The following is a 144,179-nucleotide window of genomic DNA, read 5'->3' as shown; positions in this document are numbered from 1 at the left end:
GGCGGTGAACAAGATATTGATTGTTGGGGTAAAGAGTGAGGTGATACTGGTTCATGTAATGAATCGGGAGTGTGGTTATCAAGAATTGAATTAGTGAAATTTGGTGGATTATTTTCGTGGATAATTATATCATCAGAGCAATGATGTGCCTTGGATTTCTGAATATATGTTGAGATTTGGTGGGTAATAGTGGGACTAGGTATAGTGGGTAGGGAAGATGATGTGGCTAGTAGTGTAATTTAGGGCTTGGGAGTCTACGTGGACAGTGGTGGTGGTGTCCGAAATTGGGAGGTTATTACTATTGGGATTTGTTTGTGGTGGGCTAGATTGTGTTTGAGCTATTATTTGGGCGACTGGGCTGCCTATGTTACGGGCTTGGGTGATGGAGTCCGACGGAGGATTTGATTCATCTAAGTGAATATTTGCAAATTTATTAGAGTGTGGGTAGAGAGGTAGGTCTTCCTTATCATAATTAGCATTAATTGCTTGTTAACCATATTTATTAGGGGGTATATTAATTGGGGGTAGAAGAGTAGAAGATGTACCTGGTCATAGCGCGTGTGGGATCTTTTCTGGAAGTAGTCGGTGGTAGGCCATCTTCAGAGAATGTTGGTTGTGGACCCCTATGTTTTGTGGTGGGAAAATGTACCGTTTGCCATTCATTTAATTCTGTGGTTGCTGTTGTGGAATTTGGATTGAGTGTAAGGGTGGGGGCGTGTTAGCCAAAGTGGTGTTTGTTGGGAAATTTCTTATTAAATGCCCTAACTTTCCACATGCAATACAAAGAAGGTGAATACTTTCATAGAGAATAACCTGTCTATGAGTACCTATATAGAGATGTGTTTTGAGGGGTTTCTCCAACGGCACCTCAATGCATATTCTGGCGTATTGACCTCGCATTATTCCAGAGGTACAGGTGTTGATTTTCAACAACTTGCCTATTTTGTTATCTATTTTGTGAAGGACGTCAAGGTCATAGAATTCAGTAGGTAACTCGGGGAGACGAACCCAAATTGCAGAGTGTGTGAGCTTAGTAGTGGAGGCGAGGAATTTGGGCTCCCATTGCCGAACTGAGATGAAATAATTTAGTATAAACTAAGGACCATCACGCAGAGCATGAAGCATGTTTTCTTTCTGTTGATATTTGAGCAAAAAAAAAATCATATCCAAGGTCAACTAGTAGGACATTTTCAGTAGGTTTCCACAGGGTGTAAATTTTTTGGCGTAGTGTTTGATGGTTAACTTTATGCCCAACGACCTTGACGATGACCGAGAAATGTCATGGAGAATAAAGACGGGATTTATCTGTAGCTGTTAAGGGGATAAAACTATCTAAGTTTGTGGAGGGGTTAGTTTTATCAGTGAGGTCCATCTTAGTGAGTTGGAGGTTTGGGTTACTAAGGGCAGGGGATAGTTGACTATTTGTGATTACCTTTTCCAAAAAGGAGGTTTTTATAGTGATAGTTGGTGATGAGGGATGATCAATCTGCAAGGTGGTGGCAATTGGGGTTTCGAGTAATGGGGGATTGTAGTTGGGGTACCAGGATCCATGATTATTGGGTTGAGTGGGTGGAGTTGCTGTTAGTTATGGTACAACTGAGAAGAACTGTTATTGGGAGTGGGAGTGGAAGTAGAGAGCATTTTGCTTTCAAGATTTTTCGACCTCTCGACAAAGAAGAAAAATGGTAGAAATGGTCTTCTTCTTTACCATTGGAGCCACACCCTCTCGATCTCCTTTTTCACAACCAGATTCCCTATCTCATTTCCTACTACAAAGCAAGACTAGCCCACTGATTTTTCTCTTATTGCTCCTATTTTCTTTTCCTGAAAAGAGAAAATTTCTCTCAAGACTTACAAACTACTATGACCATGGCCCCTTTCTCTTCAATATTATCACTTCGTCAAATTGAAACAAACACACAAACATAAATCTAGCATACAATTTCACAGAGAAATTCAAGAATACACCCAACAATAAAGAAAGAAAAATGCACACCTAGCTTCGGAAAGAAGAATTTTCGGCTCATCACAATGTCTAATTTCATTTTGCTTTCGTAATTATTGAAGAATTCTCGTTGCTCTCTTTGGGGCTGGTGATGTAAGGTTTGTTGGTTTATTTTCAAAATACTAACTCGTACTTCTATTGTAAGTAGACCTAGAAGCATTTTTTTTCAATTAGTTGCTTCATATTCCATAACAAATTTAGCATTGATTATCCAGTTAGAAAATAAAAACATTGGCCATAATTCGGTGGATCACACATGACATCTCATCGAGAATGATCTTCGATATGATCTACCAGAGGGAAGTCTTAAAAAAAAGTGGGGGGGGGGGGAGGGAATCTTGTGGGGAAAAAGGCCGATGGAAAAAAAATCAAAAACTAACAGAATAAGCTATAAATATTACAAAACTTAGCTCAAAGTAATAAATAGACAAGAATGTAGGGAACAATAGAGATGCGATTCTTATTTCTTCCATGTATTCAAGTGTGTACAATGTGATGCCCAAACCCTCTATTTATAGGATGATATAGGTAATACAAAGGGATGCCATGAACATGGTATTAACTATTGAGAATATGGGGGAAGATCATAGAGGTGTGAGAGTTACATACATAATGGTAAGAAGTAGTGGGAGGTTAATGGAGAAGAGTAGTGGGTGTTACTCCCTTAGGAGTTATGGACATCCACCATAATCAAGTATATCATAACACTCCCCCTTGGATGTCCAAAGATAATGTGCCTCGTTAAAACCTTACTAAGAAAAAACCCTGTGGGAAAAAATCTTTGTGAAGGAAAAAGAGTACACATATCTTGTAATACGCATTACTTGCTGCCTCATTAAAAACCTTGTCAGAAAAATCCAAAGGGTAAAACCTTAGATAAAGAAAAAAGAGTACAACGCATATTTGCCTCCCCCTGATGAAAATATCACTTTATTTCTCGGAGACGATGAATTTCAAGCTTGTATAACAACTTCTCTAATATTGAGATCGGCAATGCCTTGGTGAATTATTCTGCCAAATTATCACTTGAATAAATTTCTTGAACATCTATTTCATCATTCTGTTGAAGATCGTCTCTGCAAAGAAACTTTGGCTAAATGTGCTTTATTTTGTCTTCTTCAATATATCATTCTATCAATTGAGCTATGCAAGCAGTATCGTCTTCAATATTATTGGAATCGTCTCTTCAAAGAAAAGTCACACGTCAAATAGATTGTTTGAACAACGAACTATGCCCTGCATTTGTATAACCAACACAACCTTGACAATATTTATTAGAATAAACAAATCTATATCAAGAATTCCTTTTGCAATATAATACTAATCATATTTCAATATCTCCATATAGCCTTGATACATTCAGCTGTTTGGGAGTATTCGTCCAACTTCATATTTTTCAGATGAAGTCGATTTTCACTGTATATTTTTCATTTGCCCAATCATTTATCTATCCAAATTTCATGACAGATTTGAGATCAAGATCCTCATCAATATTAATAATATTGAGCGCCACATTATATCAACAACATTGTCGTCGATTATTTTACGTTGGTTCCATCCTCAATCAATAAAGACATAACTTATCGAGATCTCATTATTTTCATGTACATGAGCCTCTTTCATGAGGTCTTATAAAGTGTTATGTCATGGTGCTCTTATAAAGCACTTGCCTCCTTATTATGAACACCTTGAACATTTTCTCCTCTCCTTCTTCAAGGAGTTTTATCTTTGGAACCGATTAGTCTATTACGCTTCATGCATCCCATAGACTATGTCTATCATGGAATTTATTCTATTTGGAGCATTAACAGATGAAATATGACATTTAGCTTTGGGTCAACAAATGGGCCTGGAAATATAATTTTGCCTTTAATAACCTTTTATAAGACATGGCAAAATATTTTTTGCGTACCACATGTACGCGACCAATGACATATTCATATAACCACATTGTGATATTCATTATCTTTATTTCTCTCAAACCTCCCTTAGAGGCGAGTTGTGGTATTCATCCAAGCATGCATTGCACGTATTTATTCATTACTTTTATCACATATTGTCACATTCACCTTCAGGAATGGGTTTGCATTCTCAATGCTTATCAAACATCACATCCTCTTCAAGGAATGGATCATAATCAGCGACGTGCTTTATTATTTTTCCATACCAATTTGATGGTAAACATTGCCTTCACATTTTGAAGGACTATTTTGAGAACCATTCTTGTTCTTATTTTTATAATTATCATAATGATGACTATTATTATTTTGGTATTTGATACGCCCACATTCATTCGTCAACCACTTATCTTCATTTAGACTTACTACGCACCGCTACCTCATTCACTTCAATAATGGAGCATATCAAGTGGGACAAGCTTCATGCTTTTTCAAGAAAAATATATTATTTTTCTTTAGTCATCATTATATCATTAATATAGTGTGTAATGACCCGACTGGTCGTTTTGCATTTTAGAACCCCATTCCCTTAAATAAAACTTCCCGCACTTGCTTTAACTAATTTATGACTTGCGGGGACGGGTGGTTCAGAAGTTAGAAGAGTTTTGAGCAAGAATATGTCTGTCAGGACCCAAAAATCCACTAAGGGTCGTGATGGCGCCAGACACTGCTGTCATGCAAGCCAACCAGATTACTTAATCAAATCTCATTTTAACACTTTTGGAAATACATGATTTTTCTTCCATATTTAAAAATTATAAAGAATTCCATTTTCAAATCAAATTTCTTTTAAAGTTAAGCAATTAATACAATATTTCAAACCATCCCAGAACCCGGAGTCACAAGTGCATGAGCATCTACTGATAAGAGAAAAATAAAAATACATCATATGTCCGGAATACCGTGGACGGAAAATAAATACAGTACTGGAAAAAGGGACTACCCTAGCTGCGGCCGTCTCGAATGATGCAAATCTCTAGTCCCCAGAATCATCCGTGCTGCTACGTCCAGTAGACTACTGAAATCACATATACCTGTGCAACAAAATGCACAGAAAGTGTAGTATGAGTACAAAAACAACGTGTACCCAATGAGTGACCCGCCTAATCCCGAAGGAGTAGATACGAGATAGTCAATCCTCACACTCACTAGCAGTCCAATGACTATTTATCCTTAAAATTATATCCAAGCAGTGAATTTGTTTTATAAACAGGATTCTAATCTAGATATGGGAAAACAGGTAGTCATACATTTCTTTCATGGAAAATTTCCTTAGTTTTCTTGTTATTATTAAATAAATGATCTCGAGCCATAATGTGGCATTAAACAACTCAAATGAGTTCAAGATAACAGCACAAACATGCGCAAATAATGCCGAGGCGACGGCCCGCTCCAACAGAAATATAAATTTGTGCACTGCCGAGGGTCGAGCGGCCCGTACCATAGATGCATCCATTTCACCGAGGCGATCGGCCCATTCTAACAGAAATATAAACACACGCAGACAGATAATCAGTCAAACAGTCAGCGTGGAACAAATATCCAAGTAAGGTCCATTCCCTTTTAATAATTTGAGAAAAATATAGCTTTAGTCTTTTTAGAAATCCGCTTATTAATTTAATATGATTAAAGCATTTCAAGCCATCAATGATTTATAAATGATCCAAGTATAACATGCTTTTGGGTCCTAGACTACCCGGACAATAGCATAATAGTAGCTACGCACGGACTCTCGTCACCTCGTACGTACGTAGCCTCCACAAATAGGAGCACATAATCAGCTTAACTCACCTATGGGGTAATTTCCCCCTCACAGGATTAGAAAGGAGACTCACCTCGCTCCGAAGACTCATAACCGCCGCTTCACATCTTTTTGAAAGCTTGAACTAACGCAAAAATGCTCCAAAACTAGCCAAATAACGGCAAACTAATGAGAATATACTCAAATACCCGCTAACAATTCAAATTATACAATTTCCCAACTCCACTTTGTGAAATGACCAAAATGTCCTCGGACCCACGTGCCCGGATTCTGAAAATTATTGAAAATAAGTATTACCCATAACTCATATGGTGTATATCCAGAAAATCATCCAATTTCGTCCATGAATCGACCCTCAAATCAAGGATTTACCATTTTTCAACTTTGGGGCTCAAAATCCCAATTTCTACCATCCAAATACGGATAAAAATAGAAACCAACAGAAATAATCATGGAGAAACATCAAAATAAATGTCAGATATTTACCTCCTTGTTGAGACGAGAACAACGCCGCGAAAATCACCTCAATCGGAGCTCTAGAACTCAAGATATGCCCAAAATACTAAACTTCTCGGTTTTAAACACTGTCCAGACCCATTTTCCGCTTTTGCGGTTCCGCATCCGCGGTCAAATTCCGCTTTTGCGGTTCTGATAGACACCAGCTTCTCCCGACACGGAAGTGAGCATAACTCCCTCATACGATGTCCAAATTCAACGATTCCTTTTCCTATGGCTCCGAAATTTCGATACGGATCTAATGGTTCAAACAAAATAGAATTTGGAGCTCATTTACTTAATATGATACCCCTTTAAGCCCAAAGATACGGCGTTGAAATGTCAAATAAGAGCGTGATCACAACCCGAAACACACCCGAGGCCCCCGGGACCCTAACCAATCATACCAACCAGTCCCAAAATACATTACGGACTTGCTCGAGGCCTCAAATCACATCAAACAATGCTAAAATCATGAATCAACCTCCAATCCAAGTTTGATGAACTTTGAAGTTTCCAACTTCTATTTCCGATGCCGAAACCTATCAAATCACGTCCGATTGACTTCAAATTTTGCACACAAGTCCAAAATAACATAGCGAAGCTACAGAAATTTTCGGAATTCCATTCCGACCCTCGGATCAAAATCTCACCTATCAACCGGAATTCGCCAAAATACTAACTTTGCCAATTCAAGCTTAATTCTACACCGGTCGTCACAAAAATATTCCGGACACACTCCTAAGTCCCAAATTACCTAACGAAGCTATCCGAACCATAAAATTCGCATTTCGAGCCCGATATCAAAATTTCCACTTCCGGTCAAGCTTCTTAAAAGCCTTCAAATTCCTACCTTTAGCCAAACGACTCCAAACTGACCTACGGACCTCCGAATTCACTTCCGATCGTGCTCCCAAATCCAGAATCACTATACGGAGCTACGCCCAGTCTCGGAATTCCAAACGGACAACGATAACGCTGAAATGCACTTCAAGCCAAACTTATGAAATTTTTTCCAAAATGCTAACTTCCACAATAGGCACCAAAACTCTCCCGGGTTATCCAAAACCCAAACCGGGCATACGCCCAAGTCCGATATCATTATACGAACCTGCTGGACCCTTCAGATCCTGATTCCGAGGTCGTTTAGTCAAAAATCCAATCCTAGTTCATTCTTTCAATTTAAAGCTTCTGAAATGGGAATTTTCATTTAAATTTAACTCCGATCTCCCTGAATTTAGATTCCGACCATGCGAACAAGTCATAATACCCGAAATGAAGCTGTTCACGACCTTCGACTGCTGAACGGAGTGCTGGTACTCAAAACGACCGGTCAGGTCATTACATTCTCTCCCACGTAAACATACGTTCGTCCTCGAACGTGCTGAGAACTATGCTGAAGTAGTCTGAAATCATTGTTTAGCATCTTATGCACCTTCCCGTGCTGCCACAACTCAGCTGAGCACATTAGCCCGATATATTCTGAAGATATTCCCTTTTATTCAAATAAATAAGTCTTAGAGCCCAATTCCAACATCCGGAATTCTATGTTAGGCCTGTTTTCATCTAGAGATCACCCAATTATTCACCACACGCCGTCCTCAAATATGACTGCATAACTTTGCTGGATTCTTACCTTGCAACACAAAATCCACAAAACCACGATAATATTTTATGATCAACTTAGCCAAAATTCAACGAATCAGATGCTCCCATTGCATCTCATGACCTACATAGGTCTTGTTCTAACTTTTACAACACTGACACGACGGAAGAGATGCGCCAAAATTCATAACCAACTGCTGTATCAACAAGTCATTGGGTCCATACCTCTGACAGGACCATTACCACATTCTGAACCAAATGAGGATCTCGGCTCCTTAATGTACTTCATGTGCTCAGATTGCACCGATCCTAAATTCCATAATCTCATCCCACCCAGTACGAACTGCTCAGGCAATAAGCCACCTCAGACACAATCAAGAGTCCCATATGATGCCACCATGTGCCAATAGGCTACCGATTAGGATATGATACAAGAAGAATACGAACTCTGAAACGAACATCTAATTACCCCGCCCGCGAAACATACGCGCGACACATGCTAACAACTTATACGTATTTTCCTCCGAAAAATGGGAAACAGAACACATAAAAGAAACTAGGGGGAACTGTACTGAACATCATACTGTTGCGGCGTGCAACCCGATCCAAACAGCATAACCATGGCGGCATACCACCCGATCCACACATCATAACTATGGCGGCGTGCCACCCGATCCAAATAACATACCCGTGGCGGCGTGCCACCCGATCCACATACAGGTTCACATAAGGAGATATTCATTGAGCTAAATAGCTCATCACATCAAAATACTGAATATTGGTCGTAGACACGCTAAGGGTTATAATACCATCCCTGAGGAACCATTTAGCACTATAGGCTACAAAACTCAAGCACAACTAAGGTGCAATACATGATCTGAATCTCAAGAGCCATCCTGCTCATATAACATCACCGCTACGCGAAACCACAACACATAAGAAATTTACCAAGCTATTTCATAACCCATACGGCGCACTACATCACTATCTGGAATAGCTGATGAAAAAATAACACCCCGACTGTTCCTCCATAGGGAACACTCGCTGAAACAAACACAACTAGCCGGATATAAAGCCTTGTCCACAAATAAATTAATCCACTGATCTCAAGCCGATTTCTGATTGCACCAACTTGGCTAATGACCTTTCAAGGTTCATAGTAACTCATTCTTCCTCATAACATATAGGAACAACCATTACAACCGGAGCAACCTCCTCCGTTCATATCCCAATAAACAAAGTGCCCTCCAGGCCTAAATTCTCAAATCGATGATATTACCAAAATCCTCATAATTGGTTAAATCTTTAGTCAATCAAGCAACTGCATGTCACACTTACACAATCTTCCCGTGGGACACGCTCCCACAATCTTCTGAAATAAGTATCGAGTCCGTACCTTTAAAGCTTCAGATACACTAACACTGAAAAGCTATCACGCTGAAGACAATAACAATTTACTTTAATCATTCAACCACTTCCTTGCTCACCCGAGCCCTGATATCCTTGCCAGCCCAAGCTGCAACATTGATCTTTACTTCGAATTTCCATGTTACTCGCTGCAACCAATGTGCCAACCTACGATAGAACACGATTTCCATCTCTACTCTGGAACCACTGATAGACTAACACTTCATCGTATAAAACTTTTCATTTAACCCACTTCGGGAGAACTATAGCAACATACAGGTGGATTCTCATAACCATCGAATATGCCAATCTCTATGTAGTGGTCCAAGCCACCATAACCCTTCCGGAATCCGCCTACTCATAACAGGCTATAACAGAAGAATGCTTCTGAATAACATCAAACGGCCGACAAGCATCACACGCACCGCCACACTTCACATGCATGACTTGATCACGCTGGATGAACTGATCACCACTAGCAATATGCCAAGTTAACCATGGCTAATCAATCTACTTCCTTCCACTAAATCCTTGTTTGCCTTAGAAATAATGCTTCTTCATTCAACACATAATATACTCCATCTGCACTCACCCCGAGTGACCTTGAATCACGAGACCATGCTGTCTCGAATCCCACGAACTATTTCGTATTTCTCAATTCTACCCGTAAGTCAAAATATCATAGAACATTCTGAGGACCTTCTCATAAGCTGCTACAAAGCTTGATTCTTAACTGTACCCATATGATCGAAATTACTGAGGACCACACTTGAACTCCTGAAGTCACTAGGACCATTATTGAGAGCCACCCACTCTGTCTTGGTCCTGAATATAACTCACTCCATAGCTCTTATAACTTACGAAAACTCTCTCGGCGAAACACTCGGCGAAATCACTTCCTCTGAAACCTGCATCTATATGAGGCATAAATCCTGAATCTTTTTCCAAGTCCGAACATGAGCCAATAAGGCTAACCATCGCATGCCTCCAACAATTCATTTGCTCGAATTACCACTTATGGTCTTTTCTCATAGCTGAAATAACCCATCAATATGCTAATTGTCACACCTCCTTTTTGACTACCTACACCTGCAAGGGCGCAAAGGAGTTTTTCCAATTAAAGGACAAACGGAGCGGGATTTAATTATTAATTAATTCAGAGTCGCCACTTCAGAGATTAATGGTGTCCCAAGTCACCGATTGAATCCCGAACCGAGGAAATTTATGACTCTATTAACAGTCCGCAAACCAGATATCCGAGTAAGGAATTCTGTTAACCCGGGAGAAGGTGTTAGGCATTCCTGGGCTCCGTGGTTCTAGCACGGTCGCTTAACTGTTGTATTTAATTGTATCTAATCTTAATACATGCTAGCTTATGTGCCTTTTACTTGTGAAACCGCTTATTATCGTTATTTATTTTAAAAGAATTGCGACGTCGTGAAAACGTGTTTCGAACCACGTCGCAATCAATGCACCCGTGGTTATCAACATATTTCGACTTCGTCGAGAGTTGGATTTGAGTCTCATCAATGCGCACCCGAGTTTAAGAAGGTCACTTAATTAAAATCGTGCCTAAAGATTCTAACGTAATATTATTTTGGGGAAAAGCCGTGAAGTTCGCTAAATGGCCCTCCCAAATTCTAATCATTTTTAATAACCATTTATTGAGGGCCCCACATTTATTTATTTTCGTTCGGTGAGGCTCGTCTCAACTTGTGAACCTTTTTTCTATCATTATTCATTTTATAAGAATTACGATGTCGTGAAAACGCGTTTTGAACCCCGTCGCAATCGATGCGCCCGTGATTGTCAACACATTTCGATTTCATCGAGATTTAGATTTGGGCCGCATCAATGCGCACCAGATTTTAAGAAAAGTGATTTTATCGGATTTTTAAACAATTATGATCCTATGTACTAATTTTCAATTTGCGTGCTCACATGCTAGCGTTTAACAGCTTCAATTTCACTCATCTTTTCTGACTTCAAAGAGATGGCTATACAGAGATAATAAACTAACCACTAGAGCTGAACTATAAAATTCAGTTTTGAACCCTTGCGACGTAGGTAAAGATATATAGAGGAAAGCAGAATATTAATCATGAGCTAACAAAGATGAAACCTTTTTAGGCCATTATTTAAAGGACCATTTTAGATCGTGAAGTCTCACACAACATTCTAAGAACAACAAATACAGTTCCTAAATTCAACCAAAGATAGAAACAATCTCAAATCTAGTCGTAAACCCAAATTCGTTTGCAACCTTACTCAATAGACGCAGGTGTGAATATTTTAAAATCAAAGTACCACACCCTAAGCTATACATGAATGAGCTTGGATGTTTGATACATGGAGGGACTGGATCTAACCCACATTGAACGAATTAATCAAACATACCACTCTCAGATGCACTCAATCAAACAAACTCACAATTAAAATTTGTACAGTGAGGTAATTCAAACTATGGTTGAACATAATTGGACATCACAAATGTCAAACAAATTTCCCATCTCCTTATTCCACTTCCACCTTGAGCCCCAAGTTACATGGTTTGAGGAATATGTACCTGGAAAAGTAAAAGCAAGGAAAAGAGGAAGATCGGCTTGGCCGATGCAATATCGAACAACAACAGTCAACAAAATCCAACAGCAGAACCAGCTTGTAAACCAAATCGAGCAGGAAAAATAGCAGAACAACAACTCCTTTTTACCAGCAAACCACAACAACGTCTTCAATGTAACAGTGATTTCCTTCAGAAATCTACCCTCTCTTCAGGTCTAAAACTCGAAATGAAAAAAAAATATTTTTTGAACTAGTAATGGCTATGTCACTCTGATTTTCTTCTCCCTTCTCCCCCTTTTCACCAGGCAAATGCCATGACTATTTATAGGCAGCCCATCAATTTTTATTTCCTTTTAGTCCCTCTTTCTTTTAGCTTTTTTACCCCCTCTGTTTCTAACTTGCCACACAAGTAAGTGACACTATTCTCTATAAATTACTTACAAACCCCTATCTAGAAGTTCTTAGTGTATTTTGAATTTCCCCAACTGCCCCCTAGCTTAATTATAGAATTACTAACCTGCCACCTTGATTGAACTACAACTAGCTAACCAAAAGAGTTTAATCGACTAATACCAATTTCGAACCCATTACCACAACAATTAACACCTAATCAAATGCCCATATGAAGTTAATTTGAAACACCTAAAACTAAAGAACAAATAAACATATCTTGACGACTGAAACAATTAATCAATTTAAGATGCAAACTACACTTATCACCAACATACCTTCATTTATCAAATTGATGAAACAAATCATGAAGTGTGAATTAAACCACAAGATGAGTAAGGAGAGTTATTAACTATTTAACAGCAACTAGGAAACCATCAACGAAGGAGCTAAGAACCTTACTGATAACAGAAGATGCCAGCCAGTCAAATTATTTCTAAATTCAGCCATACCTAGGGTCGTTTGAGCTCTATTGGCGATCAATTCCTTACGAGGGAGGTCCAGGAATCCTATTGTGTCGATTGCATGCGATTGGACACCTTAGGTGCTTGGCCGGAAATCTTCTTTCCAATATTCGGCCAATTCTAGCCAGATTCGAGAGATACCACTATGGGGGTCGGGTAGAGGATGGTGTGACGATCCTACGATGTAGATTTGGGACCGTTTGGCATAAGTCTCGTCGTGGCCGAAAAATCTTCAAACGATTATTCGACGAGATGGAGAAGGATTCGAGGGATGGCAATATGGGGAATGGGAAGAGGAGGGTATGGTGAATCAATGGTGTTAATTTGGAGGCATGTGGCGCGGGTTTGGTTCACCGGCGGCGAGGATTCCGGTGAGGAGTCAGGGAAGTACGAGGTTGATGAGAAGGGGTACGAGGAAGAGACTGATTTGTCTCTAAGGCTTCAGAAAAGCCTTAATTGAAACAGAGATTCATTAGGAACCGTTGGATGAAAGGTGATGGACGGCCATGATTAACTGATCCAAAACGCCGTCGTTTGAAGTTTAAACAATTGGACCGGGTGGGAACGGGTTATGGGCTGATGGAGCGTGATTTGGGCTGGGGTTGGAATGGGTATTGATTTTGGGCTGGGATCCATTTGGGCTGGGGGGGTTTAAGAACGAAACTGGCCCAGATTTTGGGTCTTTTTAAGACCACCTATTCTACTCTTATTTTCTTTCTCTAATTTTTTTTATAATTTTTACTAATTTTTATAAAGAGGTAAAACTAACATAAAGTCCTAATTATTTCCAAACAAAGACTAATTAATTTCTAAAATTGTTTAAAAACTATTTCATGACAAATTCACAATAAAAATCATTAAAATGCAAAAGTGAACTAATTTTGTGATTTTTCATGTTTTGTTCTAAACAAATTAACCCTTAATTGATGCTAAAAATATAAAACTAAAGCCTAAATGCAAAAATGCATATCTTTGTATTTTATAAAAATTAACATGCGCAAATAGAATGCAACAACTATCAGAAAATGACACAAAAATGCACAAAAATTGTAAAAATAAAGAAAAAATCATTTTGTTTGGGATTTTGGGAATAATCATATATAGGGCAAAAATCACGTGCTCACAGCTGCCCCTCTTTGCTCGAAAACACGAAAGGTTTTCGGGCAAAGATAAGTGAGCAAATACGAGCGATTTTTGCCCGTTCCAATATTCCGTTGTGAAGCATTTTGAAAAGTTTGACTGCATCCTGCTTCAGAGGTTGCCTACATATCCTCGGCTAAACAAGAATCAGGTCAGTGTAGTTCGGGAATGTCTGGTAGCTGGGACTACCAGGAACTGTGATTTCACTGCGCTTGCTGCTGTTACTGCTTGCTGACCTCCCTTATTACACCACATCAAAGATAAAAGAAGCTAAACTAACTATGCTCTATGAATTACAAAAATCCTATCTAAATTCTTCAAACTTGCTCTTGTACTTCCTTGCTGCCTTGTTGTCTTGTGTTTCCTTGTTGCCTCATTGTCTTGTGCTTTCTCGATAAAATTCCCTGTTGCTATTCCCCTGGTGAATTGAGATGTTATTCCCTCTCTCCAAACTGCTGAACTTGAATAAACTCGAACTCGAATGTATTCCTCTGTTATCCATGTGGGCTCCTGACTTCGACTGCTTAAAATTGAAACTACTCCTCTATTATCCAGGCGGGCTCCTGACTTCGACTGCTTAAAAATATTTAACACCTCCATTCTCCAGGCGGGCTCCTGACTTCGGCTGCTTAAAATATTTAACACCTCTATTCTCCAGGCGGGCTCCTGACTGCTGAACTTAAAATTGAAACTACTCCTCTATTATCCAGGCGGGCTCCTGATTGCTAAAATTAAATTGTATGTCTCTATTCTCTAGGCGGACTCCTGATTTCTAAATTTTGAACTCTGTACCTCTGTTCTTCAGGCGGGTTCCTGACTTCAAAACTAAACAAAGAGATTGATGGGAAGCTAACAACTTGCATTGTATCACCTCCGTTCTTCAGGCGGGCCCCTGATTGCTTAAAATTTGAATGGTATGTCTCTATTCTCCAGGCGGACTCCTGATTTTTGAATTTGAATGTATTCCTCTGTTATCCAGGCGGGCTCCTGACTGCTCCAAACAATTATGAACCCAAGGTGTTACTTCTCACTGTACCAAGGCATCTTACCCAGGTATGTGAATTACGTCCTATTATCCAGGGAGGTCCTGACAACTTGCATTTATTCTAATCATGCAAACCTTGCAATAAAATTATATTCCCCTATGCTATTCAGGATTATCTTGTATTTAATCAAACCGCACTTTGCGATCAAACCTGATTACTGCTTGTTTTTCCTTCTTGGAGAATTCCTCCTCAATGGCTAACTTTCTGCCCCTGTTTCAATCAAAGAAAATTTCGTCAGTTTAAAACGGTGGTTAGTTGATGGCATTCTTGCTGAAAAATTCTTCCACTGCCTTGCTTTGTGTTGACTGCCTTCCACGCACTGACCCTGAACCGCTTGACTTTCTGACCAACTTTTAAATTTCCCAACATCTGGCGACCTAAATGTTTTACACCCATGCTGTTATTTCACTTTTCTGACCTTTTGTTTAAGCTTTTGCCTTTCCCACGACATTCCCCAATCATCTCACCGATGAAACTTCCGTTAATTCCCTGTATTCCACTTGACATCAAGTTGTTTTTGACATGCTCTGACCACGTTGAGCTTTACAATTCTGGAAGCTGGTAGTGAGCTTTGAAGTCCTTTCTGCTTGTGTTGACCAAAACTAGTACTGAAACATCTCAGCTAGATAAAACCCTCAAAAGAAAATGAAATGCGATGATTTTTGAGTTAAGGATAAGAAGAATCCAAAACCAGATGACTGTTTGAAAATAGAAGGAAAAGAAACTTATCTGAGCGAGACAGCTAGTACCAATGGTCATGACATGCATTTTGGATTAATCAGCCCAATCTGTCCAACCAAACAACTCTCAATTGCCGTACCTCATTGCCCAGAACTTCCATCACTTGTTTGTTTTATCCAGACCTTAACCTTGTTTCCCTGTGGTACCGTGAAACGGTTTCTATCAACAGACCTTTCTCAGTTTGCCATTTCTTACCTCACCTTCGCCTTGAGGTGCCCGTAAAGGTTTTCACCAGCAAGACTCTCTCATTTATTTTTCTCTCAGCTCTCGTCGCCTTACGGTGCCCGTGAGGCTTTTAACCCATAAGACTCTCTCATTTTTGTCTTTTGTTCTTCTTGCTTGAACCAGAGTGTTGCCATTGCCACGAATTACCGCTACCTGCTCGACTTGGCATTTATCAAAAAATTGATCAGAAGGTCTTCCTTTGGACCGTAATGTAGGCTTTTGTATTGGGTTAGAAAGAAAGGTATGAAAGGCTCAAAACAATTCAAATGGGTTCAAATTATAACTTTCGGAATCCAACTTTCACAACAATCACAACTTCTGCCCCAGTGTTTTGCTTGGGGATTTTTGGATTTCTATTTTGGTATGACTGAACCTCGGAGTAAGGCTGCCTACGTACCCTTTCGGGATCAAGTCAAACGTAGTTCACTGTATCATAATTTACTTTTGTTGTTGTGTTTTTCTTTTTTTTTTTCTTTTTTCTTTTCTTCCTCTTTCTTTTCTTTTTTCTTTTCTTTCTCTTTCTTTTCTTTTGTTTTTCTCTTCTTTCTTTTATTTTGCTTTTCTTTCTTTTTCTTTTCCTTTGTTTTTTCTTTTCTTTTCTTTTCTTTCTTTTTATTTTCCTTTGTTTTTCTCTTTTTATTTTATGTTCGGCGCCTGTGTTCCCTGATAGTGCCATTGATTCCGAAAGAGGGGTATGAAAAATAAGTAAGGCTCAAAGGGGACCACAAGGGATAAAAGTGTTTGGATAGCAGGACAAAACGCCTTCATCATTTCAATCTTTAAGATATGCCAAATACAAACAGATACATTCAGAACTAAAGAAATCATACATAATATCTCTTGACCGCATCGGGATTGATGGCCATTTCTATACATTTTCCTTCCACATATGTCAAATACAATGCTCCGTTAGACAACACTCTGGTTACCACAAATGGTCCCTGCCAGTTTGGGGCAAATTTTCCTTTTGCTTCAGCCCAATGAGGCAAAATCCGCCTCAGTACTAACTGTCCGACTTCGAATTTCCTTGGACGCACTTTCTTGTTGTATGCTCTTGCCATTCTTCGTTGGTATAGTTGGCCATGACACACTGATGCCAATCTGTTCTCGTCAATCAAACTCAACTGCTTAAGACGACTTTTCACCCATTCATCATCATTGATTTCAGCCTCTGCAACAATTCGTAGAGACGGGATTTCCACCTCTGCGGGTATTATTGCCTCGGTGCCATACACCAATGAATAAGGAGTCGCCCCCACCGAGGTACGAACGGTGGTGCGATATCGTAACAATGCAAAAGGTAATTTCTCATGCCACTGTCTAGATCCTTCAACCATCTTCCGGAGTATTTTCTTTATATTCTTATTGGCTGCTTCAACCGCACCATTTGCCTTGGGACGGTATGGAGTGGAATGCCTATGGGTAATCTTAAACTGCTCACATGTTTCCTTCATCAAATGACTATTAAGATTAGCCCCATTATCCGTGATGATTACCTTTGGAATCCCAAACCGATAGATGATATTTGAATGCACGAAGTCGACTACAGCTTTCTTAGTCACAGACTTGAACGTCTTAGCTTCCACCCATTTGGTAAAATAGTCTATAGCTACCAGAATAAACCTGTGCCCATTTGACGCTGCTGGATCAATTGGCCCAATAACATCCATGCCCCACGCAACAAAAGGCCATGGTGCGGACATTGTATGTAATTCTGATGGTGGAGAATGAATCAAATCTCCATGAACTTGGCACTGATGGCACTTGCGCACAAAACTGATACAATCCCGCTCCATTGTGAGCCAATAATAACCTGCTCGGAGAATCTTTTTTGCTAGAACGTACCCATTCATATGCGGTCCACAAACTCCAGAATGTACCTCAGTCATGATAGATGTAGCCTGTCTCGCATCAATGCATCTTAACAACCCGAGATCCGGAGTTATTTTGTACAACACTCCTCCACTAAAGAAAAACCCGCTTGTCAATCGTCGAATTGTTCTTTTCTGATCACCGGTGGCCTGTATCGGATATACTCCCGCCCTAATGTACTCTTTGATATCATGGAACCACGGCTCGCCGTTAATTTCCTCTTCTATCGTATTACAATAGGCATGCTGATCATGAACATGAATCTGCAACAGATCAACATAAGCCTTATCTGGATGATGCAACATCGATGCCAAAGTAGCCAAAGCGTCGGCAACCTCATTATGAATCCTTGGAATGTGCTTGAATTCTATGGCCTGAAAACGTTGACAAAGCTCATGCAGACACTGCCAATACGGTATAAGCTTCATGTCTCGTGTTTCCCATTCTCCTTGAATCTGGTGTACCAGTAGGTCCAAGTCACCCATGACCAAGACTTCCCGTACACCCATATCCACAGCTAATCTCAATCCCAATATACACGCCTCATATTCTGCCATGTTGTTCGTACAGTAGAAACGAAGCCGAGCTGTAACAGGATAATGCTGACCTGTTTCAGAAATAAGTACCGCTCCTATTCCCACGCCTTTCATATTTGCAGCCCCATCAAAGAAAAGTTTCCATCCTGGCTTCTCAGCTTGTTCCAATTCATCAATGTGCATCACCTCTTCATCAGGGAAATAAGTTTTCAAAGGTTCATAATCTTCATCGACGGGGTTCTCAGCCAAATGATCGGCTAGTGCCTGTGCTTTCATTGCAGTCCGTGTTACATAGATAATGTCGAACTCTGTAAGCAGGATCTGCCACTTTGCAAGCCTCCCTGTGGGCATGGGTTTCTGAAAAATATACTTCAACGGGTCCAAGCGAGAAATAAGGTAAGTAGTGTAAGATGACAAATAATGTTTCAACTTCTGTGCCACCCAAGTTAGGGCGCAACATGTCCTTTCCAGATGAGTATACTTAACCTCGTAAGATGTGAACTTCTTGCTGAGATAGTAGATAGCCTACTCCTTTCTGCCCGTAACATCGTGCTGCCCAAGTACACAGCCGAATGAACTATCCAAAACTGTCAGATAATCAAAGACCTCTCTGGTTCTGGCGGGACCAACACGAGTGGGTTCGACAAATACCCCTTTATCTAATCAAAAGTCTCCTGACATTCATCAGTCCATTTGACCGCGGCGTCTTTCTTCAATAATTTGAAAATTGGCTCACAAGTTGCCGTGAGCTGAGCCATGAACCTGCTGATATAGTTCAATATTCCCAACAAACTCATCACCTCGGTTTTGTTTCTTGGAGGTGGCAACTCCTGAATGGCTTTGATCTTCGACGGGTCTAATTCAATACCTCGCAGGCTGACTATAAACCCCAACAACTTCCCAGATGGCACCCCGAAAGCACACTTTGCAGGATTGAGCTTAAGATTGTACTTGCGAAGCCTTTGAAAGAACTTTCTCAAATCTCTGACATGGTCGGATTGCTGTCTAGACTTCACGGTCACATCATCCACGTACACCTCGATTTCCTTATGTATCATATCATGGAATATGGTTGTCATGGCCCTCATGTAAGTTGCCCCAGCGTTTTTCAAACCAAACGGCATGACCCGATAACAATATGTTCCCCATGGCGTGATGAATGCCGTCTTTTCTGCATCTTCCTCGTCCATTAGAATCTGATGATAACCCGCGTAACAATCCACAAAAGAGCCAATATCATGTTTGGCACAATTGTCAATCAGTATATGGATGTTGGGCAGTGGGAAATTATCTTTTGGACTTGCCTTGTTAAGATCCCGATAATCGACACATACCCTGGTCTTGCCATCTTTCTTCGGCACATGCATGACATTAGCTAACCAAGTGGGGTACTGTGTAACCTGAATGACCTTTGCCTCAAACTGCTTGGTAATCTCTTCTTTGATCTTCACACTTATGTCCGTTTTGAACTTTCTCAGCTTCTGCTTGACAGGGGGAGTGCCGGATCAGTGGGTAATTTATGAACTACCAAATCGGTGCTTAGACCTGGCATATCATCATATGACCATGCAAAAACATCTTTGTACATATGTAGTACTTTAATTATCTCCTCCTTGAGTTGTGGCTCCAGATGAACACTTACTTTAGTTTCTCGCACATTGTCTTGGTCCCCTAGATTAACCGCTTCTGTGTCATTTAGGTTAGGTTTGGGTTTTTCTTCAAAATGACTTAATTCTTTACTAATTTCCTCATAAGCTTCATCATTGTTACAATACACCCCATCATCACACTCGATTTCTTGTATTATTACTCCCGAGCTAGATTGGCTTTTAAAACTGGGCCGAAGATTCCTCATGCATGTCATATCATTGATATCAGCATAAAAAGAACTGTACAAAAGAAAAGAAAAATGGAAACAAAATTAGGAACGAAGAAAATTGCATTTCATTGAATGTAAAGATAACAAGGTTTTAACTCATCCAAACGGACGGAACATAGCAACTGGATTACAAACCCTGGAATAATCCAGGTGTCAAAAGGGAAAACAAAACCCACTACCACGACTCCCTCAGAATTGGAAGATGAGTAGCTTCCCAATTGTTGATGTTAGCATGTGGTCCGATGTACTGTACATCTGCTCCGCTTGACCCTTCCCCGGTCTCAACCATGTTCACTTCAGCAAATACTCTCTCGAACACCTTATCCAAATTCCCCTCTGACCCAATCAGTGAACTTGACACCTTTGCCAATGACTGTTTCTTGCTACCCGGCCTGACGAAGGACCTGGACAAGCGTGGAATTGGCTTGGGAAGAACCCAAGCTTTCATTTTCAATTTACGGGCCCTTTTAACATATGCCGCTGTTGGTTTGAACCCCAACCCGAAGGTGTCCACATTTTTGGGCAGGGAAACAGGTTGAATAATGCCCTGAAGTTCAGCCCCCAGACCTTTCCCTGGCACGAACCCGTTACTTAGCATTTTTGATACTACCATGACGGTCGCAGCTGCCACCCTGGGACATGGAATGCTTTTACCCTCGGGCACTCTGCTCACCGGGACCGTGTCAAAGACCTGATAAACCCATGGTCCCTTATCATCTTCAGTTTCTATAAAGGGCACAATGGCATCATTCATGGCGCATGTGAGATCTTCCCCATATAACACAATTTCTTGTCTGTCCCACTCGAACTTGACCATTTGGTGCAGCGTGGAAGGCACGGCTTTGGCCGCGTGGATCCATGGTCGACCCAACAAAAGATTATAGGATACTGCAGCATCCAACACCTGAAATTCCATAGTGAACTCGACTGGACCAATAGTCAATTCGAGTACAATGTCCCCTACTGTGTTTGTTCCCCCTCCATCGAACCCTCGAACACAAATGCTATTTTTGCGGATTCTATCGTCATCGATCTTCAACTTGTTCAATGTGGACAACGTGCAAATATTAGCACTCGACCCGTTATCGATCAGTGCCCGAGTAACCATTGAACCTTCACACTTGACCGTCAAATAGAGAGCTTTATTGAGTTCTGTGCCTTCCATAGGCAATTCATCATCAGAAAATGCTATCCTGTTCACTTCAAAGATCTTGTTAGCAATTGTCTCCAGATGGTTCACTGAAATTTTGTCGGGCACATGAGCCTCATTCAATATCTTCATCAAAGCTCGGCAATGCTCGTCAGAATGAATCAACAACGAAAACAACGAGATTTGGGCCGGTGTTTTTCTCAGTTGTTCAACAATGGAATAATCTTGCATTTTCATCTTTTTCAGAAATTCTTCTGCCTCTTCTTCCGTCACAGCCTTTTTGACTGGCACTGGATTGTCTTTAGCGCCCTTAGCCTTTCTCAACTCTTCGGGAGCAAAACAACGTCCCGACCGAGTTAGTCCTTGTGCTTCACAACTCTCTTCCTCAATTTCCTTTCCTTTGTATGTCACCACTACCTTGTCATATTTCCACGGTACGGCTTTGCTATCAACCATGGGTAACTGGACTACTGGTTTTATGACAACTGGTTCTACGTAGGCCCCTTTCACAACCACCACGGGTGCAGATGATGACCCTGGTACCACTAACTTGACTGGCTCTGGCTTTTTTGCAGCCACAAATGGTCCCTTTCCCATTACCAACACTGGCTTGTCTTTTATTGCTTTTAACTGAACCACTGGCCTTGCACTCACTATCTTTTCTTTGGATTCCGTAGAGCGAATCACCATAACCACCTGCGAAGGTTTTTTAGGCTTTGTCCCCTTATGTATCAGTTCGATCATATTGGCCTCATAATGCGCTGGTAACGGATTTTGATTGATGTTTGGGGCCTCTGGAGCCTGTACTTCAATACGGCGATTATCAATGAGCTCTTGTATCGCGTTTTTCAACTTCCAATATTTTTCAGTATCATGCCCCGGCATCCCTGAGCAATACTCGTAGCTAACAGAATGGTCCAGGTTTCTGGGAAGGGGGTTTGATGCTTTGGATTCAATTGGGGTCAACATTCCCAACTGTTTCAATCTATGGAAGAGAGCAGTGTAAGATTCTCCCAGTGGAGTAAATATTTTTCTGTTTAGGGCCTTCTCACTTCTAAAAGCTTGGTTTGGGCGAAAGCTGGTTCCTGGTCTGTTTGCCCTGGGAGGTAGATAGGTGTTTTGTGGGGGTGGATGTGTGTTTTGGGGATTCGGTGCACGCCATTGCGAGTGCACCGGAGGCTGAGTGTAGGTCTGGGCGTGGTGGATAGAAAAGTGTGGTTCTGGTGGTGGATAGTAGTGTTGTGGTGGGCCATATGGGGTATATTGGTAGTTTGGGTGGTGGGGTCTGGGTTGGTTGTAATAGAGTGGAGAGTTATTGGGCCTGGACAAAGCATTAGCTTCAACCGTAGCAACTTCTTCCTTCTTCTTCTTTCCAAGCACACCACCAGTACCGCTTTGGATGGCCTGGGTGGTTGCTTTCAATGCCGAGTAGCTCAAGATCTTATTAGATTTCAATCCCTCTTCAATCATGGCTCCCATCTTTACCACTTCATTAAACGACTTTCTGACGGATGTCACCAGATGACCAAAATAGGTAGGTTCCAATGTTTGCAAGAGTAATCTACCATCTCACTCTCCCTCATTGGAGGATCAACCCTTGCAGCTTGTTCCCTCCAGCGGAAACCAAACTCTCTAAAACTTTCCCCAGGCTTCTTTTCCAGTTTCAACAATGACAAACGGTCGGGGACTATCTCAAGGTTATATTGAAAATGGCCAATGAATGCCTGTGCCAAATCATCCCATGTATACCATCGGCCGGGGTCCTGTCTCGTGTACCATTCCAGCGCGGACCCGCTCAGGCTTTGACCGAAATATGCTATCAACAATTCATCCTTTCCCCCAGCACCTCTCATTTTGCTACAAAAACCACGCAGATGGGCTACTGGGTCACCATGCCCCTCATACAAGTCAAACTTCGGCATTTTAAAACCCGCAGGCAACTGAACATTAGGGAAAGGGCACAAATCTTTGTATGCGATGCTGACTTGGTTACCTAGACCATGCATGTTCCTGAAGGATTTCTCCAGGCTTTTGACTTTACGAATCACTTCCTCCTGTTCTGTATTCTTAACCGGTTTCTCAACCTCTCCTGGGATTTCAAAATGGTGAGAATAGGTATATGGCTCAGGTGCTTTGAAAGTGGGTTCGGGAGGGTAATATTGGGTGTCATGAGCTTGGAATAACGGCTCACTGGACGATCTATGTAGTGGGGCTGGGGGAGGTGCCACAAACATTGGAACCATGGGTGGTGGAGGGTTCTGTTTGGGGGGTGGAGCTGGAGGAGCGTATGAAGTGGTACCATAGCCCTGGGTGTGCTAGGGGAAGGCTGAAGATACGTGGGGAGTGGTGGGCTCCTAAGCTTGGGCCAGGGGTGGGATGTAAGATGGATTAGCAGGATATAGTGGTGCCGGATGTCCCTGAGACCATGCCTGATGCATTTTAGCCATTTGTGCTTTTAACTTCCTCATCTCTTCTTTCATAGCACCCACATCCGTTACCTCAACTTCATTCGAAGGGTCTACGATGCTGATTTCCGAATCCTGCCCTGTCATTTTTACTTGATCTTTCGACCGGGTGTTGTACAGGTGAGTTGCCAGAATTGCCAATCAACTAACCACCTGCCTGGACTCACACATTTAGACAACCACTTTGTTAGCGATTAGGTTTTAACAGATTTAACAACCGCACGTTGGCATGAATGCACTTATACAGTTAATCATTTCTATTATGCATTTGCTCGATCGCATGCGTCATCCCGACACTTTGTTCCTTGTTTTTTTTACCATTCTTTCAAATTTCCTCACCCCATCCCTCTCTTGTGCTCTTCTCTTTCTTTTGTTTCTTTCTCTTTTGTGTTCCTGCTCATTTCTCTTTTGTTCTTCCGCTCTTTTCTTTCTTTCTCTCTTTCTTTGGTTTTTTCTTTTTTCTTTTTTCTTTTTTTTTTCTCTTCTTTTCTTCCTTCTTCTTTTTTTTTCTTTCTCTTACGATTACGGTCGAATCCTATAGAGATTGCCTACGTATCGTGACCCCGCACAAATCAGACCAAGCGTAGTTCATGAAAATAAATGCAACAATACAGGGTGAATTTTTTTTTGAAATTTTCAATTTTCATTACTAAAACAAACTATTACAAACTCAACACTTTTCGGAATGAAACTAACAGACGCAAATTAAAAGCAAATACAGACTCTAAGACTGCAGACGTACTTGACCTGGAAAGATAACGGACATACGAAAGACTGACTCAAAATGGTAGAAAATTACAGACACAGACTATGCATACTCTAGTGCTTCAAACTTAGGTGTCCGCGGGGCGTCGTTCGGCCTCGCCGCGGGCCTAGGATCCAAATCCCTTTCAAGCTGCTCTAACTCGTTCATGGTTCGCTTCACATAGATCATCACTGCTGAGACAAAAGTAGTATAGGTCATGTCTTCACAAACCCGACATCTCCTGAAAATGGCATGAGCAATGGCTCTAATCCTGTCTTTTGTTTGCTTCTTTTCTATGAGCAAACGTCTTATCTGATTGATGCACGTCTTTAAAGGTCGAGAGTCCTGCAGGTGTTGGTCTTGCAACCGCTGCACTTCTACCTCCATTTGGGCCAATAAGTCGTAACAATGTCCACTTTCAATTTCAAAATCTCTAGCCTGCCTAACCGCTTTTCCCTCAAGGGCAACCACTTTTCTCTTTAAATTGGCAACAATTTTCTCATGGTCCCTTTTCAACTGATTCAAGTACTGGCGACGCTCCTCTGTTCTTGTAGCCCACTGTGCTTTAAGTTCTTACATGATATTCTCAGATTTTTCTACTTCATCCCGCAATTCCCTGACTTCGTTTTCCAGCTTTTTTATCAATTGCTCATATGATCGGCTCCTTGGTTGCTTGTCGACGGTTATCCTCAATTGCCTGATTTGGGCCCTGAGTGCTTCGTTTTCTCAAGCCAGTCTATTCTTTTCACCTTGATCCGCGGCAACCTGTACACTGTTCTCGAATTTCAGACTCTCAACTTGCTGCTTCAGTTTACCAATCTCAACTCGATAGCCTTCTTCCTTTGCTAACCAATCCCACTGCTCTTGGGACGACTTGGCGAAATCTTCGAGATGAGGTCTTTTAGCCGGTCTCCCACATGCCACGTCACCTCTGAACCAATCATGATACCCTGGGGCAACTTCCTCTTTGACCCTATCTGACACACAAGTGTTCGCCATCAAATGTTGGCACTCACTCCAAATTTGGCGAACCTCTTCCTCGGGGAACCGACCGTCAAGACTAATTTCGACCACTTGGGTACTCAGATCTTCATCTCTCGGTACTACTTGATACCTCCCGAGTTGCCTCAGAACCCGATATGGTGCATAGGGCTGGATGCTTTTGAGTCCCATCAACAAAAAATGCGACCGGGCTGCTGGCATATATATGACTTCTTCGACAGGCAACCATCCAAGCACCCACTGTATCTGGATGGCATTGAGGTTCCGAAATAATGATGTCCAGGCCGTGACTCCTTCAGGTAGACTAGCCCCTTTGATTCTTGTGTAAAATTCTCCTATACAAGTTTTCTCAACCGAACCATAACTCAATAGCTGAGAGCGAGGGCACAAATGCTCAGTCATCCACATTTGTAACAACAAGTTACATCCCTCAAAAAACTTGCCCCCGGCTTTGCACGCAGTGAGAGCCCGGAAGATGTCAGCCACGATCATAGGTGCTAAAGTGCTTTTCCCCATGGTTTGCAAGGTACTGACGACCCCCGCTACTTTCAAATCAATATTACCATCTTTCCTTGGGAATATTATGAGGCCCAAAAAAGCTATCATAAATGCCACCCGTCTGTGTTCCTCCCATTTTTGTCGGTTACTTCTACTGCATAGCTTAAAGTCTGGATTATTGAACCCGCCCACGTGGCCATATCTATCATATATGAAGCGAAAACTGCAGAAACCCTTTGCAAAATCTGGATGATGAACTGTTCGGGGTATTTTCAAGGAATCCAAGAATCGGTGTATGGTAATGGCCCTAGGAGCAATCAAGTATTTGAACCTCAATGGAGCTTGATCACTTCCAATATACCCCGCTATTTCTTCCAATATTGGGGTGAGCTCAAAGTCTGAGAAATGAAATACATTATGTGCCGAATCCCAATAGGTGGCCAATGCCCTGATAATATCCCCCCGAGGCTGAATGTTTAATAAATCCAGAAGGTCTTTCAAATATTTTTTCACTTCGTCTTGCCCCTCTTTGCCTAAATCATTCCACCATAATTGCAGCTGAAAAGGGATTTTGGTCATTATTAAAAAGGGCTCATTTATCATCGTGCTCATCTTGCACATTTATTAAAGCGTTTAAGCAAAAAGAAAACTTTTATTCGACTTAAAAAAAACTATCTACTACCCATCTTATTCACGATTCTTACTTCTTCTTTTTTTTTAAGATAAAAATACCCAGTTTTGCAACACGACTTTTCAAAGCCTTGCGGACGAAAACTTAGGGCTGCGAGGGTCGAAATACAAAAAAAATGAAAACATGACCCAAGGTGGCCATGTATGCAAGGTCAGCCTTCCGGCGTTCCGTTTGGAAACATTTGGCTATTTTTGACAAAACAACATCACCCAATTTATTTATGACCCAAAAATAAAACTTTTGACACATTTTTTTTTGACTATTTTTGCAAAGGGGAGGTTGGACCCGATGAGGGTTGCCTACGTATCTCACGCCCTGTGAGAATCAAACCATGCATAGTTCGGGCAAATTAACCGAACTATTTTAAAACATGACACTTTTCCATTTTTGTTTTTGGCATTTCATAAGCGAATAAAAACTATTTTTAGAAACAAGACTCTTTTTTTCTTTTCAACAAATAACAACCTATTTTCCACACTAAAAATAAAAGACTTTTTTTTCCTTTCCTTTTTCAACAAATTATGAAACAACTTATGTTTTTCGAACTAAAACAAAAACTTTTCTTGTCCTTTTCTTTTTCAACAACCCACTTTCCAAAAAATAAAAGACTCTTTTTTTTCTATTTTTCCTTTGCTTTTTTTTTTAGTAAAACAAAATAAAACATTTTCCTTTTTTTTTTTCTCAAAATTTCGGCAGAGTTCCGCCAGTAATTGGTCATTGATTTTTATTTATAAAATAAACAATTAACTCCCTAATTGATATTCCTTTTTTTCCTCTTTTCTCTTTTTTTTCTCAATTTTCCAACATTCCCGAGATTCAGAAACCGGTCAACATGCAAGTTCGAAACAAATATATGTACAAAACAAGTAGGATGCATCAGGATGGTCCTTTCATTTCAGGTTGCTAGTCCTAGACGGACCCAACCCCTGTGTTGAGTCCTCTAAGTCGAATGCAACGTGATGCAAATAAGCGTTCCTACTAGGGATCTGGCATGAAGTCACGTTATTCTATGTTCAAAACCTGGGTCAGTGTTCTAGACTGTGTACCCGAGCGGACAACTCAAGTCGAGGAGGGGGCAACTTACCGGGAACCAAAAGGCCATCCGGCTTCGTAACTTGTCCGGCCTCTTTCTTATTTCAAGGTATGACACTAACAAAATAGGGAGTCTCAACCAGTAAGCACATCCCCGGAGGTGAAGAGAGAAGGGTTCGGCACAGTTTATATACAATTGAGATAATATTAAAGTGATAACATTTTAGCACATTCAACACAAAACATGTAGGAAAATCAGATACAATTAAATACAACAATTTATCTAAGCTCGAATTCTGAACCCTGAACCAGAGATTCTGGGTTCAGTAACTCCCCAGCAGAGTCGCCAGAGCTGTCACACCTCCTTTTTGACTACCTACACCTGCAAGGGCGCAAAGGAGTTTTTCCAATTAAAGGACAATCGGAGCGGGATTTAATTATTAAGTAATTCAGAGTCGCCGCTTGAGAGATTAATGGTGTCTCAAGTCACCGATTGAATCCCGAACCGTGGAAATTTATGACTCTCTTAACAGTTCGCAAACCAGAAATCCGAGTAAGAAATTCTGTTAACCCGGGAGAAGGTGTTAGGCATTCCTGGGCTCCGTGGTTCTAGCACGGTCGCTTAACTGTTGTATTTAATTGTATCTAATCTTAATACATGCTAGCTTATGTGCCTTTTACTTGTGAAACCGCTTATTATCGTTATTTATTTTAAAAGAATTGCGACGTCGTGAAAACGCGTTTCGAACCACGTCGCAACCAATGCACCCGTGGTTATCAACACATTTCGACTTCGTCGAGAGTTGGATTTGAGTCGCATCAATGCGCACCCGAGTTTAAGAAGGTCACTTAATTAAAATCGTGCCTAAAGATTCTAACGTAATATTATTTTGGGAAAAATCCGTGAAGTTCGCTAAATGGCCCTCCCAAATTCTAATCATTTTTAATAACCATTTATTGAGGGCCCCACATTTATTTATTTTTGTTCGGTGAGGCTCGTCTCAACTTGTGAACCTTTTTTCTATCATTATTCATTTTATAAGAATTACGATGTCGTGAAAACGCGTTTTGAACCCCGTCGCAATCGATGCGCCTGTGATTGTCAACACATTTCGATTTCATCGAGATTTAGATTTGGGCCGCATCAATGCGCACCCGATTTTAAGAAAAGTGATTTTATCGGATTTTTAAACAATTATGATCCTATGTGCTAATTTTCAATTTGCGTGCTCACATGCTAGCGTTTAACAGCTTCAATTTCACTCATCTTTTCTGACTTCAAAGAGATGGCTATACAGAGATAATAAACTAACCACTAGATCTGAACTATAAAATTCAGTTTTGAACCCTTGCGACGTAGGTAAAGATATATAGAGGAAAGCAGAATATTAATCATGAGCTAACAAAGATGAAACCTTTTTAGGCCATTATTTAAAGGACCATTTTAGATCGTGAAGTCTCACACAACATTCTAAGAACAACAAATACAGTTCCTAAATTCAACCAAAGATAGAAACAATCTCAAATCTAGTCGTAAACCCAAATTCGTTTGCAATCTTACTCAATAGACGCAGGTGTGAATATTTTAAAATCAAAGTACCACACCCTAAGTTATATACATGAATGAGCTTGGATGTTTGATACATGGAGGGACTGGATCTAACCCACATGGAACGAATTAATCAAACATACCACTCTCAGATGCACTCAATCAAACAAACTCACAATTAAAATTTGTACAGTGAGGTAATTCAAACTATGGTTGAACATAATTGGACATCACAAATGTCAAACAAATTTCCCATTTCCTTATTCCACTTCCACCTTGAGCCCCAAGTTACATGGTTTGAGGAATATGTACCTGGAAAAGTAAAATCAAGGAAAAGAGGAAGATCAGCTTGGCAGATGCAATATCGAACAACAATAGTCAACAGAATCCAATAGTAGAACTAGCTTGTAAACCAAATCGAGCAGGAAAAATAGCAGAACAACAACTCCTTTTTACCAGCAAACCACAACAACGTCTTCAATGTAACAGTTATTTCCTTCAGAAATCTACCCTCTCTTCAGGTCTAAAACTCAAAATGAAAAAAATATATTTTTTGAACTAGTAATGGCTATGTCACTCTGATTTTCTTCTCCCTTCTCCCCCTTTTCACCAGGCAAATGCCATGACTATTTATAGGCAGCCCATCAATTTTTATTTCCTTTTAGTCCCTCTTTCTTTTAGCTTTTTACCCCCTCTGTTTCTAACTTGCCACACAAGTAAGTGACACTATTCTCTATAAATTACTTACAAACCCCTATCTAGAAGTTCTTAGTGTATTTTGAATTTCCCCAACTGCCCCTAGCTTAATTATAGAATTACTAACATGCCACCTTGATTGAACTACAACTAGCTAACCAAAAGAGTTTAATCGACTAATACCAATTTCGAACCCATTACCACAACAATTAACACCTAATCAAATGCCCATATGAAGTTAATTTGAAACACCTAAAACCAAAGAATAAATAAACATATCTTGACGACTAAAACAATTAATCAATTTAAGATGCAAACTACACTTATCACCAACAGACCTTCATTTATCAAATTGGTGAAACAAATCATGAAGTGTGAATTAAACCACAAGATGAGTAAGGACAGTTATTAACTATTTAACAACAACTAGGAAACCATCAACGAAGGAGCTAAGAACCTTACTAATAACAGAAGATGCCAGCCAGTCAAATTATTTCTAAATTCGGCCATACATAGGGTCGTTTGAGCTCTATTGGCGATCAATTCCTTACGAGGGAGGTCCAGGAACCCTATTATGTCGATTGCATGCGATTGGACACCTTAGGTGCTTGGCCGGAAATCTTCTTTCCAATATTCGGCCAATTCTAGCTAGATTCGAGAGATACCACTATGGGGGTCGGGTAGAGGATGGTGTGACGATCCTACGATGTAGATTTGGGACCGTTTGGCATAAGTCTCGTCGTGGCCGAAAAATCTTCAAACGATTATTCGACGAGATGGAGAAGGATTCGAGGGATGGCAATATGGGGAATGGGAAGAGGAGGGTATGGTGAATCAATGGTGTTAATTTGGAGGCATGTGGCGCGGGTTTGGTTCACCGGCGGCGAGGATTCCGGTGAGGAGTCAGGGAAGTACGAGGTTGATGAGAAGGGGTACGAGGAAGAGACTGATTTGTCTCTAAGGCTTCAGAAAAGCCTTAATTGAAACAGAGATTCATTAGGAACCGTTGGATGAAAGGTGATGGACGGCCATGATTAACTGATCCAAAACGTCGTCGTTTGAAGTTTAAACAATTGGACCGGGTGGGAACGGGTTATGGGCTGATGGTGCGTGATTTGGGCTGGGGTTGGAATGGGTATTGATTTTGGGCTGGGATCCGTTTGGGCTGGGGGGGTTTTAAGAACGGAATTGGCCCAGATTTTGGGTCTTTTTAAGACCACCTATTCTACTCTTATTTCTTTCTCTAAATTTTTTTTTATAATTTTTACTAATTTTTATAAAGAGGTAAAACTAACATGAAGTCCTAATTATTTCCAAACAAAGACTAATTAATTCCTAAAATTGTTTAAAAACTATTTCATGACAAATTCACAATAAAAATCATTAAAATGCAAAAGTGAACTAATTTTGTGATTTTTCATGTTTTGTTCTAAACAAATTAACCCTTAATTGATACTAAAAATATAAAACTAAAACCTAAATGCAAAAATACATATCTTTGTATTTTATAAAAATTAACATGCGCAAATAGAATGCAACAATTATCAGAAAATGACACCAAAATGCACAAAAATTGTAAATAAAGAAAAAATCATTTTGTTTGGGATTTTGGGAATAATCATATATAGGGCAAAAATCACGTGCTCACACTAATAACCAGAAATCATGCAAGTAGCTAATCATACAGCCCAATCATAAGCGGTGGGACTCTCCCACTTAGCTTGAAGCCATCATTTCATAATTCCTGAGTTTACTAGAATTCTTTATCTCTCATTGACATAACCTTGTGCAATCAACCGCCAAAATTCTCGGAACCATGCGGTAGAAACTCTGAATCATCAACCTCATTCGCATGACCGATCTCTTTGTTGAAAAACCTATAAAATTCCTTGCAGAAGCTTCGCCAACCACGCGACCGCTAACCTGCTCACAGGGAATAACCCACTCGTAGAAGCCACTTCCGACATCCTTTAACGCTGTTGCACGAGGTATAGTCACCATGACTCCAATAACCTATCGTGAGTCCAAGCTCACTCCCTGACTGCACCAGTCCATTTATTCTCGTGGACATCAATTAAATACGCATCAATATCCTTCCAATTCAAATTATGCTGCATTCTTCTTTATTCCAGGCAGCTCCTTTTTGCTATACAAATCTCTTGCCGCATAATGGCCCATGCTTCAAGTTAGCTATGTAGGCCCCAATCACTTCATCTCTGAGATTCTCAAATCATTCCAAACTCTCCTTAAGGCACGTAGTCATCCTACTACCAAGCCCATATGCAACACCCGCCACTCTCCCACTTTGGCGGAACTCATCTCTTTAATCGACCACTCGACCCTGCTTCTCATACATGGCCTTTTAGAAATTTTAAACACTACTTGACACTTCCCACATGTCCTTCCTCGTACTTCACTGCTCAAATGTTGCCTTATGAAATCTATCTTCGTGGCACTTGAATCCACTATTGCTGCTAACTTTAGAACCTTTCCAAAGGCCATCTTTATCGATCCATCAACATTAAAAAATTCTGCTTCGATCTTAAACCACCGCGCCATGCGATATCTGACAGTTGTATCTCCAATCCTATTTTACAATATCCTGCCATAAGGCAAATTGTAGTGGATTATAATATCGACAAATTTAGTACGTTTTGTTAGGGCCACAACACCCCCTCATAATAGAAAGCTCAACCACGCTTGTAGATACCGGTCTCATTACTTCCACCAGCCTAAATCTGACCATCCTTAGTCCGACTGCCTTTCCCCTTGCCGGGGATAAAATACCGAATCCCTTGATCACACACTGAGTAAAATTCCCTTCAATTCATCTACTGCCCCGACACGTGGGCAAATATCCTACCATCACAACCACACCGCGGAATAATAGCTTATAAGCATCATGGCAACATGTGCCTAGCCTCAAGGCCCTCAAAGTACCGCTGCTGAGCCGAAACAATACGATATCCTTCCATAGAGCGACTATAATAGTCCGATCAACTATACCTGGAGAAACATCCCGCACCACATCTGTAGTGCCATTGCAATTCTTCAAATTTTCAATTTCTAGCAAGCGTTCGCGTCGCGTAAGACTGAGTAGGAAGGAATCAAAGGCATAAGACTCAAAGGAATCGAACTGCACGATAAGTAAATCAAGAAGGGAAGTACTCCTAACAGCCCTGTAGCCTCCCAAGGATGAGTACAGACGTCTCCGTACCGATCCGCGAGACTCTACTAGACTTGCTCATGACTCGTGAGACCGATGAGAACCTACTGCTCTGATACCATGTTGTCACGACCCAAAAATCCATTAAGGGTCGTGATGGCATCGGACACTGCTGTCAGGCAAACCAACCAGATTACTTAATCAAATCTCGTTTTAACACTTTTGGAAATACATGATTTTTCTTCCATATTTAGAAATTCTAAAGAATGCCATTTTCAAATCAAATTTCTTTTAAAGTTAAGCAATTAATACAATATTTCAAACCATCCCAGAACCCGGAGTCACAAGTGCATGAGCATCTACTGATAAGAGAAAAATAAAAATACATCATATGTCCGGAATACAGTGGACGGAAAATAAATACAGTACTAGAAAGGGACTACCCTAGCTGCGGCCATCTCGAATGATGCAACTCTCTAGTCCCCAGAATCATCCGTGCTGCTACGTCCAGTAGACTACTGAAATCTCATATACCTGTGCAACAAAATACACAGCAAGTGTAGTATGAGTACAAAAACAACGTGTACCCAATGAGTGTCCCGCCTAATCCCGAAGGAGTAGAGACGAGATGGTCAATCCTGACACTCACTAGCAGTCTAATGACTATTTATCCTTAAAAATATATCCAAGTAGTGAATTTGTTTTATAAACAGGATTCTAATCTAGATATGGGAAAACGGGTAGTCATACAATTTTTTAATGGAAAATTTCCTTAGTTTTCTTGTTATTATTAAATAAATGATCTCAAGCCATAATGTGGCATAAAACAACTCAAATGAGTTCAAGATAACAGCACAAACATGCGCAAATCATGCCGAGGCGACAGCCCGCTCCAACAGAAATGTAAATTTGTGCACTGCCGAGGGTCGAGCGGCCCATACCATAGAAGCATCCATTTCGCCGAGGCGATCGTCCCGTTCCAACAGAAATATAAACACACGCAGACAGATAATCAGTCAAACAGTCAGCGTGGAACAAATATCCAAGTAAGGTCCATTCCCTTTTAATAATTTGAGAAAAACATAGCTTTAGTCTTTTTAGAAATCCGCTTATTAATTTAATATGATTAAATCATTTCAAGCCATCAATGATTTATAAATGATCCAAGTATAACATGCTTTTGGGTCCTAGACTACCCGTACAATAGCATAATAGTAGCTACGCATGGACTCTCGTCACCTCGTGCGTACGTAGCCCCCACAAATAGGAGCACATAATCAGTTTAACTCACCTATGGGGTAATTTCCCCCTCACAGGATTAGAAAGGAGACTCACCTCGCTCCGAAGACTCATAACCGTCGCTTCACATCTTTCCGAAAGCTTGAACTAACGCAAAAATGCTCCAAAACTAGCCAAATAATGGCAAACTAATGAGAATAAACTCAAATACTCGCTAACAATTCAAATTATACAATTTCCCAACTCCACTTTGTGAAATGACCAAAATGCCCTCGGGCTCACGTGCCCGGATTCTGAAAATTATTGAAAATAAGTATTACCCATAACTCATATGATATATATCCAGAAAATCATCCAATTTCGTCCATGAATCGACCCTCAAATCAAGGATTTACCATTTTTCAACTTTGGGGCTCAAAATCCCAATTTCTACCATCCAAACACGGATAAAAATAGAAACCAACAGAAATAATCATGGATAAACATCAACATAAATGTCATATATTTACCTCCTTGTTGAGACGAGAACAACGCCGTGAAAATCACCTCAATCGGAGCTCTAGAACTCAAGATATGCCCAAAATACTAAACTTCTCGGTTTTAAACACTGTCCAGGCCCATTTTCCGCTTTTGCGGACAATTTTCGCATATGCGGGACCGCTTTTGCGGTTCGATTTACGCTTTTGCGGTTCCGCATCCGCGGTCAAATTCCGCTTTTGCGGTTCTGATAGACACCAGCTTCTCCCGACACGGAAGTGAGCATAACTCCCTCATACGATGTCCAAATTCGACGATTCTTTTTCCTATGGCTCCGAAATTTCGATACGGATCTAATGTTTCAAACAAAACTGAATTGGAGCTCATTTACTTAATATGGTACCCCTTTAAGCCCAAAGATACGGCGTTGAAATGTCAAATAAGAGCGTGATCACAACCCGAAACACACCCGAGGCCCCCGGGACCCCAACCAATCATACCAACCAGTCCCAAAACACATTACGGACTTGCTCGAGGCCTCAAATCACATCAAACAACGCTAAAATCATGAATCAACCTCCAATCCAAGCTTGATGAACTTTGAAGTTTCAAATTTCTATTTCCGATGCCGAAACCTATCAAATCACGTCCGATTGACTTCAAATTTTGCACACAAGTCCAAAATGATATAACGAAGCTACAAAACTTTGGAAATTCTATTCCGACCCTCGAATCAAAATCTCACCTATCAACCGGAATTCGCCAAAATACTAACTTTGCCAATTCAAGCTTAATTCTACAACGGTCGTCACAAAAATATTTCTGACACACTCCTAAGTCCCAAATCACCTAACGAAGCTATCCGAACCATAAAATTCACATTTCGAGCCCGATATCAAAATTTCCACTTCCGGTCAAGCTTCTTAAAAACCTTCAAATTCCTACCTTTAGCCAAACGACTCCAAAATGACCTACGGACCTCCGAATTCACTTCCGATCGCGCTCCCAAATCCAGAATCACTATGCGGAGCTACGCCCAGTCTCGGAATTCCAAACGGACATCGATAACGCTGAAATGCACTTCAAGCCAAACTTATGAAATTTCTTCCAAAATGCTAACTTCCACAATAGGCGTCAAAACGCTCCCGGGTTATCCAAAACCCGAACCGGGCATACGCCCAAGTCCAATATCATTATACGAACCTGCTGGACCCTTCAGATCCTGATTCCGAAGTCGTTTACTCAAAAATCCAATCCTAGTTCATTCTTTCAACTTAAAGCTTCTGAAATGGGAATTTTCATTTAAATTTAACTCTGATCTCCCTGAATTTAGATTCCGACCATACGAACAAGTCATAATACCCGAAATGAAGCTGTTCACGACCTCCGACTACTGAATGGAGCGTTGGTACTCAAAACGACCGATCGGGTCGTTACAATGTCCATTTGCTTCTTTAAGTCTTTCTAAAAAGGCCAAGTTTCACTTCGGTCAACTTTCTTGGGAAACGGACCCGGATTCATGATTTGACAATCCTGGAGGGTCCGTGGGAAAATATGGGACTTAGATGTATGCCATGAATCAAATTCCGAGGTCCCTAGCCCGAGTAAAGAATTTTTCTGTGAAATTACTAACTTGAAGTTTTAAGGAATTAAATAAACTAAGTAATCATTGATTTCCTAGGTATCGTGCTCGAATTTTAGTTCCGAAACTTGGTACAGGTCCAAAATATCAGTTAAGACTTACCCGTAAAATTTGGTGTCAATCCGAGTAGTTTAAGGGAATTTTGACCCGTTAGAAGGAAACTTAGAACTTGAAGATTCAATGATTTGATTCATTTGGTTTTGGGGTTGATTCCTTGATTTAGCATTGTTTTAAGTGTTTTGAGGGTTTGAGTAGGTCCGCCTCGTGATTTCAGACTTGTCGGTATGTTCGGGCGGGGCTCAGGAGCCCCGAGAGTCAAATGGTCGAGGTTCGAGTGAAGTTGGAACTTGAAAAGAACCAAAGTCTGCTGCTTCTGTCATAACCGCTTCTGCGGCTCTTGGACCGCATAAGCGGGACCGCAGGAGCGGTCAATTGATCGCAGAAGCGAAGTAGGGGCAGGCCAGGGGAAACCGCAGAAGCGGCCCAGGGGCCGCAGAAGCGGTTTCGCCTATGCGGTCCAAGAGCCGCAGAAGCGGTCCAACCCCAATTTCCAAAAGGCGCAGAAGCGGACAATCTCTGCAGAAGCGGAAATCCACCCGCATAAGCGAAAATAGCTGGGGCAGAGGGGTTCATTTAATACGAACTCAACCCCATTTCCCTCATTTCTCATTACACATTTGGGCGATTTGAGAGCTTCCAAGAGAGGGTTTCAATATAGGTTGATAAGGTAAGTAATTTCTCTACACTCTTAGCTTAAATACACGCATAATAGATAGATTAAACACTAAAAATTGAATAAAATTAAGGGTTAGAGCTAGACCTAGGGTTTTAGTAAAACTAAGATTTAACTATGTAATTTACTATGTAATGAATTAGAAATTATATATTTGTGATCCTTAGGTGATAGAGAACAAGGAATCCGGGCACGTGGGCCCGGGGTCATAATTTAGGAAACTTGTGGGAAAGGTTGGGAAATCAGTTAAATAGGTAGAATTCAACCTTGCAAGTCTTTATTGACTAGTTCTTACGTTGTTTAATTAGTTTGTGGTCGTTCGGCTTCGCGTTGAGGGTGTTGGGATTGTTCTTGATATTGGAAGTGCACTTCGGAGCGAGGTAAGTCTTCTTTCTAACCTCGTAAGAGGGAATTGTCCCCTTATGACTAATAAATGACAATTTGCTATTAAATGTGGGGGCTACGTATGCACTAGGTGACGAGAGTCCGCGCGTAGCTACTATGATATTAAATGTTTGGGTAGTTTAGGACCCACATCATGCCTAATTTGAGATATCCTTTATTGAATTATCGATATGATCTTTTATGATATGCTAGAGACTATAGAGGAATGAAAAGTGAACATATGAATATTGTTGAACCTTGTAAGGATTTTCCTTGTGTATAAATGAGCCTTTGTGTGCATTCTTGATGTTTTTCTTGATATTTGTGGTTCGGGATGATCGCCTCGGTAAAATATATGCATCTATAGTTCGGGTCGTTCGACCCTCGGCAGTGCACAATTTATATTCTATTGGAGCGGGCCGTCGACCTCGGCATGACTGCGCATGATATATGTACTTGAGCTTAGATATTTCATGATTAATTGCTAAGTATGTGAAAGAGGCGAAATGATAAAAGAAATATGATTAAAAGCATGATTTTGATTTCCATTTCAATTGTTGTTTAATTGCATTATCCATGCTTTATATTGTACATCATTATTAGGATAATATCTTGACCTAGTAGGTATCAAGTCGACCTCTCATCTCTATTTCTTCAAGATTAGACGGGATACTTACTGGGTACATATTGTTTATGTACTCATGCTACACTTCTCTACTTAAATGTAAAGGGTCTGAGGCTGATTCATCTGGTTATCGATCCGGTGCGCGCCAGTGAGTTGTGGCAGAGACTTCTACGGTGAGCTGCTTTTCCTTCCTACGCCGCTCAGCAGCCGGATAGAGTCTTTTTTTGTATTTTTGCTGTTTTCCTTATTTCAGACAGTAGGAGAGAGATATTATTGTATATTCTACTAGATGCCCGTACTTGTGACACCAGGTCTTGGCACACACAGTAGTAGATATTCATTTTGGGGTTGTATAACTATTTTCGATACATTGCTGATCTTTATTGGTCTTGATTTTAAATTTAAAAAACCTATTATAATTGCTTTTGGCAAAGATAAAATGAGAGCTTAGATCACAAATTCCGCAGTCGGCTGGCCTGACAACGGTGTCGGGCGCCATCATGACTTGTTAGGGAAAATGAGTCGTGATGTGATGCATTGAGACTCAAACCCGATGCCTTACCCATATAAAAGAATGCTAGGGCCATAATGAGTTGGGACTCAAATCCAACTATTATCATCATAATACATCAGGACTTGAACCCGATGTCTTACCCTTATAGTGCGCTGGGACTTGAATCCACCGTCGTACCCTCAATTAATAGCATAATAAACCAAAGTGTACTGGGACTCGCCCTCGAGTATTTAAAAGTGTTACATCACTTTAGGCAGCCATGCATACTATATAACTCTGTCATGGTTCAAGTATATTTTCTAATGCAAGACATTCAATTTAAAGAACTATTGCATGATAAATCCTAGGTACTAATAATAAACCAAACCAAAGTAGCAGCAACCAAGTGTTAAGAAATTATCGTAATTCATTGAAAAGCAAATCTTATAAGCGTTCACTGTCAGCTACCACTTATCATCTTTTATTCTTACACCTTTAAATTAAACGTGTCTTAAATGGTGTGACGAAAGCATGTGGACATTCATAAAACATCATAACAATGAAGGGATTTCCAACTGTTTTAGGCAAACTCAAATTAATTTTGAAACGGTAATCCATACACATTATAACCCCATAAAATACGATTAAAAGTACTATCATATCCTTTCATCTTTATTAATATAATATCAACCAATAATAAAACACAAGACAGAGCTATGAATAAACCAAAATTACGGGTTCATTTGGTAAGAGCACATAACCGTATAAATTTTTCTTTCTTTGGTTTTGGACAGTGAGGTAATCACAAAGAGAAACTGACAAATATCAAACATTTAAGAAATTATCTAATAGCTTGGTAGGTTTCTATTATGTTCATGGTTGTCAGATTGAGAGTATTAAGACATTAAGCAATATATTCTAGAGAAGTAACCACTCAATAATATATATATATATATATATATATATCACTTAATTGGCATCCTTATTTGTACCTTAAAAAATAGAGCATGATTATCATAAATGAGGAATGGGTAAAATCAAAAGAAGTAGATTCCATCTACACAATTACATGTTGCAGTACCTATTAGCATACCTAAGCATTACTCATTCTTTCGCAATTCGTGCTGATAACGTATTACAAAACTTAGCTCAAAGTAATAAAACAAGAAAATAGATAAGAATGTGGGGAGCAATAGAGAAGAGATTCTTATTTATAGCCATTTTGTATTTTGACAAATGGTTGTTACATATTGGAGATGTATTCTTTTTAGGGTGATATATTAAGGAGCTTATTAAACTACCTCATGATATATGCATCAAATCATCCAACGATCCAATCGATTATATATTTATTTGAATAGAATAATTTTAAGAAAAACAAAGTTCTACAATCAAATAAAATAAATATCAAAATACCAAAACACATGTATTTAATACTACTTAATAAGTATACTAAGAGATTTGCGTATTAAAGTTGGCTATATACTAAGCTCTACTTAAAAAAAAATAAAAAAAAAATCTAGACATATAGAGGAAAATTTCATCCATTCTTTTCTCGAACTACATATACTCCTCTTTACAAGTAATTCTCTAAACCTAAACATATTGCAGCAAATATGATATTGCCAAAAAATGGAAACTCAAAAGTAGTACCAATCCTATCAAACGACGACTTCGCTTCTCGAACGAGTTGAAGAACAAGTTTCTGACTCCAGGCATTACTATCTTCTTTTTGCTTTTTCTTTAATAATTTGATTTTCCATCATCGGGAATCGTGATAGCGCCTAATGTAAACTAGGCAAGCCAATTATGTGAACAGTTTAGCTTTTTAACCCATCTTATATTCATTAACAATGTCGAAATAATAATATTTAAATAGCGTAATTTAACATAAGCGGAAGAAAAACAAGAAGCTATCCAAACATGAATATCCAATACAACTGGTTGAATTTCGACTACCCAGAACTGGTGTCGCAGTTTCACAGACGGTCTAAGAATACTACAAATAAAGGTTCTAAAAGAAATAAATACAACGCTGTCTCTAGAAATGCATGAAAGAAACATGAATAGTAGATAGAAGGAGACGCCAAGGCCTGCGGACGCCTGCAAGACTATCTCGGGTCGCCTAATGATCAAAAATCATCAATCTCACTACGGTTCAAAGTTCACAACACTGGGGTCTGCACAAAAGAGTGCAGAGTGTAGTATCAGCACAACCGACCCCATGTGCTGGTAAGTGCCTAGCCTAACCCCGACAAAGTAGTGACGAGGCTAGGACCAGACTACAAAATAAACCTGTGCAGTTCAAATATATACAGCGGGAAAGAAATATAGAAATAAACAAGTAAAGTTGGGAGGGGAAACATGCTTCGGGGAATAGCAGGTAAAACAGAATATCAAGAGAATTATTAAGAAATCAAAACCACCCACTAACAAGAAAAAGGGAACAAAGGCAGATTTCACTTTCTTTTCATATCTCGTGGCAGGCGTGCCACCCGCTCCCATTTCACTTGTCTAGTGGTAGGCGTACCACCCGCTCCCATTTTATTATATCTTTGTTGCGGCGTGAAACCCGATCCACATATAATATTATTGCGGTGTGCAATCCGATCCATATATAATGTTGTTGCGGCGTGCAACCCGATCCACATATCATATTGTTGCGGCGTGCAACCCGATCCATGTATAATATTATTGCGGCGTGCAGTTCGATCCACATATAATGTTGTTGCGGCGTGCAACCCGATCCATATATAATATTGTTGCGGCATGCAACCCGATCCATATATAATATTTACAATTATAACGAAAGTCTCGACAAGAGATCAATAAGGTCTACACTGTCCCGGCAAGGGATTCGATAGCATAAGCAATCACGTCCCGGCAAGGGAGAAACAGCTATAACCAAACTTGATACCACACCTAACTACCTCAACTATAACCAAACTCGTTACAACATCTAACCACCTCAGCTATAATCAAACTCGTCACCACACCTAACTACCTCAGTTATAACCAACATCATTCCAACACCTAACTACCTCAGCTATACCCATAATCCCTACCCAACACAAAGAATCATCAACCTAAGCATCCGTAATATCAATTAAGAACACAATGCAAGGGAACCACAATTCAACAATAGCCCGGCAAGGGGGCAACATAATGATCTCTTCTCTTTCTCACTCTTACTTTACAATTCACTTCACAACTCGAGCCAATGCTCTAGAGTTTCAATTATCACTTATACTTTCACAATTTCACTATACAACTTGAGCCAACGCTCCTCAATGTTCATAGGTCACAATTCTTCCACAAATTTTATACAACAATTAGAAATCTTCACCAAGGCATGAATAATATAACGAAATCATGAAAATCATAATATAAGACTCACGGTCATGCTTGACACCAACATATAAATACTTTCACTATGTCTATACGTCATACTCAACAAGAAGAAAATAGTAATAGTACACAACTCCTAATCCCTCAAGCTAAGTTTAGACCAAACACTTACCTCGATGACATGAACACAATTCACGATTCAATTATAACTTTACCCCTTGATTCCACCACCAATTCGCTCGTATCTAGTCACAAGTTACTTAGTTACATCAATAAACGCTAAATGAATCAATTTGAATGCATGAAAATGAATTTTCCAAAGTTTTATCCAAAAAGTCAAAATCGCACCCGAGCCCACATGGTCAAAACCCGAGGTTTGAACCAAAACCCGATTACCTATTCCCCTACGAACTTAAATATATAATTTGTTTTGAAATCGAGCCTGAAATCGAGGTCCAAATTTGCAATTTTGAGAAAAAACTAGGTTTTACCCAAAACACCCCATTCCCCCATGAAAATCATTGATTTTGAGTTGAAATCATGTTAAAAGATGTTAAGGAGTGAAGAAAATGAGTTAGAAATTACTTACCAACGTTTTGGAGAAGAAAGGTTGTTTGAAAAATCGCCTCTTATGATTTTAGGATTTTGAAAAATAAAAAATAACTGAAAATTCCGTCTAAATATACTATTCTCAGATGCCCTGTGCGGACCGCACAAAATCAACTGCGGCCGCACAACACTACTTGTGTTCTGCAGTGACAGGTCTTAGTATTTTGGCCATAATTTTTTCTACATATATACAGATGCCTAATATAATATGTTTCTGAAAACTAGATTCAAAGATATACCACTTTCGTTTTTGAATCATCCCCAAATTCCTTGTAGATTAAAAGATATAGGCTTCCGAAGTCAAACCAGTGAACCTGTGCGGACCGTACAAAATGGACTGCGGCCGCACAGTCACCAGTGCGGACAATACAAAAACTAATGCGGTCAGCACTGTGGGTTCAGAGGTTTTCACTTCTCAAACCTGCAACATCCATGTTTTTAAGCCTAAGACATCCCGGGACCTACCCGAAACTCACTGGAGCCCTCGGAACTCCAAATCAAGTGTGCATACTAACTCAAAGACATCATATGGACCTACTCGTGCGATCACATCATCAAAATAACATGTAAAATCATGAATTAAACCTCAAAACTAAACATTTTCATCAAGAACTCTCAAAGTTCATAACTCTTCAACCGAAAGTCCAACTCACGTCAAATAAACTCCATTTTTCACCAAATTTCGCAGTTATCTTTCAAATACTATAACAAAGTTGTATCGGGCTCCAGAACCAAAATACGGGCCCGATAACAATGGTTTCAAACGTTAATTCTTTTCTTCATTTCTTAGATAATTCAGTAAAATAATTTCTTTCAAAAATTAATTTCTAAGGCTTGGGACCTCGGAATTCATCTCCGGGCATACACCCAAGTCCCATATTTTACTGCGGATCTCCCAGGATCGTCGGAACACGGATCCGGATCCGTTTGCTCAAAAATTGGTCAACCATAATCAAAATTTTAACTCTAAAGATTTCTATTTCTTATATTTTCACACAGAAGGCTTTCCGGACATTGGTCCGGACGACACACGTAAATTAAGGTGGGGTAATAAGGAGGTTTTTGGGCCTCGGAACACTGAATTCACTTGTAACAAGCGCTCTATCACATCATATTCCTCCCCTAGAATATCCAATCGGTACAAAGAAATCAAGCCAAGGTATATTCCTCCATAAGATATAGGACCAACGGCAAAAATTATCATAGACCCTGTAATAACATGTCCAATAATGCCAAAACTAAAATTCTTGACTATCAAACTTTGCATGAAATTTAACAAGTTGTCAGTTGATTTATGAAATTCCTTTGGTGTCATATCATTGAGCTCCTTGGGTAGTTGATTAATAAAATACTCTCTAAGTACTGCTAATGATTTAAAAGAAGACAACATTCTCCAATCAGCTTGCCACTTGTGTAATTCGTCAACTAACTCTTTATATTCTGATGAATATTTGATCATCTCTCTTTTACGTTCTTGTTCATCTAACTCTTTCACACGACAGACAACCCCCGTCTTGTAGGGGACGTGGAATAATAACCTAAACATGGTTTTAATAAAGGGGTTTTTAATAGAATTGTCATAATAATATGGGGTATTATTACTCGTCGAATTAGTAGTATTCTTGTGGTAATTTGAGATTGAAGAGAAGGAACTTGAGATTTTTGGGTTTATTACACAGTGAGAAGAAGAAAAAAGGGAGGATTTTTGTCACGACCCCAATCCCGATCGTAATGGCGCCCAACAATAATTGCTAGGCAAACCCGACCATTTGAACACTCTCAACCCAAGTCCGAAACCCATTACCAATTAATAGAGTTAAATTAACACATGATATAGTTCTAACCAGTGATAATAAATAGAAAATAGTACGGAAACCATAACCACTGCCAATACGACTCCCAATAGATCTGGGGTCATGAGTCTAGAACCTCTAAGTACAACTGAGTAGCAAATCAAAATAAATGAGAGTCTAAGATGCGGAAAACAAAATGATAGGAGAGGAGTCGGGTCCTGCGGACGCCTGACAGCTACCTCGACAACTCCGGGATAAATCTGTGAATAGCAACAGTACGACTAAGCTCCCGATGCTCCTAAATTTGCACACATGGTGTAGGGAGTAAAGTGAGTACTTCCAACTCAGTGGTAATAGACATATATAATGACTGAAAGTAAGAAATCTCGAAAATACCACAATGTAAAGCTGAAATTAACAATTTAACACATTTAACGGCGAAACAACAGCAAATCAATGACAGGTAAAACAAATAGATATCAATGCATGAATGCAATGCTGACCGCTGCAGCGTACAACCCGATCCATTGGGGTACCCGCGCTCACTGTGGGGGTTCAGACTTCGGAGGGGCTCCTACAGTCTAAGCGCAATATCATCGTAGCATTCGCTGCGGCGTGTAGCCGGATCCACAATCAGTCCAGTTATATGCATGCAAGCCACACACACAGAGTCAAATTTATCATTTTCAATTCCAATTATCAGGAATTATAGCTTAAGTGTTTTAAAGCCTTAGAAATTCACTAATCATTTCGACACAGTGTTTAGCTCAGGACTGATATCATGGAAACATGCTCAACATCACGGAAAAAGTGACAATAATCCCTAAGGGATCCAAATAATCGGCACGCAGCCCAAATATACTCATAACAATCAAATTAGGATGTTTACCAATCAATTTCTTGTCAATAACACAGTATGCACATTACTCAGACGGACTAAGCCATAGTCCCCGTCCACAATCGACCCCGCACTCACCGTAGAGTACGTGTCTCGCCTCAATACAGTGTCACAGTGTGATATACTGGGGTTTCAAACCCTCAAGTCATCATCTACATCTATTACTCACCTCAAGCCGGCCGAAGACTAGCCCGCAATGCCCTTTCCTCTCGTATCGACCTCCTCGCGCGTCGAATCTCCAATCACTTCCCTTCAAAACCCTCTTCAATTTCTACCAAAAAAGCTCTTGAGATGGTCAACAATGGAGGAAAATAATGGTTGGGTCGCGGATGAAATGTTTAATAAAAACCCTCTCTGCCCAGCTATTTCCTTCTATGCGAACGCGAGACCCCCTCGCGTTCGCGAAGCACAAGAATTCCTCAGACCAAATTAACCCTTCGCGAATGCGACACTCCACACGTGAACGCGATACTTGAAGAGCTGATACTATGCGAACGCGATCCTTCAACGCGAACGCGAAGCTCAACGATCCCCTCTTAGGCGAACGCGACTTCCACGTCGCGAACGCACTGAACAACCTAGGCAGGGCTCCCAGTACCTTCTAAGCGAACGCGAAGAGCCTACCGCGAACACGATGACCCAGGACATCACCACTACGCGAACGTGAAGACCCCTCCGCGAACGCGAAGGCCAAGAGTGGTCTGCAACTGCTGCTGTTTTTCTGCAATAAATCCTAAGTCCAAACTTCCCGTTTAACCATCTGAAACCACCCCGAGGCCCCCGGGACCTCAACCAAATACACCAACATATCCCAAAACATCATACGAACTTATTCCAATCATCAAAACACGTCAAACAATACTAAAATTATCAATTCCCCACGGATTCAAGCCTAAGTTTCTTCAAAACTTCCGAAATTTATTTTTGATCAAAAACCCAACCAAACCACGTCCGAATGACCTCAAATTTTGCAGACAAGTCCAAAATGACATAACGAAGCTACAACAACTCTCAAAATTTCATTCCGACCCTCGGATCAAAATCTCACCTATCAACCGGAATTCGCCAAAATGCTAACTTTGCCAATTCAAGCTTAATTCTACACCGGTAATCACAAAAATATTTCGGACACACTCCTAAGTCCCAAATCACCTAACGAAGCTATCTGAACCATAAAATTTGCACATCCGAGCCCTATAACTAAATAGTCAACTTCTAGTTGACTTTTCCAAAACAAGCTTTCCTTTAAGAGACTAAGTGTCTCATTTCCATCCAAAACCAATCCAATTCTACCCGATCAACTCAAATACTGATATTGAAACATAGAGAAACATAATATGAGGGAAACAGGGCGGTAACTCACGTGACGACGGGCTAGGTCATCACATCTTCCCCAACTAAAACAAACGCTCGTCCTCGAGCGGGTCGAAACATACCTGAAGTCTCAAATAAGTGGGATATCTGCTCCGCATCTCCTGCTCGGTTTCCCAAGTGTCCTCTTCCACGGGGTGACCTCTCCACTGCACCTTCACCGAAGCTATGTCCTTAGATCTCAACTTCCAAACCTGACGACCCAAAATAACCACTGGCTCCACATCATAGGTCAAGTCCTCATCCAACTGGATCGTGCTGAAGTCTAACACATGAGACGGGTCCCCAACATACTTCCGGAGCATAGAAACATGGAACATCGGGTGAACCCTCGACAATCTGGGTGGCAAAGCAAACATATAGGCCACCTCTCCAATCCTCCTAAGTATCTCAAAAGGTCCAAGGAACTGTGGACTCAGCTTCCCTTTCTTTCCAAACCTCATAACGCCTTTCATAGGCAAAACCTTCAAAAGACCTTCTCGCCCACCATATAAGATACATCTCGAACCTTCCAGTCCGCATAACTCTTTTGACGCGACTGAGCTGTACGAAGTTTCTCCTGGATCACTTTCACCTTCTCTAAGGCATCTTGAACTAACTCTGTCCCCAATAGTCTAGCCTCGCCTGGATCAAACCAACCAACCGGAGATCTACACCGTCTCCCATATAAGGCCACATACGGCGCCATCTGAATACTGGATTGATAGCTGTTATTGTAAGCAAACTCTGCAAGTGGCAAGAACTCAGCCCAAGAACCCCCAAAGTCAATAACACAGGCACGCAACATGTCATCTAATATCTGAATAGTACGCTCGGATTGTCCGTCCGTCTGAGGATGAAACGTTGTGCTCAACTCTACCTGTGTACCCAACTCTTGATGAAAAGTCCTCCAGAACTGGGAAGTAAACTGAGTACCCCTATCTAAGGCAATGGAAACTAGGAACCCATGCAACCGTACAATCTCCCAGATGAAAATCTCCGCTAACCACTCCGAAGAAATAGGTAGTACACACCGAAATGAAGTGCGCGGACTTGGTCAGCCTATCCATAATCACCCAAATCAAATCAAGCTTCTTCGAGGTACGAGGGAGACCACTCACAAAATCCATAGTAATCCTCTCCCATTTCCACTCTGGAATATCCATCCACTGAAGTACACCACCGGGCCTCTGATGCTCATATTTGACCTGCTGACAATTGAGACACCGAGCTACATAACTCACCATATCCTTTTTCATTCTCCTCCACCAATAATGCTGTCTCAAATCCCGATACATCTTCGCGGCACCCGGATGAATGGAATACCGCGAGCTGTGGGCCTCCTCTAATATCAACTCCCGGAGCCCATCCACATTGGGCACGCAAATCTGGCCCTGCATCCGCAACACACCATCATCACCAATAGTCACATCTTTGGCATCATCATGCTGGACCCTATCCTTCAGGACAAGCAAATCATACTGACGCTCTCTACTGCAGTCATACAAGGAAGATCGAGAAACCATACAAGCCAACACCCGACTGGGCTAAAAAATATCTAATCTCACCATCCGATTGGCCAAAGACTGGACATCAACTGCAAAGGGCCTCTCCCCAACTGGAATGTACGCCAAACTGCCCATACTAACTGCCTTTCGTCTCAAAGCATCGGCCACTACATTGGCCTTCCCCGGGTGATACAGAATGGTAATATCATAGTCCTTGAGTAACTCAAGCCACCTCCGCTGCCTCAAATTAAGATCCTTCTACTTGAACAAGTGCTGAAGACTGCGATGGTCCGTGAACACCTCACAAGATACGCCATATAAATAGTGCCTCCAAATCTTCAAGGCATGACTATAGCAGCCAACTCTAAATCATGAACAAGGTAGTTCTTCTCATGGGGATTCAACTGACGAGAAGCATAAGCAATAACTCTACCCTTATTCATCAATACACAACCGATCCCAACTTTCGAAGCATCAAAATACACCATGTAAGAACCTGAAGATTATGGTAATACTAGTACCGGAGCTGTGGTCAAAGCTGACTTGAGCTTCTGAAAGCTCCCCTCGCACTCATCCAATCACACAAATGGAGCATTCTTCTGCATCAACTTCGTCAAAGGCAAAGCACTAGATGAAAAACCCTGAACAAACCTGCGATAATAGCCCGCCAAACCGAGGAAACTCTGAATCTCAGTAGCTAAGGACGGTCTGGGCCAACTCTGCACCGCCTCAATCTTCTTTAGGTCAACCTGAATACCATCACTGGACACCACATGTCCCAGAAAAGTCACAGAACTAAGCCAGAATTCACACTTGGAGAACTTTGAATAGAGCTTCTCCTCTCTCAGTCTCTGCAATACCACCCTCAAATGCTGCGCGTGCTCCTCCTGGCTATGCGAGTACACCGGGATGTCATCAATAAACACAATCACAAATGAATCCAAATATGGCCGAAATACACTGTTCATCAAGTGCATGAATGCGGCTGGGGCATTAGTCAGCCCGAATTACATAACTAGAAACTCATAGTGCCCATATCTCGTCCTGAAATCCGTCTTTATAATGTATGAATCCCTAATCTTCAACTAGTGATAGCCTGATCAGAGATCAATCTTAGAGAATACCTTTGCCCCGTGAAGCTGGTGAAACAAATCCTCAATACGGGGTAGTGGATACTTGTTCTTCACTGTCACCTCGTTCAACTGTCTGTAGTCAATGCACATTCTCATCGTGCCATCCTTCTTCTTCACAAATAAGACCGGTATGCCCCACGGTGACACGCTCGGGCGAATGAACCCCTTGTCTATGAGTTCCTGAAGCTGCTCCTTCAACTCCTTTAGCTCAGCTAGTGCCATACTATAGGGAGGAATAGAGATGGGTTGAGTGCCCGGCACCAGATCAATATTGAAGTCAATATTCTTGTCCGGCGGTATGCCCAACGAGTCTGCTGGAAACACATCAGGGAAATCCCTCACAACGGGGATCGAATCAAGACTAGGAGTCTCAGCTCCAACATCTCTAACGAAAGCCAAGTACGATAAACAACCCTTCCCAACCATCCGCTAGGCCTTTAAGAAAGAAATCACCCTGATGGGCACATAATCAGTCATACCTCGCCACTCGATCCTCGGAACACCTGGAATAGCCAACGTAACTGTCTTGGCATGATAGTCCAGAATAGCATGGTACAGGGATAGCCAATCCATACCCAGAATCACGTCAAAATCTACCATGCCCAATAATAACAAGTCAACTCGGGTCTCCAGACCCCCAATAGTCACCAAACACGATCGATATACATGATCCATGATAATAGTATCACCCACCGGGGTAGATATGTGCACATACAAGGCAAGACAACTATGGGTTGTACCCAAATGATGAGCAAAATATGAAGATACATAGGAATAGGTAGATCCAGGATCAAACAAAATAGAGGCATCCTTGTGGCAGACTGAGATAATATCTGTGATAACAGCATCTGATGCAATGGCGTCCCTCCTATCTGGAAGAGCATAGAATCAAGCCTGACCACCGCCAGTCCGGTCTCCACCCTAGGACGACCTCTAGCTACCTGGCCCCCACCCCTAGCTGACTAAGTGGGTGCTGATGAAACAGGAGCAGAAGATGAGGGTTGATCCCTCTGCTGAGATTGACTACCACAGAGCAGAGGACATTGTCTCCTCATGTGACCAAACTCACCGCACTCATAGCAACGACCCTGAGCTGGAGAAGGGGACTGAAGGGAACCCCTCGTTGCAGATGAACCTTGGCCTGAAGAGGTAGGAGTAGTACTCTAAGATGGAAGGGCGCTAAGTGAAGGTTGGCCCTGCTGATCACCCTGATGACCACGGCTTGAAGAAACCCCACTGGACTCTGTACGACCTGACTGAGGAGGTCTGAAGGAACGACCTCTACCACGCTGGAACTGGCCCCTAGACGGAGCACCACTGAAGCTACCTGAACCTCGAGGCCTTTTGACCTCCCTCTCATCATGCTTCCGACGATCATCTGTCTCAATCTAACGAGCCATATCAACTACCTCCTCAAACGAGGCGGCCACAACCCTCTCTCTAGTCATTAAAATGCGGCTGGGATAGTTGAGGCCATCCACGAACCTCCTAATCCTCTCCCGATCTGTTGAGATCATCCAAGTAGCATGACGAGATAGCTGCATAAACCTCAACTCATACTGGGTCATAGTCATGTCCCCCTGAATCAACCACTCAAACTGACGACGCAACTCCTCTCTCCGGTACTACGGTACATACTTCTCCAGAAAGAGAGTGGAGAACTGCTGCTAGGTAAGGGGCGCTGCTCCAACAGGCCAACCCCTCTCAAACTCCTCCCATCATGTAAATGCAGGCCCTGAGAACTGGAAAGTAGTAAAAGCCACTCCACTCGACTCCAATATCCCTGCAGTGCGAAGCATACGCTGACACTTGTCTAGAAATCCCTGGGCATACTCGCCCTCAGTACCACTGAACATCAGAGGCTGGAGCCTACCGAACCTCTCAAGTCTACGCTGCTCATTATCTGGCACAGATGGAACCACAAAGTCTGGAGCTGGTGCGACTGGCGCAACTGGTGCAACTAGGGCAACTGGGGCAACTAGCTGAGCTGGGGCTGCTCCCGGTGTCTGCAATCCTTGAACACCCTGCTCGGGTGTGCGAGCATCGGGGGTCTGCTGACCACCCCCGGTCTGAGAAGTAGCTGTTGTAGTAGTGGCTGATACGGAATGAGTCAGGCCAGTGCAGACGGATAAAATCTGAGCTAAAGCCTCCTGGAGATCAGGAATCACAATGGGCACTGCCGGTGCCTGAACAGGTGCTGCTGGAGCATCTACAGCTGGAGGCTGGTCCTGAACTTGGGCAGTTGGTGGATCTGCAGGTGCTATCCTCGCTGGTCTGCCTCAACCACGACTGCGACCACGGCCTCTAGCGGGTAGCAAAGGTGGTTGTCCGTCACATCCGGTAGCACGGGTTCTCGCCATCTGCGAGAAAATAGATTACAGAAGTTTAGTTCTTAGAACAACAAAGCCACACGACAAGAGTTCAAAAATATGAAGTGTTTCCTAAAGGTTCTGTAGCCTCTCGAGGATAAATACAGACATCTCTGTACCGATCTGCGAGACTCTACTAACCGGCTCATGACTCGTGAGGCCTAGTAACCTAGGCTCTGATACCAACTTGTCAGGACCCCAATCCCGGTCGTGATGGCGCCCAACAATAATTGCTAGGCAAGCCCAACCATTTGAACACTCTCAACCCAAGTACGAAACCCATTACCAATTAATAGAGTTAAATTAACAGATGATATAGTTCTAACCAGTGATAATAAACAGAAAATATTACGGAAACCATAACCACTGCCAATACGACTCCCAACAGATCTGGGGTCATGAGTCTAGAGCCTTTAAGTACAACTGAGTAGCAAATCAAAACAAATGAGAGTCTAAGATGCGGAAAACAAAATGATAGGGGAGGAGTCGGGTCCTGCGGATGCCTGGCAGCTACCTTGACAACTCCGGGATAAATCTGGGAACAGCAATAATACGACTAAACTCCCGATGCTCCTGAATCTGCACACATGGTGCAGGGAATAAAGTGAGTACTTCCAACTCAGTGGTAATAGACATATATAATGACTGAAAGTAAGAAATCTCGAAAATACCACAATGTAAAGTGAAACTAACAATTTAACACATTTAACGGTGAAACAATAGCAAATTAATGACAGGTAAAACAAATAGATATCAATGCATGAATGCAATGCAATGCACATGACCGCTGCGGCGTACAGCCCGATCCATTGGGGTACCCGCGCTCACTGTGGGGGTTCGAACTACGGAGGGACTCCTACAGTCCAAGCGCAATATCATCGTAGCATTCACTACGACATGCAGCCCGATCCACAATCAGTCCAATTATATGCATGCAAGCCACACGAGCACAGTCAAATTTATCATTTTCAGTTCCAATTATCAAGAATTATAGCTTAAGTGTTTTAAAGCCTTAGAAATTCACTAATCATTTCGAGACAGTGTTTAACTCAAGACTGATATCATGGAAACATGCTTAACATCACAGAAAAAGTGACAATAATCCCTAAGGGATCCAAATAATCGGCACGCAACCCAAATATACTTATAACAATCCAAGTAGGATGTTTACCAATCAATTTCTAGTCAATAACATAGTATGCACATTACTCGGACGGACTAAGCCATAGTCCTCGTCCACAACCGACCCTGCACTCACCGTAGAGCACGTGTCTCGCCTCAATACAGTATCACAGTATGATATACCGGGATTTCAAACCCTCAGGTCATCATCTACATCTATTACTTACCTCATGTCGGCCGAAGACTAGCCCGCAATGTCCTTTCCTCTCGTATCGACCTCCTCGCGCGTCGAATCTCCAATCACTTCCCATCAAAACCCTCTTCAATTTCTACCAAAAAAACTCTTGAGATAGTCAACAATGGAGGAAACTAATGGTTGGGTCGCGGATGAAATGTTTAATAAAAACCCTCTCTGCCTAGCTATTTCCTTCTATGCGAACGCGAGACCCCCTCGCGTTCGCGAAGCACAAGAATTCCTCGGACCAATTAACCCTTCGCGAACGCGGCACTCCACATGCAAACGCGAACAGCTAATACAATGCGAACACGATCCTTCAACGCGAACGCGAAGCTCAACAATCCCCTCTTACGCGAACGCGACTTCCACGTCGCGAACGCACTGAACAACCTAGGCAGGGCCCCCAGGCCCTTCTACGCGAACGCGAAGAGACTACCGCGAATACGATGACCCAGGACATCACCACTACGTGAACGTGAAGACCCCCCCCCCCGCGAACGCGAAGGCCAAGAGTGGTCTGCAACTGCTGCTGTTTTTCTGCAATAAATCCTAAGTCCAAACTTCCCGTTTAACCATCCGAAACCATCCCGAGGCCCCCGGGACCTCAACCAAATACACCAACATTTCCAAAACATCATACTAACTTATTCCAATCATCAAAACACGTCAAACAACATTAAAATCATCAATTCCCCACAGATTCAAGCCTAAGTTTCTTCAAAACTTCCGAAACACACATTCGATCAAAAACTCAACCAAACGACGTCCAAATGACCTGAAATTTTGCACACATATCTAAAGTCACCTAATGGAGCTACTTCAACTCTCGAAATTCCATTCCGACCCTTGGATCAAAATCTCACCTATCAATCGGAATTCGCCAAAATTCAAATTTCGCCAATTCAAGCCTAATTCTACACCGGACCTCCAAATTCAATTCCGATCGCACTCCTACATCATAAATCATCCCCCGAAGCTAGACGAATTATCTGAATTTACATTCGATCCCTCTAACTAAATAGTCAACTTCCAGTTGACTTTTCCAAAATAAGCTTTCCTTTAAGAGACTAAGTGTCTCATTTCCATCCAAAACCAATCCAATTCTACCCGATCAACTCAAATACTTATATTGAAACATAGAGAAATATAATATGAGGGTAACAGGGCGGTAACTCACGTGATGACGGGTCGGGTTGTCACATCACAATAAATGTATTTATATATTAATTGTGATGTAATATAAATATTGCTAATTAAAAAGTCATAATAAAAAAAACATAATCTAAAAGTACTAAGTCATGCTAAAATAAATGACTAATAAGGGAGTATTAATTACATGATAAACGCTAAAGAAAAATAAGTAATATTGTTTGGGCCTGGGCCCTCACGGGTTTAAAACGCGTCAATAGGGTCTAAGGCTTGTTAACTTATATACCCAGCATCCCTCTTGTGTTTTGCCTATGTGGGACTCTGTCTAAAGTCTAGGGTGTTACATACACCCCCTCTTATGGACTCAGCGTCCTCGCTGAGGTTTGCCCCACCGCATGGGATTTGCCTAGACTCAGCACTGAGGTTTGCCCCACCTAATCGGGATTTGCCTAAACTCAGTTGAACTCTGACCCACCATCAGCATGGCTGACACAAGAGTGGCTCTGATACCATCTGTAACAGCGCAACCCGTTAGTGATATTGTCCGCTCTGGGCCTAGGCCCTCACGGGTCTAAAACGCATCAACAGGGTCTAAGGCTTGTTACCTTATATACCTAGTATTCCTCTTGTGTTTTGCCGTTGTGGGACTCTGTCTAAAGTCTGGGGCGTTACAATTTTCTAACAAAATTTGAAGGGATCGATCTATAATCCATTGTTGCTATATGATTTTGAGAGTTGTTCCTACAATATAGCGGGGAAATTACAAGAATTATTATTAATGCAAATATGTTATGATAAATATCACATTATGGTGGATGTCTACTCTTCTTCCATGATTTTAGTCTCAAATGCTTAGTGACATATTCAATGCCATATTTTGTATGTTCCATGATATATTTTCTTCAATTTTTGTGCCTATATAAAGACCTTGTAATAGATAGGAAAATACACACAATTGAAGAAGAAAAATCTCTTCCTTCTCTCTATCTCCATTTCTTGTTCATGTTTTACTAAATCGCTTTCATTTCCTTGTTCTTTGTTGTTACTTTGAGTTATATTTCATAACACGTTATCAACATGAAGTCTCTAACCTCAAGGTTGAATTCCACTTCTGGTAAGGTATATCTGGATGATCTATTGTCATAATATAAACTTGAGCATCTTGTTCATGAATATAGTATAGTTAAATTTTTGTGAACGAATAATAGGTGGCGTGCGTTAGACTACATAATTTACAAAATTACAATTATACTTTATTATGTATGCTTATGGTTTTACCTTATAATACAATTTAGTATGCCTAGTATAATGATTATACATTAGTTTACTGTCACATATAATTAATATAATAATAATAATAATAATACTCGTAACTATTTTATTTTGATAAGATAAAATATTAGTATATGAGGTATGTACTACACCAAATTTTTCATTAATGATAATTCTTATCAAATTAACGTGTTCAATCATTTCTATATGGAAATATATGTCTTTATTTTCTACATCTCTTATCGGACAACGATAATATTCCAAATAAGTCACATTCTATCATTTCTACTCCATCTTGTGGTATGAAAATTCGGTATAATTTGTTTTTCTTTAACTAACTTTGGAGCTTAGTCCCATTAGAAATTGTGAAATAATTTATACTTTGGTACAATTCTCATGGCCTTTTAGTTTCACGGACAGATATATGTTTGATCGGAATAGTTATTAAACTAATCAATTCTTTCCTTGTTATTGGTTACTGCCTTCATTGAATTGTTCATCTAATTATATGAACTAATGACTTTAAAAGCAAAGTAACATGATTTTGCTGGTACCTGGCAATAATGATATCATTATGTTTTATAGCTAGCTAGCCTATTGGAATATGTAAACTGTCTAGCAAAATATTATTACTTTCTTATTAACTTTCTGAAAATTGAATTGTGATATATAATATCTAGGTAGTTCAGTTCCTAGGATGTCTACCCAAAAAATATCATTGGCAAACACCGGAGGAACTACTAGGATTAGCGATTTACACAAAACAAATTCTTCAGCTGCTTCCTTTGCAAGAGCATCAACTACCCTTTTTTGCTCCCTGTAGGTATGCTTCACCTCCACTCTGCCCATCCTTTGTATCAATGACTTGCATTCGCAAATTAAAGGGTAAAATATCAAATTACCATTAATAAGCATATTGATTGTTTCAGCAGAGTCAGTATTGATTTTCAGTGGCAGTAAGTTGTGTTGTTCCGCCAATTGAAGTCCTTTGGTTTGCCCTGATTTCTGCCCCTGTATTTGAGGTAAAGGAGATGGTCTCCATGAAGCCCAGAATCCATTCCCCATTGTGATTTCTGAAGACACCCCCTATTCCTCCTATTCCAGGATTCCTTTTTGCCGCACCATCTGTGTTAAGTTTAAATGATTCCCTTGGTGGAGGAGTCCATTTTAGCATCACTTGATGTTTGTATTTTGCATGCTTGCTGTCACTCAACACACAAATTTAGTAGCTTTCGCAATTGTGTTGTTTGCATTTATAGGCTCTTTTTTGTTGTTAAAGACATTGTTATTCCTGGTTAGCCAGATGTGCCATAGACAGAATGGCATGAGATTGCCCCAGTTGAGGCAATCATTGTACTTAATGTCTTTAATTTTGTTCATAACTGAAGCCCAAGGGATGCCATTTAGGCTAAGGCTTGACACAGTGGAAGTTTTAGCTTTTGCATGTATTGTGTTCCAGAATTGAAGAGCATTTGGGCACTGGGAGAAGATATGGTCAATGTCTTCCTTATCAAACCCACAAAAGTGACACTGCTGTGGGCATTCTAGCCCAATTGAGTGAAGGAAACTCCTTGTTGGCAGTCTTTTATGGGCTAGGAGCCACAAGAAGCTCTTTATTTTTTTGGGTGTGTGGAGCTTCCATAACCCTTTGAAGAGTTCCCCTCCATCAATAGTGGTGTTTTGGTCTGGACTGCTCAGAAGAGAGTAGGCAGAGGAGATTGAGAATTGGCCATTGGCTGTGAGATCCCAGATTAGATTGTCCTCCTAGGTGGACACACTGGGGATGAATATAGACCTCAGAAGGTCTTGTATGTGTGGTAGGAGAGGGAATGATAGGCTTAAGGTATTCCAAGAGCCCATCTAGAGGACAGAATTAACCTTAATGTTAATGTCATTTTGAGTTTGGGGACCTTGGATTAGCTCTCTCAGAGCTGGCTGGTTGGGATCCATTTATCATTGAAGAAATTTACCCTATTCCCTTTGTGCACTACCCATCTACTGCCTTTGTTACAGATTTCCCAACCTTTCAGCATACTCTTCCAAATGGGAGATTTTTGAGTTATAAGCTGTCCCTGACCCTGATTGGGCCTTGACATGTTACAATGCTTGTGAATCAGAACTCTAGCCCAAAGGCAGTTGGTATTTTTGTAGGCTCTCCAAGCTAGGTTTGCTAGAGAAGCTTTGTTTTTTTTGGCAGGCTTTGTGTAGTCCTAACCCCCCTTCTTGTTTAGTTTTAGTAACTACCTCCCATTTGATCAAGTGGATTTTCCTTTTTTTCGGTGTGGTGCCCCAGATGAAGTTTCTTTGGAGTTTATCAATCTAATTGGTTACTTTGGTGAGGAGGGAAATGTATTGCATGACATGACTAGGGATACTGTTCAATGTTGACTTAGCCAAGACTATTCTCCCTGCCATGTTGAGGCATTTAGTCTTCCAACCATCAAGTTTAGAGTGCATATTGTCAATTATAAACTGGAAATCTGCTGTTGTCTGTCTTTTATGGAAGATGGGGAATCCAAGATATTTCCCAAATGATGTGGATTGCTTGATGGAGAGTACGGAGGAAAGGAGCTGAGATGAATCCTGTGAAGTATTAGAGGAGAACATGACTCTTGATTTGGACAAGTTTATATTCTGTCCTGATTGGGTGTTGAAGGTCTCTAGAATAGACAATATAGTGTTACAGTTTTTGTTGTTGGCTTTAGCAAAGAGGGTAAGGTCATCTGCGAAGAATAGATGTGAAATAATAGGTCCTGACCTACTTATGCTAATGGGATGTCACTTGTTCTGGTGGACTACTTGATCAATAGATCTAGAGAACCTTTCCATGCACAGTATGAAGAGATAATGTGACATAGGGTCACCCTGTCTAATGTCTCTTGAAGGCCTGAAGGCTTCAGTTTTCCATCCATTGACAAGGATGGAGATAGAGGATGTGCTAACACGAGACATAATGAGATTGGATAGATTTTTTGGGAAACTGAAGGCATGGAGAGTATCCCTAATGAAGGACCACTCCAGCCTGTCAAAGGCCTTTTCCAGGTCAATTTTTAGGATCATACTGCCCTTTCTTCCTTTCATTTTCCTAAAGTGGTTTATGTATTCCTGGACAATGATGACATTATCACAGGCCCTTCTATTACTTAAGAAACGTGCTTGGCTTGGGCCTATGATGTGGTTCATGATGGGTTTGATTCTATTCACAATGATCTTGATTACTGTTTTGTAAATGGTGTTACAAAGACCAATGGGTATGAAGCTTTTCAACATTGATGCTTGAGGAACTTTTGGGATTAGACAAACAAGAGTTTGGTTCATAGTGTTGTCCATGGAGGAAGTGTTGAAGCAATTCAAACAGAATTGTGAGACAGACTCTCCTACTATGTCCCAGTATTTTTGGAAGAAGAAGAAAGGGTGGAGGCCATCTGGGCCAGGTGACTTGAAAGGCTTGTTGGAGAAGACAACCTTTTTTATTTCATCCATTTGTGGGGGTCTGTCCATGAATGTTTTATGGATTTGGAGTAGAGTGGGTTCCATGGTGGAGTGACTGGTGGCTTCCCAAGGAACATGAGTGAGGGATGTGGTGTATAGATTGGTGAAGAAGTCTACAATGGTGGACTTGAGTTCCTTGGGATCCGTGATCCAGTTTCCATTATTTTCTTTTAGGGAGAGGATCCTATTTCTCCTTCTTCTATTTAAGGTAGAAGTGTGGAAAATTTTTGTGCTGGCATCTCCCTCATTTAGCCAGTTGATCCTGGATTTCATTTTCCAGAAGTCTTCCTCATTCTTGAGGATGAGGTTCAGCTCATTATTCAGTTCAGACTCTAAGTTTTGAAGAAATCTACTGAATTAATAGCTGTTGGAACTTTGGATGCCATTGATTCTGGCAAGGAGTCTCTTTTTTTGGTGAAAAATGTTGCCAAAACAGCCTTATTCTAGTCAGTAGCAAGCTTTTTAAATTCATCTATGGAATGAAGCAGACCTGGCCGGTCTTGGAAAGCTTGGTTTATGATGCTGGGGAAGGATGGGTGGCTAGCTCACATTGTTTCAAACCTGAAGGGCCTAGATGGATTATTGTTTGGGGGCCCTTCCATTTGGATTTTTAAAGGGCAGTGATCCAAGTGGGTCCTAGGTAGGTGTAGCACACTAGCCTCAGGGTGTTGTTTGATCCAACCTTCGTTTGCAAAACACCTATAAATCCTTTCCAGGATTAGGGTATTACAGTTGGTGTATCTTTTATTAGTCCACGTGTACTTACTACCTTTGTACCCTAAGTCAATAAGATTACACTTATTTATGCAGTTCCAGAATTGATTGCTACAATTTAAGTTTGTAGGGTTTCCCCCGAACTTATCACTGGCTTTCAAGACTTCATTGAAGTCTCCCCCAATGAACCCGTTATCATTAGTTGTTCTAGCTATAGTTTTTAGTTGCTCCCATAGGAGCTTTATCACAGAAACAAGATTACTTGTGTAAATAGCAGAAAAAAGCCAAGAAGGATTGTCGGGTTTTACCTTCACCATAGCATGAATTCCTTGGGGTGTAGTGGACACTTACTCCATAGCCACTAAGTCTTCTTTCCACATGAACACAATGCCCCCTGATAAGCCTACCACTGGAGACTGGATTATCATCTCAAAGTCCAGAGCTTAGGCCAGTGCTTGGTGGTTGGCCATTTTGGTTTCTAGCAGAACCAGTATAGCCGGCTTATGCAACTTAACCATTTCAATACAGTGTCTTTTAAACTCAGCTCCATTGCCCCCCTAACATTCCATATGATGTAATTCATTAATGGGGGGGCTGTGGGTGATGGGGTAGAACCCTCCTGGGGACTTAGTGGGCTTTGCATATTGGGCACTCGAGGGGGTGGTGACTTCCTCTTCAGATTCAATATGGGGGTTAGGTTCAGTAGGGGTTTCAACTGACCTTGTGAGTGGGCTAGGACTAAACTCAGTCCATATTTGGACATCACCCCGGGACACAGTACCACAACTACTTCGCTCACTTGGGTGCTGAACTCGATCGATCTCACTGAGTCTAGCAGCATTGAGTCCGTAACTGGGGCTAGGTAGTTCTGTTCTGGCTCCTTCAAAGCATCCTTGTCCTTGAGAATCTCCAGTGTTGTGGTTATTTCTCGATGGATGTTCTACAGTGGGGTGGGGGTGGTATTTTCTTCAGAGGCGATGTCTTATGGATTGGTGAACTGGGGAGTAGAGTAAAGAATGGCTCCGCTGGTAGATCCTCCTTCATTAAGTCCGGGAAGAAAGGTAGTGATTGAAAGCTTTGGAGAATATGGTTGTTTAGGTTTTGAGGGTCTGTGATTGGTGCCGTGCTATCGCTGTTGGCCATTGACTGCCATAATAGAGGCCCAAACGCCATTAATGCCTTGTTTAGGGCTTCCACTATGACTCTGGCAAGGTGAGCTGGGTTCTGCACAATTAGGGTTACTTTCTTGTTGTTGATTGAGAACTCGTAAGAGATTCCCTGCCCCTGTAATGCCACCTCTAGCCAGGAGGTCGGTTGGTGGTCCGGTGGTAATGGGTGGGTGGTGATGGTGGCTGTGGTCGAGTTTTTTGCCATTTTTGTACTTTTTGGCTTTGCTAGATTGGGAAAGAAGTGAAATGGGGGGAGACGACTGATTTCCCATCATAAATCACTCCAGTGTCACATCTTGGAAAGTGGACGGGCTTCCTTGTTTTGGGATTAGGGTTTTTGGCCGGTCATTAATTGTGGAAGTAACGGAGGTGACCTTTGGGGTCTTTTCGATTGTTGAAGGGGGAAGTTGCAGACAGGGCACTCGATTGCCATATCTGTTGCTTGGGATTTCACCATTAGAGGCGTTTACAGTAGACGTGGTAGGGGAAGCATAGGTTTTGGGGGCTAAGTTTTCCGATTCTTTTGGTTGCATGCGGATGGCCCCATTGGGCACATTACCTGAGGTAATAATTGGTGCCTCAGAAGTTGGGCTAGATCCCATTGGTGAGTTGGGATGAGGAGTGTTAAATGTGGGGTCGTCAGGACTGAGCCCCGTTTTCCTTTTGGAGCCCATGTTTTGTAGCTCTGTTGGACTTGGATTAGGCACGTGCCTTGACCCTTTTGGGCTGCAGGTGGCTTTTTTAGTTGGGCCTTGCTGCCTCTTTGGATTTTTTGATGTATTGTTTATTTGATTTTTAACGTTGAAATTAAAAACTTTGGGTAGCAGGGGTTTACCTGAAAATTCATCGGGCTTATTTACCTGACTCGCCTCTGTCTGCATATTGTTGTAATTTCTTATAGGTTGACCTTCCACATTGAGATGTTTTTAGTTGTCCCTGCTTCCGTCTTCTTGGGAATGTTACCGTTTTCCATTGACTCTCCTCCGGTATGGAGTCCGTTTGATGGTGTGGTTGAGAGTCATTGGTTGCTGCTGCTTGGCGTTGATTATATGTGCATCTTATTGACGTGTGTCCTATTCTCCCACAACTTGTGCATAGTGTTCCTTCTCCTTCATAGATCACTGATTGTTTATGGTCACCGATGATCACTGACGTTTCCACTGGTGATTCCAATGGAACTTGAATGCAAATGCGTGCATATCTCCCTCTTAACGTGGATGAGGTACATTGATCGATTTTCAGGAGCTTCCCAAGTTTCCTCCCAACTTTTTCTAGAATGACTTTGTCGTAGAATTCAGTGGGGAGTTGGGGTAGCCTTATCCAGATGGCAGTAGAGGTGAGCGTTGCTTCTTGTGGGACAAACTTTGGTTCCTATTTTCGGACAGAAAGGAAATGACCAGATATGAACCATGGGCCAAGAAGCAATGCCTTCACCATACTCTCCTCTAGATTAAATTTTATTATGAAGAAGTCCCACCCCAGGTCAATCAAAATTAACTCTTCAGATGACTTCCATATTTCAATTAACTTAGAGCGTAGCATGTGATGAGGCATTTTTCTTTTGAAGACTTTGATAATTACTGAGAATTTCCATGGCTGGTATAATCTTTCTTTGTCTTCTGGTGATAGTAGAATTGAACCTTCAATGTGTTTTCCTTTGCACCCTTCTAGGGTGGACTGATTTTCCATGTCATAGTAATTTGCTTAGTTGCATTCCTGTTTGCCTAGGAGTGTTTCCTTATAGATTTGCTTTGGTACTTCTACCTCTATCTGAGTTAGCTTGTCCGGTGGTTCCGATGGAAGGGGTAGTCTGATTAGTGGTGGTTCCATGGGCTATGGTAGTGACCTACGTTTAAAGGGAGAGAGAAAATTCTAGAGTCGGGTAATTGAATTGTTCATCTAATTATATGAACTAATGACTTTAAAAGTAAAGTACATGATTTTGCTGGTACTTGGCAATAGTGATATCATTATAGCTAGCCTATTGGAATATGTAAACTGCCTAGCAAAATATTATTACTTTCTTATTAACTTTCTGAAAATTGAATTGTGATATATAATAAAGCAACAATACTAGTTATGTAGCATTTCAAATCACTTAACTAAATTATTACTGGAATTGCTTGATAAAGACCTTAGTGTAATAAGGGTATTCATATTAACCAGTATTGTTCCTACATGTATTTAGTACATTTTAAGTCATGCAAATTAAGTTATATAATTAATAATGTAAACCATGCACTAACTGGACATACGGTTTAGACATATTTTGGTATTATCTAATTTACGATTTTTGTCAAATTATTATGATATTCTTATATTATATTTGTGCACCACTTAATTCATTTTATTCAAATTAACGGACGTGATATTTGCTTTGGGTTATTGAGATATCAATGTCCAATTTTTAATTAATACCACAATAATTAGTTATTTAGTGTAGAATAATTATTTTTATAGTGTTAGTTCATATGAACTTACAAATATGATATCACTAGAGCACTAATTGATTTTATGCATGTAATCATTATAAATTGGCATTATTTTAAAGCTTGGGGTAAGACATAAATTTGAATCATGATACACCATGATGATAAAAGTTGTGTTTGAGTTTCAAGTCATTATGGTCAAACATGTCTTTATATGGGTAAGACATTAGGTTCGAGTCTCAATGCACCATATTGATGATATAATGATGACTAAAGAAAAATAATATATTTTTCATTAAATGCATGAAGATTGTCCCACTTGATTTGCTCCATTCTTGAAGTGAATGTGACAGAGACGCATAATAAGTCTGAATGAAGACAAATGGTTGAACAACGAACGTGGGCGTTCCAAAGATCAAAATAATAATAATCATCACTATGATTTTAAAGGAGAACAATAAGGGTTCTCAAAATAGTCCTTCAAAATATGAAGGCAATATTTACCATCAAATTGGTATGAAAATAATAAAGCACGTCGCTGATTATGATCCGTTCCTTGAAGAGAATGTGACTTGTGATAAACATTGAGAATTCAAACCCATTCCTAAAGTTGAATGTGGCAATATGTGATAAAAGCAATGAATAAAGACATGCAATTCATGATTATATGAATACCACACAACTCACCTCTAAGGGAGGTTTGAGTGAAATAAAGAGAATAAATATTATTGTGTGATTACATGAATATGTCATTGGTCACGTACATGTGATACGCCAAATATTATTTTGCCATGTCTTATAAAAGTTATTAAATGCAAAATTAAAGCAATAAATAATTTTACTTATGATGATTTTGACCATGACAAGTTATTATGATATAAGTTTTTCCGTGAAGGAGACATTTACCATATGAATAGTTTGATAAAAGATCGTGTATTACAAAAGTTGTTAAGAGCTCCGGATGAATAAATTATTCATGACGTTGGTATTGTAAAGTCTTAGAAGAAACTTTTTGAGTTTCAAAAGTACAAGTCAAAATGATTATCATATTGAGACAATAAATGAAAGAAAGATTGAATATCTCTATATTTCTATAATCATATCGGGTAAATATGAAAGGTTACCTGGTTTTATTTCTATTTGTACTATACAAATATAAACATGATGCTTGAACCATATGCCACAAGTAAACTAGAGGTTTACTAAAATAAATATTAGTTGGCATAATCGGTTGACCATCCCGGTTCAATTATGATGCAAAAAAAATTAATTGAGAATTACATTGGCATATATTGAAGAATAGAAGATTCTTCAAGAATTCTCTTGTGTTACTTATTCTCATGATATACTAGTTAAGGTAGAGATTGTATCCCTTGATTTTTGGAACAAATAAAAGGTGATAAATATATGGGTCCGGTCACCTGCCATGTGGACAATTTTAATAGATGCATCTTTAATAGATGTATCTATTATATGGTCACACGTGTATTTGTTATCAACTTGCAGTTTGGTTTTTGCAAGATTGCTTGCTCAAATTATTAGAGCACAGTTCCAGGATATAAATTATGATAATCTATCTTAGTAATACTGGTTTAAATCCAAGTTGGTTTAGTAAAAATTGTATTCCTCGAGTTATAGCTAAATTATTGGTTATGAGAACAAAACTCTCAAAAATAAATTATTTTATGAGATGTATTATTTAATATACAATAACACTTGTACGCATCTAGCCAAGTTATGAAAATGTTTCCCTATCACAATCGGTTCAGGGTCAGAAACCAAATAATTTCTATATAGAAATATGAATGTGCTATATGATTTAATTATGCCACCACAATGCACAAAGATGAGTTTTCACAGAAGGTTGGGAAATGTGTTAGTGATCCCAACATTAGGGGGAGAAATGGCAGATGAGAAAGTGATACGTGAAATGAATTATTATGAATACATATAGATCCTCGTACAAGAAAATATGAACTTGAAGTTCAAGTGATAATTCATTTACAAATTATTGCCAGACGCATTTGCTGACCCAAAACTAAATATCATATTTCAGCTGCTAATGCTCCAAGCAGAATAAAGTCCAAGGGGAACAGAGTCTATGCCACGCATGAAGCGTAACAGACCAATCGGTTCCAAAGATAAAACTCCTTGAAGAAGGAGAGGGGCAAATATTCAAAATGGTCATAATAAGGAGGCAAATGCTCTAGAAGAGCACCACGACATAACACTTCATAAGACCTCATGGGAGAGGCTCAGGTACCTGAAATATAAGATAAAGAGATCTCAATAAGTTATGTCTTTATTAGGTAATAATAGAACTGACATAAAGTGATCGTCGACGATATTGTTAATATAATGTAGCACTCAATATTATTAATATTGACGAGGATCTTGAGCTCAAATCTGTCATGAAATTTGGACTAATAAATGATTGGCCAAAATAAAATATAAAAAAAATACATAATCAAGATTGATTTCACCTGAAAAATATGAAGTTGGACGGATAGTCCCAACACCTGAAAGTATAAAGCTAGTGGAGGTATAAATGTGTTCTTGTGCGAAGAAAGACAAGTCGATAGACATAAAGACATCTTGTGTCACAAGAAGATTTGTAATTATCCTGGCATTGATTATATAGAGACATGTTCTCTTGTGGTAGATGTAGTCATTTCAGGTTTTAATCTGGCAATACATAAAAAACTTGATATGCATATAATGGAAATCATTGAAGGATTTAAATTTTTCTAAAGCATATTATGGTTTTCCAAGAAATTTATTAAATAAATCGTCAATAATTCTTATATGGATTAAAACAATCAGGGCGCATGTGGTATAATCGCCCGAGAGAGTACTTGTTGAAAGAAGGGCACACGAATAATTCAATTTGTCCTTGTGCCTTTATAAAAGGATCTAGATTTGAATTTGTTATAATCGCCATGTATGTTGATGATTCAAATATAATTAGAACTCCCCGGGAGCTTCCTGAAGCAGTAGACTGTTTAAAGAAAGAATTTGAAATGAAAAATCTTGTAAAGACAAAAATATAATTTTGTCTTGGTCAACAAATTTAGTATATGAAAGATGAAAATTTTATCCATCAATCAGCATACACTAAAAAGATTTTAAAGCGATTCTATATGGATAAAGCACACCCATTGAGTACCCCGATGGCTGTGAGATCACTCGATATAAATAAATATCCATTCAGACCTCATAAAAATAATGATGAACTTCTTGGTCTTGAAGTACCATATCTAGTGCAATTGATGTACTAATGTATCTTGCTAACACTACAAGGCGTGATATAACCTTTTCAGTTAATGTCTTAGCAAGATTTAGCTATGCTCCTACAAGGAGACATTAGAATGAAATCAAACATATATTGCGTTATATAAAAGAGACTACCGATATGAGCCTATTTTATGACAACGATTGCAATCCCGATCTTGTTTGTTATGCTGATGCTGAGTATTTATCTGACCCGCACAAGGCTCGATCTCAAACATGTTATGTATTTACATGTGGAGGCATTGTCATATCTTGGCGATCGACTAAGCAATCAATCGTGGATACTTCTTCTAATCATACTGAAATAATTGCTATTCATGAAGAAAGTCGAGAATGTATTTGGTTGACGTCTATAATATACCTTATTCGAGACAAATGTGGTTTGAAGTGTGACAAACTACCCACAATTTTATATGAAGACAATGCAGCATGCATAGCCCATTTGAAGGGATGTTTCATAAAAGGAGATAGGACAAAGCACATTTTACCAAAATTATTTTTTCACACATTATCTTCAAAAGATTGGTGATAACAATGTGCAACTGATTCGTTCAAGTGATAATATGGCTGATTTGTTCACCAAATCTCTACCGACATCAACTTTTAAGAAACTAGTGTACAAGATTGGAATGTGAAGGGTGAAGGATGTGAACTGATGCTCTCATCAGGGGGAGTTAATACGCATTGTACTCTTTTTTCCTTACAAGGTTTTGTTCCACTGGGTTTTCCTTGCAAGGTTTTTAACGAGGCAACCAAAAGACATATTTATAAACATGTGTACTCTTTTCCTTCACTAGAATTTTTTCCCCATAGGATGTTTTCCTAGTAATGTTTTAACGAGGCACATTATCTTTTGACATCCAAGAGGGAGTGTTATGATAAATATCACATTATGGTGGATGTCTACTCTTCTTCCATGATCTTCATCTCAAATGCTTAATGATATATTCAATGACATATTTTGTATGTTCAATGATATATTTTGTATGTTCAATGACATATTCCATGACATATTTTCTTCACTTTTTATGCCTATATAAAGGCCTTGTAATAGATAGGAAAATACACACAATTGAAGAAGAAAAATCTCTTCCTTCTCTCTATCTCCATTTCTTGTTCATGTTTTACTAAATTGCTTTTATTTTCTTGTTCTATGTTGTTACTTTGAGTTATATTTCATGACAAAATAAAATATATATAGGAGTACGTTATTTCTTGTCAACTAAGAAACTATTTTAGTGGTGGAACAAAAAAAAGTTTTTTTTTACATGGTAAGGTAACTTTGAATCCTATTAGAGGTAAGTTTCTCGATTATTTTTACTCTTTTAATTTTCGAAGTATAAATAAAAAATAGTAGCAGAAGGCAACTTGTACTTTACATTAAACCTAGGGGTGTACAAAGAAAATCGACAAACCGCATTAACCCGATAATTCGAGTCAAACCGAGAAAAAAAATCCGACTATGATTTGGTTTGGTGTTGGAAAAAAAAACCCGACCATAATTGGTTTGGTTTGGTTTTAGCTAAAAAAAATTAAACCGAAACCAAAACAACCCGACATTACATATATAAAATTTTTAGATATATTTAATATATAAATATACTTATTGTGATGTAATTTATAAATATTTCTTAAATTTTTTTATAATTTTATCTTTTAAGGTATTATTTCAAGGTTGGACTTAGAACATTTGAATGCTTCAATAAATTTTATAGCCATTAATATTAGTTAATTAAATAATGCTAACAAAAGTCCAAACCAAAATCAAATTAATACTAGTGCTAACAAAAGACATTCAATTCAATATTACGAACGGGAATGTATTAAATATCTATTTTTTATTTTGCAACAATTTAGATAAAAATGCATAACCTATTTTTATTTTTCTTTAGCATTTAGTCATATAATTAATACTCCCTTATTAGTCTATTTATTTTAGCATGACTTAGTACTTTTAGATTATGTTTATTTTTATTATGGCTTTTTAATTAGCAATATCCGTGTGACGACCCAAATGGTCATCACCGTAATTCTCCCTTTCTCCGTGCTTCTGAGGCCTTTAAAACCTCTTATTTGGTCGCCTCGAATTGCGTACGCAGTCCGGGCGCGAAGCCGGAAATTTTTTATGTGGAAATATATGAACTTTGTGTTAAAAACTATGAATTTTTATAATAATATTGATATAGTTGACTTTGGTCAACATTTTGGGTAAACGGACACGGACCCATGATGTAACGGTCCCAGAGGGTCCGTAGGAAAATATGGAACCCGGGTGTATTTCCGGAATCGAAATCCGAGGTCCCAGGCCCGAGTACGGAATTTTTCCGTGAAATTATTTTCTGGAAATGTTTAAGGAAAATGAAAATGAAATTTGATCAAAAGGTAATGGTATCGGGCTCGTATTTTGGTTCCGACGCCCGGTACAGATCTTAAATGAGCGTTAAGCGCTTTCTGTGAAATTTGGTCGAAATCGGACATTGTTTGACGTGTTTCGGACCTAGATATCTAAAGTTGAAGGTTGATGAACTTTGAAGTGAAATTATGAGTTTTGGAGGTTGATTCTTTGATTTTGATATTATTTTGGCGATTTGATCGCCCGAGCAAGTTCATAGGATGATATTGAATTAGTGTGTGTGTTTGGTTGGGAGCCACGAGGGCTCGGGAGTGATTTCTGGGGTGGTTCGGAGTGTTTTGGACTTAGAAATGCATCAGAAAATTCTGCAATTTTTACACAGGTCTTTTCCTCTATGCGATCGCATAGGCTTGTTTGTGATCGCATAGAGTCCCTTATCAGCCCTCTCATTTTGTTCAATGCGATCGCATTCATTAGTACGCGATCGCATAGTTTGGCCAGCCTCTTCAATGCGATCGCATCTCCTTCTACGCGATCTCACAGCATTAAGCCTCACCTGAAATTTTGCCTTCCCTTTCTTCTATGCGTTCGCATGACCTTGTCTGCGATCGCATAAGCTAACCTCCCACTCCTCTATGCGATCGCATCAGTTGCCCCGCGATCGCATAGACCAATTTCGCCCAGTGATTTTAAAAGCCTAAAAACAGAACAATGACAGGATTTTCACACACTTTACTCACGAACCCTTCTTCTTCACCCTCCATTGAAGAGTCTCAAGCTTCCCTTCCTCCATAACACTTTGGGTAAGTAATCTTAACATCGATTCCTCACTATTCAATCATCTAATCACTAAAATCCTAGCCTAAAAGCATGAAATCAAAGTAGAAATTAGGGCTTTTGGGTAAAGTTAGGTTTTTGGATATTTTGGGCGATTGAACCTCAATTTGGGGTCGAATCTTAAAACAAATTGCATATTTGAACTCGTGGGGTTATGGGTGATTGAGTTTTCGTCCGAGCCTCGAGTTTGGATCATGTGGGGCCGGTGTCGGATTTTGGTATTTTTGGAAGAAGATAGGAAATTCATTTCTAAGCTATGGAATGGTGTTTTTGAACTAGTATTGATAATATTGTACTAATTATGGCTAGATATCGTCGTTTTGGAGTCGGATTCTAGAGGAAAAGCGGTGTTAGAGGCTTGATTGCTATTTTCCGACCGAGGTAAGTGTTTGATATAACTTTGGATTGAGGGAATATATTACACCCCATGTTTTCGTACGTTAAAGTTTTGTCGTAAGTTAATCAACGTAAATTTGGGAATGAGATTATTTTTGGATTATAAGTATTATGCTATCTCAAACAAGTGATGAGTAAATTTGTGAAGGTGAAAGGGTAAGTAAATCGAAGAAAAGGAATTTCGTCGAAGTTTATCATTTCGGGATAAAATACGGCCCAAACTAAAATACCTGGTACTTATAGACTAGTACCATACAAGGTAGCACATGACCATGATAATAAGGTGTATAAAGTGTACTAAAAATGAGTAGCATTTTAAGTAAGTTGAGATAATTCTATTATGTGGATAATTGATTTATTATTAGGTAATTGGAAATTAACTAATTAATTAAAAAATTTGTGGATAAGTTTAATAAGTTATGGATAGGCTTAATAGCCAAAAACGTGTCAGCTACTCAAATATATTTGGTGACTCTTAATTTTTCATAAAAGGTGGCAAAAGCTACACTTCCTAAACGTAAAGAGTTCATAAAAGTGATGGAGATTAGATGAACTAAGCTATTCCATACTTCTTTAATATTTTTATATTGATAGGTGTTCATTCCATTCTCCAACAACCCTTTGAAATAAAGAACAAGAAAAGGAAAATATTAGAACATCTGATTTGCTCAAATAGCCATTCTCGTTAAACAGAAAAGCTTTCTCCGTCATTTTGGTTCTTGACTCTATAGAAGCAGCCAATGATCACCCAATGTTTACCAATTTCAAATTATTCTTTAGCAAATTAAGTTCACTGAGGCAGTGAAGATTTTCATTCTTCAACTAAAATCCAACGAGATTTCTTAGCACATTAGCAATGTAAAATTTTGCGGTTCTAAAGGAGTACGGTACAATCTTCTCCAAGAATATTATATGGAGTTTTCCTACTCCAGGTATGTTAAGGCCCTTCCTTCTTTCTTTTGACATGGTCCAGATTATACGAAAGAAACGAGCAAATACACGGTTTCTATAAATTATTCTATTCATAGAAATAGTAGGGGTGTCTATATTCTTGATTCCCCATGAGAATTATTATTATCTTCTGTTCATGGGTCTCAGAATAATATGCAGCTGGAAAAGTTTATCCAGAAGGAATATCGAGATTATTACGTATTTTCATGCATTTTACTCGTTTATACATGTGCATTGACCCATGACCAAATGGCATTATATACGCGTATATATGTAAATATATGTATATGGGATATGGGAAAAGGTTACGGCGTTATATACGCACCACCACCTGATCAGCTGGTATATGATGATGATGTTGCCCACAGTGGCTGAAATATGATTCAAATGGCGTTATATACGCATATATGGGTATGTATTCAAATGGCGTTATATACGCATACATATGTATGTATTCAAACGGCGTTATATACGCATATATATGTATATGGGATATGGGAATGGTTATGGCGTTATATATGCACCACCACCTGATCAGCTGGTATACAATTATGACTTTGCCCACAGTGGCCGATATGATATGATGGGATGCCCTCAGAGGCTGATGATATTATGTAAATCCATACCTATGCATGGCTTGACATTTACACGCACGTGCATGACGTTATAAACGTTTCAAAATATACAAAGTTATTCAGATTTAAAGATGTGTTTCAGTATTCCATGTTTCATCTATGTATATTACGTACTAAGTTCCATGCCTTATATACTCAGTACATTTTTCGTACTGACGCCCTATTCCACGGGCCTGCATTTCATGCCCGCAGGTGCAGGTAGGCAAGCTGGCGGTCCTCCTTCTTAGGATCCCTGATCAGCGAGAGTTGGCGTGCTCTATTTGATCTGGAGCTGCTCTTGATATGGGTACGATACGTTTGTACATATATATGTATATGAGTATGACGTGGCTTAGTCATGTCTTTGTATAGTTATGTTTCTGTTAGAGGTCTGTAGACAGTATGTCTAGTTGGGTTATATGTGGCCTTGTCGGCTTTCAGTTTTTGATGTATAGTTGTCTATAGCAGCCTTGTCGGCTCGCCCACGGTATTCTGCTTGTATACGTACATATGCCTTGATGGCAGGTTTCTTTCACGTATGTTAATTTTGTAATACAGTAGATGTTATTCATATTCATATTTTAGACGCTTGCTTAGGGGTGTTTGATAAGTAAGACTCAGGCGCCCGTCGCGGCCCATCAGTTTGGGTCGGGACAGAATATGATTAGGATGTTATTTGTTACGTGCTATGTGGATTCGATGCATAGGCATGGTGACAGTTATCTATGCACCCGAGTCTAGCATGACTGTGGGCCTTAAATTGCGTTATTTCGAATGATATGATCTAGATTCTTATTGGAATTGATTTAGTTCACATGGTATGAACGGTTGTGAATAGATAATGACTTCGTATAATTTTGGAGCATTGGCTCGACTTAGCACTTGGTGGTAGCTAACGTGTTTAGAAGTGGAAATTCAGTGATCATTTCCCTTGCCGGGACTTAAATATATTTTGAATTCTCCCTTGCCGGGATATTTGGGCTGTTAGTTGCATTCCCTTGTCGGGACCCTTGGTGTTTTGATGCTACTCCCCTTGCACTCGATTTGCGAATGATGTGGGAGAGTTTTGTTGGTAAAATTGAGGATCGGGTTGCACGCCGCAACGGTACTACTTGTCGAGGATCGGGTTGCACGCCACAACGGATTGATTATTGAGGATCGGGTTGCACGCCGCAACAGAGTTAAATGTTGAGGATCAGGTTGCGCGCCGCAAGGGGAATATGAACTGAGAATATTGTTCTGTGTGTTGAGCTTTTCCCGGTACTTCATTATCAGTTGCTAACTGCTCAGTTTTCATTCTTGTTTAGCTGAATTCTCTATTTGAACTGTTGTACCCCACATCATGCTCCCCTCCCTTTTAACTGTTTAGCGTATTCTCCTGTTATTGTATATATCTATAAAGGTTATTTGTGGTAGGTCCTGTCTAGCCTCGTCACTACCTCGCCGGGGTTAGGCCAGGCACTTACCAGCACATGGGGTCGGTTGTGCTGATGCTACACTTCTGTGCCTTTTGTGCACATGTAAGAAGATAGCTTACAGACCGCAGTAGTAGATTGGGAGTGTGCCTTCAGTCCAGAGATTCCTAGGTAGTTCGCTGGCATGCGCGGGCCCTGAGTCTCTTCTATTTCTTTTCAGTTTGTTTATTTGTATCGAGATAGACTCTTGTGTATTTTCTTTCAGACTGATGTTTTTAGTATTCCTTTAGTAGTCTGTGAGTAGTGACACCAGATACTGGGTAGAGACATGTTATAAACTTCCACACTTGCTATTGTTTTATTAAAAGTCTTCCACATATTTTTAATTATTTATTTCAGTTATTATACTGTTTTAGATTAAAGCTCGTGAAATGTTTAAAAAGGTTGGCTTGCCTAGCTCCGATGGTAGGCGCCATCACGACCTCGGTGGTAGGAAATTCGGTTCGTGACAAGTTGGTATCAGAGCACTAGGTTACTAGGGTATCACAACTCACGGACAAGCTCGGTAGAGTCTGAGGGAAATGTACGAAGACGTCTGTATTTATCCCCCAGAGGCTACAAAGTTAGGAAAATTTCACTTTGTTCATTCTTGTCGTGCGATTTTGTTTCTCAAATATTGATTGTCGTTCTACTCTATTCTTTTGCAGATAGCGAGAACACGTGCGTCTTCTTTTACCGCGCAGTAGCCCGAGCTCCCAGCAGCAGCTTCAGTGAGGGGCAGGGACCAAGGCCGTGCCAGAGGCCGTGGTAGGGGAAGGGCTCAGCCCCAGGCAACAGTTCCAGAGGTGGAGCCTCATATTGACTTTGATAAGGAGGTTCCAACCCCAGCATCCCCAGTGGGCCCAGCTCAGGTCCCAGGAGGGGTTGTGTTTTCCCCGGATCTCCAGGATGCTCTCGTCCGTATAGCAGGTTTTATGGACAGTGTCACCATAGCGGGCTTACTACCGGTAGCACCAGCCACCTCTTAGGCTGGATGAGGGGTTCAGACTCCTGCTACGCGTACTCCGGAGCAGGTAGCTCCCCGGACTCAGGTTCCAGTGGTTCAGCCCGCAGTGGCAGCTCAGATAGGTATTACAGCTCAGGCCGGAGATGGGGCAGCCATGTCTTCGGATGCTTTGTGGAGACTTGATCGGTTCTCCAAGCTTTTCACCACCACTTTCAGCGGTACTTCATCAGAGGATCCCCAGGATTTTCTATTCAGTTGTCATGAGATCCTCAGGACTATGGGTATAGTGGAGACCAATGGGGTCGATTTTTGCACCTTCAGGCTTGCAGGGTCCGCCAAGACTTGGTGGAGAGACTATTGCCTATCTAGACCAGCAGGGTCTCCAGCTTTGACATGGGATCAGTTCGCGGAGTTATTTTTGGAGAAGTTTCTTCCCGTCACTCAGCGGGAGGCACTTCGTAGACAGTTCGAGCGCCTCCATCAGGGCTCCATAACAGTTACACAGTATGAGACTAGATTTATTGATTTGGCACGCCATGCAGTTGTGATACTCCCTACAGAGCGAGAGAGGGTCCGGAGGTTCATTGATGGATTGATTCAGCCGATCTGCCTTCAGATGACCATGGGAGTTGGTAGCGATATTTCCTTTCAGGAGGTGGCCAATGCGGCCCGTCGGGTAGAGATGGCACTCGCTCGAGGAGGTGGTCAAGAGTTAGATAAGAGGCCTTGACATTCTGGTAGATTCAGTGGTACCTCATCTGGAGGTAGGGATTCATATGACAGAGGCCACTCTCAGAGGCCCTTTCAGTCAGCACTCCAGGTTTCACGCGGTACTGCGGGCGGTAGCGGTTCTCAGCAGCACTACTCTGATTAGCAGTCCATCAGTGCACCACCGCTCCAGAGCATTAGGGGAGGTCATTCAGGGCGTCAGGGTCAGCCCCAGTCTTCTCAGTTGCCGCATTCTATTGGGTGTTATGAGTGTGGAGACCTCAGCCACATTCGGAGGTATTGCCCGAGGTTGAGGGTTGCTCGGTCACAGCAGCAGGGTTCTCGTCTGCTTTAGGCAGCAAGTGATCCACAGGCCGCCCAGCTAGCTAGAGGCGGGGGTAGAGGCCATAGAGGTGGAGGTAGGGAGCATAGAGGTGGAGCTCAGACCGCCAGAGGCAGGGGTCAGCCCGCAACAGATCGTCCCAGAGACACAGTTCAGGGAGGTGGGGGCCAGCCCCGTTGTTATGCATTGCCAGCCAGGCCGGAGGTCGAGTCATTAGATGTTGTGATTACATGTACTATACTGGTCTGTGATAGAGGTGCTTCAGTATTATTTGATCTGGGATCTACGTATTCTTATGTGTCGTCCTATTTTGCACCTTATTTGATCATGCCTAGTGAGGCTTTGGGTATTCCTGTATATGTATCCACACCGGTTGGGGATTCCATAGTGGTCGACCGAGTGCATCGTTCATGTGTGGTAGTATTTGAGGGTCTTGAGACCCGAGTCGACTTATTGCTCTTAGATATGGTGGACTTTGATGTCATATTGGGGATGGATTGGTTGTCCCTGTATCATGCTATCTTGGATTGTCATGCCAAGACCGTGACCTTGGCTTTGCCAGATTTTCCTCGACTTGAGTGGAGAGGTACCCGAGGTCATTCCACCCGCAGTGTTATTTCGTATGTCAAGGCTCGACGTATGGTCGAGAAGGGGTGTCTAGCATATCTGGCGTATGTTCGCGACTCCAGCGCAGAGGTTCCATCTATTGACTCTGTTCCTATTGTTCGGGAGTTCCCCGAGGTTTTCCCTTCAGACCTGCCGGGTATGCCGCCCGACAGGGATATTGATTTCTGTATTGATCTGGCTCCGGGCACTCAGCCTATTTCCATTCTGCCATATCACATGGCCCCGACAGAGTTGAAAGAGTTGAAGGAGCAGCTTCAGGACTTGCTTTATAAGGGTTTCATTAGACCCAGTGTATCACCTTGGGGTGCACCAGTGTTGTTTGTGAAGAAAAAGGATGGGTCGATGAGGATGTGCATTAATTACCGGTAGTTGAACAAGGTGACGATAAAGAACAAGTATCCACTATCGTGGATTGACGATTTATTCGACCAGTTTCAGGGTGATAGGGTGTTCTCGAAGATAGATTTGAGGTCTGGTTATCATCAGCTGAGGATTAGGGCGTCTGATGTCCCTAAGACAGCATTTCGCACTCGGTATGGGCATTATGAGTTTTTGGTCATGTCATTTGGATTGACCAACGCCCTAGCAGCATTTATGGAGTTGATGAACTGAGTGTTTCGGCCCTATTTGGATTTGTTTGTGATTGTATTCATTGACGACATTTTGATATACTCCCGCAGTCAGGAGGAGCATGAGCAACACCTCAGAGTGGCTCTTCAGACTAAGGAGGATAGTCAATTATACGCCAAGTTCTCGAAGTGAGAGTTTTGGTTGAGTTCAGTCGCATTCCTGGGTCATGTCGTATCAGCAGAGGGTATTCAGGTGGACCCGAAGAAGATAGAGGCAGTCAAGAACTGGCCTCGACCAGCTTCAGCTACAGAGATCCGGAGCTTCTTGGGGTTAGCTAGTTACTACAGATATTTCGTGGAGGGGTTTTCATCCATCGCAGCCCCGATGACTAGATTGACCCAGAAGGGTGCCCAGTTCAGGTGGTCAGATGAGTGCGAGGCGAGCTTCTAGAAGCTCAAGACAGCTTTGACTACGGCACCCGTATTGGTTTTGCCCACGGGATCTAGGCCTTATACTGTTCATTGTGACGTTTCCCGTGTCGGGCTTGGCGTAGTGTTGATGCAGAATGACAAGGTCATAGCATATGCTTCGAGGCAGTTGAAGATCCACGAGAAGAATTATCCAGTTCATGACCTAGAGTTGGCAGCCATTGTTCATGCCTTGAAGATCTGGAGGCATTATTTATATGGTGTGACGTGTGAGGTGTACACGGATCACAAGAGCCTTTAGTACTTGTTCAAGCAGAAAGAGTTGAATCTGAGATAGCGGAGGTGGTTAGAGTTGTTGAAAGACTATGATGTTTCTATCTTATACTACCCGGGAAAGGCCAATGTGGTGGCCGATGCATTGAGTAGGAAGTCCGCCAGTATAGGTAGTCTTGCCTATATTCCGGTCAGTCAGAGACCGTTTGCCTTGAATGTTCAGGCCTTAGCCAATCGATTTGTGAGATTGGATATTTCTGAGCCTAGTAGGGTGTTAGCTTGCACTGTTGCTCGTTCGTCATTGATGGAGCGTATTCAGGAGCGGTAGTTTGACGATCCCCATTTCGTGTCCTGAGAGACACGATGTAGCGGGGATGTGCCAGGGAAATGACCTTGGGAGATGATGGTGTATTGAGATTGCAGGGGCGAGTTTGTGTGCCCAATGTTGATGGTATTTGGGAGTCGATCTTAGCGGAGGCCCACAGTTCTCGGTATTCTATTCACCCGGGCGCCGCGAAGATGTATTAGGATTTGAGACAACATTATTGGTGGCGCAGAATGAAGAAAGACATTGTTGCATATGTGGCTCGTTGTCTGAATTGTCAGCAGGTTAAGTACGAGCATCAGAGGCCTGATGGGTTATTTCAAAGGATTGAGCTTCCTGAGTGGAAGTGGGAAAGAATCACCATGGATTTTGTTACTGGCCTTCCGATGACTCGGAAGAAGTTTGATGCTATATTGGTTATTGTTGATAGGCTGACCAAGTCAGCGCATTTTATTCCAGTTGCCACCACCTATTCATCCGAGAGATATGCTGAGATTTATATTAGAGAGATCGTTCGCCTTCATGGGGTGCCCATATCTATTATTTCGGACCGGGGTCCGCAGTTTACCTCGCATTTCTAGAGAGCGGTACAGCATGAGTTGGGCACCCAGGTTCAATTGAGTACAGCATTTCACCCCCAGATGGACGGTCAGTCCGAGGGGACTATTCAGATTCTTGAGGATATGCTCCGAGCCTGCGTTATTGATTTTGGAGGCTCGTAGGACCAGTTCTTGCGTTTAACAGAGTTTGCCTACAACAAGAGCTACTAGTCCAGTATTCAGATGGCTCCGTATGAGGCGTTGTATGGTAGATGGTGTCGGTCCCCAGTCGGATGGTTTGAGCCGTTAGAGGCTCAGCTATTAGGTATAGATCTAGTACAGGAGGCCTTGGATAAGGTCAAGATCATTCAGGACAAACTGCGGTCATTTCAGTCTAGACATAAGAGTTATGCAAATCGTAAGGTCAGGGATGTTGCTTTCATGGTTGGTGAGCGAGTATTGCTCCGTGTATCGCCTATGAAGGCCATGATGAGATTCGGGAAGAAGGGCAAGCTTAGCCCTAGGTTTATTAGCCCATTTGAGATTCTCGATCGCGTGGGGAAGGTGGCTTATAGACTTGCCTTGCCGCCTAGCTTGTCAGCCGTGCATCCGGTTTTTCACGTATCCATGCTTCGGAAGTATCACGGTGATCCCGCCCACGTGTTAGATTTTAGTACTGTCCAATTGGACAAGGATCTGTCATATGAGGAGGAGCCGGTGGCTATTTTAGACCGGCAGGTTCGACAGTTGAGGTCGAGGAGTTTCCCTTCAGTGCGCGTTCAGTGGAGAGGTCAGCCTCCTGAGGCATCGACCTGGGAGTCCGAGTCTGATATGCGGAGCCGTTATCCCCATCTATTCCCCGACTCATGTACTTCTTTCTTTTGTCCGTTCCAGGATGAACGGTTATTTTAGAGGTGGAGGATGTGACGACTCAAAGGGTCATCACCATAATTCTCCATTTCTCCGTGCTTCCGAGGCCTTGAAAACCTCTTATTTGGTCGCCTCGATTTGCGTGCGCAGTCCGGGCACGAAGCCAGAAATTTTTTATGTGGAAATATATGAACTATGTGTTAAAACTATGAATTTTGATAATAATATTGATATAGTTGACTTTGGTCAATATTTTGGATAAACGGACCTGGACCCGTGATGTAACAGCCCCGGAGGGTCCGTAGGAAAATATGGGACCCGGGCGTATTCCCGGAATCGAAATCCGAGGTCCCAGGTTCGAGTACGGAATTTTTCCGTGAAATTGTTTTCTGGAAATGTTTAAGGAAAATGAAAATGAAATTTGATCAAAAGGTAATGGTATCGGGCTCGTATTTTGGTTCCGACGCCCGGTACAAGTCTTAAATGAGCATTAAGCACTTTCTGTGAAATTTGGTCGAAATCGGGCGTTGCTTGACGTGTTTCGGACCTAGATATCTAAAGTTGAAGGTTGATGAACTTTGAAGTGAAATTATGAGTTTTGGAGGTTGATTATTTGATTTTGATGTTATTTTGGCGATTTGATCGCCCGAGCAAGTTCTTAGGATGATATTGAGATAGTATGTGTGTTTGGTTGGGAGCCCCGAGGGCTCGGGAGTGATTTCGGGGGTGGTTCAGAGTGTTTTGGACTTCGAAATGCATCAGAAAATTCTGCAATTTTTACACAGGTCTTTTCCTCTATGCGATCGCATAGGCTTATCTGTGATCGCATAGAGTCCCTTATCAGCCCTCTCATTTTGTTCAATGCGATCGCATTCATTAGTACGCGATCGCATAGTTTGGCCAGCCTCTTCAATGCGATCGCATCTCCTTCTACGCGATCTCACAGCATTAAGCCTCACCTGAAATTTTGCCTTCCCTTTCTTCTATGCGTTCGCATGACCTTGTCTGCGATCGCATAAGCTAACCTCTCACTCCTCTATGCGATCGCATCAGTTGCCCTGCGACCGCATAGACCAATTTCGCCCAGTGATTTTAAAAGCCTAAAAACAGAACAGTGACGGGATTTTCACACACTTTACTCACGAACCCTTATTCTTCACCCTCCATTGAAGAGTCTCAAGCTTCCCTTCCTCCATAACTCTTTGGGTAAGTAATCTTAACATCGATTCCTCACTATTCCATCATCTAATCACTAAACTCCTAGCCTAAAAACATGAAATCAAAGTAGAAATTAGGGCTTTTGGGTAGAGTTAGGTTTTTGGATATTTTGGGCGATTCAACCTCAATTTGGGGTCGAATCTTAAAACAAATTACATATTTGAACTCATGGGGTTATGGGTGATTGGGTTTTGGTCCGAGCCTCGAGTTTGGATCATGTGGGGACGGTGTTGGATTTTGGTATTTTTGGAAGAAAAATAGGAAATTCATTTCTAAGCTATGGAATGATGTTTTTGAACTAGTATTGATAATATTGAACTAATTATGGCTAGATATCGTCGTTTCGGAGCCGGATTCTAGAGGAAAACCGGTGTTAGAGGCTTGATTGCTATTTTCGGACCGAGGTAAGTGTTTGGTCTAACTTTGGCTTGAGAGAATATGATTAGGATGTTATTTGTTACGTGCTATGTGGAGTCGGTGCATAGGCATGGTGACGGTTATCTATGCACCCGAATCTAGCATGACCGTGGGTCTTAAATTGCGTTATTTCGAATGATATGATCTAGATTCTTGTTGGAATTGATTTAGTTCACATGGTATGAACGGTTGTGAATAAATAATGACTTCGTATAATTTTGGAGCATTGGCTCGACTTAGCACTTGTTGGTAGCTAACGTGTTTAGAAGTGGAAATTTTGTGATCATTTCCCTTGCCGGGACTTAAATATATTTTGCATTCTCCCTTGCCGGGATATTTGGGCTGTTAGTTGCATTCCCTTGTCGGGACCCTTGGTGTTTTGATGCTACGCCCCTCGCACTCGAGTTGCGAATGATGTGGGTGAGTTTTGTTGGTAAAATTGAGGATCGCGTTGCACGCCGCAACGGTACTAATTATCGAGGATCAGGTTGCACGCCGCAACGGATTGATTATCGAGGATCGGGTTGCACGCCGCAACAGAGTTAAATGTTGAGGATCGGGTTGCACGCCGCAACGGGAATATGAACTGAGAATATTGTTCTATGTGTTGAGCTTTTCCCGGTACTTCATTATCAGTTGCTAACTGCTCAGTTTTCATTCTTGTTTAGCTGAATTCTCTATTTGAACTGTTGTACCCCACATCATGCTCCCCTCCCTTTTAACTGTTTAGAATAGCGCATCCTCTTGTTATTGCATATATCTGTACAAGTTATTTGTGGTAGGTCCTGTCTAGCCTCGTCACTACCTCGTCGGGGTTAGGCCGGGCACTTACCAGCACATGGGGTCGGTTGTGTTGATGCTACACTTCTGTGCCTTTTATGCACAGGTCAGGAGACAGCTTACAGACCGCAACAGTAGATTGGGAGCATGCCTTCAGTCCAGAGATTCCTAGGTAGTTCGCTGGCGTGCGCGGGCCCTGAGTCTCTTCTATTTCTTTTTAGTGTGTTTATTTGTATCGAGACAGACTCTTGTGTATTTTCTTTCAGACTGATGTTTTTAGTATTCCTTTAGTAGTCCGTGAGTAGTGACACCAGATACTGAGTAGAGATATGTTATAAACTTCCGCACTTGCTATTGTTTTATTAAAAGTCTTCCGCATATTTTTAATTATTTATTTCAGTTATTATACTGTTTTAGATTAAAGCTCGTGAAATGTTTGAAAAGGTTGGCTTGCCTAGCTCCGATAGTAGGCGCCATCACGATCCCAGTGGTGGGAAATTCGGGTCGTGACAATTCGTATTACATAAATTTATTGTCTTTATTGTTAAATATTTTAGGATAATATCATGACACATCTCATATTTTGTATTATTTTCTTTAAAAATACTTTATATAGTTGTATCTTACTAGGATTAAAGAAATAGTTTGAGCAAATGTTATATGTTTTGTTCTACGAAGATTTTACGGGAAAAAAACCCGAATAACCCGAAAACCCGAGAAAAACCGAGATTGAAAAACTCGAATTTATTGGTTTGGTTTGGTCTTTAGATTTAATAACCCGACACAAGTAGTTTGGTTTGGTAATTGTCAAATCCGAACCAACCCGACCTATGTACACTCTTAATTAAACCTACATGGATATGATTGGGATTATTACTGCCTTGTTAATTTACCAATATAATAGGAAGGATTAATAGTTACTATGTCTTATTTATTTATTTATTAATTATTACTATGTTGAATTTTAAGGTTTGACACACCAATTAAGACTTTTACTATATGTCTCTTGCCTTTTAAAAGAAGTCGAGAGGAATCGACTAATTAATACTTACAACAAATTAAAGCCACTTCCCCAGTAAAATATGTTTCCTTAATTGTTGCTTTAAGTTCTTAATTTGACTAATTCAAAAAGTTTATGACAGTGCAATCGTCAATATAAAGTTGCACATTACCATTTTTATTGTGCAAGTCTTTAATAAGAACTTTTTGGTTAAACTATTTTTTAAATAACGGTAGTATTTAGTTCAGTTTTTGCACACCAATATAGGTATCATTTATAACAATAATGTCAAATAACTCTACTTTCCAAAACTTAGATGAATAACAAAGTAAATTAGAATGAGTTTGTGATGAATCGAACCTAAAAACTACGATACTTTTAGATATGTTGGTAACAGACACCATATCTTATATTTCCTAAACATGCGTTTATTAGAAGAAAACGTGCTTAAACAAGAGTAAAATTTATCCCGTATTTATATTAAACTATATTAATTTATCAGTGCAAGTGCTCTAGTTTAGATAAGAATGTATATGAATTAATTATAGTTTAGTAATAACCATATTTGTTCAGATATATATTGTAATATTTATTGTATTTATCTCGGGTAAGTTATAATTTTATCTTTTAAAAAGTACTAAGAAAGGTGGTATTCGTTCAGAGTATTCTCGGAATTTCTTACGCCTTTACCTTTTACCCACGTTGTTGAAGTTATAGCCACCAATATGTATTGGGAAAAAGTTGAATTTATATTGAAAATGACGTGGCACGATACGTGGACTGGTCAAATGGTCAAAATATGATGATCAGTTAAGAGGCACGTTCTATCCATTGTTATCAACATGTCAAACAACAACAACAACAACAACAGTGAAAATACCTTGGGAAACCATGAAAATCAAATCCATCAGAATCAAGGAGATCTACCAAACATTGACGTGGTTCCCTCCCCTGCAGACTCACCACGTCAATCTCGTGAACGCACTCCTGCTCCTGAATCTCGTGTTGATCAATAAGAGCAATCTGAACATTTTGAAGGGGGTGCAAATGAAGCTTTACAAAAGCTAATTGATGCCCAGGTCAGCAAAGCTCTTCAGGCTCTAGTTAGTCGATTGTCTGTTGCACCACCCACACCAACTCCTAATAATAATACACTGGAGAATCCTCGTTCCGGCCTTGTTAATTCTGGAAATGGAGGAAACACTAGTGAACCACAGGAAGGGGAACCAGGTAATTTAAATAATTCTTATTTGCAAAATTTAGTACTAACCTTGCAGAAACAGATTAAGGAACAAAATGAGCATATTGAGCAAATCCCTGGAGTTCCGCCTGTAATAAAAGGAGTAGACATGGACAAATACTCACAACAACCTTGGAAGCCAAGTGCAGCTCCCCTTCCAATTCCGAAAAAGTTCAAAATGCCTGATATCCCAAAATACGATGGTACAACAGATCCACGTGACTGTATTTACTACAGGCGTGAAAGGCAACGACTTGACCAAACAAGAAATTGAATCAGTATTGGTCAAGAAATTTGGAGAAACACTCACCAAGGGTGCATTAACCTGGTATTCTCTTTTACCTGAAAATTCTATAAATTCTTTTGCTGAGCTTGCAGATTCCTTTATTAAAGCACACTCGGGAGCTCAAAAGGTTGAGAAAAGAATGGAAGATATTTTCAAAATCAAACAAGGAGATTCAGAATTGCTCAGAGATTTTGTTGATAGATTCTAACGTAAAAGAATGACTTTGCCCCGTGTACCTAACAACTGGGCTGCAATAGCTTTTGCAAGTAACTTAAATGACAAAAGTTCTGAAGCCACGAAAAGACTCAAAGAAAGCCATCGAGAATTCCCTGCAACTACGTGGAATGATATTTACAACAAGTATAGTACGAAGTTGCTAATTGAAGAAGATATCGTACCTAAGTTTCATCACGAAGAAAGGAGTGGTTCCAGAAGATCAGAAACCAAAAAAAGATCAGGTAAAAACAGGTACGATCCATATATGGGACCTGCAGGAAAAGACTCACGTTCAAAATAGGATAACCAGTAATATGATCAAAAATCGAGGAACAGGGAATCTGGTTCTTCATCAAGGTTCAGAAATGATCGGAACAGACAGGAGTCACGAGATGATGACAGAAGTTTAAAGGCAAGGTTCGGTGGATATAACTTTAATGTCACTACCTCCGAGCTCATGGCTGTTTTGAGAAGCATGGGAGATAGGGTAAGATGGCCAAAAAAGATGCGGTCAAATCCAAATAGACGCAATCCTGACCATTGGTGCGAGTTCCACAATGATCACGGGCACAAAACTTCAGAATATAGATTCTTGCAAAGTGAAGTGGATCATCTATTGAAGCAAGGGTACCTCACTGAGTTATTTAGTGAGAAAGGTAAACAAGCCTATAAAAAAAAGGCAAGAGCCACCAAAGCCCCCTTCACCCAAGAGAACAGTGAATGTGATAAGTGGGGGAGAAGATATTCACAGCATAACCTACACAGCTTCCAACAAGATTTATAAAGTAACAATTACACACAGGAAACGGGTACGGCAGGTTTTAGAAAATAAAAGTATTTCATTTGATGATGCAGATACCGAAGGAGTAATAACCCCACATAATGACGCACTTGTAATATCTTTACTTATACATGATACTAATGTAAAACGAGTTTTGATTGATCCAGAAAGTTTCGTAAATATTATACTACTAAGGCTATTACGTGGACACCTTGCTAGTGGTCCACCGAACATCTTTCGATAAAGATTTCCTTTCTATAAACAATATCGAGCAGCTTTTTTGCGAAGCACGTGAGCCTTTCCTTTGTCATTAGGCACGGTTCCGTGCTGTAAAAAAGCAATAATTTCATTTCTCCAATCCCATATTAAATGATTAAAATTTACCTCATTCTTATCAGGTTCGAGAATGGAATGAAATAAATGTATGACTGAAGCATTTGCGTCATTTGCTACGTCAGCCGCAGATGCGAGATTAGCTAAAGCATCTGCCTCCACATTCTCATCTCTTGGGATTTGCATTACCTTCCACGATTGGAATTGCTTTATTAGTTCCCGTACCTTTTCGAGATATTCTTGCATTCGAGTTTCCCTGGCTGTATAAGTCGCCAGCATTTGATTAACCACGAGTTGAGAATCGCTCTTGATTATAATCTGTGTTATGCCGAGTTCTCGTGCCAATTCTAAACCTACAATTACACCTTCGTATTCTGCTTCATGCGCAATCTTCAAAATTGAATCTACCCAACCACGGAAATTAGGAACGGGTTCCACATCTCCCATGGTTGCTATGGAAAACCAAAATAGAAACGAAATTAGAAAAGAAATATACTTAAAAATAGATATGGTAAGTAAAAGAAAACTTATGTGCAAAGTTCCACTTCTCAGGGAAGGGAATATTTGTTTCACCCAACAAATCCACCGTACGTACAACAACGTAACGACAATACCACCCTCGATCCTTGTCATCCTCGGGGTTTACCAAAACCTTCTTGCTTCTTGCAATCAAGGTAAAAACTCCATGGCGGAATAATTTGGGATGGTATAGGTGAATAAGATGGGAAAATATAAAATTAACATTGGCTTTGGTAGACAAATACCTTAAGCAAGCCACAACTCTCCAAACAAGAGGACCTACTTGTGCTAAGCAAATTTTGAAAAAGCGGCAAAATTCAAGTATGACTGGGTCAATGGCAGGATTAAATCCCAAAGTAAAGGGATAAGTATAAACGAAAGAGAATCCAATTCTGAAAGAAGAAATTCTCTGGTTTGGGACAGGAATCATCATACGAAGATTATCTCTCCAATTACAATCTTTCCTAACAGTGGGAATCACAAGTTCAGTTATTAGAGAATGATAGGTGTCAGCTTTCTCTTAGTTTTTAACTTGTTCTTGGAGATATCTTTTATCGTTCCCAAAAGATAAATCATTGGGTACAATTTCTTCAACTAAAGGTTCCTGAGCAGGTTCAGAAAGTTCTTTACCTTTAGAAGAAGGGGTTTTGGGGATAGAACTTCTAATGCCAGAACCAGAAGAAGGAGAAGCAGAACCAGATGAACCACCACGAGTGGATCCTAGGCTCAAGCTCCGAAGCCTTCCTCTGCCTCTCCTATGTCTTACGGGGGCATTGGGGAAGTGATCTAGAATTTGAACTTTTCTAGGGTTAGGGTTTGGAGACGACATTGTTGAAGAAAGATGAACTAAAGGGGAGAACGAGCAAAAGTGAGTAATAAATTGCTTGTTGAAGATATATGAAGAAGAAGACAAAAGAAAGAGGGTTAAGTATGTATATACCAGCAACCGTCAAATAAAGTGCAATGATGGAAAGCCTATAATAAAGGCAACTATCACTTCGTGAATAAAGGAGATGAAGAAACCTTGAAAAAAGGCTGCAGGATTACTAAGCCAATCAGAAGGTGACACGTGTGCAGAACATTAAATAAAAGGTGACATGTATGCAGAGCATTAATTAGAAGGGACAATTGAAGCGTCAGTACTGTTATAACATTAATTACGGCAAAAATTCTCTTTTTATGAAGATCCACTTCCCAAATATTTAATTGATAAATAAATGAAAAGTGGGGGGACTATCTGTATTGGGAAAAGACTGAATTTATATTGAAAATGACGTGGCACGACACGTGGACTGGTCAAATGGTCAAAACATGATGATCAGTTAAGAGGCACGAGTGACAACAGATACGGGGAGAAGAAAGCTAAATAGGCACGAGAAGCAATTCGAATAGTACGAGCTTCATACCTATTTAAGTCATTTAAAGCCAAGGATCAGAAGGCATTGGAGACATGGATCTTATGACGAAAAGAAGTTCAAATTCAGTATTAAATACCCAATACGTTAGAGAATTGGTATTAAATAGGAATGATTATGTAACATTTCATTTAATGTCTTTTATTGCTCATAATTGCCTCATTAAGACTAAGGTATTACACATTTTCCTAGAATCAACTATAAAAGGAGAAGGTCTCAGCACTTGTAGGGACACAGAATATCTTCGATATTTCACTGAAATACAATCTTATTTACTGCTTTATTATTCTCAAAAGTCTATTATTCTTTTCGTCTCCTGATTATCAGTAACCCGAATTTCTATCTTTAGCTTTGACCAAAGAATCATAAATTTGGTTAAACACAATAGTGTCATGTTTCATCTCACACTCAATCTCACAAAACCTAAACCATCCACGAAATGACCCAACGGCCATGATGGAATAATATTTAGTGTGTTCAAAATCGAACCGTAATCGTAAACCCAATCGTAAAAAGGGCTTAATAGTTTATTGTATCGAATTATCGGACTAATGGTTGGTGAGCATATTGAAATTTTATAATTAACGGTTCATCGATTTGGGGGCATGCTCAATTTTCTAATAAGATAAATCGTTAACCCATTAAGAATTATTTATATTTATATTTTTACCCATTATCAAGCAACTTCTTAGCAGCTTGAGCTTCAACACCATCATAGCTTGTTTTTTTGGAGGGGGGGGGGGTACGACTAGGCCTATCAAGATAGCTCTTGATACCTTTCTACTCAAATAAATTATTTAACTTGGTAACTGAAGCAAAACTATATCCAGAATTTATATTAATGTAACTTCTATTACTGGTTAAGGATCCCCAATTTGTATTTTAGCTTGTTTATTGTAAAAGAATTAAAGAAGAAGAAACTATCATTAATAATGAGAGCTTCATTAGCGTACTGGAGTGTGATTAGCGTACTGAAGAAACTTATGGAATTTTTATTGTATATTTAATTTAGCCGATAAATCGTTCGATAATTGCTAATCAGATATTGATCCGCCCGATATCTTATAGGGTGACTAGCATATTAATACATTTAAAAGCCGATAATCGATAAGCTGACCCGTTAACATTAAGCGTACATATCCGCCCAATCTGCCCGATAGGTAGCCCTAATAATATCGATTGGCCTAAGCTGAATCAAAATTCAAATTTTATGAGTTTAAATTTAAGATCTTACCATAATAATTTAATTTACTATGTTCGAAATCAATTATATACTTATTTGGTGAGTTTTTAATACATGCATAAAGTTTGAGCAAAATTATGAAGTTCGAATGAACCCATAACAAACTTCCTATATACGACCCTGTCATTTTGAGTTTCATACACAACTAGTGTAGGTATATCTAGCACAAATCCAAATTAATGAAAATAATGAGTTTTATATATCAAGTGCATAAGCAAACCTAAATTACAATATTTGTATCAATTTAGCTTCAACAATTACAAATTTAAACGAGAATATACGTAACTTATGTGATTAAGTAATAAATACATATAAAATGATATATTTTTCTTATCTATTAGTTTAATATATGAACATGACTTACAAGCAAATTCACTCTTAATGTTACACGGTAGAAATATCTTCATCTCATATATACATTAATTTTTACTAATTTATCATGGTTAAATTATAAATTGAGGAAAATATATGAGTATTAATTGAACTATGATTTAGTAATAAGAGAGTGTACAAAAATATGGGTCAAGTAATCATGGAGTTGATATAAACACGAAATATAAGTTCTTTTGTGTGTAGACACCCTTAGAGCTGGCCTAACATTCTTTTTATTCCTAACAAAACAACGACAACAACAACTCAGTAAAATTCTACAAGTGGGATTTAGGGAGAGTAGAGTGTACGCAGACCTTATCCATACTCCAAGGGGTAGAGAAGCTATTTCAAATTTATTCCTAACAAAATGAAAAAATAAATAAAAACTAGTCAGATATACAAGTGGTAATTAAAAAATAGCCCCAGTTTCAAAAGTAATTGAAATTTAGCCACCATTTTCATGTAAAGATAAAATCTGAACAAAAATATCCTTACATATGAGTTTCTCGCATAATATGTTGGAATTTCATAATGTGTTAGAGTCCGAACATAATATGTGACAAGTTTATACGCAGGAGCCCTATACTCTACATATTATGCTGTAACTTTCAGTGTATTGGATTTCCAACGTAATATATTGGAAATTTATATGCAGGAGCTTCATAATCTCGCGTATTATACTGGACCTTTTCGTGTTTTAACAAAACAACGACTATTTTTCAATAACGTTACAAACGCTAACTATTTTGGATTATTAATCCAAAAACTAGCTAGCCCATATTATTTTCACAACAAAAAAGAGTTCATATTCGAAAACTGACTAGCCCGAGGTTTTTGTAGACAGAACGTAAAAATAAATGGGCATGTGTATAGCACAAGAGAGAGAAACAAGAAAGCAAACCAAGTGTGTACGTATGGGTTTTCAATTAAAGCTAACATGCCACCACCTTCCTACGCTTTGTAACTATCGTAGATAACCACCTTTTTCTATAGTCATTGTTATTCATTCACATGCGCTAACTTCCTTTTCATTTCGGTTCATTAAATTCTCCTTAATCGCCTACATTTTTATAACTAGATTTAGACCATTCTTGGATTATGAATTGTGTCACATTAATTATAGGGTGAACGATTCGAGGTGCCAATTCCCTTTTTTGGGTTTTTTTTTTCTCCTGTCGTCGTCGTCAAAAAGTGTGAATTTTGTTACGTTGTTTAATGGCGGCGAAGAAGCTATGTGATACAATTTCTAAAGAATTAGCAGAGGAAGTGCAAAAATGGGGTTGCATGAAACAGACAGGTGTAAGCTTAAGGCATATGATGAATTTTGGGTCAACAGCTTCTCCTCGTAATTTGTTGATTTCTGCTCAGTTTCTTCATAAGGAGTTGCCTATTCGAATTGCTCGTAGAGCTATTGAGCTTGAAAATCTTCCTTATGGGTTATCTTCAAAACCTGCTGTTTTAAAGGTATATCCATTTTCACCTTTTTTTTTTCTTTCTAATTAGCTAATTTATTATCTTGGTTTGCTCGAAAAAGTGCGATAAAAAATTAATTTAATGACACCCAAAGATGTGGGTTAGTGTTCAACGATGTGGGTGAAAATCATGAAAGACAAGGGTTCAAATCCCGTCAGGGGTGATTTTTTCGCGTTTGCGTAAGCATTGGTGGACAGAATTACTCGGTACCTGTATTGATAGGAGGTATAAGTACCTGGTGGAATAGTGGATACGAGTGTAAACTGGCTTGGACTCCACCATCGAGTATAAAATAATTCAATCAATGATGATTTTGTCCCAAATTAGTTGTATTTGGTTATATAAGTCCTCTGTGCGGGCAGAGTAATGTGCGATAAGCTGGCTGGGACACCACTTTTAATTTTAAAAAAGGAAGAATAATCAACAATGAATAGTCCCAAATTAGTTATTATTGGATATATAAGTCCTATGTGTGGGCAGAATTAACTGGTACTTGTGCTGGTGGGATAGGTACAAGTGGAATATTCGAGATGTCGATAGGCTTTGACACCACCGTTAATTTGAAAAAAAAGAAGAATAATCAATGATGAATTAGTCCCAAATTAGTTATTGTTGGTTATATAAGCATTGCGTGTCCGAGGATTTATCATAGCTAATTTTTTTTATATTGGCAAATCTAGTGTAACCCTCTTCCTTTTTTTGGATTTGAAATGGTTTATGCTTTGTGAAGCTCATGTGGTGGTGAAAGGCTAAAGCAATGGTGGATTAAATTAAATTAATGCTGTTATGTAGGGTCAGGAGATAATGTGTGTTTAGTTTTTAATTGTTTGAGTGTGATTTATGCTTGTGATTGTCTTGATGCAGGATAAAATATGTGGTTAAAGGACGACTCTTTAATATTTTATTTGATTTACCATAATGGGTTTACTTCCTTTTCCTACTTTTAGTTGTTTTAAGCTAGTCCATGAGAGGAATATTTCTGTTTTATTCTAATAAATTTCTGCTATTAACAGTTGAACTTTTTTATTCTTGCTTCTGTTAGTGGTTCATTTGTTTAAATGTACTTAGTGATTGTGCTGTTCTTTTAAGAGTTCATAAACACATATTCATACTTTTGGCATAAATCAATAGCCTGCTAGCTGGTTTTTGTCCCCTGGTATTTGATCAATCAATATGCATCCGGAATTAGTTGGGTTGGCTACACGAATCATATGTATCCATTCCATTATATTTGACACATTTCCAACAAATTCAATATTCAAAGGAGTATCTCAGTTAGCATAGTGAAGAAAATACTTATGTTGGCAGTCAACCCATTGCAACCCTCCTACATTATCCTGGTTGCAACCGACTATTCGTTGCCACCAAATTCAGGCGCTTGTGTTTGATAATTATACTAAATTGCTAAAATCCCATCACATTGTACATTACAAGTACTTACTTCTTTGCTTCTTTTCTTTCTTTTAGGTCCGAGATTGGTATTTGGATTCTTTCCGTGACATGAGATCCTATCCAGAAATAAAGAATAAGAACGACGAGTTGGCATTTACACAAATGGTTAAGATGATAAAGGTCAGGCACAATAATGTCGTTCCTATGATGGCTTTGGGAGTCCAACAACTCAAGAAAGATTGGCCTAAAGTTGATTATGAGGATTTGAGAGAAATACACCAATTTCTTGATCGCTTTTACATGTCTAGAATTGGGATCCGCATGCTTATCGGTTAGCTCTGTACCTTTTCTTGCTTAATTCTTACAATAATGATGTTTATCTTGTATAAGTTGTTAGCTATAACAAATGTTTTTTCACTGCTGAATTTCTGTTAAACTCAGGGCAGCATGTGGCATTACATGATCCTAATCCACCTCCCAATTGTGTGGGCTATATACATACAAAAATGTCTCCCCTGGAGGTTGCACGCACCGCCAGTGAGGATGCTCGGGGAATTTGCTTACGCGAATATGGAAGCGCACCTGATGTTAACATTTACGGGGATCCTGATTTTACATTCCCGTATGTTATTTTGCTCTTAAATCGTTGACTTTATTCGTTATACAAAATATCTCCTCTTTTACTGTCCACCTTTTTTCCCCCTCAGATACTCTTATGCTGTCTTTTACATATCTCTTGTTCTGTTGAGGTTCCAAAGAGCTACTGATATCTACATGCAGTTATGTTGTAGTCCTGTTTCTTTGTTTATGATTCCATTTTTCCATGCAGTTATGTGCCTACACATCTGCATATGATGGTCTTTGAGTTGGTAAAGAACTCCGTCCGTGCTGTACAAGAGCGGTTTATGGACTCAGACAAAGTTGCTCCTCCTATTCGTATAATAGTCGCTGATGGTTTAGAGGATGTCACCATTAAGGCATGACCTCTTTTCAATCTTATTTTTCTCCATAAAAATTCCTTCTTTTACAGTCTAGTTAAGGACTTGTTCCTCTTTATTGTGTATTTTATTTGATTCGGAAAGTCTTCCTTCTGCAGAAGAGGTATGTTTTAGCAATTTTCTTCCACATTACTTAACAAGCATGGCTTGCGTTGATATAGGTTTCTGATGAAGGGGGTGGAATACCAAGAAGTGGCCTTCCCAAAATTTTTACTTATCTCTACAGTACTGCTAGGAATCCGCTGGACGAGCACTTCACAACAACTGACGTGGCTACTTCAAGCACGTTAGCTGGTTATGGGTATGGAATTCCAATAAGTCGTTTATATGCTCGCTACTTTGGAGGGGATTTGCAGATTATCTCCATGGAAGGCTATGGTATGTTAGTTAAATCTCTCAACCTTGTTTGCACCAGTACCATTTTGATTGGTAGATAAACTAACAAAATTGTCTTATACTATAGCAAGTCAGTGTGAGGGTTTGCGGTTAATAGCATCATGTTGTTACAAAACGAAGAAAGAGTCTGTAGGCAGGTTCGATGTGATAATATTTGATATGATAAACAGATCCATACTTGTTGGTTATGTCTTAAACAAATCTCAATTTCTGCTGATGTAAGGGCTCCTTTGATGAGGATGGTGGTATGTACAATCTCTCCAATCTTGGCGTCACAAAGATTGTATGAACCTGTTAAATATCTGTATACTTCTCCATTGAGGAGTACATGATCATTTACGTAGCCTTACCCTGCATTTCTGTAAGAGGTTGTTTCCACGGCTCGAACCTGTGACCTCCTGGTCACATGACAACAACTTTACCAGTTACACCAAGCCCGGCCCGGGGGGTGTAAATTGCTGATATTATTTTTTTGGCCTTTATTGTGGTTATTGCTTGTTTCTATTGTTCCCTTATCTTCCTAAGCCGAGAGTTTATCGGAAACGACTTCTCTACCTCCAAAGGATAGGAGTAAGGTTTGCGCACCCACTACCCTCCCCAGACCGCACTAGTGGGATTTTACGTGCACAAAGCTTCGGCTACGCGCTGAATCATATTAGATCTATTGTACGCAGTCAGTCTTACATGAATGTTATATTGTCAACGTCTTACGTGCACCTATCTCTTGACCTCTTTTGCAGGTACAGATGCTTACCTCCATTTATCTCGGTTGGGAGATTCACAGGAGCCATTGTCTTGATATATGACATTGGGAGCTCAATCTTGTTTTAAAAAGTTGCTCTAGGTAGTTCAATGTGGACTACTTTGAATCCTCATTTTAGGACAACGTAAATGATGTACTAATTGGCAAAGTCTCATTGTCAATGGATTATGATTCTCATTGTTCAATAATTTAGACTTAAAGCATACAAAATGCTTAGTTAAACTTGGCTCACTTTGCAATTTGCACACTTGAATTATGTTATGTTCCTTTTACTTCATGAATTATAATTTTTTATGTTCATTTTCTCTCTTCTCCTAAAATTAGTATAAAAGGAGCACTTCTCTCTTAAATAAATTTACGTGGTGCAAATTGTATTAGTGGAGCTAGTGGATTTCAAATCAGTTCATTAAACAAAAAGGAAAAATATACAGTATAAGCAGTGAAAAAGATTTTTGAATAAAATATGTATATTAATGCTGCTTTAATAAAAATTAGTCTTAAAGTAAATAAATTTTTATATAACACTCGGGGGTCATTTGGATCACAGGTTAGTTATGCTAAGATTATAACCTTGGGTTGTTTGGTGACTAATAATGAATGGATTGTTATTCTAGAATTAAAAATAAAAAAAAATTGTTAAACATGAATTACTTACTCTAAAAGAGTATTATTATTTTGAAATAATTTAATATTTTATTTTATATAAGATAATACATAAATTCTTACCTAACTAATACTATGTTTGGATCATTGTTACTCATCGTTTTATAATGTATTGTACTGTTTCATTTTATAGTTATAACGTTTGGATAAATTATATCGTTTGATATTGTTAAATAACATTTTTGTTGTTTGGTTTGACAGTATCATACTGTACTGTAACTAATAAGTTTACTAAAATATCCTCTATTGTTTTAAATAAAATTTATCAAGAATTACGTATAAAAATAATTTAAGAAACCTCAATTATGTAGCTTGGAAACAAGAGCAAAAACTTGAAGAAAAAAGTTAACTATCATTAGCCAAAAAAAAAAAAAAAATCTAATACGATGGAAAGAGATAAAGAAACGAACAGACATTTGGATGAAAAGAATGACACAAACCAACTTTGGAAAAGATGGACGTGGAAAAAGTATGTTAATAAGTTGGAGATTTGGAGTTAAAAAAAAAGGATAAAGGATAAAATAGAATTATGGAGTAATAAGTAAGAGCATAATTGAAAAAGAAAATACGAAATAATCCCACCACACCAAATCGGTTGTTTCAAAAAATGGGCCTTTTGGTTGTTCCAGAACAATGAATTTAACAATACGATACAATCAATTTTAAATAAACAATCAAAACAAAAATTATTTCCAGATAACAATACAATACGATACAATAGATAACAATCATCCAAACAAGCTGTAAAAACTAATTAAATACTGTTTAATCTATGAGATAATTTATGATGGATTAATTATCTTATACTCTCTCTTTCTAAAATTATCTGTCGTATTATTTTACATGGTCTTCATTACTTAGAAGGAGTTTTTGACTAGTTTACGCTTATTTATGTCTTAAGATAATATTTATTCATTGAATATTTATTTTATTATGTGTCCATCTTCAATTTTCAAGAACAATTACTATTAAAAGTAAAATAAGAAAAAAAATAATTAATTTTATTTTGAACTTTTAAAATTATATTTAATATAATTATTTTAAAAATTACGATGGATAATTTGGAACGGGAGTACTATTTATTGCAATACTTTCCATCATTAGTGAACCCAAACCTCAAATTCTCAGATATAAAGTAGGCAAAGATGTCATATTTACACGTGGCATCCCACTAGCCATAAAATATATACTCCATAATTTCTTTCTTCTTGCCTCCATTTCAATTCTTGAACTCTCTGTAAAAATTCACCAAAATCCCAACTATGGCAATACTATAACCATTTCTCTATCCAAAAAATATGGAGCTCCACTTAAACGACTATACCCTCCATTTTATTAAAAAAAAATCCACACAGTTACTCTTACCAAAATTCCCACGTTACCTCCGCCGCCGTTTCAGGCGGCAGAGTCCGACCAAGATCGCCACCGTGAGAGTTTCAGCTTCGGCTGAAGCATTGGTGGCGACGCCGGAACAACCCGGTGGGAAAATGGTGGTGGAATTAGTGGGTGCTTTTAATGAGCTAACTGAAAGAATGGATAATAAAGTTCTTTCAACTAGTTCTTCAAGATTGCTGTTTAAAGCTCTTAAGCTTTGTATTCCTATTCTTCAGTCTTTGCCTCTTGCACCTGACGGCCGTGCTCCGCTCTCTAGAGCTTTGTCTGTTGCTGTTATTTTAGCTGATCTACGGGTAGGTCCCACATATCCCTCAACTTTACTATTCCTTCCGTTTCAATTTATGGTAATCTATTTCACCGTGCACGGAACTTAACAAAATTTGTGGTCCTAAACAAGTCAAAAAGGGGTACAATGTAGTTGTGTGGCTGCAAAACATTCTTGTTAAAGATCGAATTGGAAGTTCAAGCTAAATTGTTTCTAAATTTAAAAAGGGTTCTTCTTTTTGAAACAGACCAAATAGTAAATAGGTTTACATAAATCGAAACGGAGAAAGTAATAGTAAAGCTAGAAAACTATTTTCTGTTTCATTAAAGTTGCTAACTTTAACCATAGTAAGTTAGTAACCATACTAAGTTACATGGTGTAAAAGTCACAAAGCTATTTTTTTGTTACATTGAAGTAACCTAACTATACCTACTATAATAGTTAAGTTACAAACTTTATCCATTATAGTGCTCGCTATAATAGTAAGGGGTCGTTTGGTACGCAGGTTAAATTATTCCGGATTATAATTCCTAGATTAATTTATTCCACCCGAGAGGTGGGATAATATAATCCCAAGTTTGATGGAATAAGGTGGATATCTTGTATTAATTCTAGGATTAAATTTATACCATGTTTGATATAAACATGGTATAAATTTAATCCCACACCTTATCCCGCGTATCAAACGACCCCTAAAGTTACAAATTTTATCCATTATAACGCTTACTATAATAGTAAGTTTACAAACTTTATTCACGGTGATGGCAAAAACCATGTGATATTGCTATTGTAGCGAGTAAAGTTTTGTGACTTTGCTATTATGATGGGTACACATTTCAGTTACTTTTATGGGATACAAAATAGTTTTGTAAATTTAGTGTTATAGCTAGTAAAATACAGTTACTTTAATATGAAAAAGTAGTTTTATGACTTTAATGTATAGAAGGTAAATTTCAGTGCCCATACATGAAATTAACCCGATATTTACACCATGATTAGTTAATTTAACTTTACGAATTGAGATCCGACGAATAAATAAAAGCTATTTTTAGGGGGGAATATTTAGCTAACAGAATTGTTTTTATGAAGAAGACATGAAGGAGATTACCTCCAAAAATTCTACCTTTACTTAATGTATTGATTAAATAGAAAGTTTTTATGATACAGTCAACACTTGCCTAAAAGATGACTTATATCTAGGAACAAAAAAACACATTTTTGGTATATTTTCCATGTGTAGTTGATTGATTGGTTAATTTGAAGCTATGTCCTCATGCCTAGGTTGGCGGACTCTCCAAGATGCTTCCACACCCGTGTCGGATCCTCCAAATATACACTATTTTTGGAGGATCCGACACGCACCCGACAACATTTTAGGAGAGTCCGAGCAACATAGCCTTAAGCTGTGAGATCACATTGTGTGCTAGTGTTGCCAAAATTCTGGTAATCAGGTGGAGATGTTCACAACTTTATAATGTATTCCTTTGGTTAAAATAGATGTTTTTTAGAGTGCTGATTGTTTAACCAAAAATTGGGATTTCGGTCAAAGCTTATTTTAGAAGAATTCGGGTTACTGATAATCAAATAGAAATAATCAAATAGAAATAAGAATAATTGATAAATAGTAGTTGAATATAATGCAAAGTAAATCAATATATTTCAATAGTATTTCATGTCCTTACAAACGATCAATCTTCTCCTTTTATAGCTATCTCTAGGTAATACGTTTTGTTTCTACCATAACAGAGCCATTATTGACAATTAATGATATTTAATGGCCTTTAATGTAACGTTACAATTGGTAATCATATTTGATTCATTACAGATTTTTTAACGTTTTCCGTATTTAATGCCCAATAATACGTATCTAAACCTCATTTACTATCAAATTTATTCTCTTTAATCATAAAGAGATTCGAGCATCTATCTTTCTGAATATCTGCCCGTGCCTGTTGAAACTCGTGCCTCTTTGATTATTCTTTGTCACTTATCCTCCTTTGACTGATCCACATGTCATAACGTGTCATCTTATAATAATTTCCATATATGAACTTAATTTTTTCCAATACAGATAGTCCCCCACTTGCCATTTATTCATCAATAGAATATTTGGGAAGTGGATCTCATTAAAACGGGAATATTTGCCGCCATTAATTCTTCCCTGGAACTGATGCTTCATCTGTCACTTCCATTTAATGTCCGTAACACGTGGCGTCTCCTGATTGGTTCTGCAATTTTTCAGCGTCTTTTAAGACTTTTTTACGGCTTCGCCAATTACGAAACGACAGTTCTCATTATGACGCTTCTATCATTGTACATTTTCCTTTGACGGTTGCTTCTGACTATAAATATAACTTTTTACCTTTTTTTTTCACAAAAGTTTAGAGTATTCAATTCTAATTTTCTTCTTCCTCGTACTACAATGTCTTCTTCAAACCCTAATCCTCGAAGAGTCCCCATTGTTGACAACCTTCCTCTTGCTCCTGTTAGAAGTAGAAGAGGGGGAAGGCTTCGTAGTTTAAGGTCTTCTTCATCACGAGTCCCCTCTATTCCTTTATCGAGTTCTACTCCACCTTCTATAACCAGGGGTTCACTTTCTCAAAGATCTTCATCTAGGACTAAAGAACCCACTGAACCTCTTCGTGAACCTTTAGTGGATGAAATTGTTCCTGCGGAACTATCTTTCTACAATGATGGAGAATCCATCAGAAACCAATTGTCTTCATTAGATCGTGCTGACATCTACCCAACTCAGATTACTGAAGGCCTGATTTCTGTAGTTCGTAGAGATTGCCATTGGAGTCATGGCCATAAAACGACAGATTGTAGATTGTTGCAAGGTGAAGTTGACCATCTATTAAAGCAAGGGTATCTTACTGAATTATTTAGTGAAAAAGGTAAGCAAGCATACATGAAGAACAGGCAAGAGCTCCCTAAAACTCTTTCTCCGAAAAGGACCGTTAATGTTATAAGTGGGGGCGAGGAAATCAACGGCGTGGCATATACGACGGCCAATAAAGTTTCTAAAGTTACAATTACCCACGGGAAACGAGTCCGACATGTTTTGGAGGAAGAGTATTACATTTGATGATGCAGATGCGGACGGCGTATTAACTCCTCACAACGATGCACTGGTAATCTCTCTACTTGTACATGATACTAATGTGAAACGAGTTTTGATTGATCTAGGTAGTTCCGTGAACGTTATTTTGCTAAGAGTACTAAACGAGATGCAAGCTGAAGATAAGCTAGTACCTAAGGCACATACTTTGTCTGGATTCGACAATTCAACCGTTGTGACAACAGTGAGGTAACACTTACAACCTTCGCAGAAGGGGTTGTCAAAGATATGAAATTTCAGGTTGTGGAGATGGAAATGGCTTACAATATGATTCTCGGGAGACCCTAGATTCACGAGATGGATGCTATTCCATCTACCTTACATCAAGTTGTTAAATTCCCATCACCATGGGGAATACGTCAAATCCGTGGGGATCAACAGACTTCTAGGAGCATCAATTCTATAGCAGATTCAAGTACGAAAAACAAAAAAAGTAGTAATTACAGAATCCAGTTGAGGATACCACGACACAAGCCTCAACTGAACAAGGACGAACAGATGTAGACTCAAGGCCCGATTCCCTTCAAGAACTAGAAGAAAATGAAAATATCAAAATAACAATTGAAGAACTGGAGGCTGTAGAGTTATTTGCACAATGGCCTGAAAGGAAAGTCTACATTGGGGCCAACTTAAGCCACGACACGGAAGGTAAGTTGATTGAATTTTTAAAAACTAACGTGGATTGTTTTGCCTGGTCCCATTCTGATATGACAGGAATACCCCCGGAAGTAATGACTCACAAGTTAAATGAAGATCCATCGTATCCGCCTGTCAAGCAAAAGAAGAGAAAGCAAGGGACTTTCAAAAATCAGGTGATTCAAGATGAGGTTCAAAAACTATTAAAAATTGGGTCTATCCGAGAGGTAAAGTATCCTAATTGGTTAGCCAATACTGTAGTGGTATCGAAAAAAAATGGCAAATGGCGAGTTTGTGTAGATTACACCGATCTTAACAAAGCATGTTCTAAAGATTCTTTTCCATTACCACATGTAGATCAACTGATTGATGCTACTGCAGGACATGAATTGTTAAGCTTTTTAGATGCGTATTCAGGGTACAATCAGATCAAAATGGATCCCCTAGATGAAGAAAAAACTTCATTTATAACAGATAGGTGGACTTATTGTTATAAAGTAATGCCCTTTGGTCTCAAAAACGTTGGTGCCACGTATCAAAGATTGGTGACTAAAATGTTCCAAGAACATTTAGGAAAAACTATGGAAGTCTACATAGATGATATGCTTGTCAAATCTCAACAATCAGGAGATCATATATCACATTTGTCTGATACATTTCAGATCTTATGAAAAATCAATATGAAGCTAAATCCCGAGAAATGTGCATTCGGCGTTTCATCAGGTAAGTTTTTGGGTTTTCTTGTTTCTAACCGTGGTATTGAAGTAAATCCCGCGCAGATTAAAGCTATTAAAGAAATTCCTGACATGCTTACAAATAAGAAAGAGGTGCAGAGACTAACGGGAAGAATTGCAACCTTGAGAAGATTTTTTTCCAAGTCATCAGAAAATGTTTTAAATTCTTTTCGGCTCTTAAAAAGCAAGACCAGTTCGAATGGTCCGAAGAATGTCAACAAGCGCTCAAAAACCTGAAGGCATACCTGTCAAATCCACCGTTGCTCGCAGAACCGAAGGTCGGGGAAAGATTACTTATTTATTTAGCTGTTTCAGAAGTAGCGGTGAGTGCTGTTTTAGTTCGTGAAGACCAAGGTAAATAGTCTCCAATTTATTATGTTAGCAAATCATTATTAGATGCGGAGATGCGGTATCCTCAATTAGAAAAGCTTGCACTTGCACTAATCATGACATCTAGAAAACTAAGGCCTTATTTTCAATGCCGCCCTATTTATGTAGTAACTGTTTATCCATTGCGTAATATATTACACAAACATGAGTTATCAGGTAAGTTAGCCAAGTGGGCCATAGAATTGAGTGAATACGACATCGCATATCAACCTAGAACCGCAATAAAATCTCAGGTGTTAGCAGATATTTTGGCTGATTTTAGCCATGGGATACAATTAGAAGCTGAAAAGGAACTACAAGTGTTTAATGGGTCTAATCCGGGAATTTGGACCTTATTTACTGATGGCTCATCTAATGTGAAGGGGGCAGGTTTAGGAATTATTTTGATACCACCTACGGGTGAAACCATTCGATAAGCCATAAAATGTCATCCTATAACTAACAATGAGGCAGAGTATAAAGCTGTGATTGCAGGTTTAGAACTGACACATGAACTTGGCATTAATCAGATCGTAATCAAAAGCGATTCGCAGCTCGTAGTTAATCAAATGCTGGGGACTTATACAGCCAGGGAAGCACGAATGCAGCAGTATTTAGAGAAGGTACGAGATTTGATTAGGCAATTCCAAACCTGGAAAGTTACGCAGATACCAAGAGAGGAAAATGTAGAGGCAGACGCCCTAGCGTCAATCTCGCATTCGCGGCGGACATGACGAGCAACGAAAATACTTCTGTAATTCATTTGTTTCATTCAGTACTCGATCCAAACAAAAATGAGGTAAATTTCAATAACTTAACCTGGGATTGGAGGAACGAGATTGTCAATTTTTTGCAGTATGGAACCGTCCCTGAAGACAAGAAAAAGGCTCACACGCTTCGTAAAAAGGCTGCTAGGTACTGTTTAAAGCAAGACAATCTTTATCGAAAGATGTTCGGTGGTCCCTTAGCAAGATGCCTCGGGTCTTCTCAAACGGAATATGTGATGAGAGAAATACATGAGGGGCATTGTGGAAATCACGCAGGAGGAAGATCACTGGTAAGAACCATGATTAGAGCAGGCTATTATTGGCCCATAGACCTGTGGAGTTGCTACATCCGGTAATTGCACTGCGGCCTTTTATGAAATGGGGGATGGACATCGTGGGTCCACTACCACAAGCAAAAGGTAAGGTAAAATTCCTGCTTGTACTCACTGACTACTTTACTAAATGGGTAGAAGCAGGAGCATTTAAACAGGTACGAGAGAAAGAAGTCAGGAATTTCATTTGGCGAAATATCATATGTCGATTCGATGTACCAAAGGAAATCGTGTGTGATAATGGCCCGCAATTTATAGGTGCACAAATCACATAATTTTTTCAAAGTTGGCAGATTAAAAGGATTATCTCAACGCCTTACCATCCGGTGGGTAATAGACAAGCTGAATCAACAAATAAAGTCATTATCAACAATTTGAAGAAATGATTGGAAGAATCCAAAGGCAATTGGCCAGAATTGCTACCTGGTGTTTTATGGGCATACCGCACCACAGCAAAAACAAGCACGGGTGAAACACCATTCTCATTGGTGTACGGAGCTGAAGCCTTAATCCTAGTTGAGATAGGGGAGCCAAGCACGAGGTACACGCAAGCGTCAGAGGAATCCAATGAAGATGAAATGCGCATAAACCTTGATTTGCTTGAAGGAAAAAGGGAAGATGCATTAATAAGAATGACAGCATAAAAACAAGTCATGGAACGATACTATAATCGGAAAGCTCGCCTAAGATACTTCAAGATTGGGGATTTCGTACTCAAGAAAGTTTTTCAATCCACGAAAGCGGCTAATGCGAGAAAATTAAGTCCAACCTGGGAAGGACCGTACAAGATTCACGGTATCGCGGGGAAAGGAGCATACGAGCTGGAAACAATGGATGGCAAAATATTACCTTCACATTGGAATGCCGTTCACCTGAAGAGATACTATTTCTAAGAAGTAACCACGGTCAGGTATCCTCATTTTATAATTTTATTTTTGAATTGTTAAAATTTTACTAACGATTTTAGATGATAGGCAAAAAGCTAACCCGCACTAAATGATACGACCTGCAAGGCACGAGGAAGAAAATAAATTCCCGGTCTAGGGTTACAACTATTCTGATAGAAATTAAGATGGGTTAAACAGTCTTCATCTATAATCGTATCTCCGAGTCCCGTATGTTTTATTCCTTTTCAGGAAAAGAACCAAATAATAGGAGTAATCAAGTGCTCGAGACTCCATACTTCAGAGCTCAAACACTTGGGGGACTATATAATATACATAGGCATATGTATAAAGAAGGCAGAGAAGATTGGGAAATAATCAAAGTTCAAGCCTGAAAAGTTTACTCAAGTGCAGAGCAAAGTTACGAGCCAAAGCCAAAGAAAACCTTATCATAGTTAGGTTAAAGGCAATGTACTGTAACGGGTTATAAATAAAAACCTCGTGTTTTATTTTCTTTTTTGAAATTTGTTGTAAAGAAAACAGTTACGAAAAAGTTATAGAAGTTATTTAAATACATGTAAGGTGTTATTTAAAACTTGACAAAGTTCAAATACAAACTTATCAAAGTTATTTCAAGAAACATGTGTATTCCTAGTTCTTTTGTCGTACATTTACACCATTATGAAGTTGAGACGTCTTCTTCATTAAGTGTCGAATATAAAAGGGCCCTCTTTTATAAATTTCATGATTGATTTAAACATTCATGAAGTTAAGAAAGCATTTTATAAAATAAAAGTGCAAATTATTCAATAAGTCCTTAAATATAAAGGCAAGAATGAGCAAAACAGAAGTTCAAAATAACTACGAAAACTTCTTAATATTAAAAAGTTTAGACTAAATATGAACTTAGTCATAAACTAAGAATCACTTATACAAAACGCCCCGAAAAAGGTCTGGGTACTTGATGTTTTCAACAAACCCTCAAATGGGACCAAGGGTTGTAACCACATTCCACCAAAAAAAAGAAAAAAAGGGGAGTCACATATCATAAACTTTGTCACTGAGGAGTTGAAGAAGGAACTAAAGCAGGGTCATCAGCAGCAGTAGGCTCAAGTTGACTTGAAGGAATTGGAACATTCACCGTACCCATATCATCTTCAATATTTCCAGAAGTTTCAGCCACGGGAGAGGGAAAGTCTTGGCTCTACTGAGTCTTTTCAATAGTTTCTCTTATTTTAGCTAACTCAGCTTCCAAGTTAAAGTTCTCTTGGCTAACTTCCACAAGGGTATCATGGCGAGTATTTAAAAACGTCCAACTCACTTCAATTGCGGTCTTGTCCTCAAGAATCTCGTAATCTTTCTCCCATTCAGCAATTTCACTTTTAAGCTTCTCATTCTCAGCCAAGGCAGAATCGTAAGAAGTTTGAAGAGAAGCACGTGAACTTTTTAAGGAATGAACCTTATCAGAAGACTCCCGGAGGTCTTCTTGAGTCTGAGTCAGAGTTTGCACAAGTTCACTGGCATACACTTCTTTTTCATTTAAGAGAGCCTTCAACTCTTTGATTTCTTCACTAGCCTTGGAGAGTTGCTCGGAAAAAGATGTCTCAAGGAGATTCTTGTCTTTACCAGCTTGGTTTGAGGATGCTTTTTCAACCGCCAACTCTGAAGTTAAAACCCTTACCTGCTGCTCTAAGGTGCACTTGCTCTCTTCTAACACTTTCATATCAATTTGAAGGCTTTCATATTGTGCTCTCCAGTTGTCTGCTTCAACTTGATACTCATGCATTGATTTCTCCGTGTGAGAAACACTCTTCATCATTTCTGTACCAACGAGGTTGATCTAAAAAGAAAAAGGAAAAGAGAAAAGGGTAAGAACCTTAATAAAAAGGGAATAGTAAATCATTAAAAGGAATACCTTTAATGATGATTGTATTATGTCGTTCATCCAAGTTAAAGAGTTGTGTCTCTCAAGCTTGGCTCTCTCGATTGGTCCAATCAGGGTTTCAACCACACATCAGCCCCACCTGATTTTCTCAAAAGATTACCATCGGCAGGGACCTCGATGATAACCTGTTTCATTGCTCCACTTCCACTTGAGGAACCAACCTCAGTGTGTTGAACAGTTGTAGGAGGAACTGTGGAAGGAGTCAAAACAACCTGGGGCGGAGCAGCAACGGCAACAGTCACGGCAGGTAGAGAAGATGTCATAGGGACAAACATGGAAAAAGAGGCAAGGGGCACTTCGTCAGAAATTGGACCCAAATTTTCATTATCGAACCCACGAGCAAAAAGTTGATCAACAGAATCATGGGCGGCCGTGGGAGTATCATCATCGGAAATCACCAACGAGGCTTCAACAGGCTCGGTGGAAGGAATAGAACGAGGGGGAGATGCTTCATCATCTGAAATAATGCGTCTTCTAGCTCGTGGCCTTTTTATCAAAGAACCCCCGTCTTGTTCTTCCTCCTCTTCAGAGTCTTGATCAACATTAGCTTTCCTTTTCGATGAAGAACCCAAAATTATCTCTTGGGCTCTTTCCAAGAAATTTTGGAAGTTACGACGGCCTCAGCACTTATTGCTCGAATAGGAAACCCTGACAACAAGAAGGGTCAAAGTAATTTCTAAAGAAAGAAGTAAACAGAAATGCAAAGAATATAAGGGAAAGAAGCACTTACCGTGAATTTTTATTTTCCAACCAAACCAATGAGAAAGGTTTTTCCAAGACCTACCGTCTATCGGAGCAACATTAAATATCTTTCCTTACCAACCACAGAAGTTGGAAATTTCATCAACAACTCCCATGGTTGCTGAAAAAGAAGAGGAAATTAAAATGATGACCATTAAAATTGAGAAAAAGGTATGAGAAAGTTATTAAGAAGAAAACTCAAATGCAAAATTCCACTTCTCAGGGAAGGGAACATTCTCTTTACCCACTAAACCAACAGTGGGGGCAGCAACAAACCTGGCATACCAGCCACGGTCTTTATCGTCTTCTGGACTTACCGGAACTCTTTTGCTTCTTGCCACTAAAGTAAAGATTCCTTGGCGAAAGAGTTTGGGAGAATAAAGATGGATTAAATAAAAAAACGTAAAAGGCATACCAGCCATGTTGGCCAAATGACTCAAGCAAGCAACAACCCTCCATACGATGGGGCCAATTTGTCCTAAGCAAACATTGAAAAAGCGACAGAATTCGAGGATAACGGTCAATAGCAGGTTTGAAACCCAACGTGAAAGGGTATGTATAAACAAAAGAAAACCCAGTTAAATAAGAAGTGATTCTTTGGTTTGCATTGGGGATTATAATGGGGAAGTCATGACTCCAATGGCAATCTCTACGAACTACAGAAATCAGACCTTCAGTAATCTGAGTCGGGTAGATGCCAACACGATCTAATGAAGATAGTTGGTTTCTGATGGATTCTCTATTATTGTAGAAAGATAGTTCCGCAGGAACAATTTCATCCACTAAAGGTTCACGAAGAGGTTCAGTGGGTTCTTTAGTCCTAGATGAAGATCTTCGAGAAAGTGAACCCCAGGTTCTAGAAGGTGGAGTAGAACTCGATAAAGGAATAGAGGGGCCTCGTGATGAAGAAGACCCTAAACTACGAAGCCTTCCCCCTCTTCTACTTCTAACAGGAGCAAGAAGAAGGTTGTCAACTATGGGGACTCTCCGAGGGTTAGGGTTTGAAGAAGACATTGTAGTACGAGGAAGAAGAAAATTAGAATTGAATACTCTAAACTTTTGTGAAAAAAACAAAAGTAAAAAGTTATATTTATAGTCAGAAGCAACCGTCAAAGGAAAATGTACAATGATAGAAGCGTCATAATGAGAACTGTCGTTTCGTAATTGGTGAAGCCTTAAAAGACGCTGAAAGATTGCAGAACCAATCAGGAGACGCCACGTGTCACGGACATTAAATGGAAGTGACAGATGAAGCATCAGTTCTAGGGAAGAATTAATGGCGGCAAATATTCCCGCTTTAATGAGATCCACTTCCCAAATATTCTATTGATGAATAAATGGCAAGTAGGGGGACTATCTGTATTGGGAAAAATTAAGTTCATATATGGAAGTTATTATAAGATGACACGTCATGACACGTGGACCAGTCAAAGGAGGATAGGCGACAAAGAATAATCAAAGTGGCACGAGCTTCAACAGGCACGGGCAGATATTCAGAAAGATAGACGCTCGAATCTCTTTATGATTAAAGAGAATGAATTTGATAGTAAATGAGGTTTAGATACGTATTATTGGGCATTAAATACGGAAAGCGTTAAGGAATCTGTAATGAATCAAATATGATTACCAATTGTAACGTTACATTAAATGCCATTAATTGTCAATAATGGCTCTGTTATGGTAAAAAAAAATGTATTTCTTAGAGATAGCTATAAAAGGAGAAGACTGATCATTTATAAGGACACGAAATACTATTGATTTACTTTGCATTATATTTAGCTACTATTTATCAATTATTCTTATTTCTATTTGATTATCAGTAACCCTAGTTATTTGACCGAAATCCTAATTTTTGGTTAAACACTGATCTGATCCAATAACGACGTGGGAGCATATGTTTATAATCAAACATGGTTTTTTCTTCAATTTTGTTCAGATTGCACCACCTGCAACCCAAAGCATGAATTTGTGACTCCTTGTTGGAAGCTTGCACTTGCTCCTTCTGTGTGTGTATGTGCATGTGCGTGCTCAGCTTAACTGAAAGCTAAAAGGTATTTGCCATTTGTTACAGATGGATGCTGAAGTTATATCAACTGGGCTACTAAGAGAAGTTCTAGAGGCAGGTGCTATATCAATTTATGATGTGAGAGACCGGATTGGTACAAGTACTGCTCATTTATTGCATGAAAGCTTGCGTGTGAAGCATATGTCGTTAAAGGTAGAAGTATTGGATGATGATAGTGCAACCGCATTAAGGAAATTTTGTCTGACATACTATGATGTTAGAGCATTAGTATTAGACCTCGCTATCAAGCTTGATATGATGAGACACCTCGATTATCTACCTCGGTACCGGCAGCAGATGATATCACTTGAGGTTATGAAACTACATGCTCCTCTAGCGCATGCTATCGGGACTAACCTATTATCTCTTGAATTGGAGGATCTGTCTTTTCGATACTTGTTTCCTTACTCATATCTTTATCTTGATGCATGGTTGAGAAGTCACGAGAGTGGAAATAAGCCTCTGATAGACATTTGCAAGGAACAACTGCTTCAGTCCCTTAATTCCGATCCGCTATTAATGCAAATGGTGAGCAAGATATCTGTTGAGGGTCGTTATAAAAGTCGTTACAGCACCATGAAGAAGCTCTTGAGAGATGGTCGCAAGCTTGATGAGGTGAATGACATCTTAGGTTTACGAGTTGTTTTGACTCCTCTCTCTGCTGGAGTAGACGAAATGGAAATTGGAGAAAAGGCTTGCTATAGGGCGCGTGAAGTTGTTCTATCTTTGTGGAAAGAGATACCAAGTCGGTCAAAAGACTATATCTTAAGGCCTAAGGCTAATGGGTATAAGAGTTTACACATGGCTGTTGATACCAGTGAACGTGACCGGACCAGACCGCTAATGGAAATTCAAATACGAACAGCAGAGATGGATATACTGGCCGCTGGAGGGACAGCATCCCATGCTTTGTACAAGGGTGGTGTTACCGATCCTGAAGAGGTAAACATCAAGAGACAAATATTTGATCCCATTTCATAATGCCAGTATAGTTTAAATATAAAGAACCTGTAATTGGAAATGTCATCAAAACTGGATTCAGGAATAACTATTCTTGTTATATATTGCAATAACCGTAATCTTTGTTATCAAATCATACACAGGCGAAGCATCTGAAGGCAATCATGATGGCTGCAGCAGAGTTTGCAGCATTGCGTCTTAAAGATCTTCCTTCGGGAAATCCCAAAGGTCTGGAAACTGACAAGAGAGGTAGGGTGTTCCGTCTTCTTGACAAGAATGGAGATGGTAAACTCAGCATTGACGAACTTATGGAAGTGATGGAAGAGCTCGGAGCACCTGGAGATGATGCACGGGAGATGATGCAACTTCTTGATTCAAACAGTGACGGTTTTCTGAGCTCAGATGAATTTGATTTGTTTCAGGATCAGGTATGTGAACTAACGTAAGGTTATTTAAACTTTTTTGGGATCGAGGCATAGTTGTTGTTTGGAAAGATTGAATGTGGATGTAGTACTTACATTGGCAAAAGTTTCGCCTAATTTCTCTACATTCTAATTCTGAAAGAAATTAGTTTCATAAAATTCGTTCTCGCAGTGGAGGGCAAATTAATATGACGACTATCGTGAATCTTCGGAAAGAATGACCAGCTGAACATTTAGCTTTTGGACTAGATCATTACCTAGAATTGTTAGCTACAGAATATGTCACAGCCGAATATAGATAGTTAGACTTACATTTATGATAATTGATCTGATTCTGGATCATCGAAGGGTAATATTCATACATTGAATTTACATGCTAAACGCTTATCACTCTACGGTACTAAATCCCGTGTTATTGCAAAGTAATGAATTTTCTTAACTACAAAGTATAAATATGGAATTTCTTTCGACCCATTGTTCTCTCAACGTTGCAACACAGTCCTGGTTTTTGATTATTCACTTTATGACCGTTAAGAGAGTTCTTGCAGTTGCATGACATATTAGCAAGTTTCTGTGCAAAATTTTTCTCTAACACGTTCACTTCTGACGTTAATATTAATGTCGTTTCAGATCGAGTTCATCCGGAATATAGAAGATAGAGATGATCAATACCAAACTTTGTTAAATGAAAAGCTGCAAATGGCAAATGAAACTGGTTTGATTCATGTGTACAGTAAAGAGCAAGGTGATACTTTATAACAAATTTAGTACATTTGTAAAATATGTGTGCTTTGTATGTATTCATTGAGCAGGTTGTGCCCTATACAGGGGTTCAAGTAAAGATATTGAATCCCAGTATATAAAGTTATTTGAGAGTTCCCACTGTATGAAGTTATTTAAGAGTTATTTTGAGCATCGTCTCAAATCAAATATCTGTAAAAGAAATTGATTCAGTTTGTATATAGTTATTTGTGCATGGTCTCAATCAAATACATCTGTATGTGCAATACATATCTTTTCTGTTGTACATAGTGTTTTATCAACAAAATATGCATATAAGCATAAGCGGATCCAAGATAAATTTGGTGAGTTCGACCTTTAATGTTTTAGCACTGAATGTTGTGCTTTTGAAATTATGGGCTCGGAATTTAGTATTTGTTTAATTTAGTGACCTTTTACGTACGTACAAATGTTCCATGTCAAAAATACTGAGTTTAGTTGCACTCGTTGTTCAAAAGCTCCAGCCGCCTGCACATTAAGAATGCATAAGGATAAGTAGTGTATCATTTGGATTTGAAAATTTCTATGGCGCACTGACTCATTCTTCAGGCTAGCTTTTGGATCCCGGAACAACATTTCTAAGGTTTCCAACTATATTGTTCCGACTCTTCAAAAATATCGTTGCGTGTATGTCGGATCCTCCAAAACATGGGTGGCTCGACTATAAGGCCAGTAAAGCAATCGCTTGGGGCCCAACTTTTTTGGGGCCCCATTTTTTCCGTAAAGATGTATTGTATATGTATTATTTTAAAAATGTGTGTACATTTAAATATAAAAAGAATTTTTTAAGTGAAAGTATAACAAATCGTTGTAATAATTAGAAAATGGAATAACGTTTAATAAATTGTTTCCTTACATGGGTAGGGTAGTTAATTTTTTTTTTGGCCTCATTTATATCCTAACAACCAGGGGCGGCCCCAAGTGGTGAGAAGTGGGTTCAATTGAACCCGCTTCGTCAAAAAATAATATTGTGTATATGTATAAATTATGGCTAAAGCAAGGTAAATTTTGTATAGAAATTATTTTTGAACCCGCTTGCTTATAAGGTTATACTGCTTATGTTAGTTATGGACTTCTCCGACTGAACCCGCTTGCACAAAATCCTGGGTCCGCCACTGCTAACAACTAATACGGACCCACATTATTATTTATATACTTACCTTTTTCATTCTCTCTTTCACTATTCTTATTCTCAATATTGAAAATTCTCAATCGGCAACTTATCCCGGCTTACAAGTAGTCTTCTTCAAAGCATTACAACAAGAAATCATATATTGAAGTAAAGCAACACTTTTATTATATCAACTTATCTTGCTCTATAGTTTCTTATCGTTTGATTTCTGTTACTAGCTATTCGTTACTTTATTTCCATACTGCATTGAATTGATTGTCCTTATCTGACCTCTTTTTTGCCATGCTTTCTCTTGAGTTGGGAGTCTTTTGAAAACAACATCTCTACCTCCCAAGGTAGAGGTAAGGTCTGCGTACTCTCTACTTTCCCCGACCCTACTTTGTGAGTTTTCATTGTGTATGTTATTGTTGTATATCAACTTATCAAATTCTTAGGCCGGTTTTATTATTCTACCTTTATTTTATACTTTTTCATTGAAAATTTGTCGTTAATATTCTTACTTAGGGTCAGAGACGGTTTTATTATTCTACCTTTATTTTATACTTTTTCATTAAAAATTTGTCGTTAATATTCTTACTTAGGGTCCCTCTCTGAAATTTGGCTTTAGACCCCTAATCTTGTTGAGACGGCTTGCTCCAAAAGTAGTACACTTTGGACATGAATGTAACAATATTTTTGGAAAGTTCAAGCCACGCCGATTTCCACTACTGAGACAAGCTGTCATGTACTGCAACTCAGAGATTGTCTAAATTTAGAAGGGATAGGAGAAACGCCTTGACTCTGCGTGAATTGTTAAGTTTCCTTAAATGCAACTAGGTTTCAAATTATTATTTTTATAGTGTTCAGGAACATTAAAAAGAAAAACCAAATACATATACATGATGTGACGTCATAATAAAGAAAATGATCCAATTCAATAGGTTGCCCACACAAAGAAAAAAGTCCACGACGCATATAGCAATTCATAATAGTGTATAGTAGACAATGAGGCAAAAAGCAAAAGGTATGATACCTTATCGAGGACATGACCCTTGATTGGAGAGTGTAAAGGTCGAAAATTATGGTAGTAGGACATGACCCTTGATTGAGCGTTTTTTCTTTTCTTTTCTTTTCCCAATACCAGTAGTATTAGTATTACTATTTTATCTTTCTTTTCCCAATATCAGTAGTATTAGTATTAGTATTGTATCTTTCTTATTCTTAGATTGCTATTACTATCTGCTATTTGATTGCAATCTTTTGCTGCGGTTTTCTTAATATCTTGCTGGTGTTATTGCTTATTGTAACTGCTTCCTTTAATCTTTTCTTGAGCCGAGTCTATTGGAACCAGTCTCTCTGCCCTCCCAACCATCCCAGAATAGGGGTAGGGTCTGTATACACACTATCTTTCCCATACCTCACTTGTGGAAATTCACCAGCCTTGTTGCTGTTGTATAATAGAGAGCAAGGCAAAAAGCAAAAAGTATAAATGTGCAAAATGGCAGCTACTTCGGACCAACAGAGGGGTAAAAAGAAAGAAACTTTTATTTAACAAGGACTATAATTTCTTACAACAGCTGTTGTATGAGCATTACAAAAAGACATATTTATAGTTGCATCTCATTTACAGTCTTCTACTCTATTACTCCCAGCTCTTGAGGTAAATTCTTTGTTCCCGGATAATAAAGAATGGACTTGACCATTCGCAACAGTTCCAACTTTTCATAATTTGGTGGGCAAGAGCTCTTCACTTTGCTGGACACCCAATTCATTTGATAACCTATTGCACAACTGTGGAACATAAAAATGTTTTGATCAGTGTTTGAAGTTTGAGTTCTAAAAGCTTGGTCAAACACTTCAACTTTGGGAAAAAAAATGCTTTTGGCTTTGAAGAAGCTTGGCAAAACAAGCTATTAGTTGAATCCACAGAACTCGTCCTGGATCCACCTCTGATTGTTACAATGTAGACGAGGATGTCGAGACATACCTCTCTATATACCGTAGAATCCCCTGAAGATTTTTGTAACTCTACAACATACAAGGATGTGCTAATCTCGAAAACCTGCAAATGATAGAATTATTAATTATTCTTTGAAGTATTATTCTCGAATAACAAGGGAAATTAAATATCTCAAATAAGACTTACCTCTGCTACTATTGAAAGACTGGCTTGAGTTTTTTGACTTTTGTGTTCTAGCAATACTTTCAACTACAATAGACATAAACCAAATATATTCTTAACTTTATGTGTCTGCATATTTACTTGTTATATATAGACATTATAATGCAAAGTACAAACATAAGAACATATATCATCTGTACTAACCTTTCCAGGTTTTTTCTGGACTTGAAATCCCATTTGCACTGCTAAATGTTCAATCCTCTCTAGCAAATCTTTTGGAGAGAGATTAGATGTGAATCTGATCTTCCTCTCAGAGGCATCCTATAGTAATTCCAGGTAAGTCGAGGTACTTTTATTGATCAGTCATTGCATGATTCGAAGAAATTAAAGTTAAGAACTTACCTCATTTTCAAAAAATCCAGAAAGATCAAAACATGAGGACATCCCAATTAGCTGAAAGGCATTATTGATAACAGAAGGTGATTCTGGATCTCTTTCTGTGTCAAGTGGCTGTGTCAATGATAAAGAAGACCAGTTAGTCATAAATCATGACATTGCTAAAGATACAATTGAATAAACAAAAAAATATCATCTTTAACGTCTCACAGCCTTGGCGTAATTGGTAAAGTTGTTGCCATGTGACCAGGAGGTCACAGGTTCGAGCCATGGAAACAACCTCTTACAGAAATGCAGGGTAAGCTGCGTATAATAGATCCTTGTGGTCCGACTCTTCCGTGGACCCGTGCATAGCAGGAGCTTACTGCACCGGGCTGCCCTTTTTAATGTCTCACAACCACTCATTATTAAAAAAAAAAATCCAGGTGCTTGGCCAAAGTAAAGGTATCTAGCTCGCACGTACCATCTCTAATAGGTTAAACTTTTAAATGAGATGATCATACAATTCAACAGATGAGCCGAAGGTCTATCGAAAATAGTCTCTCTTCCTTCAAGGTAGGGGTAAGGTCTGCCTACATACTACCCTCTCCCGAGTCCCGACCACACTTGTAGGATTACACTAGATTTGTTGTTGTTGTTGTTATTGTGCACAATTCAACATACATAAGTATAATGAAAGACATGAACAAATTATTCAAAGGTCAAAGTTCATACTGCTTCATGTACTGTCAACACTTCATCATCTGAGGATGCATGATCATCTTCAAAATCTTCCTCTTCATCAGAATTTGCAGGAGTATAATCTTGTTTGAACCATTCATCCTCTTTAATCTCTGCCATTGTTATGCGAGTATGCGGATTTGGATCAAGAATCCTCTTTATAAGATTCTTTGCTCCTTGAGATAACCATTTTGGTATTGGTGCATCCCCCTTAAAAATCTGATATATTCACATCCCTAAAAATAAGATTAAAAACTTCGATACTAAAGAGCCATATAAAAAACATGAAGCAACACATGCGCGAGCAAAAACTAACCTTTTGATAAAGAACTGCAAGATTTCTATCATCAAAGGGTAAAAACCCAGTGAGAATGACATATAAGATGACACCACATGACCATGTATCTGATGTCGCGCCATCGTATCCTCTGTTAGATAGAATTTCAGGAGCAACGTAGTTGGGACTACCGCATGTTGTATGCAATAAGCCATCATCCTGTATATGAGCAAGAAAGGCAACTAAAGCTTAATGAAGAACATGCATGTATATAAGGAATATAACTTATGAACATCACAGTGTAGTAAAATCTTGTCTTATCAATGCAATTTAATCTATGTTGCTCCGGATCCTTCAAAAATGTTATTGCATCATTGTTGGATCCTCCAAAAATGAATAACTTTTGGAGGATCCACACACACCCTGCGGCATTTTTAAAGGATCCGAGCACTATAGAATTTAACCTGCTATAAAAGGTTACTTGTTTTACTTTTCACGTTACTAATTCCACTTGTTATGAAATACATGGACCTGATAGTGTAAAAAAAGTTACGCTATTAGAGTATAGAAGTTAAACTCGTATATAAGTAGTGACTCATCTAATAGTCATGAGTTAAGTTCCATACCCTTAAATGTTGAGGTAATGCACTTAGCCCAAAATCTGTTATTTTTATGTTTCTATCTGCATCAATGAGGACATTCTCTAGCTGCATTCCAGAAACAAATATGAATATACTATCTTCTTGTGAGAATAGTTCAATAAAGAAACTTTGAATTACAAAATAAAAAAGAAAACAACCGCAGCAATCCAGTGATGTCCCACAAGTGGGGGTCTGGGGAGGATAGTATATACACAGACCTTACCCCTTATCTTGGAAGGGTAGAGAGGCTGTTTCCGATTGATCCTCGGCTCAAGAACAAATAAAAAAGAAAAATTGCACTTATTTATATTTGTTTGGAATTAGTCGAGGTGTGCCCAAGCTGATCCCGACACCACGGTTATAAAAAAAGAATTGCATTTATTGTACAACATTACCTTGAGGTCTCTATGGAAGACACCTTTGTCATGGCAATAACTAACACCATCAATTAATTGTTGGAAGAGCTTTCTGCCTTGTGCTTCTTTGAGTTTCCCTTTAGAAGCCTATGAATGAGGATTAATATTGGAGATTGTTAATTTTCAAAACCGAATGCAAGAGCACCAGTTAATGGCAAAAATTACTTACAATTCTGTCAAATAATTCACCACCATTTACATATTCCAGCACCATGTAAATCTTGGTTTTGCTTGCTAAGACCTGTTTATATATGTAATTTGATGTCAGAAATGCACCATTTGGATTTTCAATTTATATGCTAAATCACCTTAAGGCAGTATTAAAAGAGATAATTACAGTATAAATACAATTTCTCTTCCACCTTTTTTTTTTTAAATTTTTATTTAATGCTGACGTAAATATTTGGATAATCAAGTCACTAAGAGACTAACTGTATATAAGTGTTTACATTAAGTATCTTTCGGTAAATTAAAAAATCGGATGAATAATATGTTTGAACCATTAAATTACATGAAGTAATCCATAGCTCGTCTTAATTAATGTGTCTGCAATTAAATATTTACGTATTTTTAATGGATTTTCTAATATAAATATAGGGTCTAAGCAAAAATTATTGAGTTCGGTCGAACATGTATCTCATACTCTAGCTCTGCCCCAGACAGGGTGTAGATAAAACTATTTTTACGTTGTCCTTTTATGAAACTTATAATTTTTTTTCTTCTCAAATTGCAGTCAATGTCACAACTAATAATCTTGCCGAAAAGCCGCTGGGCCTTCTATTATTGAGTGGCATAATTTGTTTGAATTGGGTCATCCCTCCAAAATCCAAAAGTGGGCCCAATTCCTAATATATAAATAATCTGTCTAGTACCATAATAATAAATGACATATAGTCTAGTACACCTTGTTTGGAAGTCAAAATATGGATAGAGATGGCTCGTGTCACCTCCGCCATATTTCTTTCTATCCACCCCCAAAAAAAAAAGTTAAAATAGCACGGTATAGTCAGTTTTCAGACTGGTCGTTCAAAAATAGCCAGCGTTTGCCAAGTCAATAAAAAATAGCTACTATTTTGCTGCAACAGAGACCGGTCTAGCATAATATACTGGAGTTCGTTGCACCTGTGTATGAACTTCCAGCATATTATGCTGGACCAGTATATTATGCTGGAGTATTTTTTCAGATTTTGAACATTGTTTTCGTTCAGATTTATCTTTACATGAAAAGTGGCTAAATTTTGATTACTTTTGCAACTGTGGCTATTTTTGAATGACCACTTGTAAATATGGCTATTTTTGAATTTCTCCCAAAAAAAAAAAGTTATCATTTTAGGCCGCGTCAAAAACTATTTACATTCGGTAACCTTAAAAGTACATAATTTGTATAAATTTTGTATATAACATACAAAATGTAATTAAAAAAAGGGCAACCCGGTGCACTAAGCTCCCGCTATGCGCAGGGTCCGGGGAAGGACCGGACCACAAAGGTCTATTGTATGCAGCCTTACCCTGCATTTCTACAAGAGGCTGTTTCTACGGCTCGAACCCGTAGCCTATAGGTCACACAGAGACAACTTGACATAACTTATAAAATGTATATATATATATATATATATATTTCGGCTATTATTTTTAGAGCGGCTATATAGTGTTATTTTCCTAAAAAAAAAAAGGACCAAATATATCTTCTCAAGTTAACCCCCCTCCCCTTTTAATAACAATGACGTTCGAGTCAGCTTGTTTGTGCACTGAGATTAATTTATCGAATACCCGCTCAAGCTAAGTTATCTATGCTCTTTAGAATTACCTGAATGGAGTTTAGACGCTAAATCGATTTGCTTTTCAGAAATAGAAATAAGCTCAAATTTCAAATTAGTTTGATATTTAGAAAGTAACCAAATCTAATCATTTATTTCCGGAAAAGAAATTAATCCAAACACAACTCAAATACAAATATTTTTAAAAAATATTCTCGTAACAAACATTACTAGCAGTCATGAACTAATATTTTTAAACTATTTTTTGAAAATATTCAGCAGAGGCATCTGCATTTTCCCCTAATGAAATACAAAGAAAAAAAAAAGTAAAGAAAGAAAGGAATATTTTAAACGTGCAAGATTGTGAACAAGTTGTTCTTTGCTTAAAGCGAACATGAATTTTGTCTCTTGCGTAATATCAAAACAGAATATTAAAAAAAATAATGGATCTCCTTACTCAAAGAAGATAATTGAATAAAGGACAAAATTTAAAAGTTATTTAAAAAAAAGAAAAGGAAATACACACGTAGAGAGAGCAAATACTGGTTAAAATTCGAACTTAATATGGAGAAGAGATGTAATTGGCATAAAAACTTATCCGTATCGCGTGTTTACACTAATTTAATACATGGTATAATTATCACAAAATTATAGTTAATTAATACTCAACGTTCACTACCTGGTATAATTATCACAAAATTATAGTTAATTAATACTCAACGTTCACTACATCGTATAATTATCACAAAATTATAGTTAATTAATACTGGACGTACCTCGTATAATCTGACCACATTTGGATGCTTGAGGACTTTTAAGGTTTTAATCTCCCTCTTTATCTGCAATAATCATACAAAGATTATGAAAAATGTAATTAATGTTTTTCTTTTTTAGCAGAGTTATACATTAGTAGAAGAATATCTTCAAGATTCTGTTTGAGAAACTATTTTGTTTATCATAATTAATGTCAAATTAAAAAGGAAAAAATAGGCTTTTATTTGAAAGAATTACAAGAAAATATACATGACTGCACACCATAATAAAAAATGGCCCATGTTTTTAAGTTTTACCCACCTAGCCTATATTTTACATATTTTGAAAACACTAGCTCTTGCACATTCAAAATATGTGTTCTTACAACCATTGCTTCTAAAAGTTATGGAGTTAAATCAGCGTTCTCACAACCATTATTTTCACTCTCTCTTCTTCTCACTTTTTTTTACATATACTTCAAGGGGCCATCCGCCATTACTGCTTCTCCCCCTATAGCACCTGGTTGCAATGTAAAAAAATTGAAGAGTAGAAGTCCACCATTAAAAGGCATTGAAAGCTTTGCTTTAAAAGATATAATTTCTTGTAATTCTTAGTTGTTTGGATTGAGTGTTGTTACAATTGATTGAAAATATCAAAAGGAGTTCAATGTTTAAATTTGAAGTGATTTGGAATAGATTTGTGCAAGATTTGAGTTAAATTTCAGAAAAAACGCAAGGAAGAAGACAAAGTCAGCTTTTTGTATAATTATGTATAATCTTGTATAATAGTGTATATGAGTGTATAAACACATCGTATACACTATTATACACTCTTATACACCTTTATACAAACGTCTGTAGACGAACTTCTTTCACGATTTTCAGTTGCAATTCCTATTCAAAACCAGTCCAAATCTCCATTAAATGACTTCAAATTTTATATACAACCTCCTTATACTATTTCTAACAAGTCTAAATAACACTCACTCCAAATTTCTCACAAAATCAGATTCGGAATTTAAACCCACATATTTAAGCTTGTTAAAAATCTAATTTTTACGACCCAAATGGATTTGGTTTGTTGAACTAATATTTGAGTCACAATTACTAATTCGAAAATTAACTTAAGAGCTTGAGCAATCTTTTTTAAAAATTAAATGGTAATTTTGAGAACCTATTAGAGTTGGATGTTGAATCTTAGCCTATTATTTTTGGGCTAGTTGGTTATAAATTGAAATATGGGCTATAAAATTGAAAAATGGGGAGCTTGTTATGTAAAATTATCCCCTTTTATTTCATATAATGTGCAAAAATCATTCTGTTTGACTAAAAGACCAAAAGCAGACTCTAATTATAGTAAATAGAAAATAGGTACTCTATTTTACTAGTTAATAAACTATTACTAGCAATTTAATCTTCATTATATTTGTTTCTGCTAAAAAAGCAAGAAAATATACCTTTACTCCGGTGATTTCATTTTTTATTCGAACACACAAATTAACTTTCATCGTATTCCAAATCACATTCCGTGAATTAAAAAGGAAAAGAAGAAATATAAGAGTAGTTTTAAACATATATATTGAATTTCTATGAGTTCAACTGAATCAATTGCTTTGGACTCAAACTATACATATAACTGACTCGAGATTTTGAATTCGCTTATGTTCCCAACTAAACTCCCGTTTGAATATTGAGTTTTTTTTTTAAATATAGATAATAATGAAGAGAAAAAAAACATGATTTTTGGTTTAAAAAAAATATTAAAAACATGGTTTGGTCAGGAATTTTGATCAGTTTTGAAAAAAATTGAAGAAAAATTTCCAAGTTCCATAAACTGGTTTGGCAAGTTTTTGGATAAAAATTTTCTTCCACTCACAAAACTTTAATTATTTTTTTTTAAGTAAAATTGCATTTTCAAACACAACTTTAACTTTCAAATACTATTTTTCAACACAACTTCAATTTCTTTTTAATCAAATCTATATCCAAAGCATAACAACAACAACAACATACTCAGTATCGTTCACAAGTGGGGTTTGGGGAGGGTAGACTGTACGCAGTCCTTACCCTTATCTTTAAGAAGTCAGAGACGCTATTTCTAGTAAACCCTCCGCTCAAAAAAGATAAATGGAAGGGTAATTAACAACAAGCAAACCAAATCTGACATCGAAGCGAAAATACTAAGGAACTAACAGAACTAACACTAAGGAATGCAAACAAAAAACCAAAACAAAGGCAGTAACAAGTAATCTATATCCAAACCCAGGAAGCTAAAATGGAGTAGAGAGAGAGAGAGAGAAACCTGATCAGTGATTCTAAGATCTTGAATCCGATTTTTCTCCAAAATCTTAATAGCAAAAGATTGGCCTGAATCTTTGTGTTTTGCGTATTTAACTTTTCCAAAATTACCTTCTCCTAAAGTTTTTCCAAGTTCGTATTTCCCTACTCGCATTCCCTTCTTTCCTCTTTCACTTCTTATTTCTTCTTCTTTCTGTATCAATACCATTCCCACTTTCACAAAAATGAATTTTTATTTAAAAAAAAGAAAAAAGAAAGAATTTTCTGGGTTTTGTAGTTTTGGTATGACTTTGCCAAAATTGGCTTCAAATATTTGTGCTTGAAAATTCAAGTTTGAAGTTTGAATTTTTCTGCGATGGCTTTCGTCAATTGACGCTTAGATTGAGTTTATATAAGTAAGTTTAATTGGACGAATAGTATTATGTGAAAAATAGTGCGACTTTGTCCACAAGCTAAAACCCCATCTTACACGACATACACGACATATACTTTATTGGATATTTAAGTTTTACATGTAAATTTAATATATTAATTATTATATTTATTATATTACTCCATTTGTACTGATATAGTAATACTCTTTCCTTTTTAGTCAGTTTTAAAAAAAATAATATATTTTTATATTTAGTAACAATTTAATTTTAGAGTTTGGACTTTTTATTTTATGTTTAAGATAATGATGTATGTTACACATCATTATAATTAAAGGGGAGTCTTGGTATAACTGGTAAAGTTGTTGTTATGTGACCGGAAAGTCATAGATTCAAACCGTGAAAACAACATCTTGCAGAAATACAAGGTAAGGTTGCGTACAATAGACCCTTATGGTCCGGCCCTTTTCTGGACCCTACACATGGAATAAGCTTAGTGTACCGATCTGCCCTTATAACTATATAAATGTTTATATCTTGTTTTAGACCACAAATGCTTAGTGACACATTTTTATATTTAGTAACAATTTAATTTTAGAGTTTGAACTTTTTATTTTACGTTTAATATAATTATCTATAGCTACACATATATTTATATTTTATTTTAGACCACAATTTTTTTTTCTTTATTTCTTAAATCTCGTATCAATTAAACTTCGTTGTATAATTTGGGATGGAATTAAGAGCAATTAGTTGAAAACTTTAGTTGGATAAAAAATATCATATCGGAGCTTATTTTTACTCTCTTTGTTCCATCTTATGTGATGGTAGTTTATTTTCAAATTGTTCCAAAAGAATTATCTATTTTTATATTTTAAAAATATTTTATATTTAAACTTATTATTTTACTGTTATTGACTTGATTTTACAGTCATACAAATGTTAAGTCTTACTTAAGTTCATTGTTCTAACTAAAAGTTTTATAGCAACATAAGTCATGACACATTTAAGATTGCAAGTTTTAAAAGCCTTTATTTCTTTCTTAATTTTTTTGTCTAATCAAATATGTGTACATAAACTGGAGCAAAAGGAATAATAATATAGATAAGTTATATATATATGTATGTATATAATAATAATAATAATAATAATAATAATAATAATAATAATAATAAAATTAAAACAAAGCTCTTGTAACATTATAAAGTAAAATAGTATTTACAAATAACAAAGAAAAGATATAAAATAATAAGAGATAGCATTTATTTTTCTCATGGCTATATTTAATGGGTTTCCATTGGGACTTTAAAGTTGGAGGACGATATTCATTTGCAATTATTGGCCAAGTGATGAGAATATCAAAAGGGCAGATGAAATTAAAAGGCATTTCCTACCTCCTAGCCTTTTGGAGTTTGGACCCCTCCTATCTTGATATATTTAAGGGCTTTTTTCACCATCCGCGCCAAAAACTATTTATATTTGATAGACGAATAAGTGTATAAATTTTGTATGCAGCATACAGAATGTATATATATACAAAAAAAAAAATATTTTTTCGACTATTATTTTGAGAGTGGCTATACAATGTTATTTTCTTTTAATCAATGTATTGGAAAGTACATGCAGAGAGGTGGCAAACGGACGGGTCGAATCAGATATAAGCGGATCGAAACGGGTAATATAAAAATTGATAAAATATTTGACATACCCATATTCTTGAATGTGATCAGTTTTAGGAGATGGATGAACCCTCAATTTGAGTCTTTGTAAATGTGAAAATTAAACCCATTGGTTATCCATTAAGTATCCATTTTAAGCGGACAATATGAATCTTATCGATATTTGACTCATTTTAAAAAGTTTATTATTCAACTTATTTTTTAGTGAATAATCCAAATGGATAATTATTTTTTTATTCATTTTGTCACCACTACTGATCATGTATATATCAACTCTTTTTATTTATTCTTCAAAAGCAAATATATATTAGATCGTGTTGCATGTGTATGTTTTCACTCGCATTGTAAAAGCTCGAATTTTTAGCTCTCTACCAAATATGACTCTATTCTCATAGTTTAAACCTTATACTTCTAATTAAGCATGATCAGATTACCATTCGACCACATCGCTTAGTGATTAAATCAATCCTGTTATTAGCTTTGCTTGCTGAATTAAAGTGACAATGGAGTCTTAATCAAAAGAAATAACCTATCCAACTTATTAGGGAAAATTCTCAAAATAATAACTGAAAAATATAAATGTTTGAATCGAGGTTTCAAACTGTAAAGCTTATCTGATTTTATTTATTTTAGAATTTTTCTCGAATAAATCATGAATTTTCTAGGATATTATTAAGGATCTCATCGAAAACTTACAGCAGCTTGCCAAACAAAGGCTAAGAGAAAAAAAAACAGAGGTATGACTGGCATAATATCTACGATTGGATTCAAAAAATCATAGGCCTCGGGCAATTTGCCGAAGAAAAAACTACTCGAAAAAAGGGTCGAATTAAGACAGATACCGATCAAACTAAAGGTATTAAGCATAACAGACTTTTTGTTCTTGGAGAGATAATTGCATTTTGATTGAGTTATTGATATAAGGAAAGGGAAAGTAAGTAAGGTAAACAAAAAATTTTAAACCCTTATAAAAGTGAAAAGGATCAATTTTATCGCTAAACACATTTTTCTAACTAGTAACTAGGCTATCATCGTCAGATAACCTTATAGCGCCCTTTCGTTTAATTCATTGGCTACCTTCTCCACAATTACAAGTAAACGTTTTTCAAGTAAATAAAATGATACAGAATATATGAAATAGGGACGGTTTGTCATATACATGACTTATAGGCAATAGCTAACTTTTAGGGTGACTATTTTGTCAAATCAGTATCAGAACTAGAGGAAGATCTAAGATTTAAATATAATAGATTTAACTTTTAAGATTTTTTGTATTAAATTTAATTCATTGTACTATTAAAATTATGAGTTTATTTATAAGATTTGTTGAGGTTTTACTCTCCGTCTCATATTATCAGTCGTGGTTATTAAAAATAATTGTCCCAAATTACTTGTTATTTTATAAGTTCAAGATAAAATTAATTTTTTTCCTTTTTTACCCTCAGTAATAATTGTTCTTAAAAATAGAGATAACACATAAATAGAATAAATATTCACTGAAAAGAAATTTTATCTTAAGAAATAAATAAAGGTAAGATAGTCTAATCTATTTCTTAATTAATATTTCTTAAAAGACGTGTAAAACAGAAACATGACAGATAATTTGAGATAGAAGAAGTAATAAATTTTAACATATATATCTATATTCCGTATGAAAAATTATGGTTCAAATGAACCCGCAGCCGGTAGGCTACATTAGCCCCGGTTTAAAGGGAGGAGAAGTCACCAACTCATGGGAAGGAAAGGTTAGGTTAAGCAAAAGTGGCTATACGTAACCAAGTAGTTGTAACAATTACTGCTTGTTAATGATTAAATATTAAATAATATAACAACAATAAAGAAATTATTGCCTATTTTCACACGCATAAAAGATAGAATTGATGGATCTAAGGTTTGAAAATTAGGAAGAGAACAGTAATATTTTGATGAAACATGTGGTAGGGATGGCTATCTTGAATCTTGACTAATTTTCCCCTTTGCTAAACTTATCGTCAATTTATAACTTTAATTATTTGAGTCTTTTGGCTACTAATGCAACGACCGGCCATCACAAGTCTGCATGCTATTTTCCGCATAATACTGATGAAAGTAGTTCATATATTTGATTCAGAGGCGGAGTCGGAATTTGAACTTTATGAGTTTTGAATTTTAGGATAGCGACATTAGTTGTTTGTAATTGGGTTCTGATCGAATTTAATTTTGTACATATTTAGTAAATTTGTTAATACAAATATAAAGGTTTGAACTAAAGTTATTGGATTCAAATTGAAACTACAGGGTTTGATCGTACCCGTAACCTTCTAGTTGGATATAGTCAACAATGAGTAAGAATATTACACGACGATAAATTTGTAGTTATAAAAATAACGACAGCATACCAATGTAATTTTACATAATTGGGTTTGGAAGAATATTGTGTACATAGACTTTACTCCTACCTTTGTGGAGATAAAAAAGTTGTTTTCGATAGCCTTTGCCTCAAGATAGAGGCACAATTGATTTTGTAGTCATAAAAATCTAGAATGAAAATGATTGTATGTTGAATTTTAAAAAATTAATGAAAATTAAGAGCCTACGAGGGGAGGGGTGATAAGCAATAATTAAAGTATATATCATAGATACTGATTGCATTATAAGCAGTGGTTTAATCTTACAAAAAGATAACTGAATGTGTATGATTTTTTTATATCAATTGTGGCTGCTTTCTGGACCATTTATATTAAAAAATATATCTTCTGCGAACTATATTGAATATTAGTATCCATTTTCTTGTCTTGTTTTAAACAACAACAATTCAGTAAAATTTTACAAGTAGGGTCTGAGAAATGTAGAGTACATGCGGACCTTACTCCTACCCCAGAAGAATAGAGAGGCTATTTTCGAAAGACCTTCGACTCAAGAAGACAAAAATAAACAATAAATCAGTGACAACAAAAGCCAAAAAAATAATATCAGCATCATAAGAGACGGAAAATAGATGGAAAAGCAATAATAATAACCAATAATAATGCCACAGTACTATGAAAAATTGAAAAAATAGTGTGGACACCTCACCCCAATACTTCTTAGGCCGCCCTTTACCTCTTCTCATACTGTCAATGCCAATCGCTAACACCTCCTACCCGGGGCATCTAGGCTTCTCCTCTGCACGTGCCCCAACCATCTAAGTCTCGCTTCCCGCATCTTGTTGTCCATGGGAGTCACGCCCACCTTCTCCCGAATATTTTCATTCCTAATCTTATCCAGCCTAGTATGCCCGTACATCCATCTCAACATTCTCATTTCCTCGTCTTGACGTTTATGGGAACCACGCCGACCTTGTCTTATTTTATACTAATATAAAAATCAAAGTATCTGGTGTATAAACCTTTTAAAGTCTAATAAAGTACTCCAAAATTGCTGCAAAACACAGAAGACTTTGGCAATACTAATAGAGGCAAAGCTATGAATAATATTATATTTTTCGGAATATATTATTAGTACAATCTGACAGAGTACAAAATAATAGTATTACGCTAAGTATCGTTTTTCGTTAGGATTCACATGGACATATATATGCTGTCCCACATATCTAATATCTTAATATTAATATGTCATCCATTTAAAAATTTCATTAATTTTCCCAACGAATATCATGGTCTTGTCCATAAGTTTTGAGTCCATACATTTATTTATTTTACATTTACTTTACTTAATAAATAAATGTATTGGAAAGGTCTAATATTTGGCCGTATAGCGCGCGAATGTCAAAATAAAAACATGATCTCCTATGATCAGTTACAATGAAATAAAATAATCCTACAATAATTTTCCTTGCTGCGGAATTATATAATTTAAATAATATGTAACCCTCTTGAGCATTAGATTGTACATTAAAAACACTTTAACCTTATACACAATTATGGGTTTAATTATGAACAATTGCCTCTAATACCTCCGGTCATAAATATTTATCGTATTGTCAAACTGAATGTATTTCAAAAATATTTAATGCTTTAGAAAAATCAGAAGCATTAATACTTCTTCTTTAAAACACATCCTTACTAATGAATTATGAAACATTTGACACAAAAAACCCCCCACTAAATTGGAACATTTAAAAGAGATAAGATAAATATTCTTATGATTAATAGCCTGTTTGGCCAAACTTCTTCAAGGCCAAAAATATATTTTTTTAATTTTAAAAATTACTTTTTTATCCAAAAAAAAAAGTACTTTTTTTCAAAGTTGAAGTGTATGGCCAAACTTTTAGAAGAAAAAGAAGTGTTTTTCAGTAGAAGCAGAAACAGTTTTGGAGAACAAAAAAAATAGCTTCTCCCTAAAAGCGCTTTTGAGAAAAATACACATAGAAACACTTTTTAAAATCATGACCAAACACTAATTGCTGCTCAGAAGCTTTTCAAATTAATTAGTCAAATACAAATTGTTTCTCACCAAAAGCACTTTTGACGAAAGCGCTTTTGAAAAAAAAAATACTTCTTAAAATAAACTGGTTCTAGAAGCTTGGCCTATTACAGCTTGTTTGGATGGTTGTTACCCATTGTATCGTATCGTATTGTTACTTTAAATATAATGTTTGTTTTGATTGTTACTTAAATTTTATTGTATCGTATCGTTAAATCCATCGTTACATAACGACGAAATGTGTCACTTTATGTAACGACCGATTTGGTGTGATCGCGTCATTACCTTGTCTTTTTCTCTCAATCTCACCCTTTATTATTATTAAATTATTTTATTTAATCATTTACCCTACTTTTATATATAGTAATTTTACCTTGTATCTTAATTTTTCTTTATAATATTGCAAGTTTATTCTTCATATTGCTGGTGCGTGATATCATGAAACGATAGCAAACGACACAATCTATTCAAACATTGTATTTATCAAACGATACAGTACAATACAATACAGTACAATACGATACATTATGAAACGATGCGTAACAACCATCCAAACAAGTTGTTAATGTTTCTTTAAAAAGTACCCAACGTCGTATTTCAGTTTTCAGTCCCTCTCCGTGATTAAAGCCAGTACTCATGCCATGATCTCATCTCCTTCACTTAGTTTTGTTTTTGTTTGTTTTTTCCAATTAGGTAATCCTTTTACACCACATCATAACTAGGACATGAATAATTCCACATTTAATTAATTAGATGACTAATATTCTTTCATATTTAACCAAAGATTTCGAGTTCGAATTCTTTAAATGAAAAAAATTGGAGAGGAAGCTAGTTCTATCCTCTTTAATGAATCTTACGCAACAGAAATTTCGATTAGTGAGACCAAGGCGAATATTGAATACCGAACAAGAAAAAAAAAAATAGGCAGATGGCACTGCACTGATTATGGACAGGACAGGACCGGGGACACAATGAATTTTAAAAACAAGCATTAATATTTGCCAAAATGGGTTCAATATATTTGTGGAAGAAAGGAAAGGTTGATATTGATATTACCTGCTCCTCTCTATCATTTAATTTGACAGTGACACATACCCTACGCTTGAATTAATTATAGAGTGCAACTCAGTTGATGATATACATAGCGGGTTTCTCCGATCAGTACGAATTGTGATGAGATGATTAAGATTCTTTTATCCCAACCAAAGGTTTTGAGTTTGATCGCTAAGTATAAAAAATCCTAATAGAACGTGCCTTCTCCTTTAATGGCCTGACGTAGTGCAAAGTTGAATTAGCCAAGGCCGGCCTAATACAAATACCGAATACTTAGGAAATTGTTTTCTTCACGAGAGAACAAAATGGCGCACATATCATACATATCTCACATGCACCATGCACACAACGGTTAAAGTATGGGGACGATATCTTATGAACCACACACAATATAAAAAACCAGTTCCCTACATTCTGAGCAACTGAGTTAAACATATCTCCAAATTAAGACAGCTCATAAATATATATATATATATATATATATATATATATATTGTTTACCTCGAAAAATGGAAGTAATAATTAAATGTAATTTGTGATTTTAAAGATATACAAGTAATATTAGGTCTATGTAAGAAGAATTGATGAACCAAACCAATATTGCTAGAGCAATAAAGACCTCGAGCTCGATTTTCTTGGGCCTCAGGGTGAGCTAAGAGCAATGAAATATGAACAGTAAAGTAAAAACAATAAAGCTGAAGAACACTTATTGAGCACGGTAAATAAGAAAAGCAGAGTAGAATATTCTATTGCAGTGAATAATGTGTCCTGCAAGATGATTGTGGTCCCCTTTATATAAGAAGGGAAAACCCTAATATGGTATATTTCCAATTATGGTAAAGAATTCTATCGGTACAACTATATAACAACCTAGTACGGACTTGTACTATTTCGTACAGATCTTATTCTATAATTTATGCCCTGACCCACGTGTCCTCGAGAAATTTCCGCTCTTTCTTGAGTGTCTTCGAGATTGTACTGCCCTCGATGTCGGTCGTGCCAGGCCTTCGATCCACTTCCTCGAGGTGTGTGTCCCTCAGTTGGGTCCGACCCCTACTTCGAGTCGCCCTGACTCGAACTCATAGCCCAATTTAAGACTTCGAAATCGGGCTCCTTGATTTTGACGTATACAGATAGTCCCCACATTTCTTAGAATAAGATGATAAGAAATGATTTGAACCTCGATCTTCCCGAGCCCCTCGTGATGACGTCATGCTCGTGATGTAGGTGCTTGAAGTGATCGGAAATGTCATGTCAGCATGCTTCCCCAAAACATCAAATATGTTTCAGATTTTGTCGGCTACTTGCACCACCAGTTCCATCGTTGGCTTTCTATAAATAAGGGGTTACTTGGCTAAACAAAAACTACACTCATTCCTTCTTCATCTACCTTTAGCCCTTTTCCTGCTTTATCTTTTCCTCTAATCACATATTTGTATGGTTCAAATCTGTGATCACAAGGTCACATGACAACAACTTTACTAGTTATGCCAAGACTTCCTTCTTCAAAGCTTTGGCTTGGGACAACGAGAGAAAGGCACCGAATCCTTCCCGTATCAGAAGATATGCGAACTTTACACTGCTGCTCATCTCTCTTAACTTCAACTTGGTTTGGCGCTTCATCACCTTTGCTTTCCATGGAATAAGGTGGCACTATCTTCTACTAACCTTTGCATCCCACATCGGAAGGATGAACACTCTTGGGTTGTTGCTTGTGCAACTTGCAACCCCTTTTGGTTTTTTTTCCTTTTGCTTGTTCTTTCTTAATATATCATGGCCCAAAATTTCAACGGAATGCTCAATCTAGGCTACCAAAGATGTAATTGCATTTATCGGGGGCCTTCTGCCAAACGTTTCCCAAAATCGGAAATGGTGCACCCGAGAAGAGGATTTCCGGAGATGCTGCTCTCGAGGTCGTGGCCTTAAAAGTGAATTAGGATCTTTAGCTTTTTGTTTTTTGCTTCTTTGTTCCTGTGTAAGTATCCTTCGTATGTGCCATAGTTATACTTTGTAATCATTTCTTGGATGTATAAAAGGATCCTTTTGTATCCATTTCAGCCCATGTTGAATTTTATTCAATCTTTATTTGTAAAAGACTCGATTTTATGATTTCAATGACTATCCTAAATATCGAACTTAGGACAAAATAAACCCTTAGATTTTTAATTGATCAATACAATACACCTCGAGGTTTTTGTTAATCCTCGAGCTGAGCTTGAATGTGAACTCGGAACGTCAGGATTCTCGAGCTCGAGTTAGGTGAGAGCAAGATCTCGAGATAAAGTAAATCCTTAGATTTCCTTGCAGTACCTGGGTGGGAAACTTCTCCACCTCGGGTAGCCCTTAGGCTTTTACAGTCGAGCGGGTATTTGCTCGAACTTGTAATAAGGAACTCTTAGGCCTTTTCACAATCTTTGAGTGAGTGATTCCTCAAACTCGGATAGCCCTTGGGCTTAGTGATCGAGTGGATACCCTGCTCGAACTCGGCTTATAGGCTTCTCTTTATGATTTTTGACGAATTAATCCTTGATGCCTTGGTCCTGACGCAAATATCGTAACGTCAGCAGTTGAAGTGACTGAAAAGTTGCTTTTTTGTGCGATTTCCAAAATCATTAATTGGAGGCGGCTGACGGTCGACCTTTTGGCTTCCTTAGCACCCTTAAATGACCTCTATAAATAAATAGATTTCATAACCTTACAAACTTTATTCTCATATTGTTCTCATAGTCTCATTAGCCTTTTTCAATTTCTTTGAACTCTCTCTTCTCTCTACTATCAACACTTTTCATTTTCTTGGAGATTCCGCATTATGATGGCTAAAACCTCTAAACCAATTTCCCAGAAATAAAAAGACTCTTCATCATCTCGATCGACCAAAAGCAAACCCGTAGTGCCCCCTCGTATTGAGGAGTGCATCCCCTTATCGATTGAAATAATATCTGATTTTAAAATTGAGAAACCTGTATCGACACTAGGCCGATACGAGCCTATGTCTCGATATGTTTGTTTGGTGACCAAGGCCGAGCTCAAGCAGGTAAAAGAGGATTGCAAGTGGGACAACAAAGAAATTGTGATCCATTCCTCCGAAGAGGACATCACTACATATAAAACGGGGTACTTGAGCGTATATACCTACCCTTTTATGTTGGGTCCTACATTTTTGACTCAGGATCCCGTAGATCCAGTCATCTTGACTTTTGCCAATGATACCAAGTGACGTTTGGCCAGATCTACCCCTCCTTCTGGCGAATCGTTTACCTAATTAGGTTCTTTTCGAGCCAAATCGAGGGAATATCTTTTACCCTCGATCATCTAATCAGATTGTACAGTCCCCGACTTTATCGTGGGGGCTTGATAAAATTGCAACACTGATCATTAAAATCTCTCTTCTCTAGTATCGATGAGGACAAAGACCGTGGGTGGATGCGCTGGTTTGTCCGATTCAAGACCTCTGATCTGATTCTTGCTGATTAGATGTCGTTCCCCGAGGAGTGGAACATGAAATGTGAGTACGCAACAGGTTTATACCCTTCTTTCTTTTCTCTTCCCTGGTTTTATATTTTTCATTGGTCTCACCTCTTTACGATAGTGCAGCCGCTGCTTGGTTTCCTGGTAGGGTCCCGGACCTCGAGGGTTGGGTCCGAAAGCTGGCCTCCGCCTCCTCTTATTTGGAGCGTTGTTGGTGAGATCTGGCCAAGGGTCGATGGGAGGCCAAAAACCATAGTGAGTTCTCTTGTTTGTTTTCTTGTGCTTCTGTCACGGGATACTTACTTCAGTTTCATATAGGTCTTGGAGATGCCGTTGATTTATGGTCGGCCCCAACTGATGAAGTAGAGGTCCCGAAGACTTCTAAAGAAAGAAAAAGAAGAAGAGAATCATTTGAAAATCCCTCGAAGCCAAAGAAGAGCGTGTCTCGAAGTCCTAAGACCGATACAATGTCCTTATCTCCGAAAATGGCCCAATGCCTTCGGGATCAGGAGGAAGAAGACGACGACGACTTCCTACTGATAACCCGCGAAAGAAAAAATATCGAGGCTTCGAAGCCCATTGAGCCGGTGGTGGTTGATGTGGCTTATTCCAGAGCCGAAGAGATCTACGAAGGGAGTTCAAACAAAGTCCTCGAATCATCATCCCGAAAGAAGGTACCTCACATAGGAGATCATTTGGAGGGAAATGCCAAACGACCTGACCCCGAGCCTCTTCAAATAAAAGAAAATGCTCTGAGTGGATCACTTGGGGTAATCAACGTGGATGATTCACCTCCTGGCCCCGAGTTCTTAGAGGGACAAATCCAAGAGGCTTAGAATTTGAGGTCTTCTGAAGTGGAAGCAAGCCATGAGGGGCATGACATCTTTCGAGAATGTCTCGCAGGGCTTGAAGATTACCCCGACCAAGATGCTTTCTTCATTTTTGAACAAGTGAGTTTTTTGTTTTTTATGCCTACGCCTTTGTTTTAGTTGTTCTGAATCTTATTTCCTCCCTCTTTATGAAGGTTGTGGTGCTCCATAAAAGGTTATTCTCCAAGTCCCGAACCGATCTTGATCGATGCGAGGCTGAGCTTAAGAATAATTCAGAGGAGAGGGACGTTGTCAAAAACCTCTATGCTAAGAAAGAGATGGAGATTTACGATCTCCGAGTTGAGTTAATGCAGGCATGCCAATGGCGGGCCGAGTATGTTGAAAAAGTAACACATCTCTCGAGGGTTTGTTATGCACTAGTTTATATTGGGTACTGATACTTTTAATTTCGCAGTTTCATCAGAAGGCCGACTTGGAGGCGCAACTTTGGGAGAAGCTTAAGATGAAAGAGGCCGAAACCCTGGGTAGAGACAATGTCTGGACAATCTCGCTTCTGAGAAGGAAATTCTGAGAGAGCAGCTAGCCTCACTCGAGTGCTAGCTTCGAGTTGTGAAGGAGGAGAGCCTAACTTGGGGCCTCGAGATTGAGGAACTTAAAGTTAGATCTGCTGTCGAACTGGCCAAGGCCAAATCTGATGTTGCGAAAATTATGACTTCGTATCGAGACGATGCCGAAACAGCTAATGCTCGGGCAAAGGAGATCTCTACTGCGATGGAGGCTAAGTTATCAAGTACCCTTGACCATGCTAGCGACAATCCCGAAGGATGACCCTCGAAGAGGTACATGCTTGTGGCTTCGATCTTTCAGCCGATATTGAAGCGGCGAAGATTTTGGAAGAAGAGGTTGCTGCTTTGATTTCCGATGAGGATGATTCAGCAGTGGATCCGAGAGTGGAGGAGACTGGGATGAATCCCCCGAGGATGAGGCTTTCGAAGATGTGACACCTGAAGATGCGACTGCTAAGAATGTGACCCCGAAGTAGTTTTAGGTTACTTTATTTTGTTTCTTTGTAAGCATTCTTTGTGTATAGGTCTCCTGTAATCATCTTTTGGAAATATGGGGGGAACTTTTTATCTTGCCTTTGGTTTGTGCTGGATTTAACATTGCCTTTATTTACGGAAAAATTTTGAATGATTAGTTCTGGAATTGGCATGGGTTTGGGATATAATAATCCCTTAGATGCTTAAAGTAATCCTTGAGCCAAGTTTAAATTGATCTGACTCAAGCTCGAGATACCGCGACTCTTGAGTCTTGGTCGAGTGAGAATGGAGTCTCGTATAATACGTTTTTGGCCCATAAGCCTTTCGGGGTTGGCCCTTAGGCTCTTATATATCGGCCCTTAATCTCTTTAAATGGCTATATAATTTTTCCCTCATTTTGGCTTAAAAGACTTAGTGAAAATTTAATTATGCCTTAGCATGTGTCTTTTGTACCCATAGGTTTTTTGAAGGTTCGACATATCGGAACCTTATTGGTAATTTGTCTGTGTAAACATAATCGAATACCTTTTGAGGTATTTCCGAAGGCTGATGTTATCGAAGCCCTTGGATTTTTCGAGGGCTGAATTTATCGAAGCCCTTTATATTTTGCTTTTGCCGAGGGTAGCCTAATTTAACCGATTTTTACAAAGTGTTTGAAGGCCTTTAATTTATAGCGGAAGTCGGACGTCTCTAAGCCGCATTATCTTGTTGTAGCCTTTATATGACCGTAGTCTTTAGTATGGCCGTAGCCTTTGGGTATGTCATTTGCACTTTTTTCCCGATAACTCTTCGAACTTATTCGATAGTCCCGAGAATATTGCCCTTGGCCTTTGTTTCGAGAGGGTGCCACTTTGAGGTCTTATTAATCCGACTTTTCGATGACAGTCCCCGAGTATTCAAGGTGCTTCTATGCTTTGGCTCTTAAGGCGTTCCCATAGGATGTAAAGTTCGTTTAGTGGTAGATTTCTTTAAAATACCAAATTTTTTTGATACTAACAGAATTGGTACATGTGTACATGCTTTGCTGTCGAGGCTTGACTGCTATGTGCACATGGTTCATCTGACCGTTTGGCCCATTACAAAGTTTTCCTATCGAGGTTCTTTTAGGCATGAAGTATTTTCCTTGAAAATATAACCTCCGAGGGTGATGCCCTCCAATATTCGGGGTTGATTAAAAAGAAACACTGGATGCTGTTGAGTTTTCCTTAGGCAGCGCATAGTTTTTGCCTCGTTAAAAACCTTGCCGGTAAAACTCATTTGGGATAAAATCTGAGCCAAGGGAAAAAAGTGCAACACATGCTTTAAAACCTACGGCCTTCGTGTAAGAAGGGGTGTCTTCGAGGTCACGAGCCTTTGAAAGCTTCTATCATGCCGAGCTTGTAAGATCCTTTACCAATGAGGCAACGACTCCGAGGTATTGCTATCCGTGATCATGGTAGTTTCGAGAGCCCTGACCTGGTCATGGATGATTCTAATGCATCGATTTGACACCATGAAGCCGAGAAACTCGCTCGTGCCAACTTCGAAGGCACGTTTCTCTGGGTTTAGCTTCGTGCCGCATCGCCCCGAAACATTGACTGTTTCCTGCAAATGAATTAAATTCGTCATCTGCGCACAGGGACCTAACCAGGCATATCATTAATATAGGGTTTGTTATTTTACCTATTTGTTCTTTGTACATCATGTTGACTGGATGTTGATACGAATTTTTTCGAACTGGGGGCCTCCCTTTTTGTTTTACCGGTTTAAACCTGAGATTGTTTCTCAATCTATGTGTGGTGATTTAAGGCTGAATCCCTGTCATATATAAACGGGGCCAAGCAATGCAATTCATATTATGAATAATAGACTAAATGAGTTTTTTCCTTGAGTTTGTGGGTTAATCCCGTTCCCAGGTGTACCTTTCTTTTGAGCGATTGACTTGGTAGCATCGGGCTTCTCGGGGACAACGAAGGTTCGAGGATCTAGGGAGTTCCCTTCTTCACCTTCGATTACCTATTTATCCTGCTTCCGTCTAAACTTAGAGCTGTGATTGCTACTTAGCCACCTGTTTATATTTGGGGCTCGACTTCTACGGGGCAAGGGTTCCGGCATCGGCAACACTTCCTCAATTGCAAACATCTCTTTTGCAACATGTTATTCTCTGTGGACTATTTTCACTCCTTCCTTTATCGGGAACTTTATCATCTGATGGAGGGTCGACGGCGCTGCCCTCATGTTGTGTATCCATGGCCTTCCGAGGAGTGCGTTATACCTCATGTTACCTTCAATGACATGGAACCCGGTGTCTTGTATGGTCCCAGCTACATTTACAGGCAAAATAATTTCTCCCTTTGTTGTTTCACTTGTCATGTTGAAACTATTCAGCACCCGGGTTGCAGGTACAATCTGATTTTGTAGGCCGAGTTGTTTCACGACCCTTAATCTGATTATGTTTGCAGAGCTACCTGGATCCACTAAAACACGTTTAACCTAAACTTTATTTAAAAGGATAGAGATTACCAGACCGCCATTGTGAGGCTGGGATACGTCCTCTGCTTCCTCGTCACAGAATGATAGGGCGTCCTCGGGCACATAGCTTCGAGTCCGTTTCTCTTTTATGATGGATACTTTGGTACGTTTGAATATAGGTCCCTGTGGGATGTCGACTCCACCGATGATCATGTGAATGACATATTGAGGTTCTTCATGTTCATTCTTCCTATTTGCATCTCTTTATCGGAAATGGTTCTTGGGCGGTCTTTGAGAAATTTACGAAGATGCCCTTCGTTGAACAATCGAGCTACCTCCTCCCTAAGCTGCCTGCAATCCTCGGTCCTATGCCCATGAGTACCATGATACTTACACATTAAGTTGGGATTCCTCTAAGAAGGATTGGTCTGTATAGGCTTGGGCCATCTAGTATATCTAATTTTGCTGATGGCGGAGACGATACCCGAGGCATCGACACTAAAGTTGTATTTTGACAATTTAGGTGCCTCCACCGGTCCCGAATGCCTATCAAACCCGATTTTGCTCACGAGTCCCCAGGAACTTTGACCTTGATCCGTTCTTCGATCATTTCGAGGTATGTTACGCCTTGAAATGTTCCTTTGATCCTCGACGTATGGCTGATATCTTTCCTTATTCGATCTTGATCCCCTGTCTGCATTTCCTGATTCCCTTGCTAGTAACTTACTTGGATAAACTGAGCCCGAGGGGTCTCCCAATTGGTCATCCTCGACCCTAATTTTTGATTGGTAACTATTATGCACATCCGCCCAAGTCAGCGCGAGATACTCGACCAAGTTCTGCTTCAGCTGCTTCGAAGCTATCGAACTTCATTCATTTAGCCCCTGAGTGAAGGCTTATATGGCCAAGTCATCGAAGACCGATGGTAACTCCATTCGTTCTGATTGGAAACGAGATACAAACTCCCTCAACATCTCGTTCTCACTTTGCTTTATTTTGAATACATCAGACTTCCTTGTTGCAATTTTTATGGCACCGACATGTGCCTTCACAAATGAATCTGCCAACATAGCAAACGAATCGATAGAGTTCGGGGGTAGGTTATGGTACCAAATCATGGCACTTTTAGACAGAGTTTCCCCAAACTTTTTTAGCAAAACAGATTCAATCTCATCATCTTCTAGATTATTCCCTTTTATGCCTCAAATGTATGTGGTGATGGATCAGTGTTTCCGTTATATTTAGGGATATCTGGCATTCGAAACTTCTTTGGTATGGGCTTCGGAGCTGAACTTTGGGGGAATGGCTTTTGCACGAACTTCTTCGAGTCTAGTCCTTTCAAAATTAGAGGTGCTTCCGGTATTTGATCGACCTTTGAATTATATATCTCCACTTTTTTGTCATTTTCTTCAATCTTCCTTTCTCCGGCCTCAATCCTTTTGGCGAGCTCTTCGAGCATTTTTATAATTGTAAGGTCAGTCCCTAAGCCACTTTCACTGGGCCTTTCTAGCGCTGGTTCAACATGCCTCGAGTTTACTGGTTCGGTTGTGTTTGGAGTTCTATTCTGACGCTGAAGTTGAGAGATGGCGACTTGCTAGGCTTGCAACATTTCGAATATCACATCGAGGCTTACTCTTTCCTCTTCCATTCCTCTTATTCTTTGGCCGTCGAGCCGGGCTTTTCTATGTGCATTCCTTACGGGGTCTGTGCCTGCATCCGTATTTAGAGCGTTATGCGAACTGATATCAACTGGCTCCACATTCGGCACTCCCTCAGGGTTTATGGGTGGTACACCGACCCCTATACCGTTGTTTTCTCCTAGACTTTCGTCCTCGTGAATGGGTGCATTCTGTGTGCTAGATATGTTTAAGCCTGAAATCTAAGAATCTTTGACAAGAAAAAGTGTAAAGAATAACGTGTGTTATCAAAAAACTAGCACTAAAACAATCACTATTATCTTTAGCCCCACGGTAGGCGCCAAACTGTTTACCTCAATAAATGGGAGTATCAATTAAATGTGATTTGTGGTTTTAAAGATATGTGATTTATTCTAGTACTGGTAAATATACAAGTAATATTAGGTCTAAATAAGAAGAATTGATGAACCAAACCAGTATTGCTAGAGCAATAAAGACCTCGAGCTCGATTTTCTTGGGGCCTCGAGGTGAGCTAAGAGTAATGAGATATGAACAAAAAAGTAAAAGCAATAAAGCTGAAGAACACTTGTTGAGCACGGTAAACAAGAAAAGCAGAGTAGAATATTCTATTGCAGTGAATAATGTGTCCTATAAGATGATTGGGGTGCCCTTTATATAAGAATGAAAAACCCTAATATAGTACATTTCCAATTATGGCAAAGAATTTTATTGGTACAGCTGTATAACAACCTAGTACGGACTTGTACTATTTCGTACAGATCTTATCCTATAATTTATGCCCTGACCCACGTGTCCTTGAGAAATTTCCGCTCTTTCTTGAGTGTTTTTGAGATTGTACTGCCCTCGATGTCGGTCGTGCTAGGCCTTCGATCCGCTTCTTCGAGGTGTGTGTCCCTCAGTCGGGTCCGACCCCTACTTCGAATCGCCCGGACTCGAACTCATAGCCCAATTTAAGACTTCGAAATAGGGCTCCTTGATTTTGACCGTATATATATATATATTAAAAATTTTCATCTATGCATATGGTCGGAGCAAGCAATGGGTACATCATATAGAGATTCAGGATCTAAACCTTATCATGAGATCAGTTGTTTTTACAACTAAACTCATTGTACTTTTGAATTTCTATTTTAAAGTTAAGGATGAGTACTTACTATTGAGATATACGAATAATTCTCTTATAAATCAGTTGATAGTTTTTTTTAATTAAATTGTATTAGTAAATAGAACGTAAATAGTAGTGGCGAAGCTAGAAATTTCTTTAAGGGTGTTCAAATTTAAAAAAAGTGGAAATAATTCCGACAAAGGGTGTTGAATATGTGTTATATACTTCGAAAACATAATATTTTACCTATGCAAACAGTGTAATTTTTCGATAAAGGTGATCAATTGACCACCCTTATCAATATGTGGCTTCGCCACTGGTAAATAGTAGAGAAATAACGTGTTTGTTACTGGCGAGTTGCGACGTTCATGCATAGAAACAAGGTTTAGGGATTAATTTAATTATTCATTTTATGATAAGTCCTAAAGCTATTACTATGAATGCCTATCGTGTACGTGTTATCCATTTCAGATAGAATTTCGAAGACTTAAGACTAACTAATTATCTAAATTAAAGTTTTGTGTGTCAAAGACGAAAGTCTAGGGAACATTTATATCTACTTTAGAAAACCCATGTCTCCACTCTCTAGGGCCAACGATGCGTTATATATGGGGCACAATACAGGGTGAGTAGGGGCGGATCCCGTGCTTCAGACACTCAGTTCATCAGAATCTAATATTTTCGATGAAAATATTAAGTTTTATAAAAAGTCAAAAAAAATTAACGAATATTAATTTTGAATATATAAGTTTAAATACAATAAGTTCAATAGCAAAAATTTTGAAGACCGAACTATATATGAAGTAAAGTTTTTGGATTCACCTTTGCAAGTAAAAATCAATTAACTATGTTGAATTAGTATCAATACAAAATATACAATGATGATTATGTTTCGGAAAGAAACGGTTGAATATATAGATGTCTATATCAAAAAAAAAAATGTTAGAAGAAATTTAGGATGGTGGACCAAACAATTTTGTGGAATTGAACGTGTTTGCATGTCATTGTGTTGGGTAAGTAGGATCATTATATTATTACATCGATACGATTTACGATCATGCTACTACTGCTTATTTACGTGTCCGTACATGTAAATAAGTTCTCTAAAAACGTAACATCAACACACACATATATACATATATATAAAAAGATATTATAGTCATTACTAATTAAATGTTTCGGGTTCAAGTCTTATGTATGAATTCACCTTTAGTATAAAGCAATTTACCTTCAAAATGAAACTTTTTAATGCAAATTCGGATTAGTGGGCTCCAAAGCGAATATGAACACTGGAAAAAAAACTCAAAAGATTAAAAGACGATATTAATTAACCGTATGTAATCTATCCTTAATTTCGGGTGGCTGAGTTGGTTGAGCAGAGTACTTCCCAAATGGAAGGTTTAGGATTCGAAAACTACTTGCATACCTCTTCGGTCGAGCCCGTCATACGGGGCTTACCTAGTGCGGTTTACCCTCCTATATAAGTTGCGGGCTATAAGGAGTTGGGATTTACCATCCAAAAAGTAGCGATTGGGAATTTCTTTATTAACAAAAAATAAATAAAATACGTAGTCCATGTTTCACGTTTTATGATCCAACTACCATTCAGCATTGTCAACTTTCATTTAAACCAGAAAAATGGGAAAAAGATGGGGGTGACTACTGAGGCACTGCCACTGACTAAATAAATATTTCTTAGCTTTTCACTCCAAGTTGAAGCTAGCGACTTGACAAATTAAAAATCATGAAAATCGGGGAGAAATTCAAAAAATAGTCAGATTTACAAGTGGTCATTCAAAAATAGTCACAATTTTTAAAGTAGTCGAAATTTAGCCACTTTTCATGTAGAGATAAATTTGAACGAAAATACTGTTCAAAATCCGAAAAATACTCAACATAATATACTGGAGTTCCAGCATAAGCATACTAGAACTCCAGTATATTATAATGGAGTTCTAGCATAAGTATACTGGAACTCCAGCATATTATAATGGAGTTCTAGCATAAGTATATTGGAACTCCAGCATAATATACTGGAGTTCCATATACCGGTCCAGTATAATATGCTGGAAGTTCATACACAGGTGCTCCAATCTCTAGTATATTATGCTGGAACTTTCCGCGTGTTGGAGTTCCAGCATAATATGCTAGAAGTTCATACACAGGTGCACCGATCTCTAGTATATTATGCTGGACCAGTCCCTGTTGCAGCAAAATAGTGGCTATTTTTCAATGACTTTGCAAATGCTGACTATTTTTGAATGACTAGTCCGAAAACTGGCTAGCCCGTGCTATTTTTATTGAAAATCCCTTTCAGAAAATCTAATTTAATTTATTTCACATGTTTTTTGTACAATTGTTCAAACATATAGTTGAAATTACCTGCTTATCAACATCGTATATTGTTCTTAAGAAGCCAAAGTTATAATTATAAACAAAATTTTATCCAATTTATACGTACACACTCATATTTTAAGTAGATTATTATACGTTGTATCGAGTAAACATATGCCCATTTTTGAAAAATTGATACTCGTCTTTACCATTGATCTTACAACTTGCCCAACAATAAAAGGTCAAGCGAACGAAAAAACAGTGTGATGATCAATGAATAATTAGTAAATTTAATAAAGCACAATAGTAGAGGCTCAAGAAATTACATGGACATTAGAGTGTCGCAAATAAATCAACGGTAAAAAAAATGCGTGGTAATTTGTATTGGTAAAAATAAATATTATACGTGAATTTATGTGAATGGCTGATATGACAAGACACGTGGATAATTGAGAAAGCGACAGTTGGAGAGATGCATTAAAAAAGGTATGAGTCGTAATAGATACGAGCAAATCACCCACGAGAGGAGAAGATATGGTCGTTCAAGTTTAAATGGTTATATGAAGAGTTACCGACGGAATGAATCAAGACAGTAAAAAGGAAAGATTCGTGAATCAACAATTAATGAGTGTGAATGAACTCAAACGTTACAAAATCTTCATGAACAGTTACGATTACCAATTATAACGTCTCATTAATATCATTAATACTCATAATGATTCGGTCACAAAAGGGGAAAGACACTATACTCATAGATTCCTAAAAAAGGGAAAGAAATATCATTTCTACAGACACGTTCTGATTAGTATTGGAATACAATTACTTTCTTTTGTTTTCTACTGATTTACTTTGCTATTTCATATTCTTATTTCCTTTCTTATTACGAAAATATTGATTTTCTTGATTATCAGTAGCATGAGTACTTTTAAAAATAGACTTTGACCAAAATTCTTATTTTTTGGTTAAACATAATTAGCATAAACGACACAATTCTATTAATTTTGATGAGAAATTCATTGATATTCACATCATATTGGTGATGGACTGGTGTTATTTATTTGAGCAATTGGTAGTAAGACTTTACTTAATTTTAACTAAAAATTAAGCTTTAGCGGCGACAACTATCACCATTAAAGGTAAAAGTATCGCCACTGATAGTAATACTAGATCGCTTTTCTGACCAACTTAAGGTTTCTAGTGGCGACTAATATCGACACTAAAAGCCAATAGGGTCGCTAAAATTCGAAGTGCATTTTCCTAATTTCTTTTCTTTTTCTGCTATTTGCGGTAAGTTTAGTCGCCACCAAATATTCATTTTAGTAGCGACTTTCCCCAGTCGTCACAAATGACATTCAGTTACAAAATTATTTGACTATGTATTTGTAGAGGCTCACGAAATTAGATGGATATTAGGGTCTGAATGTATCAATCCGGGAAAAAATAAATAAATTAAATAAATAATAAATACACTCAAAAGGTGGCAGTTAGCATTAAGGACTTAGATTGAGTAGTAGTGGTGTCAATGATTCAGTTCGGCCGGGTATTTTATAAAATTTGTACCATATCAATTTTTCGATTATTACCAAAATTAGACTTTTCGAAACCGTCCCAATCATATCGGTTTCTCTTCGGTATTGGTACGGTTCGGTTAATTTTCGGTACTTTTTTAAATATCATGTAAAATTCACCAGTATAACTAGAATGCAATAACATACGTTTTTTATAGGACTTAACAAAACTGTCTAGACATTTTTATTGTTTAATGGGTGATTGAATTAAAAAAAAAAAAGATGAGTAGAGTATAGATCCATCAAATATTCTACAACAACATAAAAGAAACCAAGCAAAGACAAATAAATATAAATCACACGAGTGGAAAGATATTAACCAAGTTTGGACTCAAGAATAAAGTCTATAAAAGATTAAATATTCAAAAAGATAAGTCTAAATTATATGAAATGAAACATATTCAATACATTGTAGTTTGCTACTCATAATCACAAGAATACTTTGCGTCATCCTAATAAAAATACTTGAAATAACTTAGTTTTAGTAGAAGTAGCATAATAGGTTTTAGGAATTACTATTTTGAGTTTAATTACTTGTTGACTTGTAATAGTTTTCATAATTCCAAGGCCCAAGGAAAAATTTAATGCATTATTATTTTAAAACTTACTAGATAAATATATTTTTCATATGTAAAATTTATTCCGTACGCTTCGGTGTTTTTTCGGTTTATTTTAATAAAATAAAAAACTTACCCTAATTATCGGTGTAGTTATAGATTTATATAAAACCTATAGTTTCTTAAAATAAAACTTAAAAATCGGTTCGGTGCAGTACGATTTGGTCGGTTTAGTCGGTTTTCGAATATCCATTGACACCCCTATTGAGTAGTATACTCTATTATTTGCCTTGTTTTAATATAATATAAGAAATTATATGCGTGGTGCTTAATTTTTTATTAAAATCTGACAAAGTATAGAGACAAATGTGAAGTGCTAAAAAATTGTTGCAGAACAGATAAGACTTTGGTAACGATAAAGGAAAATCCAAGACTAACACTGTACAATTTTCATAATATATAAGTATAATCTAACCGATTAATTAATTTTAAGTAATCTGGATCTGGGAATATGATAAGAGTTTGTGTTAAAATCTGATAAAGTATAGACAAGTGTGAGGTATTCCAAATTAATCAAATTGTTGCAGAAGACAGAAGATTTTGGCTACATAAAGGAAAAGCCAAGACTAATATTACAATTTTTTTTTTCATAATATATAAGTATAATAATATTGATTACTTTCAAGTCTGGAATCTGGATCTTGGAAATACGACATGTATTGCGTAATTAAATAGATGTGCCAGTGTCGCTTTTGTTAAATAAATAAATAAATAAAAATAACGTGCACATTTGTTGTTTGAATATGGCTATAACCGTTCATAATTAGTGGAAATAGTAACCTTAAAAATAAAATAAATGACCAACTATAATATATTATTAATAATGTGTGTAAAATACTTATACGTTGAATACTTCATATGTTAAAAGAAAATGGACCTGGGTAAAACTAAAAATCTTAAAAGCTTAACCCATTAAATTTAAATTCTGAATCTGCATCAAACTCTTTGTTGTACAAGTTATAATTACAAAGTAAGTAATGTACCATTCTTTTACCCTTATTAGATCACTTGAAAGTTTATTGCAGGTACTAAGTATGCCTATCATAATATGTGTAATTAGTAATCTGCAAAATAAAATAGGTTATTTTTTTAGCAAGTTAAGTTGTATTGATAAGTGTTAAAAGTTTCATTACACTTACAATATAGACAAATTATGTCAATTACTTTAATTTGCTAACCATCCAACTTATATATGCATAGAATTTAAAGCCAAGTTTCAGAGGTAAAACTCCGATCAAGAGTGTGCATGCACTCACTATTTTAAAATATCTTTTCAAAGTAACTTAAAAATTATTCTTTTTGGTATACCGAAAAATA

General features: G+C 38.5%; 3 protein-coding genes across 4 annotated transcripts; 2 read left to right on the top strand and 1 right to left on the bottom strand.

Annotated features, from left to right (window-relative positions):
* The first annotated feature begins 89,764 nt into the window (after positions 1 to 89,764).
* Positions 89,765 to 94,020, top strand: LOC107779147 (pyruvate dehydrogenase (acetyl-transferring) kinase, mitochondrial). The gene is made up of 6 exons (XM_016599498.2): positions 89,765 to 90,157; positions 91,634 to 91,889; positions 92,000 to 92,180; positions 92,388 to 92,535; positions 92,718 to 92,934; positions 93,693 to 94,020. Exons 1-6 carry the CDS (start codon positions 89,909 to 89,911, stop codon positions 93,749 to 93,751), a joined length of 1,110 nt encoding a protein of 369 aa, XP_016454984.1. The 5' UTR covers positions 89,765 to 89,908; the 3' UTR covers positions 93,752 to 94,020.
* A 1,467-nt stretch (positions 94,021 to 95,487) lies between these two features.
* On the top strand, positions 95,488 to 110,004 carry LOC107779146 (putative GTP diphosphokinase CRSH, chloroplastic). Of its 2 annotated transcripts, none has more exons than XM_016599497.2 (4): positions 95,488 to 96,066; positions 107,639 to 108,574; positions 108,736 to 109,020; positions 109,645 to 110,004. In XM_016599497.2, the coding sequence occupies exons 1-4, from the start codon at positions 95,677 to 95,679 to the stop codon at positions 109,771 to 109,773; spliced, it is 1,740 nt and encodes a 579-aa protein (XP_016454983.1). In that variant the 5' UTR covers positions 95,488 to 95,676; the 3' UTR covers positions 109,774 to 110,004. The 2 variants fall into 2 exon arrangements, with proteins under 2 accessions (XP_016454983.1, XP_075097084.1); XM_075240983.1 differs by lacking the exon at positions 95,488 to 96,066 and adding an exon at positions 97,390 to 99,172.
* A 2,427-nt stretch (positions 110,005 to 112,431) lies between these two features.
* LOC107779145 (CBL-interacting serine/threonine-protein kinase 1-like) lies at positions 112,432 to 120,746 on the bottom strand. Its single transcript, XM_016599496.2, has 12 exons — positions 120,289 to 120,746; positions 118,011 to 118,073; positions 115,647 to 115,718; positions 115,457 to 115,564; positions 115,047 to 115,127; positions 114,460 to 114,639; positions 114,138 to 114,362; positions 113,430 to 113,537; positions 113,232 to 113,348; positions 113,052 to 113,114; positions 112,893 to 112,967; positions 112,432 to 112,696 (listed from the first exon to the last, which is right to left on the bottom strand). The coding sequence occupies exons 1-12, from the start codon at positions 120,490 to 120,492 to the stop codon at positions 112,628 to 112,630; spliced, it is 1,365 nt and encodes a 454-aa protein (XP_016454982.1). The 5' UTR covers positions 120,493 to 120,746; the 3' UTR covers positions 112,432 to 112,627.
* Between the last annotated feature and the right edge of the window lie 23,433 nt (positions 120,747 to 144,179).

The sequence above is a fragment of the Nicotiana tabacum genome, chromosome 20 (genome assembly GCF_000715075.1).
Source record: "Nicotiana tabacum cultivar K326 chromosome 20, ASM71507v2, whole genome shotgun sequence".
Lineage (NCBI taxonomy): Eukaryota > Viridiplantae > Streptophyta > Magnoliopsida > Solanales > Solanaceae > Nicotiana > Nicotiana tabacum.
Note: the sequence above shows the minus strand (reverse complement) of the source record. Positions and strands in the feature narration are given on the sequence as shown.

Coding starts and splice junctions, on each gene's coding strand:
- LOC107779146 (XM_016599497.2), top strand. CDS start 95,677: ATGGAGCTCCACTTAAACGACTATACCCTCCATTTTATTAAAAAAAAA. Junction 96,067..107,638: donor TTATTTTAGCTGATCTACGG/GTAGGTCCCACA, acceptor CATTTGTTACAG/ATGGATGCTGAAGTTATATC. Junction 108,575..108,735: donor GTGTTACCGATCCTGAAGAG/GTAAACATCAAG, acceptor AATCATACACAG/GCGAAGCATCTGAAGGCAAT.
- LOC107779145 (XM_016599496.2), bottom strand. CDS start 120,492: ATGGTATTGATACAGAAAGAAGAAGAAATAAGAAGTGAAAGAGGAAAG. Junction 115,719..118,010: donor ATGTGGTCAGATTATACGAG/GTACGTCCAGTA, acceptor ATATATAAACAG/GTCTTAGCAAGCAAAACCAA. Junction 114,363..114,459: donor TTGCAGTTCTTTATCAAAAG/GTTAGTTTTTGC, acceptor TGAATATATCAG/ATTTTTAAGGGGGATGCACC.
- LOC107779147 (XM_016599498.2), top strand. CDS start 89,909: ATGGCGGCGAAGAAGCTATGTGATACAATTTCTAAAGAATTAGCAGAG. Junction 92,181..92,387: donor GATCCTGATTTTACATTCCC/GTATGTTATTTT, acceptor TTTTCCATGCAG/TTATGTGCCTACACATCTGC. Junction 92,536..92,717: donor TAGAGGATGTCACCATTAAG/GCATGACCTCTT, acceptor GCGTTGATATAG/GTTTCTGATGAAGGGGGTGG.